At 35.4% G+C, this 144,179-nt stretch overlaps 8 protein-coding genes, 1 long non-coding RNA gene and 2 other non-coding genes across 11 annotated transcripts; 8 read left to right on the forward strand and 3 right to left on the reverse strand.

Moving 5' to 3' along the window:
• Window positions 1–12,610: 12,610 nt before the first annotated feature.
• Window positions 12,611–18,368, forward strand: LOC133816886 (protein argonaute 5-like). The gene is made up of 21 exons (XM_062249209.1): window positions 12,611–13,144; window positions 13,668–13,879; window positions 13,964–14,110; window positions 14,262–14,395; window positions 14,484–14,593; window positions 14,744–14,847; window positions 14,984–15,122; window positions 15,210–15,434; window positions 15,530–15,601; window positions 15,717–15,836; window positions 15,936–16,092; window positions 16,186–16,307; window positions 16,394–16,531; window positions 16,608–16,750; window positions 16,836–16,898; window positions 16,980–17,043; window positions 17,158–17,293; window positions 17,377–17,450; window positions 17,539–17,633; window positions 17,721–17,752; window positions 17,857–18,368. Exons 1-21 carry the CDS (start codon window positions 12,677–12,679, stop codon window positions 18,024–18,026), a joined length of 2,925 nt encoding a protein of 974 aa, XP_062105193.1. The 5' UTR covers window positions 12,611–12,676; the 3' UTR covers window positions 18,027–18,368.
• Window positions 18,369–19,663: 1,295 nt separating this feature from the next.
• On the reverse strand, window positions 19,664–23,796 carry LOC133816887 (aspartic proteinase 36-like). Its single transcript, XM_062249210.1, has 10 exons — window positions 23,261–23,796; window positions 22,687–22,816; window positions 22,325–22,575; window positions 21,992–22,219; window positions 21,404–21,566; window positions 21,041–21,114; window positions 20,835–20,931; window positions 20,601–20,667; window positions 20,249–20,320; window positions 19,664–20,165 (listed from the first exon to the last, which is right to left on the reverse strand). Exons 1-10 carry the CDS (start codon window positions 23,494–23,496, stop codon window positions 19,987–19,989), a joined length of 1,497 nt encoding a protein of 498 aa, XP_062105194.1. The 5' UTR covers window positions 23,497–23,796; the 3' UTR covers window positions 19,664–19,986.
• Window positions 23,797–54,684: 30,888 nt separating this feature from the next.
• LOC133816888 (large ribosomal subunit protein eL42) lies at window positions 54,685–56,299 on the forward strand. The gene is made up of 4 exons (XM_062249211.1): window positions 54,685–54,823; window positions 55,359–55,538; window positions 55,910–55,984; window positions 56,072–56,299. Exons 1-4 carry the CDS (start codon window positions 54,821–54,823, stop codon window positions 56,129–56,131), a joined length of 318 nt encoding a protein of 105 aa, XP_062105195.1. The 5' UTR covers window positions 54,685–54,820; the 3' UTR covers window positions 56,132–56,299.
• Window positions 56,300–66,187: 9,888 nt separating this feature from the next.
• On the forward strand, window positions 66,188–69,598 carry LOC133816889 (uncharacterized). The gene is made up of 4 exons (XM_062249212.1): window positions 66,188–66,593; window positions 67,113–68,093; window positions 68,685–68,732; window positions 68,858–69,598. Exons 1-4 carry the CDS (start codon window positions 66,405–66,407, stop codon window positions 69,260–69,262), a joined length of 1,623 nt encoding a protein of 540 aa, XP_062105196.1. The 5' UTR covers window positions 66,188–66,404; the 3' UTR covers window positions 69,263–69,598.
• Window positions 69,599–70,321: 723 nt separating this feature from the next.
• On the reverse strand, window positions 70,322–76,409 carry LOC133816891 (magnesium transporter MRS2-11, chloroplastic). The gene is made up of 14 exons (XM_062249213.1): window positions 75,998–76,409; window positions 75,830–75,902; window positions 75,656–75,726; window positions 75,297–75,382; window positions 75,102–75,192; window positions 74,461–74,529; window positions 73,423–73,503; window positions 73,157–73,322; window positions 73,018–73,063; window positions 72,396–72,476; window positions 72,125–72,207; window positions 71,390–71,433; window positions 71,150–71,273; window positions 70,322–70,624 (listed from the first exon to the last, which is right to left on the reverse strand). The coding sequence occupies exons 1-13, from the start codon at window positions 76,370–76,372 to the stop codon at window positions 71,178–71,180; spliced, it is 1,362 nt and encodes a 453-aa protein (XP_062105197.1). The 5' UTR covers window positions 76,373–76,409; the 3' UTR covers window positions 70,322–70,624; window positions 71,150–71,177.
• Window positions 76,410–85,946: 9,537 nt separating this feature from the next.
• On the forward strand, window positions 85,947–88,205 carry LOC133816892 (rRNA 2'-O-methyltransferase fibrillarin 2-like). The gene is made up of 6 exons (XM_062249214.1): window positions 85,947–86,051; window positions 86,125–86,528; window positions 86,740–86,817; window positions 86,897–87,073; window positions 87,691–87,759; window positions 87,844–88,205. Exons 1-6 carry the CDS (start codon window positions 86,036–86,038, stop codon window positions 88,018–88,020), a joined length of 921 nt encoding a protein of 306 aa, XP_062105198.1. The 5' UTR covers window positions 85,947–86,035; the 3' UTR covers window positions 88,021–88,205.
• LOC133820348 (small nucleolar RNA snoR60) lies at window positions 87,228–87,298 on the forward strand. The gene has a single exon (XR_009886763.1). It is a non-coding gene; the product is annotated as a small nucleolar RNA snoR60 (small nucleolar RNA).
• Window positions 87,423–87,493, forward strand: LOC133820349 (small nucleolar RNA snoR60). The gene has a single exon (XR_009886764.1). It is a non-coding gene; the product is annotated as a small nucleolar RNA snoR60 (small nucleolar RNA).
• A 1,972-nt stretch (window positions 88,206–90,177) lies between the features above and the next one.
• Window positions 90,178–91,443, forward strand: LOC133816893 (secoisolariciresinol dehydrogenase-like). The gene is made up of 2 exons (XM_062249215.1): window positions 90,178–90,255; window positions 90,340–91,443. The coding sequence occupies exons 1-2, from the start codon at window positions 90,218–90,220 to the stop codon at window positions 91,151–91,153; spliced, it is 852 nt and encodes a 283-aa protein (XP_062105199.1). The 5' UTR covers window positions 90,178–90,217; the 3' UTR covers window positions 91,154–91,443.
• A 48,044-nt stretch (window positions 91,444–139,487) lies between these two features.
• LOC133815772 (uncharacterized) lies at window positions 139,488–140,013 on the reverse strand. Its single transcript, XR_009884834.1, has 3 exons — window positions 139,881–140,013; window positions 139,718–139,798; window positions 139,488–139,532 (listed from the first exon to the last, which is right to left on the reverse strand). It is a non-coding gene; the product is annotated as an uncharacterized LOC133815772 (long non-coding RNA).
• A 1,244-nt stretch (window positions 140,014–141,257) lies between these two features.
• Window positions 141,258–142,218, forward strand: LOC133815773 (secoisolariciresinol dehydrogenase-like). Its single transcript, XM_062248575.1, has 2 exons — window positions 141,258–141,311; window positions 141,396–142,218. The coding sequence occupies exons 1-2, from the start codon at window positions 141,274–141,276 to the stop codon at window positions 142,207–142,209; spliced, it is 852 nt and encodes a 283-aa protein (XP_062104559.1). The 5' UTR covers window positions 141,258–141,273; the 3' UTR covers window positions 142,210–142,218.
• Window positions 142,219–144,179: the final 1,961 nt, after the last annotated feature.

Consider the following 144,179-nt stretch of genomic DNA (forward strand, 5'->3'; position numbering starts at 1 on the left):
TTTCATATAATAAGTGTGTAGATAACGGAAATTCATGTTTTTAACGGTTTTTTATTTATTTTAATGCTAACTTTAACGGAATATTCTTATAATTAACGGTATTTTGTAAACACTCAAACTTAAATAAAATAAAATAAATAATTAAAAAAATTAAAATATGATATTTTTGATATATTTTATAATGATAATTATTTAAAAATAATAAATAATTAAACAAATTAAAATAAGATATTTTTTTAGATTTTACATGATAATTATTTAAAAATAATAAATAATTAAACAAATTAAAATATGATATTTTTTAGATATTTTACAATGATAATTATTTAAAAATAATAAAATTATTTTATAACTTAAATAAAATTTAATTAAACTTAAACTCACTTATTATAATATAATATAATGTACTGTTAATTAGTAACCAATTGTTTTTAAAAAAAACTAGCAAAAACTTAAATTTAAAATCCACCTATAATATTTAATATTATATTAAACATATAATATATAATCTATTTTTGTTACTCTAAAATTAAAAAACTAGAACAAACATAAACTTAAACAAAAATAAATAAATTATTTAATTAAAATATGATATTTATTTGAAATTTATATGACATTAATAAAAATAATTAATAAATTCTATAAATAAAACTGAGCAAACGTGTATATTTCACGTTGCTTGTATCTAGTATATAAATATACATAAATTAAGAACAAGAGAAGATTTTTAGATTTTAAGTAACTCTAGTGATAATAATCTATTTATTTAAGAAAGTCATCGATCTCCACTTTTTATATTCAATACTTCAAACATATTTATTATAATTTTAAAATAAATAAATAAATAAAAATTCAAACACAAAAAATAAAAGGAAACGTCTACAATTTTCTTATTATTCCAATTTATTTGACCACCTATATTAATTCAAAATTAATATACGACTTTCTTAATTCTCTTCATTTGTGATTCATTTATGATTAGTGAGACGAGAGATTGTCGGTAACTTCATTGGGCTCACGTGCAGGAGCACAGGACGCGGGCCCGGATGGGGAGAAAGAGGGCTGGCTGGGAGGCAGTTGGGCCTGGGGAGCTGCTGGGCCGAAAAGGAAAGAAAGGGTTGGGCTTGCACGGGCCTGGGGAGCTGCTGGGCCGAAAAGGAAAGGAAGGGTTGGGCTTGCACGGGCCTGGGCTCGCGGGCTTGAGCAAATTGGAGGCAGAACAATAGGGATAACTTGAAAGGTACCCAGATTTAGAATTGGGAAAAGTTGAGAACTACCCATTTTTAGGAGTAGTTAACTAAAATTAGATTCTAAATATATTTAGTTGAACTTTACCCATTATTATCATGAAATTTCCCAAATTACCCTTATTTGAGTACATGATTCTAAGTGTTATTGTAATGTGTATTATATGTGTCATATTATAGTTAAATTAGAAATACATTCTAATAGTAGTGTGTTTAAGGAGAAAAAAAAACATGTAATTGAAGGGGTATAATGGGTACATTAATTGAAAATTTGGGTACTAAAATAAGAGTTAAAAATAGTAGGTAAAAATTAAAATTGATTATTTAAAATGGGTACAGGAACTAATTTCCACTTTAGAATTAGTTAACCAAAAATAGCTACTAATAACATTTAGTTGAATATTACCTACCTTTTTAATCGCATTCCCCATATTACCCTTAAAACACTACTAGAAGTCCAATGTAAAAATCTCAATCTTTGCCTCTGTGTGTTATTTATTTTACTCTTTAAATAATCTTCTACCAGCTCTACTAGTTCAATATGAAATGAGACGGATATAATAAGTATGTTAATGAAATATTGGGTATTAAGGTCAAAATCTGAAATAATGGGTAAAAATGAAAGAGGTTCCTTTAAATTGGGTACCACATCTAATTCCTACCAGAACAATACCAGTGATCAGAAGATTTTCTACCATTTTGGAATTAATGTTCCAAAAATATCAACTTTAACAACAATAACAATAAAACTTCATAATAACTATTACATATTTAATAGTAACTTAAGTAATTAAAATATAAAATAAATCATTGATTTTTTCATTAATGTACAAATATATATGACATAATATATATATTTATTTAATTATATATATAATTAGTATTACATAGATGTATACTTTCTTAATTCGAGACTTAAAAAACATATAACTAATTACATTTTACATGTTATTCTTATTTATAATTGACCCAAATTGAGACCAAATATTTTTATAATAAAATAAAAATTATTCTTATATAGATATTTTACTATATGGAATAATTGAGGTTCTCCTTGGGGTTATTGGTATATGTATATTAGGTGTGAAAAACTTTTTTTAAGTGTGAATGCTATATAATATTATTCCTTTTTTTTTTCCCTATATGTTTTACTTGAAATACTATAGATTCTTATTCATTTCATTTGTTTATTTTTCCTCTTTTTAGCTTTTTGAGAACCTTGCACCATACTTCCCCCATAATCTTTAATAGATTTTCCAACCTATTTTGTTTTTTTGTTTGGTTAAACCAAGAGCTTTTGGTTTTCTTGGATCACTAAAATTGCTTTATTTATGTGCTTTTTGGTAACCCTTACAAAATATAGTTTTTTTTATTTAATTAATTAAAAATTTGATAATTAAACATAAAATGTGTTTGGTAACTCTATTTTTATTTATTATTTTTTTAAATTTCAATTAAAATTTATTCAATTTTGAAAATATAGTTTTTCACTGTCAAAATTTATTTAAACCGTTTTTGACTATTTTTTTCTTCTTCAAATCAACACCTTATATTGTTAAATAAAAATATAAGTTATCAAATGCGCTTATTTTTTTTTTAAATAAATAAACAAAAATAAAATAATATTTCTATTTTTGTGTTTAAAAAATTAAAAAACAAAATTTTTACAAAAAACACTCTAATTGATTCGCAATTGGAAAACTGCATTTTTAAAAGTGTGTTTCTGAAATAAAAATCTGGATTTATAATCTTAAAACATGTTTTTAAAAATGTGATTGGTTCATAATCCATGAATTGTTTTTGAATTTTAAAAAACTGAATATGTGATTGGTTGATAATCTGAAAATATAAAAAAGTGATAGATTTGTAGGATTTTATGATATATTGATTTGATTATGAGAAAACGTGAAAATAGTGTTTTCTATTTTATAACTTAAAGTTAAAATTAGTATTTGGATTGAGAATTTGAAAACAAATAATCAATCAAATATTCATGTAGGTCCTACCAAATTTTAGTTTTAGAAATCATAAGATTTAATTTGGATTCGCTACCAATCAGGTTAGCATTTCATTTTTATTGCCATTGATCCCAAAACCCTCAATTTTCCACTTCAAAATTTGTCATTGTACAAATGTTCCACAAGTATTTTGACAAATTGTTGATCCATACAAACTATCATAACATCATTAATTGACACAAATTCAAACAAAAGTAGTCCAAACAAAGAAGTAGATTCCATTGATCATAACTATTTTCCAAACCAAAAAAAGAACTTGACAAGTTAATCCTATTGGGGGACCAGAATCTCTCACCATCTTCTTCTTCCAACACAAGAACAAACCTTTTATAATAAACAACTCATACTAAAAAGAAAAGGGATCCACCACCAAACCCATCATAGTCATAAAGCAAAAAATAGGACTCAAATTTTTAATTTATTTTTTAATTTTCAGATTTTGAAAAAGCTGGTCAAATTGATCTTAAACTAATCATCTCATGTGTCCGTACAATCCAACAGCTTTGGTCAAAAGGGAAAAAGAAAAAAAAAATGTAGAAAAATATAAAGTCCTTAGTCCATACTCTAGTCTTCTTGCATCATAAGTTTTTTAGGTGTACAATGGTCAACAAATTTAGTAGCTATAGTATCAATCTTATCTTCTTTATGTGAATATTTTGAGGCAATAATTTGTTTTGTTATGAATTAAATACTTCTTGATGAAGGTGACATAATAATATTAATAATAAATAGACTAATCTAATCCTTCTTCTAGTTATGGCTAGTAATAAGAATTAATTTTATATTATTTACTTAAATTGGTTAAGTAAAGAAATATATTTTTTATTTTATGTAAAACTTATCAATTTCTTTTATTTGTTATTTTAGTGATATGAATAATTCTTTTTCCAAATAAGTAAAGATATAATCTTATGGCACATTTATTAATTTATAATCGGAATTTAAATAAATATATGGAGAAAAAAATGAAAATAAAATATAAATGGTTTATGCTTTTTTAGACCCTGTATTTTGATAAAATACTTTTTAGACTTTGTATTTTCTAAAATAGTTCAAATAGACACCTAAACTCGATTTTGATCAAAGTTTTTTGAACTAAAATTATAAATAATTCATAAAACTAACAACTTAGAACAAAAACACAGTCATTCTGCCTAAAATCTGTGTTGTTATATTCAATTTTTTGTTCATCAAAATTAGATTTAGGGGTCTATTTTAACTATTTTATAAAACACAATATCTAAAAAATAATTTATCAAAATACAAGTATAAAAATGTATAAACTCAAATATAAAAGAATGAAAAATATTATTTGTATTATATTATTTACTAAATCCGACTGAAAATAAAACATATTTAAAATATTATCTTCTCTTATTTCTAACTTTAGTAAATATAAGAGTGATTCATTAGTATCTATCTAAATTTTTTAAAGCTATTTTTAAGTTTTGGAATTTCTAGAAACACTTTCACAAGCTTTTAGCTTTAAATTTATTTTTTACAAAAAAAAAAAACTAGCTTTAGTAGCTTTTTTTTTAAAAGAAACTTCAATCAAACAAGCCCATAGTGTCAATCTCATCCTTAGATATTATATTCTTTTTAAGTTGTAACAATGTGATTATAATACTCTAAATAAATAAATAATAATTAAATTTGAGTAACCCAGTCAAATACTCAATACCTCCAAAGGTGTTATTATTTTATTATTTAAAAAAACAAAAAAAAAAAATTTTTATGGGGCTAGTATTGTATAGTAGACTAAATTCATGTAAAAATACAATTAAGTCAATTTGATAGCATTGAAAAAAATATATAATATAAAGTTTCAGCTCATAATTTTTATTTTGTTTTATTTTTTGGAATATGGCCTTAATAAAAAAATAAAAATAAAAATAGAGAGATGAGAATGATGAAGTTATAGACAACACGGTTTCTGGCATCATTCAATACACGTCAGCATCATTTGATACACGTCAGCATTCTTATTTGGGTGATCTAGCTTATGGTCAATGGTCAACTCTCTTTGTTATCCATCACAATCAATAATTTAAACCTCTTCCCTAATTTGTATTATAAGGAAAAACCAAATAAAATGTTCTAATAACACCACCAACTACATTTATCCCATTTATTTATTTATTTTGATGGAAATTTATCCCATTTGTTTACATTCTCATTTATTGAATATATTATTATTATTACGAGGAAATAGTATTTGGGTCCTCAAATTTTACTAGTTGTATTTGATAATTCTGAAATGAAATAAAAATTGGAATGAATTACCGATCGATTTTCTGGCTGAGTCGCAGATTATGTCGCTCTCTTCAAAATGTTTCGCGGCTCTGCCCAAGTGTGCACAAGTTTATATTAACCACGACGTCCCCATAATAAAACAGTTACTGCGATACCTCTCTGCACCAAAAGACTTCACTTTTGTATACCCTCAAAAGCTCAGAGAAATTCGATTTTTCAGAAGATAATATTATTTCTTAGAAAAAGATGTGTTTTATCATTTTTTCTGATCTGACTTATGTAAATGATAACCATACTTAGTTACTAAGAAAAATAAGTCAATTTGTATAAACATTAAGAAAAAGTGGGAGAAAATATCGTGGTCATAACAGTTAAAACGGATCACGTTTACTGCTGCCAACTTAGCTCAGGTCAGTCGGGCAGTAGTGCGTGCGTGTGGTGGTCTAGTGTGTGAGTCCTCAACCATTCGCACAAAACTCGGTACCCTTTGGGGCACACTCCAATGAATGACACTTGCATCTTATATACACTCTCAAAAAAGTGTTTTCAAATCTGTAACGCCCTACTTCCTTAGAGCCGTTACTAAGTGAGTTTTAAGACAAACCAGTGTGCAATTAACTCGCTAACCGAGGTTTTGAAATGAAAGTGTGACTAATTAAAAGTTAAGGCTGTAATCTTAGAAAAACGCGTTATTTCAATAAAACTTCGAGTATTAAACATTTGGGATCCCAAAATAAGGTTTGAAAACTATTTACATCTAAAAATAAGTTTACAATTGATCAGTTATAAAAATCATAGATTATTACAGCCATTTTCGAATAAACCCTCAACCAAAGCAGTCGGGCAGGCCAAACATGTACGCGTCGCTTCACGCTCTCCGTACTCATGGTTGGTTGACGCAATCTTTGCCCTCACCTGCAACACGGAGCACCCGTGAGCCGAAGCCCAGCAAGAAAACTCATGCATTTCATAACATATGCAAAATATACAATTAATCATATCAGATAATCCACAGATAAACAAGTCAACCATTAGACTAAGCAAACACGGCCCTGCCGCCCCAGAACCCTTACCGCAACCTGGGGTCTCGGTCCTCACCGCAAGGATCTCACACATATCCTCTGGGTCCCGGGCCCTGCCCTGACCATAAGCATCCCATGTGCTAAGTGTTACTTCCGGCCCCGCTGCTGTTCTCGGCCTTGCCGCCCTCGGCCATAGCCGTTCATTTCACCATAATCATATATAGCATAAATCAAACAACATTCAAATAAATAACAATTCATTTAAATCTGCACCCTAACATGTAATGCAATATAGGGCCGCGCCCGGCAATCATCTCAACATGCAACATGAAATATAGGGCCGTGCCCCGCAATCACACTATGGGCCCATGCCCTATCCTACGGGTGTTATAGTTTTCTTACCTTTCCATTCAATAGCTTAGATCACCTGACTCCTTGAGCACGATCCCACTCGAGCCTTAGCGCACACCTAAGCACAAACATAGGTCAAAGTCAACACCGAACCCCAAGTCCGAATACCTAGCCTCGGGACCAATCCCGAGCCCCCGGGAAGTCCTAAATCCCCAAAACAAAGTGGCGGAATCGAGCCCCGAACCCTAGGTCAAAATCCCTCATAAAAAACCCAAAAATCCACCTCTGTGAACAGTGCAGCGCTACAACGCCCACTGACTAGCGCTGTAGCGCTAGTTGCAGCCCAGAAAACCCAAAATCGCATTTCTGCCATTTCTTTCAACCAATCACAAACCAAACTCCCCCAAATCTTTACCAAACTCAAAATCAAGCTTATGAACACTCTCCATTCATCCCAAGCATCCCAAATCCTCAAATCTCAAGAACATTTATCCCAAATCTCAAAATCTACCATGAACAACCCTAAACTCAGAAATTCAGTCAACAACAAAGTTAAAGGCTTAGAATTCTTACCATTGATGCAAATTTCGACCTTGATTCAACCCTAGACCTCCTTAGCTTGCTCATCATCAAAGCTTGCCTAGAAATTCCCTAAAATTCCCACCATCTCAGCTCAAAACACAACTCAAACCAGCCAAACCCTTCAAGCTGAAAACTCTAAAAACTTACCTCAAAAGTTGATGTGTTCTTGCCAAATCTTCAAGTCTAACCCAAGATCCTTGATGCTCAGCCTACCATTGCTCTCCACTAAGCTTTGCCCCAAGAAATTTGAAGAGAAGAGGTGCTAGAACCCCAAACCGATCCTTTGGAAAACCCACCTGTTTTTCTCTCTTTTCTTTCTTTCCTTTTCCTTTCTTTTTCAGCCTTCCCTCTTTTCTACAAAATGCACTAAGTGTATAAAGCCTCCAAATAATTCTCTAAAAAGCCAAATGACCAAAATGCACTCCCTATTCATTCTAAATCCTTTTGTCCAAGTAGGGCCATTTTAGTCATTTTACCCAATTCCCGCTAATCCTCAAGTGTCTCTAACATTTTCCCGTTGCTTCCCAACACCTGATAAATCACCAAAACAATATTCCTCGATATCAAAATAAACGCCAATAAACTCAACAGATCCTATTTATACCCCAAGGCTCGCCCTGAGTCGGGTACAAATTCCCCCCATGACTTTCCGCTAGCCGGCTCACTGGGATCGCCTCGAGTCACAAATCACAGATACGCCCACATACCACTGTGGTCTCAACAATCATCACATATCAATACAGTTATGCCCAACATGGCCAAATTACAATTATGCCCTTCTAACACGATCCGGGCCTACATACATACTAATATACATAGTCATGCATCTCAGATAAACAACTAGTCATATAACATGCTTTAAATCATACTCATGCATTTAACTCATCAAAGTCACACATAAATTCCATCATGCCCTCCTGGCACGCTAATCAAGGCCCTTAAGCCTTATTAGCAAAATTAGGTCGTTACAAAATCTATGTGAGACTTTTCTTATATCACACACAATTATACTTTTTCAATTTTTTTAACCATTCATTTTAACTTTTAACAAAAAATTCGAACAGTATCACTAATAATTAGATTTCAATATTTACTTTTTGACTCACTTAGCATCTTAATGTTAAATTTTGTTAAATAAACCATAATTTAAAAGTGTATAAATATTTCAACAAAAAAAATGGTATACCTATTTTCTATTTTAAGCTTCTTTTAATTAATTAATTATTATTAAATATATATTTTGGCTAACTGACTTAAATATTTTTTCCAAATATTAAGAAATAATAAAAAAAATTATTATATTTCTAAAATATTTAATACATGATATATATATTGCTATGATCTAATTTAATATTAAGTTTTACTTATTAATTTATATAATTAATATATACAAAAATTACACGTAAAGAATGGAATCAAAATATTCTAAAGGTTTGAAAATGGTTAATAAGCAATGAATTGGAATATTGTCAAATTAAAGAAAAAAATTGAAAAATGATAAAATATTTGAAGAAATCAATTCGATAAGATTGTCATTACTTTCTCCCCTTAATTCGTATATATAAATATATATACTAGATATAAACAATTAGTTTACTTAGTTTTATTTATAAAATTTATTAATTATTTTTATTAAATTTATATTAATGTCATTTAAATTTTAAAATAAATATTTTATTTTAATTAAATAATTTATTTATTTTTGTTTAAATTTATGTTTGTTATAGTTTTTGAATTTGGCGGTGACAACAAGAGATTATATATTATATGTTTAATGTAATATTAAATATTATACGTGGATTTTAAATTTAAGTTTATTCCTAATTTAAAAAAAAAACAATTTGTTGTTAATTCACAGTAAATTATATTATATCATTCTAATAAGTGAGTTTACATTTAATTAAAATTTTATTTAAGTTATAAAATATGTGGTTTTATTATTTTTAAATAATTATTATTAAAATATCTCAAAAATATTATATTTTAAATTGTTTAATTATTTATTATTTTAAAATAATTATCATTCTAAAATATCTAAAAAATATCATATTTTAATTTATTTAATTATTTATTATTTTTAAATAATTATTATTATAAAATATTTAAAAAAATATCTTATTAATTTTTTTTATTTTATTTAAGTTTAAAAATTTACAAACTACTATTAAATATAAAAATATTTAGTTAAATATAACGTTAAAAAATAAAAAACGGTTAAAAATAAAAAATTTCTGATAGAAGAGATATTATTCTTAGATCACTACACACTCAAACGAAGAAGTGAATACTAATTTTATTTTACTATATCACATTAATTAATTCCAAATAATTAAAAAATATATATTTTTTGTCAATCAAAATCAAAACCAATTAATACCCTGTTTTTATAGTCATTGGAAATGAAAATAGAAAGTTGCAGAGAATATGAATTGTTCTTCATGTCTTGTCATTTCATCAGATTTTTTGATCCCTTTCTCATGTATGTCTGCACAATAATAAAAATTAAAAAATTAAAAATCACTCTAATTAATTACCTCAAATAAATATTTATTTTTAAGGAATTATTTTGGGTTCACTCAAAAAATTAAATAATTAAAAACAATAATAATTTTGGGGGACATATTGGGCTCTGTGGGGCCCACTGAACGAGGATTTTATTTCATCAACGTTTTTTTTTTTTTTTTCTGCCTATTGACACCCAACCCCTTTCGGTTTCTTCCAAGCTACGCTTTGAGCTTCGCTTCTCAGTGCGCAGGCTCACTCCAATTACCATACACACTCAATAAAATTCTGCCACGTGTCTCGGAAGGGCTGTTTCAGTAGTTGTAGCCGGAAGGAGTGGTGTACGGACGGATACGCATTGCGCACAAAACGCCACCGTTTAGTAGTGGAAGCAGAAGAGAAAGGAATGTCTGTCCTCGTTTGAATGTTACTCGCAGTCAAAAATGGGCGTTTTTTTACTAGTTTTGTACTCGCTCTCGTTGCTTGACACCTGGCGAGGAAAATGCTCAAACATTCGCACGTGTAAACCACGTGGCTGGAGCGGTATCGGGGCATCAGACTTTACGTCTGCCGAATATTTGAGTACTTTTGTTTCGATCACTATTTACAGTCTGCTTTGCTGCTTCCTAAATGACGATTTTGCCCTTCTTCTTTTTTACGAAGGATTGGTATATATAAATTAAGAGTAAAGATAACTGCACTTAAAATATAAACATAAGTATTATAATAATTTAGTTTAATTAATTATATTTATTAAAATTAAAATTCATTATTTAAAAAAAAACATGATATATACTATATGTAATATTTGAAACATATTTTGGGTGTACATATTATTACTTTTATTTTATTTTTCCTTTTAAAAAAGATTTGTTATGTATATTTAATGTCTAATTCAATAAGAAAACAATATCATTTTTAAAAGAGCATTGCTTGATGTACAACACTAATTATCAATTTTTTATAATAATTATTAAATTAAAATATATCTAACTATATTAAATTGTGTAAATAAATATGACACACTAATATTGAAAACCATTGATGCCTTTTAGAATTTCTCATTTTAAAAAGAAATAACAAATAATTATCCATATATATAAAATAATAGAACTCTCCTTGGATCATCTCTAAGATACACAAATATTATTAAATTTGGTACTTTAATATACATAAATATAAATAAAAAAAAAGTACATTTAATGTCAATATAAATAAATAAAAAATAATAGCAAAAAGTAATAGTGATTTAAATTTAGATCCCACTCAACTTTTAGCATATTATTGGATAATTTTTTTTTAAGTTTGCTATATTTTAACAAAAATCATATAAACTTCATTGAAAATGCTCAAATATCACAATTCACGTATCAGTTACAGTTTCTTATTTTATTAATTAATAGATCAAAATTTTGTGACTGCTTATTCAATATAAATAAATTAAAATATTTGATGATAAAGATATATATATATATATAATTTTTTTTATAGCCAATTCACTTTAAACCTTACCGGTAGAACTTTCAGTGTTCTCGACTCGTGAACAATTTTCAGCACAATTTTTTTTATGATCATGTATATTGTAGCTGTTTAAAACATCTTGTAAATTTTCAAAAAATTATGAATAGTTTAAAGTACCGAAACTAAGTTCAAATATGTTGTTGCATGCGTAACTAATTTTTTTTACACGTTTAGAGAAAACACTGAAAGCCCGACTTAAAGTGAAACCTTATAAAAAAATTATTATATATATATGGGTAGGTAATCATTTGGTACCCTGTGTTTTTGTAAAGTATCATTTTGATATTCTGTGCTTACAATAATGTTCATTTGGTACCCAATATTTTAAAATCGTACATATTTGATACCCTGTATTTTAAAATCGTACATATTTAGTACCATAAACTCAAATTTAATTAATAAAATTTTACCAATTTAATCAAACTGCTGTCAATTATATAAGTTCTAAATTTAAATTTAATTACTTAATTACATATAACTGATAATAGTTTGATTATATTGACAAAATTTTATCAATCAAATATATATAATTTTAAAATATACAGTAACATATAAGTATTATTGAAAACAGAATATATCAAAATAATATTTTTGTAAAAATACATGATACCAAATAAGTAAATTCTTTTTTTTTATATATATATATATTAATCTACCCGAGACGAAAGACATTTTATACTTTACCAAGACAATAAGGTTAAGATTGTTTTTTTAATAAGAATATTACTGTTCTCTGCCAAACAAAAGAGAGAAAAACAAACGCTAACTAAAATATTAATGCCAAACAAAAGAAAAACATAACCTTGAGAAACTAACTGACCCACTAACACAAATGCCGAACTATATCCCTTCTTTTTCGAATTTTTTATTATTAATAATTTTAAATAGTTAGATAAGAAAAGATAACACCATAATAGTAGGGACAAATTTGTAATTACGGAAAAAACTATGGTCACATTTCTTAGCTCAGTCATGCCCACGTCTCTGGCTTTTCAAATTCTAAACTTCAAAGAAACTTCCACATTTTATTAATAATAATATTTTTTTTAATAAAAAAATGAAAATTTTAGTTTTTTTCGTATAAAAGTAGACTCTCAGTCCACTCACTCTTATTTTCCATTTTTCATTTCCCTCCAACTGCTATCTCTTTCTCCGAACTCTTCTCTCAGAGAAATCTGAAATGTCTAGTCGTGGTCGCGGTCGCGGTCGTGGCAGTGGTGGTCGGCGATCGGAGAATCGTCCCGATCAGCCTGCTCCTTCTCAACCATTTCAGCAGGGAGGAGGAAGTGGTGGTGGTGGCCGAGGACGAGGGGGAAGGACTGGCGGTTATGCTTCAACTCCTGTACCACCGCCAGTGGTTTCACATGCTCCTGCTCCGATGCCGCAACCTCCAATTCCTTCGACTCCGGCGCCGGCACCGGCGCCGTCGTCGTCGACTGCTGGCCCTTCCACGGCTGCTTCGTTGAGCCGTGAAGTTGAGAAACTCACATTGCAGGATCCGGCGGCGACTGGGAGACTTCCGCCGGAATCATCGAAATCTGTGAGGTTTCCGGTCAGGCCTGGCTACGGTAAGGTTGGGAGAAAGTGCGTAGTCAAGGCCAATCATTTTATAGTTCAAGTTGCTGACAGAGATCTGTGTCACTACGATGTGAGTAACTACGATCACTATTTTGATCCTTAAATTCGTCTTTTTATTTTGTTTTTCAGTGTTTTTGTCGTTTTCATTTCGTTATTGTGTTTTATTCAGCTGTTCATCTTTAGGTTTCTACAGTTTCTGTTTGCACGTTTCGTTGTTCTTTTTGAAATTTTGATTGTTTACTCTTTCACTGAATTGTTTTCTATTCTATTTCCAGGAAAAACTTTTACTCGTCACTTGTATTTTTTATTATTACTCCTTTTAAGCTATGCATTTTTTTATGAGGTTTTCTTCCTTTTTTCCGATAGCAAATCATATTTTCAGGTATCCGAACATATATTATATTCAGTTATCGAAACAAAAACACTGATAGCAAACTATATGTTATGTTATCCGAATGTACATTTTGCTATCAGAACATATGAATGATTTTTTTTTTAATAAATACAAATCCTAGTATAAAGCTGGTCAATCTATATGATTTATCAATCACTTTATCATTTTCATAATCCTTGAGAGCTAATTATTTTTACAGGTATCTATAAGTCCTGAGGTAACATCCAAGAAAGTAAACCGTGACATTATTAACCAACTGGGTACTCTCTACCGTGCTTCTCATTTGGGTAATCTGAGAGTTGCCTATGATGGCCGGAAGTCTATCTACACTGCTGGGGAGTTGCCATTTTCCTCCAAAGAGTTTATCATTAAGTTGGTTGACAATGATAGACCAGCTGGAACCTCCAGGAGGTATTTCGTTAAGTTTGATTAATTCTATTTTCCTTTTCATGTACTCTTTTCTGATTCGATATTTTTGGCCTTAATTTGTCGTAGGGAACGTGAGTTTAAGGTCACTGTCAAGTTTGCATCTAAGCCCGACCTACATCACCTGCGACAGTTTTTGCAGAGCAGGCAACTTGATGCTCCTCAAGAAACAATTCAAGCACTGGATGTTGCTCTCAGAGGAGCTCCGTCGGAACTGTAATTTGATACTGCCTTTAGACTTTAGTTTCTTACTGTTTCATTGTTTTGGTTTGTGTATGTTCTGTAACCTTATAATAATGTACTCTGTTTGTTGTTAAAGTGCTGTGCTTAGTATTAAGGCTTAAGTGTATATGTATCTTAACTGTAGGTATACTGTCGTTGGGAGGTCCTTTTTTCACCCCACACTGGGTCGTCCTGGTGAGCTTGCCGATGGCATAATGTATTGGAAAGGGTACTATCAAAGTTTGAGGCCAACTCAGTTGGGGCTTTCTCTCAACATTGGTATTGTCTTTAGCTAGTTTACGTTTTTATGCTGTTGTCTAGATGGTTTTTGACCCAGTGGACTGACGATTTATTTTTTGAATTGTAGATGTTTCAGCAAGGGCTTTCTATGAACCCTTAAGGGTAACTGACTTTGTTATCAAAAACTTTAATGTGAGAGACGATCTAAGGCCATTGCATGATCAAGTCCGGCTCCAGGTGCTTGTTTTGCCTATATTGTCAAATGAGTTGATTTCAAGATGATGGTTTTATGAGTTAATTGTAGTTAGCTCGGTTAATTTAGAGTGTGGTGGTTTTCTTATATGTTAACATTATTAAAAATATTAATATCTATTTTTACTGCTGCAGCTAAAGAAAAATTTGAGAGGGATTAAAGTGGCATGCAGTCATCTGCAGAATACGAGGACGTATAAGATTACTGGGGTGTCAACAGAACCATTGAACAGATTAATGTGAGTATTCTAATGTTGGTATGTGCCTATGTGTTATTATTTGATTTTAATATTTTGTGAAGATCTTTCTTGGTGGTATTTTAAAACTTCTTTACTTGTACTTTCAAATTGTTTTACTAACTTGTTTATATTTTAGGTTTACTCTTGATGATCAGGCGACACAGACTTCAGTTGCTGCTTATTTTCAAGACAAGTACAGAATCAAACTGAAATATGTGACATGGCCTGCTCTGCAAGCAGGAAATCCAGCAAAGCCTATTTACTTGCCCATGGAGGTTCCCATTTTTTTGTGTGCTAAGTTAAGTTGTATTGGACAGCAACTATTTTCATTATTATATTTCTAAATGTTGTGTCTGTTATAGGTTTGTACAATTGTTGAGGGGCAAAGATACACTAAGAAACTCAATGAAAGGCAAGTAACAAATCTACTGAGGGCTACCTGTCAACGGCCACATGAAAGGGAAGGAAGCATTCGGCAAATTGTTCGGCAGAACAATTACAGTGGTGACAAGCTTGTTGAGGATTTTGGAATTAGTGTTGCAAGTGATATGACAATGGTCGATGCTCGGGTTTTGCCCCCACCATTGGTATTTTCAATTACAAGCTTGTTCTTACTTTTGATGAATGAGTTCTACACTTTCAATGGGAACTAATTCTTTTTTTTTTTCTTTTTTAAATGAAGCTTTTATACCATGGTACTGGGAGGGAGGCTACTGAGCAACCTCGATTCGGGCAATGGAATATGATCAATAAAGTAAACGATCTGCCTTTTGGATTTGTATTTATGATCTTCATAACTCCATTTTGATATGATGTATGTTAAGAGGTATAATTCATTGACTCTTATTTTACATTTTGGGTGATGATAGAAAATGATCAATGGTGGCCGCATAGATACTTGGACATGTGTGAACTTCTCACGGTACAGTTCCGATATACACGATCGCTTTTGTGGGGCATTAGTCGATATGTGCCTCAGTCGAGGAATTGTATGGTTGCTGCATCTTTCTGTCTCATTTCTTTTTCTGTAAATTTCTGTTATTGATTGTTTATAATTGAAATTTTTATCATTTTTGGATACTTGGAAGGCCTTCAATACTAGACCAGTTATTCCCTGCCGCCCTTGGCAAGCTAATCAAATTGAGAGGGCCTTGAGATCTGTTCATGAGGAATGCACGAAGATACTTGGCAACAAACCACTGCAGTTGTTAATAATTATCTTGCCTGATTTTACTGGTTCATATGGTGAGCGACATGACCAAGACCTGTAACTATAAAGTTTGAATTGCCATTATAACATTTTGTTTTAGCTAAAATGACGTTACTTGCCTGTTCCAGGGATGATCAAACGAATTTGTGAAACTGAACTTGGAATTGTTTCACAATGCTGCCAGCCTAAACAGGCAGTAAAGCTCAATAAGCAGTATTTGGAGAATCTTTCTCTTAAGATTAATAACAAGGTTCATTTATCTGAATTCTTCTTTTAGTTATTCTTTGTTGCAAGTGTTGGTGGTGTTGTGTTTATGTTTTGTTCCTCTTTATATAGGTTGGCGGCCGGAACAGCGTGTTAAGTGATGCTCTTAATAGGAAAATTCCTTTTGTGTCTGATGTCCCTACGATAATCTTTGGCGCTGATGTAACGCATCCACAGCCTGGAGAGGATTCAAGCCCTTCAATAGCAGCCGTAAGTAAAATTAATCATCTCCTGCTTTATTGTTTTAGTTCATTGGATAACACCTTAATTGTTTTACTTGAATCAGGTGGTTGCTTCGATGGATTGGCCTGAGATAACCAAATATAGAGCGCTGGTCTCCGCACAGCAGCACCGTGAGGAGATTATCCAAGATCTTTATAAACTAACTATGGATGATAAAAAGGGCAAAGTACATGGTGGAATGATAAGGTGAGTAACCGTGTGTCTTATATTGAACTTTTCAGAATATTCTCTATTATGTTATACTAAATCATTTCTATTTTCCTCCAAATAGGGAACATTTAATTTCTTTCAGAAGAGCAACTGGAGCCAAACCTCACCGGATTATATTCTACAGGTTAAATTGCACTCTTGATAAATATTTGATGTTTTTCATTACTGCCTTAACTGACTCTGTTATGTGCTCTCTGTGTGGCAGAGATGGTGTTAGTGAGGGACAATTCAGTCAAGTGTTGCTTTACGAGATGGATGCTATAAGAAAGGTATTTACTATTATTGCGAAATGATCGAGGCCTAGCCATTAGAGCTGGTTTCATTCATGTCACAAAAACCATGGCTGCGACTCTTACGGTGTTCACTTATCTGTTTTTATGTAGGCTTGTTCTTCGCTAGAGGAAGGATATCTTCCTCGAGTTACGTTTGTTGTTGTTCAGAAAAGGCATCATACCCGCCTTTTCCCGGCTGATTACAACAACCGTGATTCGATGGACAGGAGTGGCAACATTCAACCAGGTTTAGTTTGTGATTCCATTGTGCCAATTTATTTGTATAGCTAAATTTCTAAGGAAATCTAATTGATTTAGTATTGCATATAGGCACTGTTGTCGATACCCAAATCTGCCACCCAACTGAATTCGACTTCTACCTCAACAGTCACGCTGGAATTCAGGTCCTAATTTTATGATTCGGCAATGTTGTATGTCTTTGTTAATTAACATGAAATATTAACGAAAGTTCTTTCTTATATATTTCTACAGGGAACCAGCCGTCCTACACATTACCATGTCTTGTTCGACGAGAACAAATTCAATGCCGATGCCTTGCAAGTTCTCACAAACAATCTCTGCTACACGTAAATACTCCTATTTCCCCTTTCATTTTTCGTTCTTCTATTTCATCTTTTCTTTTTCTTGTTCTTGACCTGAATTCGGTTTTTCAGGTATGCGCGGTGCACCAAATCAGTGTCCATTGGTACGAGCTGTATCTTCGATTTATTTTCATCTACTCTTTTTTTTAGTTTTCATCACTGTCGTGCCATTGTTGCTATCGAGTATGACAATGTATTTCATGTGCAGTTCCTCCGGCCTATTATGCTCATTTGGCTGCATTTCGTGCTCGATACTACATCGAAGGAGATGTTTCTGAAGACGCCTCTTCAGCAAGTGGTGGTAGAGCTGGTCCAAGAACGTACCGTCCCCTCCCGGTGATCAAAGATAACGTTAAAGATGTGATGTTCTATGTCTAAGATTCAAATCTGTTTATGGGAAAGAATACTTAGTTCTTGGTAACTGTTCCAACTCTTTTGGTTTGGTTTGGTTTGGTTTGGACTTTGGAGGAGAATGGGGATTTACTTTTTGATGGACTTTACTTGAAATAGGTCATTTGGTTTTTTTGAGAAATTTCAAGTATATGGGTTTATACACAACACAAGTGTGTTGACTGAAAAGTGTAGAGCCATGAAAGTTTGTTTTTGCATAGTCGATAGTAGTGGTACATATATGCTCTGCAAATGTAAAGAGACCACAGGAACAATAGTTTCTAACTCGAATCTATTTTGGCACTAATGGTTTACAAGTTTGTTTATATATATATGTCTATACATTTTGAAGTTTTTAGCACACATTCTTTTGCATATATGGGGATTTTAAATCTGACGATGGTCATGATAATCTTTATTGCTTAGCTTCTATCCATGTTAAAAATTGAAATTTGAAATTGATTTATTGCTATACGATATAGTCAAAGTTCTGTTACAATAGACGGATCGAATTATATTTTACAAGTATACTTAAAAGCTAAAACCATTCCATAACTCATTTATTCTGGTAACTGATAATGTTAGCATAGTGTATATGTTATGTATGTATACTATTATGTGAGAAGGTGCTCGGCTCATCATATAAATTAATCATATTACCTTCGAATTCAATTCAAACTAATCTCGATACTAATCTAATTACAAAGTTTGAAATTGAATTATAATTGGATTTGAAATGTTGGATGATGATTGGATTTGATCGATTGGTGAATGAGATTGAAAATTCAATTGAGAATTGATCGAATCCAATTACAATTGAAATATATATTTTTATATTATATATAAATATATTTGATTAGATTGTTGTTGTTTTTGGATGTTATCATATTTTGTTATTATCTAAGTACTTGTTAGTTTTGACACATTAGTTTTAAATTTTTTGAATAGTTGTGTTGTATATTTAATATTTTGACGACTTAATATGGTAATTGAAACGACTTAATCTAGTATTATTGCAAAATAGTGCTTAATTCCTTGAATGTTTTTTTAATTTGTTAAGTTCTTTAATAATAAAATTTAGATTCAAAGATAAAATAACCGATCCAATACAATTACAAATCATTAGATTTTGAGGGCAAATTGGATTAGATTTGATGGTAATTTCCAACCTCCAACCTAAATTGGTTAGGGGTAAACATGTTGAATCAGATCAGATGAGCACCTCATTGGTTATAGCTAAATATATTAGATCGGATCAGTTGAGCACTCCTAGTTCTAGTGATCTACATAACTTTTCAACTATTTTTTAAAATCCAGGACATTTTAGCTTATTAATAGTCAACAACTCTTAAAAAAACCGTTATTATTTTACTCTTAGTTGAAAATAACAAATAAAAAAAAATATAAAATAAAATAACTGTACATTGTTAATTAATGGTATTTTCTCTCTACTTCTCATTAATTCAAGGAAGCTCGTGTATTAATTATAACAAATTACATTTAGCAAATGCTACCTACTAATAGTGGTGTGCGTTTTTAGAACTGTGTTTGACCTAAATTGATAGTGGAATTGGATACACAATGAAATAGTCTAAAACACACAAAATATGAGTGAATTTGTATACTAATCAAACAAATAACACTTTTTAATCAACAATTGTTGCATAAATTGTGATATACAAGCTCACCATAACAAATATCTAACTCTACATATATATTTTTCTCTCTTTTCTATCAGCTTCAAGCCAATAAAAGTCAGATTGAGTTAAAAAAAGAAGAAGCAAATAATGGCTAAACCTATAGCACACTGAACAGACATTGACTGTGATCAAAACAGTAACTTGCTTACTCGCCGGCCGCCATTAATAATAACCGGCGAGGCTGTAATATACAGTGGCGAAAAAAGAATCGGTAGGCTTTGCTGTTATTTCTTGTGTGTTTTTTTTCACTATAAGAACTGGAATGTCCTCTGAATTGCTATGTGAACAAGGAAGGCTAGTAATGTGCAAATAAGTACAGAGTTGTAAGCTTCATTTTGATGCGAACTGCTATCGCTCAGTTGTCCTGCGTTGACAAATTCGGTTTTCCCAATACTTGAAGTTGTCGAGACATTAACCGACATGGAACCTAGTTAAACATGACAGGGATCATCAGTTCACAGGAATCTATTACTTTTGTGTAAAGAGGCAACAATTGGTTAGGAAACTTACAATCATAATTAGCCCATCCAATCCTATGAGCAGCCAAATCATAAACAACAATTTTGTCTTTAAGGACAAGATCTGCAGCAAAAAGAGGATGATTTTAGATTATATTCAAGAAAAAGAACATTTGTGTGTCCATGTGAAATTCCTTTTAGTACAAAGTTTAGCTGACTGGCTAGACAGAAACTAATGAAAGGGAAAGTAAGTAGAAGATTCGACATGAAAAATATAAGTTTCGATAAACAATCATCAACACTTTTTTCGAACGTGGGGAAAACTAAGCTATTGAAAAGTGGTTTGGCAATTCATGAGCTACAAATCTTCACAAAGTTACAATCCAATCAAGTGTGTGTATTACCTCCTAGAATTGTTATCCCTTGACCTGGAATTTTCTGAAACCCAATGCACCAAACTGCAGCACCACCCTGTGACATGTAGATAATATCAATTTCTGCTTGAGATTCAAGAATAGAAAACAGCTTTGAAGCTATTTTGAAATATATGTAAGAGAATATGAATTCCAGACATATTATATCAATGGATAAGAATTTTATGTTCAAAAATCTTGTAAGAGCATATGACTGTTACTCACAATAGAATTCTGTTGTATAAGGTAGTCCTGAGGTCTCAAAAACATGGAGGCACCACCAGCAAAGTTCAAACTAACTTGAGGAAATATATCAGTGACACTGCACCCACATCAATGAACATTTAAGAGTTCAGAATAGAATTGGATAATCTCAAAATACAACATAACAGGAAAAACTAAATAAATAAAACAATGAATAGGGAAAGAACCTGGAGGTGATTAAATAACACTGACTTCCCTTGGCAAGAACAGGTCTTGCAGATTGTGACACTGTGTTGGTAATCTGCACACGGAGATAAGTTCATGTGATAATCACGAGTAATTGGCGAAAATAGACATTCTTTTGATAATTCTTTGCTAAGTAACCGTGTGTCTGTCGAGTGTGTTGAGAAGGCTACTTTGTAAAAAAAAAATTATAATAAGAGGAACATTTTAGAAAGTGACATCTATAATATAAAAAACTTGTCCATACGTATGGTTACATTGCAAGAAGTAGAGGGTAAGTCGATTTTGAAATGAAAAAATAAAGATAAAATTAAAAGAGGTATAAATTGCACTCTCCGTGGACTTACAGCGTTGATAAAGGGCCCATAAGCTTCTTCTGCAAGGTATGCCAAAGTTGTACCAGAATCAATAATGGTTCCTCTGTTGCTTGATGTTGCAAACACTGATGGGTCAATGGATATTGGTTGACCATTTACAGAAATGCTTTGCAGATTCAGATTATAGTGAGGCCTGAAATAGTGGATGCACTAGCAGTAGTCAACATCAGCAAGTCAAAGATTATACTTTCAGTCTCATACATTCTCGTATAACCACATTAGATCAGCAAAGAAAGTTGGATTAAGATGATTATGCCAATGGACCAAGTCTGACAGGCCATAACATGAAAGTTTCTCATAAATGATTACTCCAGTGCATGACAAACTCAAACTAAAAACTTGAGGATACAAATTAGAATAGAAGTGTATCACTATTATCCATTCACATTCAAATGTGTAAAGAAATCAATATCCTAAAAGATCTTTTGAAGACATACAGAGAGATGGATGATGATTATGTTCAGACATGAAATGCTTAAAACAATGGAAAGTCTAACCTCTAAAATTATTGAAGACTGGACATGTAGCAATAAGAAAAGGGGCAAACAAGAAACTTACTGAGAGGGGACAAGTGGACTATAAACTATGTTTGGTTCGATGATTTCGCCAAGAACCAATATACCACCACCACTATCGTCTCCCTTCAAGCAGTGGGAGAACACTTTTGGTGCTATTCCTTGTGAAGCCAATTGAGAGATAACAGACATCCCTTGCTGCCCAAACCCGAAAATCCCATCAACTGCTCTATCTGACTTTGTCAAGTCTCCAGTTTGCAAGGTGCTACACCTGTTTGTTTCACAGTTCACCACATCAAGATTGGCCAATGACTTCCGAGGTCCAAGCAACAACAAGCAAAAAAGTGATACGACGAAGCCAACTTTGCTAGCTTACCCGAAAAGAATAGGAGCTGAAGCATTTTGAATCATGGAAGCTCCAACAACCATGTCAAAGTGCAACAAATCCGAAACATAGTAGCCTGAGGTTCCACTTCCATCTCCATACTGGAAAGTGTATGAACACTGGTTGGTCTGAGAAGAACAAGCAGAGTCTGATGATTGAATCCCAAGACTACATCTCTTATCTGAACAAGAGACTAAGGATGATGTTGATGAGCTCCCAGGATCAAAGAAGTTGAGTGGAATCTGTAAAGAGAAAAATGAAAACTCAAATAATGCTTCACAATTGTTTCTCAGATTCAGTGATATGGAAAACATAAGACAGTGGATAATACATATAAGAGTGATGAGAAGTACTTGGAGTCCACTAGTCTGAGGGCAACCATTGCAGGAACCACAACTGACCCACAAAACATCACTCCCAGTATCAATCTGGACATAGAAATCTTTTGGTGGAGAACCCAATTGCAGTTTTGTAAAATATAGCCTGAAAAAGAGTAATAAAGCCTGAATGAGAATCATAGCCAAAAAGCAAATAAAGAACAAACCCCACAATTTCCAAAAGCCAAATCAAGACAGAGAAAGGACATAAAAACATTTATTAGTAGCTAATAACTATTATTTTGTTGCCAAATTGTGGAAACTAATCATAAATGAAGCAGCTTGAACATGTCTATTAAGACAACTAGCACTAAAAACCAAAGAAAAAACTTCCAATGAGTAACCAAATCTATTAAACGATATACATATAGTATATAAACACAGAAAGGGAAAGAAAATGCAATCCAAAGGTGAAAACCCATCATCGAAAACTCCAAGCTAAATACATACAAAGTACAGATACTGAAATAAAAAAAATAAAAAAACATGAACAGAAGAAAACCCATTATGAAAAATTGCATGAAAGGGCAGATACGATATAATAAAGTACCCAACAACAAAGGGATCGAAGGTCCCTTCTACTCGAAAATCAACAACACCATCCAAAGACTGCAACACCCTTCCATGTCTGAGTCTGTCTCGGGCGACGAGCTGGCTCAGTTGGATTCCATGGTTAGAAGGGAAAGCTCTCTCCAGCATCAAAGTCGCCGGAAAGTCACAGAGAACCACTGCCGCCGGGAGTAAAACTGCAGCGACGGCGATCAAAATTGCGGCGGCCAAAGCCATTGCTTTTGGCTATCTCTGACAGCCACAAACCCAATAAATAATAAATAAAAACAAAAACCCAACTGAGAATTAAGGCTGACCCAAGTGAATAGTTAGTATTAAATATTAGAAAACAAGAACAAATATGAAAAGAGGACAAAGATGGATGAAGAAGACGAAGATGGTGTTTTTGATATCCTGCATCTCATGGAGATGTACAGAGAGAGAATGAATGAAGAGGAGAGAGAGAGAGAGAGAGAAGGGCCCTTCAAGCAAGACAACCACCTTATGGCAGAAGTTTCCAAAATATGGATTACGCTTTAACGTACCTCCTGTTCTAAGTTATAAATATATAATAATAATAAATTTTTTTTTGCATTTCCATGAAAGCCAGATAAGTGAAGTTTTGATTTTGATTTTTTTTTTTCTGGGTTATTAGTCAAAATTTTCAACTCTTTCACCCTTAAATTTAGAGAAAAGTGTATCGATTACGATTTTTTTTCTATATTTTCTTTACTAATTTATTTTTCATTTTATGATATGCACAAGTATTTATTCCATATATATTTTTAATATGTATTCCATATAAAAATTGTTTCTTTGAAATAAAGAATCTTAAAGATTGTATTTTTAATATCATAAAAATGAAAAGGTTTATTTTTTTTAATCTCCATTCATAAGTTTGGTAAGTGTTAAATTTGAAAACAAAATATTATGATGATATAAAAATACAAAATAAAATTATTATGAATGAGACACAATATATGTTTTTTTTTCCATCTTCCAATTTCGTAACAAAACAACAAAATCTTTTATTTTTATTTTTATTTTTAATTTTTATTTTTAACTTATCTTCCATAGTTGACAAATTACAATTATTACTATCATTATTTATTACAAAATCATGTGCGTTGTTCGTACGCTCTTGCCATTCACCTTCTATTCCCCTCTTATCCAATTAATATCCTTTATTTATTTATATATATAAATAAAAACAGAAATTGTTCGAAAGAAAATCAATAGGCTACTTAAAAATATACAATATATATTATAAATTAGTCAAAAACATGTTAGTATACGTAATCTTATTAGTCAAAATATTTGTCAACTATTTATTAGATTAGAGTCATAAATATTATTTGAAGAATCAAATGTAATTATCATAAGTAGGTGGTACTATAGTTTTCAATTCATTTACTTCTAAAAAGTCATAAAATTCAATATTTTTGTCAATGTTTTAATGCTAAAATGCATATAAAGTATAAATCAAGATTTTTTTTTCTAGAAGAAGAAAAAAATAACTCTAAGCAAAATGGTAATGACTAAATTATACATTAATCTTACACTAAATACCCATCATCATGTTCTAAGCAAAACCTAGTGATTAATTATCAAGCAATAATAATAATGAAATTTTGAACTTTTTAGTATATGACTTTATTGATTCATGTACTAGAACATGTTAGGATGTAATATATATAAATATTTATATACATATAATATGGATTGGATTATGTGTTGAAAAGAAGTTGGTTGGAAGGCATTCCTAAATAGATGAATGGTTAGCTTTATAATCAAAAAAAGCAATTATAAGAGTACATTTAGGTACATACAATAAAGATATAAATTCCATTACTAATTATTCAAATTACTTACACAATCAATTTAGAGTTTTTTTTAATTTAAATTATATATAAAAAATAATAATTAATGTTCATTTGAGCTTTAGTTTGACCTAACCCACTCCCCACTTTCTCTAAACTAAACCCCTTTTGTGGGCCATATTTTGTCCTAACATTAGGGGGACCCACCTAAAAATTTACAACCATGCTCAAAGTTATATAATTAAAAAGGAAAAAAAATAAAAATATCTCAAAAATTTGCAAATTCCATCAAAACCCTATCTTTCTTTGACAACTTTAGCAAAACCCAATGCACAATTATTTTACATTATCACTTTTATAATGGTTTTCTTATTTGTTCTATTGATAAAAGCTTTTACAAATTGATCCCACGTTTGCTTTTGGGTTATAAAAAGCAAAAGCTTGGTTGGCCTTTTTCTTAATTACCAATTTACCCCTAATGCTTTCTGGATTTTGTGTGGATTCTTCTTTTGGAGATCAGAGGGTAATTATGTCATTACACATAGAAAACAAAAAAGAACTTAGAAGAAAAGAAGAGGTTCTTACTCTCTTTTTTCTTTTTTTTGGAGGCAGAGAAGCTTTGACCACTGGCCACTTAAGAAGAACATTACAGAAGAGAAGTGGCCTATGTTTGTATGGATCTGATTTTCTTTTCTTAGTACATAAGATTCAATCCTATGAAAATCTAGAAATAGGGTTAAAAAAGAAAAATTCAATTTGTAAGGGTGTAAGTAAAAAATGAAACTTTAATCTATAAAAAAAGTAAAAGTAGATAATAGAAGTTTGCATTATGAGAAGGACTAATGCTTTTATTTGGTGGATGAGAAAAAAGGAAGGAATCAATAACTATTAATGACAATTATATTTAATAGTACAATTTATAATAAAGAAAATCTTTTTAATCTTTATAAAATTATCAATAATATAAAATTATATGAAAAAACAAATCTTTAAGTTTTTTTTAATGTATATATTCATTTTATATCAATCTTAAAATCCAAGTTGACCAAAGAGTTTGACACAATAATACTTGACTTGGTTTGGAGTGAGTTGTAGTACTCTCTTCAATTATTCTTCCATATGATTCTTTTAAATCTTTATCATAACTTCATCAAAGATTGATTATGATGTTCATAACTCACATTGATTTATTTTCTTCTCAAATTAGATTGTAAATTGAGCTTGAGCATAGTATGTATGATTGTTAAACAACTAAATCAATTATTAGCTTTAAATATATATATATTATCATACATAAAACATGGTTGAAAAATGATATTATCAACAGCTAAAATTCAAAAGAAAATGGATGGACTCTTCATAAAAAGGTGCAGCTTTTTATTTATTTTTTAAATCTTTTATTTGCCTTGAATTGTGTATCATAATATAATATGATATGATATTATACATAAATATATATATATATATATTAACTTTATAGTTTTTGGACATATCTTCTAGCCTTGTTTCGGATCTGTTTCCTTTCATTTTTGGGACATGGCACCATGTTGTCCCCAAGCAAGGAATTTAGTGGGAAGGTTCCTTTCAATATTTGTTTCTAGAAATAATATTATAAAGAGAAATTAATTGTCAAAATGAGCAACTATACAATTACAAACCTTTATATATTAAATTCATATATAGCAAGTGAATTATTGTTTATGATGCAATCATATATAACTTGGGGAGTTATTATCACATTATTTGTTTTTCTTTTTTCCTTTTCTAGCTCTCCTTTGTTGAAAAAATGATTGCAAAAGGAACATGTCAAAACCATGCCATGCATTTGCTTATATATATATCTAAAAAATTAAACATTTTTGTGTATCCTCATATTAATTAATTCAAAAATTATGAGAGATGTGACTTCTCTTTACATATAAAAAGGAAAATACATCATTTTCCATCCAAACAAATATTATACATAAATACATGCACACATTATATAGTAATACCAATGAGTCATAACTAAGAAAGGTTAGGGTCCTATATATGTACTTTAACATATTTTGATTGCTTCGGTTGATATAGTAATATGTTGAATGTTTAAGCATTTATATATATATATGAAGGTTTTTGTGTAAAAATGACAGGTGAACAACCTTTGAAAATGAAGCTTATTTTTGCACAACCACCTCAGTCTATAGAATAATAAAGGAAGAAGTCAGCTCCATTTTAATTAATCTTTGGATATTAGTTTCTCATTACTATGTAAATTATGTTCATATATGACTTTATCATATATATGTGCTAAGTAAATTATGTTCATATATGACTTTATCATATATATGTGCTAGCTCATGAGTTGGTTTTGCTTTCTTTTTCTTATGGATTATAATCATTTTGTTCATAACAAGACATTCAAAAACAAACAAACAAAATTGAATGATTATACATACATTGTTTTTTTTTCTTTGTCAATATCCTTTTCCTTGGTGGGATTGATTTGAGTAAAGGGTATATGACTTGTAAACAAGACATGCCCTTAAAAATTATTTGCCCTTATAACTCTTGATACTCACCTAGAATAATTATATGCCCTTCTATTAATACTCAAAATTATATGCTTATTAGCTTTTGTTTCAAGAGATCGATCTATGCGATATGACCTCTTGTTTTTTCAGCCTTATTAACAACCCTAAAAATATTGATAATAAATTAACTACAACTAAATGGCAAAAAAAGTAATCATTATTATTTCCCCTTATTCATGAATATTACATCATGATACATTAATTATTGAGGATTGAAAATATCCAAAAACAATTGCATAATGAACATGGAATGGGGTTTTAAAAAAAAAAATAGACAACAGATAAAAAAGAAGATATGCATGTTGTGTGACAGAAAATAGATGCTTAAAATAATTGGAAAAGTTGGCACATGTTACATGTAAATATAAATAATACTAATAAAGAATATATTGAGTGAAGCTAGAGTATCTAGATCAGGTCTTTTCCCCATGGTTAGTTCTATTTTTCTTTTCTTCCCTAAAGTAAGCATGCAGATGGTTTTTGGCAGCTATAAATCAATAATATTATGTGCGGGTATTTGAAAGAGCCTCCCTACAATAAATATATATGAACAATTCTTTAGAGGCTTCACTTTAAGCCCTACCGGTGGGGCTTTCAGTATTTTTCGACCCATGAACAGTTTTCGGCGCGTTTTTTTATGACCGTGTATATTGTAGCTATTTAGAGCATCCTGCAAATTTTCAGAAAATTCCAAATAGTTTATAGTACCGAAAACTAGGTTCAAACATGTTGCTTTCCACGCGCATAAAAAAACTAGTCACGCGTGCAACAACATGTTTGAACTTAGTTTTCGGTACTATAAACTATTTGGAATTTTCTGAAAAATTTGCAAGATGCTCTAAATAGCTACAATATACATGGTCATAAAAAAAATCGTGCCGAAAACTGTTCACGGATCAAGAACACTGAGAGCCCCACCGGTAGAGCTTAAAGTGAAGCCCCTATAGTAAAATTGTCATATATTTATATACACATATTATAGAAGAAACTTGATCCAATGGTCAACATTAAAATATATTAATAATAATTAGAATAAATAAATTTTTAATAACTTCAAAAAAAGCTAAAAATAGTACACAGGTAGTAAACAAGACATATATACATATGGCAAAACTAATATCTTCGAAACGTATTAAAGGAAAGAAGAAAAACTCAATAAAGAATAGAGATGAATTTTAAAAAAAAATTATTGAACTTTAAATTCTAGAGTGTTGTTTAGTCGACAGGGGCAAGATTGGTTAGTCGTTCGCACCAACCCACGTAGGGCAGACGACGAGGCAGACAGTGCCAATATAGGCAACGTCTTTGACCGCCTCGGAGAGAGAGAGGACAACCTAGGAATGACCCCAGCTCGCGAGATCAACTAAATAATTAGCGAGGGGACCTGCATAATCAAATCAACGCTGGCATTGTGACCAACTAAACGTTGGGCGAGGTAACCCACGTGATTTACCAAATGTCCAATGGGAAGAATGAGGCATCGCCCAGGACCAAAAAAATGAACAAATTATTGCTGACCATGTCCTCGCCCAACTTAATGAGTTAAGGTGTGTGATCCGGGAGATAAGTGAAAACAAAAAACAACGATTCTAGTCTGAATCCTAGAAAGGTGAGTCCATTCTCCCTTGAAATCTCCAATGCTCAGCTACACAGTCAGAATGCCACTTATAGCGACGTATGACGATAGAGAAGGCCCATTAAAGCACACCAAAAACTTCAAGATCCATATGGAAATCATAAAATCTTTGAGGATGCTGGGTGCAAAGTTTTTCCTGTGACCTTCGTTGGGGCCGCCAAACAATGGTTCTGAAAGTATCGTTCGAGGTCGATTACCTCCTAGGAATAGTTCACCAAAGACTCTTACCAACAATTCCACGCGCCCTATGTGCACCCACACGAGCCTAACCACATTGTTAACATAAAGCAAAGCAAAAACAAGCCCCTTAAAGATTACATAATGAGGTTCCAATAGGAGGTCGTGCGAGCTAAAAAGGTGGGTGACGAGGGGCAGATGATGGCTCTTATGGTGAGGATCAAGGTGAAGGGCCCACTTTGGATATCGTTCACAAAAAGTGCAAACTCAATGTGAGAATTTTTAGATTGCACTGACTAGTTTATTAAACTTGACGAGGCCACGATAAAGGAGACCCTCATCGATACGAACGATCACAACGAATTTGATAACTCAGACTACAAAAAATCAACAACGAGAACATGAAAAGGGCAAGAATTGATCAAGCCTTGAACCATTCAAACCAAGACTACAAAAAAAAGTCCAAGCAAAGAGCAAAACAATTGAAGTACGAGCCACACTTCGCCAAGTACTCTGCATTCGTTCAGACGCGTGAAGAAGTCTTCACGACGAATGAATCCCAAGTGCCATAGAGGAGGTTGCCTCCCATGAAAAGATATATGAGCAAGCGACGCTAGAACACGTACTGATGTTACCACAAGGATCACGACCATGATACCAACAAATGCCGACAACTAAAAGACGAGATGGAGTTCCTTATTCAACATGGGCACTTGGGTTGCTATGTTGATCGTCGCCAAGATTAGAATCAAACTCGTGGCCAAAACAATTGAATCCAAAGGCAACGATCACTGCCTAATCGATCCATGTCGCCAAATTTTTTCAACGAGGTACTCAAGGCATGCATATCGCGGGAGAAAGCAACAAATGCCAAGAGAAATATGCATGTGAACTATGTCACGAACCTAGCGAGGTGATGACTAGTGAGGAGAGGCTAAATAAGACCCCATGTATGGAATATTTGAACATAATGTTCACCAACGAGGACGCAAAGCATGTCCATGACCTATACAATGACCCTATAGTGGTGGCAGCCCAAATCGCTAATCTAAAGGTGTTGCATGTGCTAGTTGACAACAGTAGCTCTGTTAATATCCTTTACAAGTTGTGCTTGGAAAAAATGAGCATGTCGGTTCGAAATCTTTCATTGTGTATGTAACGTCCCAAATTACCTAATAAGGCTTAGCGTTTTGATTAGGGGGTCAGGATGGAAAATTATGGAAATTATGTGATTATGTGATATATATGTGTATCATTATATGATTATGTGAGTTATATCATAATATGACTTGATATGCATGTTTAAGTGTATTGAATATGCATGTTGACCAATTTCTGATTAAAAGTGTAATTTTACGTAATTTGGTCCTTTATGGGTATATTTGGCATATATGTGATATATGTGTGGGACCACATTATTATGTGGATATATTTGGATTACTCGGCACAAGACGATCCTAGGGAGCAAGATAGTGAGAAAGTCACAACGGGACCAATACATGACTCGGGGTGAGTCAATGGGTATTTTGTGTATTTAGTACGTTACTGGGATATTGGGTAATGAGATTGAATATTTGAGGATGTATTTGGAGTTAGTGAGATTAGGAGGGAATTCTGAGAATTTTGACTATTTTGCCCCCGTGAACGATTTTGGGTACCCTAAGCCTTGGGATATGCTTTAAGTTACTTAAGCTCGAAGTACCCTGTCAGAAACATAAAATATGTTCAATACACTTTTTTCTCTCTCCCGTTCTCTTTTTGATGTCGTTAGCATTTTCGAAAGAAACTCGAGTTTTAGGACTCGGATTCAAGCAAGGTTAGAGTCATAACGATTCCAGGGAAGATTAGAAGCTTGATAGCCGAATGATTTAGCGGAAAAATGACATAATCAGAGGTGTTATCCCCAAAAATTGGAGATCGATGATGTGGCAATAAAAATGACAAGTGGCAAGGAATGATGGGGTGATCTGGCTTAGCAGTAGCCCAATATATCAGTGAAGAGTTTGGACTACTTGAGAGATGTCATGACCAAGCCAAGTGCACCCGAGGAGAGTACTTGGGCTAGGGTGTGCCTAGTCGGACTTTGGTCCGAGGAGCACTCCAAGGAGGTGTGGTCGGACCTTGGTCCGAGGAGTAGCCCCAAGAGGTCCGGTCGGACCTTGATCCGAGGAGAGCCCAAGGTGGAGTGGTCGGATCTTGGTCCGAGGAGAGCCCAAGGGTGGTGGTCGGATCTTGGTCCGAGGAGAGCCCAATGGTGTGGTGGTCGGATCTTGGTCCGAGGAGAGGAGAATGCCATGTTAGAGGAGAAATATGGCATGCTAGAGTAGAGTGTCATGTTAGAGGAGAGTGCCATGTTAGAGGAGAGGAGTGCATGTCCTACCACCATGCACTTGTCCGACCAACAAAAGCATGTCCTACCAACAAGTGTATGTCCTACCAGCACTTGCATATGTCCAGCATGCATGTGTCTGACCAGCACTTGCATGAGTGGTCAGTATGAGATATGGGTCGACCAGATAGAGGAGGACTAAGTCAAGATTCCCAGAAACGGCTTCAACAAGAACCGGTCTTGGCACGCGCGGGAATCTCTCATTCTTCCCACAAATTGGGGGTTTTGTTACCTTTTGAATGTTTTTTGTAATTTAAATGTAATAAATATAATAAAATATCCCGATCCTAGGGGATATCAGATGTATGATCCTAAGCCTATAAATATATGGCTTATGGGATCAGAAAGGGGCTGCTCCTTCTTTTGGGACTTTTGGGAAATTTTGGGTCTGAGTTTTCTAGAGAGAAAAAGTGCTTGTATCTAGAAAAATTCTTGTATTCTTGTAATCTGTACTGAAGAAACTCAGTTGGCTCAGTTCATCTGATCTTGAGTACAGATCTATAAATCACAACTCTAAGTGGATTAGGCTATTACCAACATATTGTGGGTGAACCACTATAAAAATTGCTGTGTTATTTACTTTTTGTTCAAAAATTGTCTGTGTCATTTTATTTCTCTTGAAGGTTTGTCGTTTTTGACGTTCTCACGTCGTTGGCCAAAAACGCGGTCAACAAGAGGTAATTTAAGCTTTGAAATTTCGAGTTTCTGTTTCCTTAAATTTCTTAAGTTTTGAATTGGATTTTACGTTTTGATGAATTTTTGAATTGTTTGAAACTTGGGTTTTGGTGGTTTTGGGCTGTTGAGTTGATTGAGAACTTTGTTTTTGGGATTTAGATATGTTTGGATAGGTTTATGGAGGGTTTTTATGTGGCAAAACGGAGGAAAAAGTCTGAGTTCCAGGTCGAGTCGCGACCCTGTTCTTGGGCGCTGCGACTCAAGCTTGACGAAGGAGAAGAAGCTGGCTGGTGGGCTATTTGGGCCGCGGCGCCTATTAGGCGCGGCGCGCCATGGGGTGCATTCAAAGAGGGCTTTTGGCCCTGACTTGAGCGGGCTGCAGCTCAAGTACTTGGGGCTGGGACTCAAAATAGAAAAAGTGGCAAAAGTGGGTTTTTAATGATGGGAACTTAAACTTAGGGCTTTGGATCGATCCTACTACCCGGTTTAGTAAAGTTCGACGTCCCGGAGGCTAGGACTTGGTCCGGAAGCCTGTGTTTACTCGTTATTGATAGGATTCTATACTTGGTTGTGACTAGGTTATCGCTAGGGGCTTGGAACCGGGATCATGCTCGAGGGTCGTTCATTTGTAACCTGTGCTTGGACTAAGATAAGAAAATTGCACCCGGTATGTGATACATGTGATTATGGCTTGGTCCGAATTTTTGAATAGGAACATGAATGGGGCATGGACGCCTGGGTATGTGCATGATTACGATTATGATTGTGATTGTTGATTAAACATGTTGAATGCTTTGTATATGGATATTTGATATACGATGAATGTCTGTTAGCATTATATAATTGAGAAAAGCATTGAATTATTTGTCAAGGTTGACAATAGGGTCGAGTGTTGGTCGAAAAGCATTGACTTATTAGTCAAGGTCGACAATATCGCCGAGTGCTGTTCGAAAATCATTAACTTATTAGTCAATGGTGGCAATAGCGCGTTGAGCGCTGGTCATTTTGGTTAGGCTGACCAAGAGCGCATCATACGCTTGTCTGACCTATTGGTCGTGGAAAACTCAGTGCCAGGTACGCTGGGCCAGCTTTAAGGCTGGTTATACAGAGGATAGGGCAATGGGCCCCGGGGTGACTTATTAGTCCCATATCCTAACATTGACTTATGAGTCAATGACGACCTGAGCACTTTGAGTACTGGTCATAAATCATTAACTTATTAGTCAATGACGGCTTTAGCACGCTGAATGCTGGTCGTAAAGCATTAACTTATTAGTCAATGACAACCTTAGCATGCTGAGTGCTGGTCGTAAAGCATTGACTTATTAGTCAATGATGGCAATAGCGCGCTGAGCGCTGATCCATATGGTTATGCCTAATCAGAAGCATGATATACGCTTGACTGACCTATTGGTCGTGGAAAATTCAGCGCCAGGTACGCTAGGCCAGCTCCAAGGCTGGTTATATAGAAGATAGGGCAAAGGGCCCCGGGGTGACTTATCAGTCCCATATCCTAGGGCGTGGTACCTCAGTATGATTTATTAATCATGTGTTTTGGGCATTGGGCCCTAATATGATTCATTGATCATTTATCTTGGGCTATTGGCCCATATGACGTTATTGTCGTTTATATGAATGGTATGCATGCATGAGTAGGGTTATTACTGCTAGACATGCTTATTAGGTTTTGGTAACATGTTATTAACTGCTTATGAGCATGTTTAAGTTTTCTTGTTGAGCATTGGCTCATGGGTTCTTTGTGGTGCAAGTAAAGGGAAAAGAAAGTTGGATCATCCTTGAGTTGGAGAGCTTAGGTGACGATGTGTACATATGCGGCTGCTCGACCACCACGGTCGAGGGTTTAAAGAGGAACTAGGGTCAAACCCTATTTTACCGCTTAGGTCGGCAGGTTGTAACTTTTTCATTATAGTTAACCTTTTAAATGTATTTTGGGATCCCATGTATGAAGTAAACGTTTTAGTGAAACGATGGTACCTTTGACCAAATTTTTTAACCCTAAATCATTAATCATGTTTAGTTACATGGTTATAGCTGTAACGACCCGAATTTGCTAATCAGGCTTAGGGCCTTGATTAGTGTGCCTGGAGGGCAATAAGTGGGATAATGTGCTTATATGTGAATTTATGTGTATATATGATTATGATGCATGTTTAATTGAGTTAAATGTGCATGTGGGCCCCGTCTGGATATTAGGGGCATAAATGTGATAAATGAGATATATGTTGTATATGTGTGATATGTCTGTGCAGCGCGATCTGAGACAGTCCTGGGGAGCGGTTAGCCAGAGAGTCACAACGGGGTTGAGATTCGGACTCGGGGTGAGTCGAGGGGTAATCTGGGTAGTAGATAAGTTATGGGGTTATTGGGACGTGAAAATATATATTTGAGGATAGAATGTCCAGGTGGGAATATTTGGGAAATTTACCATTCTGCCCTCGGGGACGTTTTGGTACCCCGAGCCTTGAGGTAACCATATAGATTTAAGTTGAATAAAACAAAATAGAGGAATTGTTTCGAAACTTAGGGAACCGACTCATATTCTCCTTGAACTGAAGAATAGCTCTTGTCTCTCTCCCTTTCACTCTCTAAGGCTAAACTTGAAGGGAACTCAAAGGAAATTGGCTAGGAAGTTAGGAGGATTTCAGCTGGGATACTCTAGGGACTTGAAGCTTGAGGATTAAGGTTCAACATCAGGGGTTTAGATTCAGCAAGAGGTAAGCTTTTTCATGGAAGTTATGTTCAAGTTTCAGCTGTGTTTTCAAGCTTTGCATGTGGGTAGAATCTAGGCTGTTCTAGTTGTGTTTTTGGAGTAGATTTCTGTTGGGTTTTGGTGTTGAAATTGAGTTGGAATGATGGTGTTATTAACTAGAATTGTTAGCTTGGTTTTGGTGGGAATTGTCTTGAAGGAAGGATGGAAAACTGGTGTAGAAATCTGGGTTCGCTGTGGAGCGCCGCTGTAACTAGGGGTGAGCACGGTGTGGTTTGGGCGGTTTGAACACTTTTTAATACACCACGCCACAAGTGCGGTTTAGTAACTAGAACACACCATGCGGTGTGATTTGGTTGCACCAAACCGACCAAACCAAACCATTTTTTGCGGTGTGGTTTGGGCGGTTTTCCACGGTTTGTGTTAAAAAATATGCCATAACAAAATTTAAATTTTAAAAAAATTACCAAATCCTTAGTTCATAACAAATCCTTAATAAGTTCTAAACAACATCACAAGTTATCAATTAAGTTAAGTGAAACACAAAAAAAATATACAAGTCTCCCATATTGGGTAACTATAAAAAATGGTATATATGTAAAGTTTATTTTTTTTAATATATTTGTAAGTATGCGGTGTGGTGCGGTGCAAACCAAAATTTCACACCGCCAAACTGCGCACCGCACCGCACCGCGCGGTTTAGCTAAAATACAAACCATACCGAACCATTACACTTTTGACACCGCGGTTTGTGGTGTAGTATGGTGCGGTGCGGTCGGTCACCGTGGTTTGTCGGTTTAGATGCTCACCCCTAGCTGTAACGACCCAAATTCATTATTAAGGCTTAAGGGCCTTGATTAGTATGCCTGGAGGGCATAACGGAGATCATGTGTGGTTTTAATAATTTAGATGCATGATTATGATTTAAAGCATGTTATATGATTACTTGAGTATTTGAGATGCATGACTATGTGTGTTAGTATGCATATAGGCCCAGATTAGGTTAGAAGGGCATAATCGTAATTTTGGCCATTATGGGCATAACTGCTTTGATATATGTGATAATTGTTGAGACCACACTATTATGTGGATATATCCGCGATCAGTGACTCGAGACGATCCTAGTGAGCAAAGTAGCGGAAAAGTCATAGTGGGGATTTATACCCGGCTCGGGGTGAGCTCAGGGGTATAAATGGGAATTTAGTGGATAAGCTGGAGATTATTATGACATTGAGGAATTCTATTGGTGATTAATTGGGTATCGGGAATTAAGCGGGAAATAATAGAGACACTCGAGGAAGTAGCGGTAATTGGGTAAAATGACTAAAATGCCCTTAAGTGGACTAAAGGATTAGAGTTAATAGGGAGGGCATAAAGGTCATTTGACTCTTAAGGATGGGTATTACTGAGGTTTTAAGTTAGTGGAATTTGTAGAATATCAAAGAAGTTTGAAAAAGAAGGGAAAAGAAGGAGAGAAAGCAGAGAGAGTTTCTCTAAGTCGGTTTACACTTTCCTTCACCTATTTCTTGAGAATTTCTGGAGTAAAGCTTAGAGGAGAGCTGGGATAACTAAACATCAAGGATCTTGACCTAAGACTAAGGAATTGGCAGAGGTTTAGCAGGGTTTCACTAACACTTGAGGTAAGATTTTAGAGTTCATCCATTTCTGTTTCTGGTTTTTAAGTTGTGGTACTTGAGTTGAATTGAATGGAACTTTGGGGAATTCAGGCTTAAGGCTGAAGAGTAGCAAGCCAAGGGAGCCTAGGGATAGCTTGTGGGCGAAATTCTATCAAAGGTATGAATTCTAAGCTCTAATTCTGATGTTCAGCTGGTTTATGTTGGGTTTTAGAGTTTGGAGGTGGCTATGGTGAATTTTGAGTTTGTGATTGCATGTGCTTGGGTTTTAGATGTTTAGGGTGCTTAGGATGAGTGGAGTGTGGTCATGAGGTTGTTTTTAAGTTTGGGTAATAGTTGGAAGAGGTTTGGTTGAGGTTGGCTCGAGAAAATCGCACAAGGGAAATTTTGGTGCTGGGCTGTCTGTGACTAGCGCTACAGCGCTAGCCTTTGGGCGCTGTAGCGCTAGGCCATTTTGCTGGAAGGGTTTTGGCTTCTGTCTGTAGCGCTATAGCGCCCTCCCAAGAGTGCTGTAGCGCTACCTTGCCTTCTGAAGGGGGTTTTAGGGTAATTTGCAAGGGTTTTTGACCTAAGGTTTGGGGTTTGGTTCCACCACCTTGTTTGGTGGAACTAGGACATCCCGGGGGGCTCGGGATTGGCCCCGGGGCTAGGTTTTGAACTTGAGGGTTGATGATGACTTTGGCCATGATTGTGTTTAGGTGAGCGCTAGGGCTCGAGTGGGATCGTGCTCAAGGTGTCGAGGGATCAAAGCTATTGAATTAAAAGGTAAGAAAACTGCACCTGGTTATATGATTGTGATGGGACTAAGTGCTCCCAAGAATTGTATCATGTCAATGTTGGTATCACGCCATGGGACATGTAAAAGCGGCCTAAGAGTGCCGTACATACTAATAGCGCACAGAGCGCGACTCGGCTACTGGGAGCCATGAACACTGGGATAACAGAGGGAGCAGCCTGTGAGCGCTAGCCCTGGTTATCGTTTATAAACTGTGCATGTTATGTGTTGATATACCTAGTATGTGGAATACTTGACTAAATTGAATGGTTATTTGACTGAGGCTATGTGATGCAACGTGAGATATTGACTTGTCTGATAATTGCTTATGTTTTGTTGATATTGTGTTTTCTGGCTGGGCCTTGGCTCACGGGTGCTACGTGGTGCAGGTAAAAGCAAGGGCAAGTTGGACTAAGCCTGAGGTGGAGAGCTCCGAGGTGAAATGTACATAGCCAGTTGTTCGATCACCACGATCGAGGAATGGACCAGGACAGAGATTACCTAACCGCTTGTTTTGCCTTAGTATGGCTGGATATCGTACCTGAGTCTTGTAACTTTTGTAAATGATCTTTAAACTTGTATTTTTGGGATCCCGTGTAAACAAATAGTGTTTCTTAATGAAAAATGTGACTTTTGAGACCAAAACGCTTTTAACCCTAGTTCCTTTGAAACTTCTGCAACACAATTTTAACTAAATGAATTGATTAGCAAGTCTAGCACTTTATAAACACACAGTGTAACGGTCTTGGCTATCCAGGGTGTTACAGCCGCGGCTCTAGGAGGGGTGCGCCGCGGCCCGTGTGGGGGTCAGTGAAGAGCTAGCCTCTGTTTCGAGGCTAGCCGCGGCTCTAGTGGGTGGGGTCACGGCCCTTAGTGCTAGTTTGGGGTTTTTAGGGTATTTTAGGCTTGGGATCCTAAGGGGTAAGGCTCGGGATGGATTTTATCACCTAGATTGATAGAATTCAAGGTCCCGTAGGTTAGGGTTATGGCTCGAGGGTGTTTATTGGGTTATAATTTGATGGACAGATATTGTTAATGTGTTGTGACTAGGCTTTCGGCGAGGCTCACGTTAGCGGACTGTGCTCGGGGCATCGGTGCTCAAGAAGCTTGGAACTCAGGTAAGAAAACCCCTGTTTCCATAGAGCTTGTGTGCAGGGCTGAGCCCAGTGTGTTGAATGGAAATGATATGCAGGGCCGAGTGATGGACCCAAAATGGGTATGTTTTAAATATTTATAAATCGCAAGTGCACGAATCGTTCATATAGAATAGTGATCGTGTAAGCAAGGATGTCGAACCCAAATGAGTTGTCTAAAATCGAAAAGAGAAAACTATTTTAAATCAAAAGTAATAAATTCTAACCTAGCTTCAAAGATTGATGAGATTTTTGTATAATAAAAATAAAATAAAAGATAATAATAAAGAAATTAGAGACAATATATATCATAAATTAAAAGTAAAAATCAAGATAGTAAAATAAGATTATTAATGATTAGAATTCACAAAATATAAGTTTAATAATATTTATAAGTATATTGATTCCCAAGTTTTAGTGATAGTTAAAATAAATCAAACTATCATTTTCTAAATAGATTTGTAATTTTAAGCACAAATTATTTCTAAAAAGATAAGATTTTTCTTCACTTTTCAAAATTATAATTTCAAAGCATTTAGTGTAAATCAATCTAATGAAATAACAAATAAATCAATGAACATTATCTATAAGGCAAAACATAATATTTTTGTTCTAAGCATGGATGTGTACAATTTAATGACACATCTTACACAAAGAATATTATGTTTTAGCACTAATGAAGAACAAAGTGTAAATATGTGCTAACAATCCAAAATACATGATATTTAAGATGAAAGAATATATTTGAAGAAGAAAATCCATAAACTTTGTTGCACAAAATGGGAAATCAACATACAAAACAAACACTATCTAGTTACATATTGTTTCATCATCACCTTAATAATCTTAAAAAGATTAGAAACACATAACTAGAATAACAAATACAAACTAAAAATTACAAACATAAATAGGAAAATTTGGAGGAGAAACCCCCAAATTTTTCCTCTAAAAATACATAGAAAAATAACAAAAAAAAAAAAAAGAAGATGAAGAGAATGGAGAGGTTTTGAATTGTGTAGAAATTATGGTATAGTAACCTCTTCCCTCAAAATGGACACCCCAAACCCCTTATTTATAGCCAAAAATGATGATTAAAATAATCAATTGAAATTAATTAAATTGATTAAATTAATTTAATTAATTAAAATATGGCAAATAGGGGTAAATTATAGGGTATAATAATTATGTTTTGGGGTAAAATGTGTAGAAAGTGGGGTAAAAAGTGGTATTTTTGAACAAAATGGACAATAGGACATTGTTGGGCTCAAGACACAAAATGCTTTGTGGCTTTTGGTGGCTGGCAGATGGGCTTTTGGCTGCCAGGCGAGAGGCTCTTGGCGCATTGAAGCAGGCGGCTGGGTGGCACTGGGCAGGGGGCATTGGCTTTTGGTGCTTCGGCTGGGCATGTGATAGCCGAATGATGGTGCTGAAGGAATGCTACGTTTGCTGAAGGTGATGTGCTGAAGAGGGTGTTGGAGAGTTGGAGGGAGTGTGCTTGGGTTGGTGGGCCTTGCTGGAGCGGGCCCAAGGTTGGGCTTGGGCTGGTTCTTCAAAAATGCAAGCTTTTCAATTCTTTTTTCTAAAAAATGCCACTTTTCTTCATTCTTTTGCTTGCTTTTCAAAGCCCAAAATTAAAATAACTTCCCTACAAAATAAACATAAACTAAATCATAATAAAATATTTTCAACTATAAAATAAATCAACTAATTCTTTTGAAAATATTAATTATAACTTAATTTATATTTAACATTTAAGCTCAATAATACAACATTTTTTTACCACTAACTTAACAATAATAATTCAAATAATTAACTACAACATTTTACAACAAAATAACTATAAAATTAAAATAAGCCTAATAAATTGAAAATTACTTAAAAACTTAATAAATTACTTAAAAACTCAAGAATTAAGCAACAATTAGCACATAAAAAGTGGTAAAATAACTCTATTTTGTAGAGTTATCACCGAGCCCTATATGTTAGAATTGCAGAGCATAGCTCTTTATCTGTTTATGCTTGAATTCTGTACTTGTTGATATATCATGTTTGATATTATATGTGTGATCAGCGAGAGCTGGGAACGGTGTAGACCGATAATGGCGTGGGCCCGGGAACGGCGTCAGGCACGTTGAGTGCAAGGCCGAGAACGGCAAAGGGCCGAGAGCAGCGTTGAGCACGTGGGGTGCAAGTTGCCAGGGCGAGTCCCCAAAAGGATACCTGGGATATCCTCACGGCATGGTCCGCGAACCCAGGGCTTGGTAAACGCCTGGGACGGCTAGGCCGTATGTGTTTTGCCATTGGTGGCCTGTTTATATATTTGACTTGTGTATTGCATATGCTATCTGTTAAGGGTTTTCTTGCTGGGCTTCGGCTCACAGATGCTCTGTGGTGCAGGTAAGGGTAAAGAGAAGATCAACCAACCATGAGTACAGCAGGCGTGAGGCGGCGTATACATGTTCGACCAGCCTGGCTACCACGGCTAGGGGATTTTGGGAGATGCTTGTAAATGAACTTAGATTTTGTCGTTTAGTCGACTCAGATCAGTTTTGTGTTGTAAATATTTTCTAAACTATGTTTTGGGATCCCAGGTGTAAACTTTTATGATTTGCTATGAAAAACTACTTTCTCTAATGTTTTCCTTTTAATTATGGCTTAGTTACACGATTTGAATTAAAACCTCGATTAGCGAGTTGAAAGCACGATTTTAAACACACTTGGTAACGGCTCTAAGGAAGTAGGGTGTTACAATAGCCAAATAACTCGTTTAGCGAGTTTAGCACTGTTATCCCAAAATTTTAAAATGATGATGTGGCAATAGGAATGACAAGTGGCATGGAATAGTTGGGTGATCTGGCTTAGTAGTAGCCCAATACATCAGTGAAGAGTTTGGACTGCTTGAGAGATGTCATAACCAAGCCAAGTGCACCCGAGGAGAGTACTTGGGCTAGGGTGTGCCCGGTCGGACCTTAGTCCGAGGAGTCCAAGTGATGTGCGAGGAGTCCAAGTGATGTGCCTGGACCTTAGTCCGAGGAGAGCCGTAAGAGATGGGGTCGGACCTTGGTCCGAGGAAGGCACTCCAAGAGGTCCGGTCGGACCATGATCCGAGGAGAAGCCCCATGAAGTGTGGCCTGGACCTTAGTCCGAGGAGAGCCAAGGAAGGTGGGGCTCATACCTTGGTCCGAGGAGAGCCAAGGAAGGTGGCTCGGACCATGATCCGAGGAGAAGCCCCATGAAGTGTGGCTCGGACCTTAGTCCGAGGAGAGCCAAGGAAGGTGGCTCGGACCTTGGTCCGAGGAGAGCCAAGGAAGAGTGTGGCTCGGACCTTGATCCGAGGAGAGCCAAGGAAAGTGTGGCTCGGACCTTGGTCCGAGGAGCACCCATGAGGGTGTGGTCGGACCTTGGTCTGAGGAGACCCCAAGAATGTGGTCCAAAGGTGAGCCCAAAAGTGTTGGGGTTTTATGCCCTAATTAAAATCCAAATTCTTTGTAATCTCATTTTATTATCAATAAAAGAATAGAAATCATTTTTTGACTTGGTCAATCACTTTGCTCATATGTTTTATTTTGATGATTATTTGTTTAATATAAACTTCTATTAAATCCCGAGCATATAGCTAATCTTATTTATAGTGACGTAATCACAGTGGAATATAAATATGATTATATGTTCAAAATAAGTTAGTCCTAAGATTAGTCAGTGCACCGGATTTACACTGACTTGCCAATCTACGATATGATCTACTTACACATTACAATGTTATGTTCTTTCCAGAACATTAGCAAAGTAGATAAGATCGGATGTATTTGTTACATCGGACAGGACCGATATTGACAGTTGATAAGATAAGTAAACATACCGTTATTATCTATTCTAGTCATATCATATAGCTGACCATAGGTCAATTCAATCTCAATTCTGACTGGTTAGTATTCTAACTGATTGTATTATTTGAGTTCTTTGACTTGTTCGTTACCAGCTTACCCTACGGACTAGCCCATACTTACATCTTGGGAACTCAGTAGTATAATTGAGTGGGAGTGTTAATCATAGATATAAACATCTATAGCTTTTGATGAAGAAGTGAAACGATGGTTTCCTTTTAGTTTGGTTCAAGGTGATAAATGATAGAGATCTCATTTCAGTAATTAAATTAGTTTACTGAAATATCATTTACAAGGAACTAAGTGTTTTAAGGATAAAATACAATGAGGGGCAAAACGGTATTTTAGTCCTATCTCATTGTAGACCGTCTATAGAGGATTGAGTGAAAATTATGGTTGTAACAATGGATAATTAATAGCGTATCTATATTTGTTATAGAGCGTTCTATGAATTCAAGAGTGCAATTCCAAGTCTATAGTGGAGTCACGAGGAATTAATAAGTTAGTAAATTTATTTGTTAGATTTATGATAACTTATTGGAGCTTGATTTCATAGGCCCATGGTCCCCATTGTACCTTGGATAAAATCATCTAGATAGTCTCAATTAATTGATTTAATTATCAATTAGAATTATCAAAGTTGACCAGGTCAATTTTGGATAGTTTCATAGAGTTAAGATTTCTGAGAAGTTTGATAAGTCACAAGTCAGATTTTCTGATAGTTTTAGATTCTCTCTAAACACAAGTCCTTTTCTAAGCCACTTTGTTATTTTCTCTTCTTCTCTCTATATCTATCTCATGTGTTGAGAATTGCCCACACTAGTCTAGGTGGTTCTAAGGATACATTGGAAGATCGTGAAGAAAATAGAAGCATCGGTTCAGTTTCTTGATAATACTCTGCGACAGAAAGGATACAATAGTTAGAGAAACTCAAGGAAGGACTCTTAATTCCGCTGCGTATACTGTAAGTATTATATTATTTGTTTCTCTTTGAATTCAATTTTAGAAACATGTTTTAGGATATCTTGTATTAATTTGTTTAATATTAGATATACATGAAATAAATATAGATCCTGTATAAGCTTTATCCAACAACTGGCCTCAGAGCCTTTGGTAATATTTATTTTCATGCATGAACATGTTTAAAATTGGATAATATGATATGTTTGAATAATTTGATGGTTTTTCATGTTTTTATGAACATATTGATTTTATGTGAATTTTAGAAATTTTTAGGTTATTTTGTTGTATTTTCTATGCTATTAATTTTTATATATGCTTTATTTTGTGTAAAACATGGTAAAAATTAATTAGAAAATGGTTTTGGTTTGAAAAATTGCTCAAAAAAAAAATTTGAAATTTTTTTGGCCTGGCTGCCCATGCTCGCGCGCCACCCGCGCGCGCCCCACACGCGCCCACGCACATCAGCCACCAGCGATGAACAGTACCCCGTGAACAGTACCACGCGTACTATTCATCCAATTTTTTTTTTTTTTTCAAAAATATTTTTTTAAATTAAAATTTGTAGAAATAAATTATTTGTAATCAAAACCAAAAATATCTTTTTTGTTTCATCATTTAATTTTTTTTTAAATAAATATATTTTTGTTAGTTGGGATTTAAATAATTAGATATTTTCTACAAATATTCAAATTTAAAAATAGACTAACAACTTAATTTTAAATCTTTTAATATATTAAAATATTAGAATTATGATATCAGATATTTAAGATATTTTCATTTAAATTCTTGATTTTGTTTTATTAAATATTTATTTGAAAATATAAATATTTTTTATTCTATAGTTTTTAATATTTAAATTATTTGAAATTTGAACATTGTTAGTTAGATATTTTTATGGATATTTGAATTTGTTTAACTATTTGAGATATTTTAGGGTTGTTATAACTATTTGTATTTTATTATTTTTAAATGGTTAAAATATTAGATAATAGTTGTAACAACACAAGATATTTTTGGAAAATAATTTAGATATTGATTTTAAAATTTAAAATTGGTTAAATTTTGAAAAATATCATGTTTTTCAGCCAATTAATAAAATATTTTTTTAATAAATGGGATTTAAATTAACTTTGGTTAATTGTTGATAAATCCTATTTAAATTAAATTAATATATTTTTTTTTCAAATTAACCTAAAACCATGTTAATTGTTGATAAATGAAATTTAAATTAACTATTGTTAATTTTTGATAAATTTCATTTAAATTGACTTATTTTTTGTAAAAATTTAATGAATTTGAATTTTTGTTGATAAATTCTAGATAATTAATTGTGGTATTTTTGCAAATGAAATAAATTGTGGTATTTTTGCATAAATTCATAGAATTGCTCATATAGTAACATGATTAGGCCCATCCAATTATAACATGTCTGTTTGCACTATATGTGGTATTTTTGCAATTGGGCTTAGATGCATATAGTGGCCCATATGTTTGTTAGATATATGGTATTTTGCCAAATAAAATATTCATAAAATGATAGGTTTTATTTGGGCCCATTAGAAAATGTAAAGTTTAAATTCCTCTCTTGTGGGTGATTCCACTTGTGAAGGCCCATTTGCTTTGCATGACTATAGTGGACCTAATCAGTTAATAACAATTAATAAAACAAATGTTTAAATTTCTGTCTTTTGGACCTTGTATGGAAGATAAGGGGCCTTTGTAGTGGGAACGACATACTGGACCCAGCCCTCCTCCATACAAGCCCAATTGTTAAGGCCCATTTACCTGAGTTGGACTTAATTGTATAGGTTCGTTATATTAGTTAAATCTAAATATTGATTAGCAACAAATTAATTCTAAATTAATTGAATTTGTTTCAATGTGACACTTTAGAATTAATAAGAAATTATAGGACTTTGGTTTTAAAAAAAAAATTAATCTGTTTAATTTTTTTTGGGAAAACCATAGTCATTAATTTTCTAAAAATAAATAATAAAAATACTAATTTTAATTTTATAATGAGCTTATTTTAAGAATTTTATTCGATCTCCACCGTTGGTTTAACATAGTCAATAGCTTAATGGGGCCTCGAGGCGCTTTGATTCATCCCCCTACGGAAGGTGTTCATTAGTTATTTTGACAATGTTAGATTTCGAAAGATAGATAATTATAGGTCAAATTCTACTAGACTCACCCCTACGGTGACTACTAGGACTAAATCTATGATTATTGAAACCGTGGGTCTAGCTCATAAAATAAGAGATTTTGTTTTCTTATTTTGATCGAATAGTAGGTTGTTAATAATGTTGTCCATTATTAAATGAGTTTACAACTCTATTTAACTAGTGGTATTTTTGACTCTCGCCAACCGGGACAAGGATATCATAGATTAGTTAAAAACCTAAAGAAATAGAGATATGATTGTTTTTGGTATTTTTTCTCATATCTTACATATTTTTTGTATATGTTGTGCTATTTCTTGAAATTTGTGTGAATAGAAGTTTTATTTAGCAAATGTGATTGATTTCTATTTTATTGGTACTTTGTAATTTTGAGTTATGGCTGTGTCTACTCCCATCCTTTTTCAACTTTCGATGGAGAAACTCACTGGAGAAAACTTCCTTAAATGGAAGCAAAACATCAACATTTAGTTGATAGGTGACAACTCCAAGTTCGTCATGACTGAGGAATCCCCGGAAGTTCCAGCTGAAGGAGCTACCAAGTAGTCTGTGAGGGACAAGTATGAGCGTTGGCAGGCGGCTAACAACAAGGCGCGGTACTACACGTTGACTAGTATGGTCGACACTCTCAAGACAAAGATGGAGAATGTCGAGACAGCCTACGAAATCATGGATCAACTCCAAGACATGTTTGGTGCCAAGTCAGCACAGACTCGTTTTGAGGCCACCAAGAAATATGCCAATGCTCGAATGGCACCTTCTCAACATGTTCGTGATCGCCTGATCAAGATGACAAACTACTTTCAGGAAGCTAAACTGCACGGAGCCATAATAGATGAGGAAACTCAAGTTGGCTTAATCCTCAACAGTCTTTCTCCAGCTTTCCTTCCATTAACCACCAACTATGTGTTGAATAAACTCAACTATGGTCTGACGCAGCTCATGAATGAGCTTCAGACTTTTGAGTCTATTATGGGTGGACCTAGTAAGGGAGGAGAAAAGAAGACAACTACTACTACTGCTGCTGATCCAGCTAAGGCTGAAGCTAACCAAGCTTCATCTTCAAAAGCTGGAAACAAGAGGAAAGGTGGGCAAAACAACAACCCGAAGCCTGCAAAGGCTGCAAAGACGAGTGTACAACCACGTGCACAGACGCCTAAGGGGAAGAACATGAAAAACAAGAAAAGTAAAGATAAATGTTTTCACTGCAAAGAGAAAGGGCATTGGAAACGAGATTGCCCCAAGTTTCTAGTAGCGAAAAACAAAGGTAATGATTATAGTTCATTTATCTTAGAAACATGTGTTTTAGAGAATGATAAATCCGTTTGGATTATTGATTCTGGATCTACCAACCATGTTTGTAACTCTTTACAGCTTCTTGAATCGTGGGAGGAAGTGAACGAAGGCGGCTTAAAGCTTAGAGTTGGGAACGGAGCGTTCGTTGCGGTCCAAGCTAGAGGAAGAGCTCGTCTGAAGTTCGGAAATAAATTTTTAATTTTAAAAGATGTATTTTTTATTCCGGATTTTAGTAGAAATTTAATTTCAGTTTCCATGTTGCAATTAGAACGATTTGTTATGACTTTCACAAGTTTTAATATATCTATTTCTTTCAATGGATCACCATTGTGTATTGCATGTTTGGAAAACAGGCTTTATATTCTGCGACCTAACGAACCCCTCGCTCTTAATAATGATTTATTCAAAGTAGCTAAACATATGACCAATAAACGTCAAAAGACCGATAACAATAATATGGCGTATTTATGGCACTTGAGACTAGGTCACATTGGCTTGATAGGATTCAAAGACTTACAAAGGACGGACCTTTGAGGGAACTCACCTTAGGTGAATTACCTGTCTGTGAATCTTGTCTAGAAGGCAAACTGACCAAGCGTCCATTCTCTGCAAAGGGTGATAGGGCCAAAGAACCACTTGGTCTTGTGCATTCAGATGTTTGTGGACTTTTGAATGTACAAGCCAGGGGTGGTTTTGAGTATTTCGTCACTTTCATTGACGATTACTCTAGATACTCATGTCTTTACCTAATGCATAGGAAATCAGAAACATCTTCAAAGTTTCAGGAATTCCTAGCAATGGCTCAGAACCAATTAGGTAAAAGGTTAAAGATCTTGTGATCTGATAGGGGTGGAGAATATTTGGATATGCAGTTCCAAGATCATTTAACTGAACTTGGGATTTTATCACAACTTACTTCCCTAGGTACTCCGCAACAAAATGGTGTAGCGGAACGCCAAAACAGAACTTTATTGGAAATGGTTAGATGCATGCTTAGTTCCTCAACTCTACCAACTTCGTTCTGGGGACATGCAATTGAAACCGTGAATGACATTCTCAATGTCGTGCCGTCAAAAACCAATCCCCAAAACACCTTTAGAACGCTGGAATGGTCGTGAACCTAGTTTACGCCATTATAGAATCTGGGGGTGTCTTGCTCACGTCCTGAGGAAAAAGGAGGGAAAGCTAGAACTGCGAACTGAAGTTTGCATGTTTGTTGGCTATCCTAAAGGTACTCGGGGTGGACTTTTCTATAGTCATTCAGAAAAGAAAGTGTTTACTTCTACAAATGCTACTTTTCTGGAAAATGACTATGTCCAGAACTTTAAACCTTGCATCAAAGTAGTTTTAGAGGAGATGGTTAAAGAATTGACTCCAACCAATGTTCCATCGTCATCAACGCGTGTTGATGATGAAATTCCCACTTTTCATGTACAACCGACGCAAGTCGATTTAAATGAAGAAAGTACCACTGTTCCTGAGCAAACAATCACGGAGCCTCGTCGTAGTGGGAGGATTTCTAGAAACCCAGTTCGCTATGGTTTGGATGGTGAAACCAATATGGTTGTTGGTGACACTAGTGATGATGATCCATTGTCTTTCAAACAGGCAATGGCTAGCCCTGAAAAAGAACTATGGCTCGAAGCCATGAAATAGGAAATGGAGTCCATGTTCTCAAATTCCTTCTGGGATCTTGTGGAAGAACCTAGTGACTTTAGGGCCATTGGGTGCAAGTGGATCTACAAGAAGAAACGAGGTGTTGATGGAAATATCGAGACTTATAAAGCTCGATTAGTGGCAAAGGGTTATACCCAAAGAGAAGGCGTGGACTATGAGGAAACTTTTAGTCCGGTAGCCATGCTCAAATCCATTCGCATCCTCCTATCCATAGCAGCCGCTCTCGACTATGAGATTTGGAAAATGGACGTCAAGATAACTTTTCTTAATGGAAAGCTTGACGAAGTCATTTATATGGATCAGCCAGAAGGATTTAAAGTATTTGGACAAGAAGGACAAGTTTGCAAGTTAAATAGGTCCATCTATGGACTTAAGCAAGCTTCTCGTTCCTGAAATCTTAGGTTTGATGAAATAATTAAAACCTATGGCTTTGAACAAAATATTGATGAGCCCTGTGTTTACCAACTGAAGGCAAATCAAATAGTGGTATTCCTGGTTCTTTATGTAGATGATATCTTACTCATTGGAAACAATGTTAAGAAATTATCAGATGTGAAGAATTGGCTGAGCACTCAATTCTAGATGAAGGATTTGGGTGAAGCAAGTTATGTTCTAGGTATCCAGATCATCAGGGATAGAAAGAACAAACTTTTAGCTCTATCTCAAGCAGCTTACATTGATAAAGTGCTTGAACGTTTCTCAATGACAAATTCCAAGAAAGGGCGTCTACCGTCCCGCCATGGAATTCATCTTTCAAAGAAGCAGTCTCCCCAGACTCCTGAAGAGGAAGATGCAATGAGAAAAGTTCCTTACGCATATGCAGTTGGAAGTCTGATGTATGCCATGTTGTGTACTAGACCAGATATCTGCTATGCAGTGGGAGTAGTGAGCAGGTATCAGTCAAACCCAGGACCGGAACATTGGATAACAGTTAAGCATATCCTGAAGTATTTGAGACGGACTAGGGATTATATGTTAGTCTACAAGGGTGGTGTTCTGAACCCTGTAGGCTACACCGATTCAGATTTTCAGACTGATGTCGATGACAGAAAGTCTACTTCTAGAATGGTTTTTACTCTTGGGGGTGGAGCTGTGATTTGGAGAAGCGTAAAGCAGTCTGCAATCTCATATTCCACCATGGAGGCTGAGTACATAGCTGCATCAGAAGCAGCTAAGGAAATAGTCTGGCTAAAGAAGTTCTATTCGGATCTTGGAGTTATTCCAGAAATGGATAAACCGCTTATGTTGTTTTGTAACAATACAGGAGCGATAGCCAACTCAAAAGAACATCGAAGTCACAAGAGGAGTAAGCATATAGAAAGGAAGTATCACATTATTCGAGAATATGTGGCCAGGGGAGATGTGAAGGTTATGAAGATTGCAACTGAAGACAATCTTGCAGATCCGTTTACAAAGACACTGCCAGAAGCTACATTTGATAAGCATATCAAGGAGATGGGATTAGTAGAATTAAGGCATTAGTTTCAATTAGTGCAAGTGGGAGTTTGTTGAGGTTTTATGCCCTAATTAATACCCAAATTCTTTGTAATCTCATTTTATTATCAATAAAAGAATAGAAATCATTTTTTGACTTGGTCAATCACTTTGCTCACATGTTTTATTTTGATGATTATTTGTTTAATATAAACTTCTATTAAATCCCGAGCATATAGCTAATCTTATTTATAGTGACGTAATCACAGTGGAATATAAATATGATTATATGTTCAAAATAAGTTAGTCCTAAGATTAGTCAGTGCACCGGATTTACACTGACTTGCCAATCTACGATATGATCTACTTACACATTACAATGTTATGTTCTTTCCAGAACATTAGCAAAGTAGATAAGATCGGATGTATTTGTTACATCGGACATGACCGATATTGACAGTTGATAAGATAAGTAAACATACCGTTATTATCTATTCTAGTCATATCATATAGTTGACCATAAGTCAATTCAATCTCAATTCTGACTGGTTAGTATTCTAACTGATTGTATTATTTGAGTTCTTTGACTTGTTCGTTACCAGCTTACCCTACGGACTAGCCCATACTTACATCTTGGGAACTCAGTAGTATAGTTGAGTGGGAGTGTTAATCATATATATGAACATCTATAGCTTTTGATGAAGAAGTGAAACGATGGTTTCCTTTTAGTTTGGTTCAAGGTGATAAATGATAGAGATCTCATTTCAGTAATTAAATTAGTTTACTGAAATATCATTTACAAGGAACTAAGTGTTTTAAGGATAAAATACAATGAGGGGCAAAACGGTATTTTAGTCCTATCTCATTGTAGACCGTCTATAGAGGATTGAGTGAAAATTATGGTTGTAACAATGGATAATTAATAGCGTATCTATATTTGTTATAGAGCGTTCTATGAATTCAAGAGTGCAATTCCAAGTCTATAGTGGAGTCACGATGAATTAATAAGTTAGTAAATTTATTTGTTAGATTTATGATAACTTATTGGAGCTTGATTTCATAGGCCCATGGTCCCCATTGTACCTTGGATAAAATCATCTAGATAGTCTCAATTAATTGATTTAATTATCAATTAGAATTATCAAAGTTGACCAGGTCAATTTTGGATAGTTTCATAGAGTTAAGATTTCTGAGAAGTTTGATAAGTCACAAGTCAGATTTTCTGATAGTTTTAGATTCTCTCTAAACACAAGTCTTTTTCTAAGCCACTTTGTTATTTTCTCTTCTTCTCTCTATATCTATCTCATGTGTTGAGAATTGCCCACACTAGTCTAGGTGGTTCTAAGGATACATTGGAAGATCGTGAAGAAAATAGAAGATCGGTTCAGTTTCTTGATAATACTCTGCGACAGAAATGATACAATAGTTAGAGAAACTCAAGGAAGGACTCTTAATTCTGCTGCGTATACTGTAAGTATTATATTATTTGTTTCTCTTTGAATTCAATTTTAGAAACATGTTTTAGGCTATCTTGTATTAATTTGTTTAATATTAGATATACATGAAATAAATAAAGATCCTGTATAAGCTTTATCCAACAAAAAGGTGACTGGTCGGACTTTGGTCCGAAGAGAGTCTAAGGGGTATGGTCCGTATGTAGGTGTCCAGCATGCATATGTCCGACCAGAAGGAATTCATCAAACAAATGGACTAGACTACATCAAATTCCCAGAAACGGCTTCAGCAAGAATTGGTCTGGGCACCGCGGGAATCTCTCATTCATCACTCAAATTGAGGAATCTGTTGTATTTTGAATATTTTGTGTAATTTAAATATAATATGAGTAATAAAATATCCCGATCCTAAGGGGATATCAGTTTAGGATCCCAAGCCTATAAATAGAGGGTTGATGGGATCAGAAAAGGACTTTTGGGCAATTTGAAATTTGGTCTGAGTTTCTAGAGAGAGAAAGTGCGTTTTCCTTGAGAGAAACCCTTTTTGTATTCCTGAAAATTTACACTGAAGAAACTCAATTGACACTGGTTCATCTGATCTTGAGTGTAGATAAAGTAATAAAATCTCTAAGTGGATTAGGCTATTACCGACTAATCGGGGCTGAACCACTATAAAATCTCCTGTGTTATTTACTTTTCTTGATTAAACTGTCTGTGTCGTTTAAATTCTCTTGAAGGTTTATCGTTTTTTACGTTCTCACGTCATTGGCTAAAAACACAGTCAACAAGCACTATTTAAAATACACAGTGTAATGGTCCCTGAGTAGCAGGGCGTTAAGGTGTACCACAACAATCAATGGATTCAATGGCAAGGGCCTAGCCCCCATAAGATCGATTAAGTTGTTGGTCATCTTCGAGGTGACTTGCATGGCTACCTTCGTGGTCATTGTTTACCCAATATTCATATATGTGCGAGCCATATCCTCCATTTGGCACCTCACCATCAAATCCCCCACCAACCAAGGGATTGAATGTGTGAATTGGAATCAATGGGAAGCAAGGGAGTGTTACAACGCTTCCATTAACAAAGCGAGGAAATACGCCAATGACAACATCTTCCAGTGCACCTATGTTCAATAAAATATAAGATAACAGTAACACAATGTTCAAGCGAAAGTTACCATCATCTTCCAAAACTTGTACTGAATTAATAACTGAATGAGAATTCTAGTCCAAAATTAACAAAGTTTTTTTTTTAGTTTCATCTAGATCCCTATATTATACACAATATATATCATATATTATATAATATACCTTATTAATGTATTAATGTATTAATGTTAATTTTTTTACAAAAATATTAGATTACTTTAATAAAAAAAATTAGATTTATTAAATTTAATTTAATTAAAATCTGATTTATTGTTTTAATTTTTATATTTTTGTTAATCTAATTTTTTTACTCATAGGCGACCACGGGACTCCCATGGATTGTCGACCATTCATGGAGTCAAGCGACCACTCATGGGGACGGTCAACCATTCTTCGAGCTTGTCTTATTTATGGACATCATTATTTTTGTAATCATGGCGACTTTGGCCTCAGGGTATCATATTAAATCTTTTTTTTAACAATGATAACTTCATTGAAAATAATCATAATGTAATACAATCTAAAAATCTATACATTCCCTAAGAAAATGATGGATAACTTCTAAGTATACAAGTTCTCGATTCACCCTAAGAGTATGCACAACTAATCCATAAACAACCACAATGGTCGAACGACGAACATAGAATTGGGACACTCTTAGAAAACTTGACAACAAACTTGCAATATTCTCTAACAATGACCATAGGTCATCGAAAAAGACAACTCTCATGGAAAATACAATTACAGCTGCCAAACAATCTAATTCCACAAACTGCAAGGAAAGTCTTAGAGTTAGAGCCCAATCAAATGTCACCATCAACACTACACATTCTCTTTGTATAACTGAGAAATTAAAACAACATTAGATAGGAAAATGATTAATATAAAAATGTAATCAAAATTTATATAACAACATATCAAGATATTATTAGTCATAGAGATATATATAGTTATATATTTTTGTCACCTAGGCAATAACATGATAAAGTAACCGAAGGGACTACAATAGGTCCTTTCAACTTACTAATAACCAATAACAAATAACAAGTTCCAATAACCAGTAAAGAACACTGATAACCAATAACCAAGAACGAAACAAGAAATATTGATAGAAAGGACTATAATAATACGAGCATATACCATTCTAAAAAATATTTTTTATACTAATTTTTGGTAATAAAACAACATTTTTAAATATAGTATTTTGAAATATATGAAAATATAAAGAATAATATAAACAAAGAAATAAGCTAAGATATAAGAGATACCGTACTGGAGAGTACACTCCATTATAAATCTCAAATGAATTAATAATATAAACAAATGAATTACACTATTAAACTGATTCCTACAAAATCTTCAAATATAGTCGTGGCCATAAAAATTAAAATTTACAAAACAGAACAAAACATTTAGATTAGTGTGGTTCACTATGTTTAAAGATAATCAAGAAAAAGAAAAATTAAAAATTAAAAAAAAAAGAATGTATATGTTTACAATTGGAGCAATCACAATAAAAATTCCCCCATTACAATTTTTTTATCATATACTAATATAAATTCGTTAATTGCCATCTTAACAATTTGGTCTATAGAGAACAACACAACAAAACATAACAAATATCTCTCTATATTGCTCTACACTTATATAACTTATCTTTCGTGAATAAATTGATTTTACTACTACAAATTAATTAGATGAATTTTTTTGGGCCAAAGTAAATTTTGGTATTTTTATAATTCTTATATATAAAGTGGTATTTTTGTAGTAATTCTGGGCTGTGGCCCATAATCCTTCCCACGAAGCCCAATAGTGGCCCGTATCACTATATCTTAAGCCCTAAAATGCATACACTATAAAATTGAAGACGAAACCCTAGCTACCTGCATTTTCATTCGGTCCCTCTGCTCCCGTTCCCCTCAGGCTCGCACATCTCAACTCGGCTCCGGCGGCGGCGGCGGCTCCGGCTCTGTTAGCAGACATGGTATTGCTCGTTCTTTTCTATCACTTGATCTGTATTTTGCACCCGAATATTTCTGTGTAAATTTCTGTTTTCTGTTCTTAAGGTGCTCATATCTAATGGTATATTATGGAAACATAGTCTAGTAAATGTTCATATTTTTGTGTTTTCTGGATACCCTTTTGGTTTACCTTTCGAGTGTAGTCGCAAGTATTCTTTTTTAATCTTAAGCTGATTACGAATTTTAGATATTAATAGTGAACAATAGGAGTGGTATTAAGTAGTTATATTTTAAATTATTATATTTAATTAGATTTTATTAATTTTATTTGAACTTCATTTGGTGATTTTAGTGTTTTTAAGCTCGAATCTGGATAAGTTTCGTGTGATTCAATTGTGTCAATAATCCATGGATATTAGAAACATACCTTCAATTTGGGGTTGTGCTGTACTTCGAGATTATCTTCATTAATATGCTAAGTATACTATTTTACATATACCTTGATTATATCATCATTTGTTATGGTTTCATTCCAATTTTAATCATTTCATTTTTCAGGTGAATGTTCCCAAGACCAAGAAGACTTACTGCAAGAATAAGGAGTGCAAGAAGCACACCCTTCACAAGGTGACTCAATACAAGAAGGGCAAGGATAGTCTTGCTGCTCAGGGTAAGCGTCGTTATGACCGGAAACAGTCCGGTTATGGAGGTCAGACCAAGCCAGTCTTTCACAAGAAGGTAAAATCTGGCAATGCCATATTATGTGTTTTTCTTGTTAATACTCATGTTGCAAATTTGAAATTACTTAATGGCTTTCAATGTAAAAGGGAGAAGATAATCTGTTGTGTTAACTTAATTGACTGTTTATTATGACAATGCCATACTGTGTATTTTTCTTGTTAATAGTCATTAATTGTTGCTATTGACATTAATATAGAATGTAGAATTTGGATGATATGTAAAAGAAATGTGCTTGTATTAATGATTTACACATTAATTGACCGCTGATTCTGCTTACACACTTAGTTACTAATGTTTACACATTTCCATTACTGTGTGGTTTGGGCAGATTCATTTTCATTATTAACAAACTCGATCTCTCTAAACAGGCCAAAACCACCAAGAAGATTGTTCTTAGGCTGCAGTGCCAGGGTTGCAAGCATGTCTCTCAGCACGCAATCAAGGTCAGTTCCTTTATGGTAGCAATGTGTTGTTCTTCTTTTTTTTCTTCCGTCCATTTTCGCTGATTGCTGTTACCCTTTATTTCGCAGCGTTGCAAGCATTTTGAGATAGGAGGAGACAAGAAGGGAAAGGGAACTTCTCTTTTCTAAATTTGTGTTACTATGTCATTTTTGTTTTTATGGATCTTGAAATAGAGTTATGGGATATTTGTTAACCTAGACATGTTGTCATGTTAAAGATCGATTTTGTTTGTTGAACTTTGTCAATGTTATTCTTCTTAAGGTTCCGATAAGATTTTAAATGCTGTGCTTTTGAAACTTTGTCTTCATTTAGAAGCTTTTTCTCTATTGCTTTCAAATTACAATTATTGAACTTATAAAATCAATGAAATTAAACATGTTCTTTAACCAAGTTATTGAATTGGATTATTATATTCTTTTGTTAAGAGGATTGTTGTTATGAAAGTTACCCTTTCTGGAAAGGTTCGTAGAATTTGTCAAAATGGGCAACCATACAATTACAAACACATTATGTGTTTTTCTTTCTTTTCTTTCTAGCTCTCCTTCAATAAAAAATGATTGCAAAAGAATTAGATTCACTCTGCAACAATTCACAACCGTTCATTTCACACCAAAATTTTTATATATCATCACAGAAATCAAATGAAACAATTATAAATTCCAGATTGCCTTTTCTTCCAACTTTTCTTTGTATTTTTAAAGGAACAATGTGGGTACCTTCCAAATTTTCCCACTTATGCTTTTAATACTTGGTTTGTTTTTCTTAGTTATAGGTTTCTAATCCTCTTAAAAATGAACGATGTATGTTGAACTCCCAAAACGAGCAATAAAGTTTAGAATTTGTCTTCTATAAATAACTCTTTCATCTCCAATATCATATATTTTGGATTGTTACTGGTTCTTAATTTTGTTAAAATATAACTCTTTGATTAAATGTGATTCATTCAATTTTTATATTTATCTTACTTTATTTTAATTGATCTTTGGATTGTAATTTTTTATTACAACAACTAAGTAAATTATATTCATATCTATATGACATTATCATATATAATATATGTAGAGGTGATTTCCTACAACTGATTAGATGGGCACCAGCAACCTGTCAATAACAAAAAGAAGAGAGACGAGAGTTCAATTGGGAGCACCGGTGGGGTGTCAGCCAAAGGGACTCCGACGCTCAAGTCAGTCGGGTTGTAACGAGAGCTAATAGAAAGTAATAAAATTAAGATATAGATAGTCGAAATGATGATGGATGAAGGAGTCGTAAAATGGTCAGAGTGACAGTGGCGATGACGGAGGAGTCAAGCGACTAGGTCAGGTCCAATCAGACTGACTAATTAGTCTTGCTTGACTGGATTGCTCAGAAATAGAGTAGCCTTCGTTTCAATTAGAGAGTAAAGAAAGTTCAGTGATTATTTGATGCCTTTTCTCAACCTCTGATGGTCTTATTTATTGTCCTCCTTCTCGTTCCGTCCTCCTCCGTCTTTCTCCTTCGCTTGACTCGCTCCAAGTGGTTTTATTCCGAGATTCTTGGCGAACATGATGGGAGCCTTGACTGTTTCAAGGTCCCTGGCTGACTGAGTGTATCCGAATTCGGGTCCGGGTATGGTTTTGGGTAATTGGATGGTACTTTGTATATGCGAGCCTATTTTACATGGGCTTTGGGCCTTCTTGGCTAGTTAGATAGCTTATTGGGCTGACTGACTGCTTGTTGGACTATTATTTTTCAAGTATACGAATTTTGTCCACTACAATATATATTATACTAGATACAAACAAGTGTATTACACGTTTGCTTAATTTTATTTATAGAATTTATTAATTATTTTTTATTAAATTTGTGTCATTATCATATAATTTCAAATAAATAAATAATAATATATATAAAAAAATGACATAAACATATTAAATGAAAAAGTAAATAAAAATATTTTTTATAATTTTTTAATATATATATATATACACATATAATATGATAACCTTTTTAAACATAATTGATAAATTTTTTAATAAAAATTAGTAAAATGGTTCAAATAGAACCCTAAACTCAATTTTATTGAAAAAAAAATTGAATATAACATCATAGTTGTCTGGAAAAATGATTTTATTTTATTTTAAATTGTTAGTTTATTGACTTATTTATAATTTTAGTTCATAAAACTTTAACTAAAATCAAGTTTAGGGTTCTATTTGAACTATTTTACAAAACACGAGTCCTAAAAAATTAATTGTCAAAACACATGGTCTAAACAAGTAATTGGATAAAACTCAAGATTCAAAAAGGTATAAGCCCTTCAATTTATATTAATATAATAATTAATTATCTAGTCTTGTATTATATATTATTATAATAATTATATTTTATAAAATTTGAATTTGAATTTTTATTACAATAATTATAGTATATGAAGTCTTATATTAAATATTATTATAATAATGATATTTTATAATATTTAAATTTATATTAATATAATTAATAAGGATTTATTTTTAATTAATTTTAAATACATATTTTTCATTAAATATTTAGAATATTTCATAAAAGTTAAAAAAATAAACAGTTACGTTATCTACACAATTTTTATATAGACGAGAAATTTTGCATTCTAGTATTTAAATGAAATACTTTTTTCTAATTTATTTTAGAAAAAAATGTCTATGAATTTCAATATAATAAAATATTAAAACATTCTAAATTAAAACTATAAATTTAAAAAGTTTATTGGATCAAATTTTAATTATTTAATTTAAAAAAAAATTAAAGCTAACAAAAAGTTATATATAAATATAAATTATTTAATTAATGGCTAGAGAAACCAAAATAAGTAATTTCTCGTTAAAAAAACTAAAGAACAAAATAAGAAAATATGTTTATTTATGCCTTATTATACTATGGTATATATCTTTGGGTAAACAAAATAAGTTAAATGATAAAATAAATAATTAATAAAAGAATGAAAAATATTAAATTTAAGCACATAAATATTTTTCGATTATAGTTTTGAAAATATAATTAATAGAGTAATTTGAATATACAATGAAGAATTATTATTCTTTTTTTTTAATTTATTAACCTTGTTTAGACGATTTTTTTTTCGATTTATTTACCTCATTTAAATTAATTTATTAATTTTTATTGTTTTAAATTATTTACCTTGTTTAGATGACTTTAAAACTAACGATGTTTATAAAACAATAAAAAAAATGTTAATTCTAACAAAAACAAAAAATTGTTAAACCGAAGTATATAATATATAAAGATATATGTATATGTATATAGGGTGTGACTACAATGCATCCCATTTTTTTACAATACTGATGCATCCTTTTTATATTTTCGGTACCCGGATAGATATAATCCCAATTTTTTTTATATGACGGTGTACATTAAAGCTATCTAGAACATTCTACAAATTTTTAAGAAATTCCGAATAAATTATGGTACCGAAAATAAGGTCTAAACTGTCTGTTGCACGCGTGCCTATTTTTTGTGTACGCATGTAAAATTTGACAGTTTGAACCATTTTTTCGGTTTTGTAAACTATTCAGAATATCTTGAAAATTTGCAGGATATTCTAAATACCTACAATGTACACCGTCATATAAAAAAAATTGAAATTATATCTATCTAGGTACCAAAAATAAAAAGATAATGCAGTGGTGTTATAAAAAAAAATGCCTTGTAATTGTTCCCTATATATATATGCTTGCTCATGAGTGGTTTTTACTTTCTTTTTCTTATGCGTTTTTATTCATTTTGTTTATAACAAGACAACCAAAAACAAACAAAAAAAAATTGAATGATTACATATACATTGTTTTTTTTCTTTGTCAAATATACTTTTCCTTTGTGGGATTGATTGAGTAAAGGGTATATGATTTGTACACAAGTCATGCCCTTAAAAAAATGCCTTACAACTCTTGATACTCACCTAGAATAACTATATGCTTGTTTATTAGCTTTTGTTTCAATTCATGAATATTATATTATAATACATTAATTGTTGAGGATTGAAAATATCCAAAAACAATTGCATAATGAACATGGAATGGGCTTTTTGAGAAAAAATAGACAGCAGATTTAAAAGAAGATATACATGTTGTGACATAAAATAGATGCTTAAAATAATTGGAAAAGTTGGCACATGTTACATGTAAATGTAGTAATACTAATAAACTATATTTTGAATATAGGTAATGTAACGCCCCAACTTCAGGGACTGCTACAATGCACATTGCAAACAGTGCTAAGCTCGCTAAACGAGCCGTTTGGCCATAAACGTGTAACTAAGTGTGATTAGCGGTTTAGGGATTAAAAATTTCGGTTAAGATATAACGTTTCACTAGAACGTTTAATATATACATTGGGATCCCAAAAATATAATTTCAGAGTTTATTACAAAAGAATATTTACAACAGGTCGTTCTAAGCGGCGAAACAGGGTTTAACCGTAGTTCCACTTTCAAACCTCGCCCAAGTATTGGTCGAGCAGTTGCATATGTACACATCATCACCTAAGCTCTCAAACTCAAGGATGGTCCAGCTTTCTTTTGCCTTTACCTGCACCACAAAGCACCCGTGAGCCGAAGCCCAGCAAGAAAACTCATATGCTCATGAACAGTCATATCATGATATCAAATCATATCTGGCATGCCTAGCAAACATAGCTCTATTCAGCATGCAAATGAGTTCAAACGATACTGGGGTTTCCAGAATAAGAAATCCTGTTCTTCTGATTGGAAGACTATCAAGTCAATCCTAATTAGATGAGTGACTGCCAAATAAGTCACTAATCAAATGGAAGAGTGGCTGCTAGGTAAGCCACTAGCCTTCAAGCGCTTACTAATCAAATGAGTGTCGCAACACTTGAGGTTCTGATAAACCATGCTGAGTGACCAACAAGCAAGTCACAAATTCAAGTGGAAGAGTGACTGTTGGGTATGCCACTAGCCTTCAACATGTTTTAGTAAATCATATTGAGTGACTGACAAGCAAGTCACTAATTCAAATGGAAGAGTGACTGCTAGGTAAGCCACTAGCCTTCAACAGGTTCTAGTAAACCATACTGAGTGACTGACAAGCAAGTCACTAATTCAAATGGAAGAGTGGCTGCTAGGTAAGCCACTAGCCTTCAAGCGCTTATAATATTCATCGAACTTGGGGTCGGTCCTGCATTAATGCTCTTTGAGTCATTCAATGCAGAAGGTCGATTTGATCTAATCGACATGGCTTGCGTGGAACACGCTAAGGCCGTTCTGAATAATGAGTCAGCGCTATGTGACCATTGCCCAGTACCACTGCCGAACCTGACTAATAAGTCACAGCTTCACAGTTGATACTAACACCTTTGCCAAATCTGACTAATTAGTCAGTACCAAGCACAAGTAAGCAATGCTATCAATGTGTATTATATGCCAATTATCCAAGATCAGGGTATTCAGCACGCTTACTTAACAGTTGCTAGCATAATTATGATCATGCACAAATACAGAGACTCAAGCTCTGACCAATCTCATATTCATCATTCATGGCATGCCCTAATCACATGTTTCTTGTGCATCACATGCATCACACTTAATCATCCAGCATGCCTCAAATAATAATCATATGCAAATGAGCAAGATTGCTAAGCATTCATTATGCTATCAATGTTTACATTTAAACATCCAACATGCATCAATCATAACCATGCATGTCACACATGGGGTGCAGTTTTCTTACCTTGGGTTCGAGCAAGAAATATTAAACGAACGACATTTGAGAACAATCAACCCTTTGATCCTTTAGCGGTTACCTAGTCATAACCAAATATGGAATCCCATCAATAAAATAAATCATAAAAAGGTTTATAATCTAAAACCACACTCCCGGGATCAATCCCGCACTCTCGGGATCCACCCGCACTCTCGGGAATCTTAATATACTCAAACAGGGCAAAGGAACCAAACCCCGAACCTTAAGGATCATTCCGAGTCCTAAAATAGGTTTGCTGAAAAATGGACCAGCGCTGCAGCCCTATTAAATGGCGCTGCAGCCTTATTCAATGGCGCTGCAGCCTTATTCAATGGCGCTGCAGCCCTAATAAATGGCGCTGCAGCCTTATTTCCAAGTCAGAGATCCCAACTCTCTACCCTGCCTAGCGCTGCTGCGCCAATTACAGACCAGAAACTTTCTGGTTCTTCTTCTTTGCGATTTCTCTTAAAACCAACCCTCCAAATCAATCCCAAACATCCAATTCAACCCCAAATAATCATCTATATCACACCCTCATCAAAACCCACTCAAACTTACACAAAAACTTCCATGAATTCCCACCACTAACACCTCAAATTCTCAACTGAAAACCATAAGGAAAAACAGAGTATTACTTATATTCAAGGATGAAATCTGACCTTAAACTGGTTTTGGGTCTTCTTCAATGGACGAACTAAGTTCCTAAGCTCCCCCCTTAGATCTCCTAGCTTGATTCTTAAATTTGAGGTCAAAAATTAGAGAAGGAAAAGAAGAGAAGGAGAGGTACGGGAGAGAAAGAGATGAGGATGATGATGCTCTGTTTTTATTACACTTTCTACAGCTTTCTAAGCCTTAATGGCTGAAACAAATCCTTAAGGTCAAAATACCATAATGCCCCTAGGCCAATTAAATCCCTCTAAAGACTTCCATGGGTAAAACCGTCCCTTCCCGCCTATCTCGTTAATTATAATTAACACCCTCTAATTCCCGCTACTCTCAATATTATCAAATACCAATAATTCATATCCCGTTACCCTTTAATTCCCGGCAACGTTCTAATCACCAAATTACCCCGAGACTCACTCCGAGCCCCGAACTTAAACCCATTATGACTAGACCGAAAACTTGCATTTCCATGATCATCTCATGCCGAATGGCTTGAACCAATCCACATATAATGTGGTATTATTTATAATTCACCCCCATGCATAAAAATACACAATCACGCCCTCAACGACCAAATTACCAAAATGCCCTTTGTAATTAAAATATGAACCCATATGCATGCATACACCATCATATAATAATATAATTCACATAAACATGCATATAATCATTAAATATCATAATAAATCAATTATGTCCCTCCCGACCTCCTAATCAAGGTCCTAAACCTTATTAGGAAATTTGTGGCATTACAGGTAAAGTAAGTGCAATTAAAGTGAGCATGCAGGTGCTTTTGGCAGTTATATCAATAATATATATCAGAGCCACCATACATTATATATATGAGTAATTTTTTAAAGGTTACTACTCATGACAGTTACCTTATTATTAATCATTAGATTAAAATCAATGGTCTGTATTTATAGTTGTTAATTAATATTTTTTAAAATAAATTTTGATTTTTTCAAATGTTTGGAAGATTTACCTGATGAAAAACTTGTATTTATTATAAAAATATAATATTGTAAACTTTTCATTTTTTAAATGCATGTCAATTTCTAAATATAGCTAGTGTTTCTCGTTGGTTGTAAACACCATTAATTATGACAAAAAAATAACTAAATTCGAAATTAATGTAGAAAAAAAATATTTACTTGTTAGTGACTTGCTATACCAAGTCACTGTGTTGCCACATCATCATAATTGTTAGGACACATTTATGGTTAGTAACTATTAAAAAATCTTCTCTATATATATATATGAGTTTTTAAGGATTAGGTAACTATGGTGGTTATATTTTTAGTGACCTAGGTTAATATATTATTATTTGTAAAGTTTCAATTTTAAGAATTAAATTAATTATTATTTTTTAAAATAAAAATTTAATTAATTATTTATGGGTCCCCTTTTCCATAGACACTCTATTTTACACTTATTTTTACATCATTTTTAGATCCTTGGATCAAACTAAATCCAAATGTCAAAATTAGTGCATAATTTTTTTTTTTAAATAAAAAAACCTTTTTATGATCTTTTAAATCTGACCGACCTTCCATTGTAGGTGAAATCTCCATTCTTCTACTCATTTTTATGTTTCTTCCTTTTTTTTATTTATTTTTTATTTTGAAGTAGGATAAAAATCAATCCATTCCAATAATAAGTCATTTGCAAGCAATCCTTTTCTCCAATTGTTTATACACTTATGAGATTTTCAATAGAACTTCATTCCAAGTTGTACTGCTATAGACAAAACAAAACACTTTGTTTGTTGTTCAAAGATTTACAATTAAGCTTTCTCACCCTCCCCATGCCAAACCATTACTTGGAAGAGCATATGAAAGCTACAAGACATTGTTCTCAAGCAAGCTTATGAACCATCACAAAACAAAATTGAAATAAAACTTAAGAAAGTAAAAAATAAATTAAAATTCATAAATAGGTTCCCATAGTAAAGAATTGAAAGAAAACATAAAGTGTAAATTAACTAACTCCAAAACTTGAAGTCTTCAACCCAGCTCCAAATTAATATTGGAGACTTGAAAGGAAGTTAATATGTCTTGAATGTTTGGTATGTTATTTGGTGTACAAAATATGCAAAGTCCCAAGACACTTATTTGGCCTATTAGAGCAACTCGAACAATTAGTGGATTTGCCCTTGACTTTTGTTATTGGTATGATTTTACTCCCTGATTTTTGACGTAGTATTATTCTACCCCCTAAGTGGCAAAGTAAGTATTATTTTGGCCTCTAAGTTTAACACCGTTAAAATTAAACCCTAAAATATTAGTTGTTGATGGATATAATAAACTTTTTACCATAATTATTTTATTTACTTTCTTCTCAAGTAGATGAACAACCTATTATTATTGATATTTTTTCTTTAAAGCTCTAAATCCATAACATAATAAAAAGGAATTTAAGATTATTAGAATTAGGTGATTAGGGTCTATCAAGATTGTGTTCGTGATCAAAAGAGTGCATTATTGATTAATGTTTGGTTTACAGTTAGAGAATTTCTTGCAACTTTGATTGTGGATGCAATTGGGGAGAATACAACAACGAAAAATTCTCCAGATAAGATTGTATATTTTTTTCTCTTTTGTAGTACTTTTGTTTTTGTGTTTCTAAATGATTATGGCGGTGACTGTATACAATTATAGTATGTACGATTAAAATTATAATAATACAAATGGTGAGTAACGAATACAAATAGTAGAAATTTGTTAGTGGTCAAAAAAGTCAAAAGTTAGTTTTTATATTTTAGATTATTAGCATTCAGGTTGTATTAAATATTGCTAATACTTATGATATTTAGAATGATTTATTTTTCTAAAATTCTTATGAGCAAGTTTTGATGTATTATTTTGTTGATTGGCTAAATCATTTTTATTTACGCAGAAAAGAAGTTTATAAAAATGATACATAGTGGAGGTGAGTTGAAGAAAATTAAGTGATTGTGATCCTAAGAGTAATGATATGCGCACCTAAAATATTGATTAATGTTTGGTTTACAGTCTGGGAATTTCTTGCAACTTTGACTTTGGATGCAATTGGGGAGAATACAACAACGAAAAATTCTCAAGATAAGATTGTATATTTTTTTCTCTCTTGTAGTACTTTTGTCTTTGTGTTCCTAAATGATTATGGCGATGACTGCATACAATTATAATATGTACGATTAAAATTATAATAATACAAATAGTGAGTAATGAATACAAATAGTAGAAATTTGTTAGCGGTCAAAAAAGTCAAAAGTTAGTTTTTATATTTTAGATTATTAGCACTCACCTTGTATTAAATATTGCTAATACTTATGGTATTTAGAATGATTTATTTTTCTTGAATTCTTATGAGCAAGTTTTGATGTATTATTTTTTTGATTGGCTAAATCATTTTTATTTATGCAGAAAAGAAGTTTATAAAAATGATACATAGTGGAAGTGAGTTGAAGAAAATTAAGTGATTGTGATCCTAAGAGTAATGATATGTGCACCTAAAATATGCACCCAAACATTACAAATAGTAACGTGTCACTATATTTTAAAATAGTGAGTCACAATTTTAATAAATATAATTGACTAGGCTAAACTGCTTGATAACTTATATAATATTTGAGTGTATATTTTATCGCTCTTAACTCTAAATATATGACCGATGTTTAAAAAGAGGAAATATCTTAGCAATAATTTGAAAATACTTGAGTTGGCGCGTGTAATACACCTCCTTACTTGGACAGAAGTCCTCTCATTGACTCACTAAAGAGTACATAAAATTAATTTCTTTAATTTCCCGGCAAACCCCCAAAACCCTAATTCCCCTCCTTTCTTGTTCTTCTTATTCTTCCCCAACTACCCACCAAAGCTCCCCCACTCCACTCTACTCCCACCAAAGCTTCCAAATTTTCACTCTAATTTGTTCAGATTCAGTTTTTTTCCAATACCCATCAAATACTTTGTTCAAAGTTTCCATTTTTTTATTTATTCGAGTTTTGCTCCCATCAATGGCGGAGGATCGGAATGAGCTGAGCGACTACACGTCGGAGGACGAGGGAACTGAAGATTACAGGCAAGGAGGGTACCACTCCGTCAAAGTTGGGGATTCCTTCAAAAATGACTGCTATGTGGTGCAGAGCAAGCTCGGGTGGGGACATTTCTCGACCGTCTGGCTCGCTTGGGACACTCAGAGATCGGTATGTGTCTTTCATGAAAATGAAATCTTGAGTTTGTTTTGTCAGAAGTTGGAGGGTATCTTGAAATATTAGTAAGATTTGGGATAATGTAGAACTGGAAGAAAAAGAAATAAGATTTTGATTTTTGAGTGAGCGTAAAGCATTTTGTTTGGTTTTGAAATTAATGGTGGAATCACATTAAAGAAGAAGAAGAAGAAGAAGAAGAAAGCAATAAAATTTTGGGTCAGCAAAGTTATATGTGAAAATGAAATTTTGAGTTTTTTTTAATCCTCTTTTAATTTTTGCCGTTACTTGTTAGCTTCTCAAAACAAGGAAAGGGATTTTGAGTTGTGCTTAGCTCAGTAGGTTTTATTTTCATGTGGATTGTGAGACTATTATATGCTTATAAAACATTATGTTATGGATTATATTTTTATTGAATTATGTCTTAGTAACATACTGAAGAACATGTTAGGAGATTCTTTGAAGCTTTGTTGTTCAACTCCCTTAACAGCATTGGAAATTCATTGTTTGTTGTAGCGTTATGTAGCTTTGAAAATCCAAAAGAGTGCCCGTCATTACACTGAAGCTGCAATGGATGAGATAAAGATTCTCAAGCAGATTGCAGAGGGCGACCCGGAAGACAAAAAAGACGTTGTGAAGCTTTTGGATCACTTCAAGCATTCGGGGCCAAATGGGCAGCATGTCTGTATGGTATTTGAGTACTTGGGAGATAATCTTCTGACCCTTATTAAGTATAGTGATTACCGAGGGATTCCGCTCCATATGGTTAAAAAAATATGTTTCCACATTTTGACTGGTCTAGATTACTTGCATCAACAACTTTCAATCATACACACTGATCTAAAACCGGAAAATGTCTTGCTTTTGTCTATGATTGATCCATCAAAAGACCCTAAAAGATCTGGTGCCCCTCTTATCCTTCCAACTGCTAAGAACAAAGTTATCTCTGAATCCGGGGCCTCCAAAGATGTAAAAATTTATAATGGCGATCTTACAAAAAACCAGAAAAAGAAAATTCGGAAAAAGGCTAAGAAGGCAGCCCAGGATTGTGGGGGGAAGGAAACTTCGGAGGATGAGATAGATTCCAAGACTAATGGTGTAGAGAATTCTGTTAAGGAAGTAAAATCAAGGCGAGATTGTGTTGATGAAAAAATGAAGAGATCTGAAGCTAAAGATAAACTGACAAATGGTGAAGAGACAAAGGACAATGATCAGGAAAATAAAGTTGCTAGAAGAGGGAGCCGTACGACAAGGCAGAAGCTCCTTGCAGATGTTGATCTCAAATGCAAACTGGTGGATTTCGGAAATGCTTGTTGGACATATAAACAATTTACAAATGATATTCAGACAAGGCAGTATAGATGTCCGGAGGTCATTCTTGGATCTAAGTACTCAACGTCTGCAGATTTGTGGTCCTTTGCTTGCATTTGCTTTGAGCTGGCGACCGGTGATGTTCTATTTGATCCTCACAGTGGTGATAATTATGATAGAGATGAGGTATGTGAAGATTTCCTTTAATTGCTTCGATGATCTGTTGGTGATTCTAAGGTTTTCTTTGGTATGCTTGTTAGCATTTCTTTTTGCTGGAAAATTTAATAAATAACCTGACAATGCCTATTACTTATTTTTCTATTAGAATGGGCCACCTTCTCTTTTCTCCATAACCATCAACATGGTTCATCAGGCACCATAATGTGTGTTACATGCATTCTGACATTGAACAATGAGAAACTTAGTTTCTTCACGTGGCTTTAATTTATGTCTACTAGTTTGTGTGGTAAACTGTAAACATACTATTCAAATTACTCGGTTCCTTCCACTAAACAGGTAAAAAAAGAAAAAGGTGGCTCTTGTAGGGGCACCACTCCATGACAAGGATTAAAGAGTTATCCCCTTGCTAGGGGAAATACATCTTTGTCTGTTCTCATTTAATATTATTTCTTAAACAGACATAATATTTTAGGTGTGATTCATGATTCATAATTCAGAGTCGTTCTTGTGATGAAAACACAGTAGCGAAGCTGAACTTTTCTTCAAAATTTTGTGCTTCAAGAGGCCATGGATTTAGCAATCTAATTTATGTTGCAGGATCACTTGGCTTTAATGATGGAGCTTCTCGGGATGATGCCACGCAAGGTAGGCGATATGCTTCTATCCGGAAAAATAGTAATTGTGTTAATTGCATTGATGAAGAAACTAGAATTTGAAATCCTCCTTCAAAAACTGACTGCAATAGTTCTCTTCCTCTTAACTTCATTCAGATTGCATTAGGCGGTCGCTACTCGAGGGAATTCTTTAATAGATATGGGGATCTGAGGCACATTCGCCGGTTGCGTTTCTGGCCTATCAGTAAGGTTCTGGTAGAAAAGTATGATTTCAGTGACCAAGAAGCCAATGACATGGCTGATTTCCTTATTCCCTTACTTGATTTTGTCCCTGAAAAGAGACCAACAGCAGCAGAATGCCTCAGCCATCCATGGTTTAATGCTGGTCCACGGCTTCTTGAGCCTTCAGCTGCTGTTGCCGCTGCTGATGTCCCACCTCAGAACTCAGATAGGAGTACTTCCGAGAAGGAGTTGGATGATAGAGAGGCTATGGAGGCTGGAGTGGGCAATATTGTCATCGATGGAACTTCTAAACTCATCCAAGATTCCAACACGAACTAGATTTGCCACGCATATATAGCTTTGTGGTTTCGCTTTCCACATTTTCACTGGAGATTCACAAGTATACTATGGCGATTCGACTTGGGAAGGGCTTCATTTTTGCGGAGCAGCTTACCTTGGCCCGTTGTTCACACCATTTTTGAAAGAATGGTGCTCTCAATTGCCAAATCTTTCTTCTTTCTTCTTCTTCTTAGACCAGGCGACAATCTAATTGGATATGTAATTTGTAAAATTCTCAATTCTTTGGTTGGTTCTTGTATTTCTTGCACTCAATGTAGACCACCAGGCTTTTTATTTTTGATATGTTGAGATGTGGTAAGAAAACTGTACATTTCATTGGTTTGTTTCTTGATATGTTCTTTACTTGCTTGTCTCCTCATGCATCATGTTCTTCAAAGCAAGCAGCACAGAAAGAAAATGCAGACAAAATCCTAATTATTTATGAACAATTAGTAGTTACTTTTTATTTTTGTTTTATTCAATGCAGATATTGATGTAACATGTTTTTAACGAGTCTATGCTATATGAGAATGAATGTTATCTTTTGGTAGTGTTTATTGGCCAAATAAGAATAGAAAATCCTATTGATGAAAACAGCAATCCATGGCAGAAAAGGAATTTACAAGAACAATGGGGATAAGCAAGGTTTGTTGAAGATTGACAATGAATTGATATTATGGATTTTCTTGCAATAAACTTTAATTAACTGGGTTTGTAGACCCCACGTAACTGGGGCCAGTTTCAGCAGATAAAACACAAGCATTCATTTTCACTTTACTGACAAACACGTGGCATGATATTAATGAAGTAAGAACATTCATGATAGTGGTAGCTGAACTGAATGACAAAGCTAGCTGCTTTAATCATAATCAGTAGGCAACAAAAATGATTGGATTTTTCACCAAAATTGTCATATTCCTTATATTTACTCATTCACTCGCAACATTCTTTATCTTATCATAATTATACCACTTTCACTACAAAAACATGATTTTCGTAAAAGACAAATTAAAAGTTGATTTCGCTTGTAACTTTGTAATAATAATAATAATATTAAGGTTAAAAAAAAAGCCTAGAAGAATTATTCTACAATGCCATTCCATCAATAATTGGGGTAAAAGAAATCATTTCTTTCTTTCTTCCTTTTTAATTCATAGTAACACTAAATCTAATTTAAATAATACAATGTACCCATTTGGGACTCGGTTGTTGTCTCAAGAGCTTCCTCTTGTATTGTATGTACCACATTATGCCAAAGACCCAAAGCCCTCTCTCTCATATCATCACCATTCATGCAAGTGCTTGAAAACCACCATTATCGTATACCTGGGAGATAGAGAGGTGCATGTCTTTGAAACTGGCCTGGAAAATGAGTCTAAATTTATTAGGAGTTTAGCAAGAATTTGTATAAAACTACAAAAATAGCATATAAAAAAAGGGGAATTTACTCATTCAGTACCTTTTGTTTCTGCAAAGTATCATTCTGGTATCCTCTGTTTTCAATAATGCTCATATGGTATCCCATATTTTGAAAACATATATATTTGGTATCCTAATTGATAAATTTTATCAATCTGACTAAACTGTCAGCAGTTATATATAATTTGTAGCTCGTATGATTGAGAGTAATTTGATCAAATTAGTAAAATTTTATTAATTAAATTTGAGTTTAGGATACTAAATATGTACTATTTTAAAATGCAGAGTACTAAATATGTACGATTTCAAAATACAGGGTACCAAATGAACATTATTTGTAAACACAAAGTACCAAGATGATACTTTGCAAAAACACAGTACCAAATAGTTAACAACCTAAAAAAAAAGCTGTCCTTGAGATTAATTACTAAACTAAGATATAATATTTGAATAAGGAGTGGTCTTTACCCAAAACTGAGTCACTATGTTTGTTAGTTTAGAGAACTTTTCTCTTCCTGAGATAAGAGTACATAAGGAAAAATCCCACTACAGCGCCAACGATTATCCCAGCTGTTGTGAGCCAGAATGCAGACTGCATCATCATCATCATCAAGTAAACACAATACAGCAATTCAGATAACATGGAAAAGTGGCAAGTAGCTCAAGCTAGATTGAAAGACTCGGGTTAAAAAAACTAGACTAACATACCACATGTTCTTCAAGAAATGATCTCAAGTTCATGCCAAAAATACCTGTAAAAGGAAACAAAATTCTTGGCATGAGCTTAAATTAGTGAGGAGATTTGGTAATGTGGCTGTTCTAAGTGGTAGTGAACGTTCAACTCGTCAATTTCAGGTGCACAAGCCAGTAGCCATAATCCAATCAGTAACCATTATTAGGGTTGTTTATTGGTCAGTTTGGACGGGTTGAGTGATTTTTGACAAATCTAAACTTATAATTAGGTTTTTATTTTTCAATTCTGTAATCCACCCAATTAAAAATAATTGAAGTTCAACCCGATCATCTCTTTGGGCGGGCGAAACATTTTTTTCAAATTTTTTTCTAAAAAAAAATCATTTTTCACTAATTTATTTTATTATTTTAACTATTTTTAGTTTGTATTTGTAACTAAAATAATTGTTTATTTAATATATAATTTTTTTATAAAAAAATTTAAATTGAATTTAGTCTTATATATGCATAATTAATATTTAAATAAATATAAAATTAAAAAAGTAATCATCAATTGGAAAGTTTGCTAAAAATTCAAATCCGCCCAATATAATAATTTGGCGGTTTGAAATGAATATTGGTTTTCTCAAGTTGTATTTTTTGTTGATTTTTTCAAGTTGGTTTATGCGGATTGCAAATTTTTGAAGAGCCCTAACCATTATATCCAAAAAAGAAAGCCATTAAAGGAGACAAAGATGACAATTAATGTACCTGCAACTAGAGCACCAACCGCCACACAAAATGTCCCAACTTGAAGGAGCAACTCCACTCTGCTAACCTCAAGCCTCCGAGAGCTGATAAACAAATTAAGTTAAAATTAGTATTAGGCAAGAGGTATTGTGATACTTCTCTAACCATAGTTCTTGGACAGTTGGACTAGTAAAATGTTGAAGCTTTTGGTTTCACTATTTAGAATCTTATCAAAGAGATATGAACCAAAAACATTAAATGACATTGTTTAAACAGATCTGTCAATTCAGACCTTAAATTGACAGCTATAGAATCTTCCATTTCCTTTGCAGAATCAAGTAACCTTTCAGCCTGACCATGACAAGACTCACATCTGCAAGTGTAATAAAACAATGAGGTCAATTTCTGAAGATGGCGCAACCTCAATTATAGAAAATTTGCTTCTTTATAGCCATGTCAAGATAACAGCTAAACTAGAAAATTCAAACTAATAAGCAACTTCAAAACATTGCATTCGCTGCATAAATTCAGCATGTTGCAAGTATTAATTTGTAATAGACAAAAAATTTCATAAGTAGCACTCCTAAGAGTCAAATAGACGGTACTAAAATTAATACTTGGCTGATACTTTACTGGACACTCAAACACATTCACACACACACACACATATATATATATGCACTGGTGTACGTGTGTGTATTCTACTAAATGCGTGACATATTATAAATTTTTAATGTAATTATCTTACAGGATCAGTAACAATTAGTCATTATATATCTATGGATTTTACAGAGATGACACAAAACAGAATAAAAGGAACACATAGAGCTTTCTGACTATATATTACTGTAAAAATAAATAGCTTTTACACTTCTCTCTCTGTTATGGTAGGGAAAAGGGAGAGGCTAGCTAACCTTTGGAGGTAGTTTTCCAAAAGCATCTCAATTTCTTCTTCCTCTTCTGCATAAAACAAAACCAAACCAAAAATGAATTTGTTGCAATGATAATATAGAAGAAAACTACAATATTGCTAGATATCAGTATTAGAATTACCCTCAGCAATCTGCTGTTCTACGGCAACAGAGCATTCCAATTCTTCACTGCCCTTCTTGAATGTGCAGTTTCGGCCCATGATACATATACGACGAATTTCATGTGGATCCTCAAGAAGATCAAGCAGCATTTGTCTGAGAGCCCCTGTTCTTGAATCCAGTTCAACCTTCAAAGGGATAGAATGAGACAACATCACGATAATAGGTAAATCTCTATTGTTACTACTAAAGAGAGTTTATTGCATGAGAAATTTCCATGAGCTATACCAAAGTCTGCTTGCTTATTCGAAGTCGTTCCAGTATTTGAGCAGTTAATCGATTAGGCAGAACCTCAAGCAGACCTTGAACCTGAAGAAACGGAAAATAAGAGAATAATTCCAAAGGAAGCATAGGATTCATCAAAACTACGTAGTGAAAAGGAAAAAAAACGAGACATTTCTGAATAATATATCCTCTAATAATTCGTATTCATTATTTTTCCAAGTCTACTGTAATCAAACAATTATATGAAAGAGAACTTCTCAAACTCAAAGAACTTCCAGGCACAATGACCATGAATTCAAGCCTAACATTGTCTTTGCTAGGTTGCAGATTAGGCACTTCATGCATGACTAATTATGCTTGTGGTATTGTAATTCCCACCTACTCACATAAAAACTACTAAAACTACTTTATGTTATATTTTGGTAGTTGCATCTTGTATTTTAGTAGATTGGACTGTTACATCTGTTACAATCATAAAGGCAGTTTGGGGAACTTGACTATTGCTACTTAAAAGCCTATTTATACCAACTCTGTATTTTTTTATTCAAAAAAGGTTTTAGAGATTAGAATTAGAGAGCAAGAGAGAGTTTGGGAAACACATTGAGGGAATCTCTAAGGGTTGTGAGAGAGAGTTTTGATTCTTGGAGCCGTTTTATTCAAGAACTTACATGTAAAAGTTTTCTCTACTCTACTTAAAGTTGATTGACCATTGGTGACTTATATACCTCGAAGCTTTGCTGATTATAGGCTGTAACATAAACTTGTCACAGTGTAACCTCATTCATGGAGGAACTAGATTAGGTTAACATATTGTTAGTTGAACCAGTATAAATTCTAGTTGTCTCTTTCTTTTATTTGATTCTCTGTTTGTTGATTTTAGTATTGTTATTTGTGTATGAATATTACTTGCTTTGAGTTCTGTGTTGTGAATTTACGACAATGGTGCTAATAGAATCCCAAAGAAAGCGGGAAGAGAAACAAAGAAATATAAAGAAAAAAAAGAGCTTAAAACATATTTACTCACTATGTTTCCATACTCACACGAGGTTCTAAATCCATTAGTCTCTGTTCTAAGCGTTGTATTCTTGAAAGTAGTGCTGCTTCCACGACCTGAAATTAGCATCAAAAGGTTTCTTCAGATTTCCTATGTGTGGTTATATTATATATAAAAATATATATGTACTGTTGGAAGAACAAAACTTTAAATCTGTAGAAGATAAGTGCAATAGTGCATAGTTATACAACAATTGAATATAATTAAAATACTATTCTGCTTACTATATTATACAGCTACCGCGGATATGGAGTAATTATGGACTGCGAAACTATGCATGCTTACTAATAGAATGGTAAATTTGAAATTTTTATTCGGACAACTAAGCTGTCTCATTCCTTAAAACACCATTAACTTCGAGAAAGCACTGTTAACATTAGCTGAATCTCCGACCTTGCCACCAATACAAATCAAATTTCTGTTTTCTATATACCAATGCAAGCAAATAGTGTTTTCACTGAGTTAAGAGACTTAAAAAGTTGCCACTGATGACACATTTATGTAAGATTCAAAGAGACTAAGAAGGAATATAGCAAAAGAATTGAGATTGAACTGCTGCTCTATTCGTACTTACACTAAATGGTCAGCATGAAAAAGAAAAGGCTTATTCTTATAATACAAAACAAACCTCAAGCATAAATGGCATCGACGGTGCTCCATTCATATGTTTTGGGTTCAGTCGAGGCAATAGAGTCTCTACAAATGCTTTCCCACCTCTTCTGTAACCATTAAACATATACGGTTCATATAACTGTTAGTTTGTTTACAACTTAATTTAACAATGAAAAACTAATTAATTATATCAAGAAGATAAGGCTCTCACCTATTGTAGTCAAATATGAGGACTTGTTCTTGCATTGCTATAGCTCGTAATGAGCCTAGATTTAGAAGAATAGCATGTTCACGGACCTAAGCAGATAAATCACTTAATCAACTCTGTAAATTAAGGAATAGCTCAACTTTCAAAGTTCTCTAAGTCACAGTACTAAAAAAAGGCTTCCAAATAAAAAAGTAACGAATTGGGCCATTTTAAGATGCTCGCAAAATCTAGAACAGCTAAGAAACTAAGTACTCTCTGAAAAACATAGAATATATATATTTAATCAAGTATAGTATACACTCTATATAAGTGTACAAGCTAGTAGAAACAACAATTAGTAACATCTCATAGATGAGTAATACCAGTAAAGAAGGCGCGGAATTAGTCAAAGACAACGAAGGGTCTACACTGCGAATATCACGAGGACGAAGACCTGAGAATACATGAAAACAATATTTCGATTAGAAAAAAAGAGCACAGTGAGCACGCATCAATGGAGTATGAAGACATTCCCCCCAAAAATTTTGACTGCTCACCACTTGACTTGAGCAATTGACGCCTGTTGATTTTTCTATTAGATATGATTCCATCTGACTTCACTTCCACCACCTAATAACAAAAACCTCACAATGTATCAATCTCAGCTACATATGCAGAAATTATACATACACACACACTAATACAGTGGAGATGGAGATCGATACCTCATAGATGGGCTCACGAATCCCAAGAGACAGAGAATCGTTGGAAGACGACGTCGTATTAAGCTTTAATGGCGAACCCGTAGAACCAGTAGCAGCGGCCGACGTCCGGCTCTGCTCTTCGTCTTTTACGGCTTCGGCGGCATCGGTATGTTCCGGTATAGCATCGGAGTCGCTCCGGCGGTCCTCCTCTGTGGCCGATCGGATACAATTGGTCCTCCACGAAACCCTGAGCGCGATCGGAGTGAACAGAGCAGCGGAAATCTCAGGATCCTTTCTTGGCGCCGGCAGAGAAGAGCAGAAGAAGAGCTTCGCCGGTGCCGGTGACGGAGAATGGAGAGGGAATTGGAGGAGAAAGGGCCGTGGAGTGAGAGCCATGGCGGTTGGTTTCAGTCTTCAGCTAACCTCTTCTCTGTAGCTGGATAATATATAAATATATATAATTATTTAATTAAATTAATTTGGCCAATTAGAAAAAAGAGTTTTATTAATTTTGATTTATTTAATAATGGTGACAGTTAATCGTTAATTTTTAAAAAGAAAAAAAAAGTAGAAAATTTGTGGTTGGTTTTGGGTTTTTGTTTTGAGATTTTTTATTGGATAGGATTTTGGCGCCAGAATGTTGCCACGTGTGGCTGCTTTGATTTGACTTTTTTTTCTTCTTTTGTGTGAGGACAACTACCCCTATACAGTAACAGTTAGGGGTATAATTGTAAGTGTAAGTGTAGTCAATGAGAAATTTCTTTTTAGAGCATTAATTAAGAATTTGAGGGTGTAATTTGATCATAATAAATAGCCTAATCATTTGACTAATTATATTCAATTTCCAATTAATGTTGACCTATTATGTTTATTTAATAGAATTTTAACCCCTCATTCCCCAACATTGCAATGTTTTAGCAAATTATGGTGCCCATAATATATGAAGTTGATATATTATCGGTACTCACACAATTTAGTTTAATAATATATAATTATTAATTTTTATTACTACATTCAGTCAATTTTTTATATGTGTCACCTAATATTAATTTATACTAATCATTATATGCCGCATCAAAAATAATATTCATACAAATTTAGCATATTAAATTAGTCTCCATAGCAATATTCCTAAATAATGGGAATGCAAAATGAAGTAATATTTAGTCTCATTGTTGAATGAAAAGACTTTTATAATTGGAATATATATATATATATATATAGAGAGAGAGAGAGGAAGACTATGGTATGCTAATGTGTGGTAATTTTTTTTTTTTTATGACAGTGTATATTATAGTTATTTAGAATATTTTACAAATTTTTAAAAATTTTTGAATAACGTACGGTGTTAAATAAGCACTCTATATTTACTATAAAAGTTAGGGAATATACTTTGAGCACTCTATATTTACTGTATAGTTAAATTATAACGAATAATTACTAAAATAATCATACAATAAATGTTTTATCCTTCGTTATGTAAACATATTATATTATTATCTCTCTTTCCTTTTTATATAAAGTTAATAATGAATAAAAAATTTAATATTGGGTATAATAAAACTTGAATGAATAATAAATAATACCTTATAAAAGTTGATTTTGAGTGGTTGCCCATTTTATTTGCTTGATAATCAATCATTTTTAGTCCCTATTAATAGAGTACTTCTCCTTATGGTTTCACATTAAAATACAAAATTCTCTCAATTCCAAATTTCAAATTTTGAAGTTGCTGGTTGATCATCAATTTTTCAAGGTTTGTTTATATAAATATATTTATATTTATTTTATATGAGTTGTTGATTTCACTTTTTGAATGTAGTTGTTATCATGTTATAATATACTTGCAGAGTTTAACTCTTTGTTGGTTTCAATTTCTTTCGTAACAACTTTGATTTACTTTATTTTGTAGTGAGTTTCTTAGAGCACTCACATCCGGTAAGTTATATCACTAAAAACTGTAAAAGATAGCTTAAACTAAGAAAAATGGGTGTCCATCGGATGTAAAGTATACATCCTTCAACCCAATATATTATTAATTTTTCTCCCAAAATATATTCGCAATATTATATTATATTTAAATATTTCCAATGAAAACTCCCAAAATATATTATGAGAATAATAAAATTTCTTATTTGTAATTTTTTTTAGAATAATTGATATTTTAGTTTTTCTTATAAATTTGGATAAATTTAAATTATAATATAATTATGTGAAATTACATATGGGTAGATATTGTAAACATTAAAATATATAAAAATATTATTGATAGTTATAGAAAATATTTTGAATGAATAAAAAGTGTTTGAAAATATAATATTTAAATGATATAGAGAATCTAATATATGGTAAAATATAAAACTTAAAAGTAAAATAGAAAAATATGTGTTTTGGAGAGGTATTTTAAAAGATGAAGTAGAGTACCAAATGAGAGTGCTCTTAGTCACTATAACTATAATTTTAACTATGCATATGATAATATGATGGTATTCAATTTTATGTAAATTTGTTTTGTAGCCACTTAATTCAATAACAAGTCTTATTGAGCTTTCTGTGGCATTTGGTCTAGGCTCAAGAAATTCTTGAGGTGCTTTTCTTAGCAGCACATTTAATAATTAGTTACATTAATCATATTAAAATCCACTAATTAACTTGATCCCCAAATCATTCTGAACTAAAAATAATTCAATTAATATGACTTCTGTTTGTTTATATTAAATTAATTGACAAACTTGCATTGCACACGTTATTTCTTATATTGATACAAATAGTTAAGTTATTGATATTTGTGCATGTAATAATAATATATATTTTCTGAAATAAATAATGTATAAATATGAAGGATGAGAAATATTATTATGACTCGTCAGACGATGAAGAAATGGACGCTAATTATGACAAGTACGTTGACAAGGTTGTGGCCTCCGAGGTAATTAATGACATTTATTTATTTATTTATTTTTTATGTTTTATGTTTTAGTGGTAAAACATTAAAAAAAATTATATATATTCCAACCAATTAGACTACAAACAAAGGAAAAACAGAATTTACTTGTACAATAACTTCTTCTAAAATAGTTAGATGGCTGCAAAATAAGAAAACTACAACTCAAAGTTATTTCCACAAAGTTTTTATTCCTAATATATATATATATATGAGTGCACTTTTAATAGTTATTACTCATAGATGATTATTTTAATATTAACCATTGGATTAAGATCAATAGTTCATATTTATAGTTGTTAATATTTTCAAATTTTTGGAAGGGTTACCTGATGAAAAATGTGTATTTATTATGAAAATAGAATATTGTAAAATTTTTTATTTTTCAAATGTATGTCAATTTCTAAATATAACTAGTATTTCTTATTGGTTGAAAATACTATTAATTATGGCAAAAAAAAAAAAACTAAATTCGAAATTAATATAGAAAAAAAATATATTTAGCTATTGGTGACTTACTATGTTGCCACATCATCATAATTGTTAGTACCCATCTATGGGTAGTAACCATTGAGAAGTCTTCTATATATATATATAAAAACCACAAAATCTAAAATGAGACTTAAACACTTCTAGTTAGAAAGCTCTTCAACAATATTGGAAAAGAAATACTCTATATATATTTAACAAAACTAAAAATAAATGAAAACATTTAGAGGTTAAGATAATAAATTTATTAGCTTTTTCAACCACATCTTAAGTTACAAATTTCCAAAGTGGAGTGGTGAGCACTTTTAAGTTTTATACAACCAGTTTGTGATTTATACATTTCACATATATATTTTGACATTATTTTCTATAAAATAAACTTTTTATCAATTATCTATTTATGTTTCTTAGTTATTCCATTTTTGTTTCAGGGTTTTGATCTTGATGGATTAGATTTTAAACTAGAGTTTTGTGGTGGGATAAGACCATGTCCTCTAACTGATAGAAACATGCAGAGAGCTGCAAATTTTGCTGTAGAACAACATAATAAAAAAATTGAGGTATTATTATTTGTATTTTTCTTTATAACATAATAATAATAATAATAATTGATGCCCTAATTAATGATGATATGTCATGTAGGATGATAAACTACAATTAAAACGTGTTGTTAAAGCAAATTTGCAGTGTGGAAATTGTTGTTTTTTATACTACATAACTTTAGAAGACACGAATGGTCGATTTTATGAGTCAAATGTTAACAATTATGGTGATATGAGTCAAGAATTTTTAATGTTAAGGCCTCCCAAGTAAGTTTTTAAGTTTTATTTTCTTTAATGCTCGAGATAGATAGTATAATTATTCGTTACTAATAATAATGGCATTAACAGTAAATATAAAAGTTGATATTATTAGATCTTCCATTGAAGATGCTGTTAGGTTGTAAATATGTTATTTGGAGTAATGAAAACCTTGCTGATTCATCAAAAACAATAATAATAATAATAATAATGGTATTTTTTTGTTTTTTGTTTTTCATATGTAGATCACCAACTTCATCAACCTAATCCAGTACTAATTTCAAAGATATATTTGAAGCCTTTGTTTTGTTTTATTAGTTTGGTTCATTTTATTTTGATACATTTCAGACACACCTTTGTTTTGTTTTAGTTATTTCAGTGTTTATTTAGTCACCTTTATTTCATTTTATTTGATACATCCTGGCTTATGATATCAGACTTATTATCATAAAGTTAGGGGTATAATTGTAATTTCAAGTGTAGTCAGATAGGAATTTCTTTTTAGAGCATTAATTAATAAGAATTTGAGGGTGTAATTGATGATAATAAATAGCCTAATCATTTGACTAATCATATTCAGTTTTCCATTAATGTATGATCTATTATATATGTTTAGATTATAGTTAATGAAACTCTCTATTGTTGTCTCTTTTATACTCTTATTCATTCATGCATGATAAGTGGATATTATTCGATATTTTATATTTTAATATTTTTTTTCAAATTATTAGTGAAATCTACGTGTCATTTATTGATTTAAGAAAGTACAAACTAATGTTTATTCAATAGAGTTTTAACCCCTCATTCCCCAACATTGCTATATTTTAGAATATTATATATAAAAAAAATGTTAAGAGACACTAATGGTGCCCAACTCCATATGAAGTTGACATATTGCTAGTACCTATACAATTTGATTTAATAATAAATATGGAGGATCCTTAACCAATCGTAAGAGTCATCTCACGAGCATTAATGATGTTTTCTTTTGGTCGTAGTTTAGTGCTATAATTATTAATTTTTATCACTATATTCAGTCATTTTTTATATGTCACTCAATATTAAATTATACTAATTATTATATGTCACATTAAGAATAATATTCATACATATTTAACATATTAAATTAGTGTAATATTCCTAAATAATGGGATTGCAAAATGAAGTAATATTTACTCTGATTGTTTAATGAAAAGACTTTTAGAATATATATATATATTTATACAGAGAGAGAGAGGAAGATTACGATGTTGACAAAATTTGATTTTGGTATGCCAATGTATTGTAATCTTATTTTTTTTATGACATTGTACATTGTAGTTATTTAGAATATTCTACAAATTTTCAAAATTTTTTGAATAATTTAAGTGTTGAAAACAAAGTTTAAAAAGTCGAATTTCACATGCTTCCTGTTTTTTTATGCACGCGTGCAACTATTTGAACATTATTTTCGATATCGTAAATTATTATAATTTTTTTGAAAATTTGTATGATAATCTAAATGACTATAATGTATGCTTTCATAAAAAAAAATTGAGATTATAACTATCCACATGCCGAAACCAAATTTTGTCAACACCTATTGATAAAAACTGTCAAAACTATAGTCGGTTTCATATATATATATATATATATAAAGTTTTCTAATTATTGGCTCCAAAATTCTAAAGAATATAACACATCAACCTATGCATGCATGCAAAAGTATTTTTATATTCAGTAACACATCAATCTAATATGGGTGAAATCCATCGAAATTGTGATATTAAATATCATGGAATTTTTCACTAAGTATCACTGGCCGCATATTGAATTAAACACCATAAGGTGGGGTTATAGAACTGCAAAATCTTCAAGCACAAGATAATAAATTTACTCTAATAATAATATTGAGTCTCAATCCAAATCCAGTTGTAGAGAAAGCAAAAAAAAAAAAAAAAAAGTTCAACCAAACAAAGTATATAATAATCCAAAGACATAAATAGTTTATCTAAAATGAAACTAGCACTACACCAAAAATTGCAATTAGTAACATTTTAATTAGTGACATTTGTCAAAAAATGTCACAATAATAGTATTTTAGTGACATTTGGCAAAAATGTTACTTTATTAAGAATATATGACATTTTAATTAGTGGCACTATTTATATGATTTAGTGACATTTGATCAAAAATGTTACTAATTTGTGAATATATAGTTTTAGTAGCATTCAAAAAATGTCACTAGAATATATGAATAGACATTGCAAAAATATTTAATAATTAGAAATATTTAATTTTTTTAATATTAAAATATAAATTTTTGTTATTTTTTCACTTTTTTTCATTACTTTTAAAAGTGTAAGCTTTTTGAAAGAATGGTTTTTCGCTTTACTTTACTTTTGATTGAGATTGATTATATATTATTGTATATGAACTTTGGAAATCAAATAAGTGAGGCACCTAAATCTGTATCAAATTTAAGAATATCAAAAGTATGTGATTTTAAATTACAAGTAAATGATTAGTTTGCAATATATATGATGCAAAAGTATATTTTATTTAATAAAACAACAATCTAATATAGGTGAAATTAATTCATCGATTCTACTCAATTGTGGTCAAATATCATAGAAGTTTCAAAAAGTTATCAAATAGGGCCCTATTATATAGAAGTGCAAAACCTTGAATTACAAAATAATAAATTTATTCTATTAAGATGAGTTTTAAAAAAGAGTTCAACTAAACAGATTATATAATAGGAGGATTCTAGGGCAGAAGCTTCAAAAAGAACCTCACCAGTGAGATTTTTTTGTATTTCCGACTCCTGAATAATTTTCAGTGATTTGTTTTTATCGTATATATTATAGTTATTTAGAGTATCCTGCAAATTTTCAGAAAATTTCGAATAATTTACAGTGCAAAAAACTAGGTTCAAACATGCTATTTTTCACCAGTATAAAAAAATTAATCACGCGTGCAACTACCTGTTTTTAAACTAGTTTTCGACACTGTAAATTATTCAGAATTTTCTGAAAATTTGCAGGATGCTCTAAATAACTATAATATACATGGTCATAAAAAAAAATCGCGCCGAAAACTGTTTACAGGTTGAGAACACAAAAAAGCCTCACCAATAGGGCTCTTTTTGAAGCCCCTACCATAGAAATTTCCTATATAATAATCCAAAACATAAATAATTTAGCTAAATATTTTTGAATCAAACTAGACTTTTTGAATACAAACTCAAATAATAGATGTGATTAGGAATATTCATATTCCTCAACTTCTTAGTTGAAATTTTTGAATAATACCTCTTCATGGCTCCAAAAGATCAAAGGATGTAACAAGTTAGCTCCATCTTCCATTGGACCAATTGATCTAAGATGCTTCTTTCTCCAAGTGGTAGTGTTATCATTTTCAACAATCACCCTCATTTCATAGAAACATGTTAAGGCATTGGATTCCATTTTCCTCCCACATTGTAAGTACTCTCACATTATACCATTTTTCTTGGATCTCAAATGGCAGCGATATTATACCAAATTTCTCATCGAACATATCAAATGAAACAACACTTGTAAATTCTACCATAGTAGCCACCAGTTATACCAATTAGTTATTTTTATGTTATATTACGGTGTCTTAATAAGACACGTTATGGTAATCTTCAAGCTTACTTAAAAAATTAATGAGTTGCCATATAGTGTAATAAGTTACTATGTAGTTTATTAAAAAAAATTAATTTAGTATACTACACAGTATCTTTTAAATGAAAACTTTTAATATATTTTTTTAGTTACTTATGTAATTTATATGTCTTATTATTAATATATTTTTACGTTACCTTCAAATCTATCTTAAAAATTAATTAGTTATTATATAGTATAAAAAATTACTTATATAATTCTAAGTTATCACGAATAACTTATTAGAAAATGATATTATCTAGTATACTGCATAATTACTTTTAAAAGCTATATTTTCGTTGCTTTTATACATCATTTAAGATATCAATTAGTTACCTTTTAATATATGACTAAATTTTTTAGAATGCCACAAATTTAAAGTAACTAATAAACTTAGTGAGTTACGAAAAATAGTCTTCTTATGTTCTTTCTAAAAGTTAACCAACAATATCCTAAATGATCTATTTAAAAAAAAAAATACTTGAAATGTTTTTAAATAATATTTAGAAGACCTTATGATATCTTTTAAATGTAAAATAAGAATACAAATTTAGTATATTAAATTTTGTTTAAGTTTACAATTTAGTTACTTTTTAGTCAATTGAATATAAAAAGAAACTAAAAGATTGATTTTTGTTTTGGTCATTTTTTTTGGCAACAGCGAAAAAATATATGCTTCTCACATATTAAAATGATCACCTTGAGGAGTAGTTCATGATGATACTACTCTTGAGCCCAACTGACTAGTGGTATGACTGAAAAAGATTTTTGAAATTAAGAGGGAGAGAGATAATGTAAGAAACTTAAAAAGAAAAAGAAAAAATTAGGTAGGGAGAGACAGGTGTATCGTGAAAAAAAGCTGACAATAATATTGCATTAACAATATTTATGTAAATTAAATTATGTACGATATTTTTGTAATTAAATTGTAATAAACGGTGTGAAGTGTAAATTCCTATAAACTAAATATTTTAAAATTAGAAAAATCTCACCTGGCTTAGGATAAAAGTCTGATCAAGTGTATTTACACAAATTTTTTGAAAGTGTTTTAAATTAGTCAGATAGAGATGATAACATTTATTTGGCCAACCATTGTGGGCTTCAAACTTAAAAAAAAAAAAAGAAAAAAGAAATTAACTCTTTAGAGTAAGATCAAAATACATATTTCTTCAAAATCATTCTTAATCCATGTAATATATAGTAGCAAAAATAAAATAAAATTAAGAAGAAAAAAAAGTTTACTAAACTTGACTCATAAAAGTGCATATTTTTTTTTCTTAGTCAATTTTCTTCATTTCTCCTAGTGATTTGACCTTTTGCGCTCTGGTGCCATTTTCGTTGCTTTAAGCTCGATTATTTGGATTTCAAGCTTTTTTTTTCTTTATTTTCGTTTTGTTTTGTTTGCTTTTTTTTTTTTCTTTATGTAAGAGGAAAGTTAGTTCAGATGCTAAACCTTAAGTATTTGTTTATTTATTTACTCTAAAATTTTTATTTTTATTTTTTATGAAGTTATTTGGTTGATGTTTATTATAATGATCGATTAAGTGTAGTATGATTCTACTTTTCTTAGACAGGAGATGAATTTATTTTGGTTCTGTAAATCAATGACAAGTTTGGTAATGTGTTTCTTTTTAGTGCTGGTTTAGGTATCTGAGGTTTAATTTGAAGAAATTATATGTAGCACCCAAATTAAGTTAGTCCCTTCTATTTTTATCCAAAATTTTAAAATTATTGATTAATACCCATTTTTTTATTCACAATACCTATTTGACCATTTTTAGGCTTTGAAATGTAAACTATTATTATCCTTTGAAATGTAAATCACTAAGCTTTGAAACGTAAACTACAAGCCGAAAATGTAAACCACATTCCTAAAAATCTAAACTAGGGTATTATTCATAAAAATAAATTATGTAGCTATTTATAGTTAATAAATGATAAAAGTTGGTAGTATTAAAAAAATTCCGTTTGTTTACGGTAACCCAGCCCATTTCTAAAGCACTTTGAGAAAGCCCAGCCCATTAACATATCTAAACCCTAGAACTCCTTTATATAATCACTACGCTTGCATTTCTCTCAAACGATAAACCCTAGCAACCTCTCTACCATTCTGTAAAACCCTAATTCCCCTCGGTCTCTCTCAGTCTCTTTGGCGAAAATGAGACCTCCAAGAGGTAGGTCTCTATTCTATTTTGATTATCTATTATTGTATTAGCCCTTCTGTACTAAGGGTTTGATTATTTTCAGGACGTGGTGGCGGTGGATTCGGTGGTGGCGGTGGATTCAGGGGAGGCCGTGGCGATGGAGGAGGTAGAGGAAGAGGAAGAGGATTCGGCGCCCCGAGAGGGGGCCGGAGCGATTTTGGTCGTGGAAGAGGACGTGGTGGTAGCCGTGGACGAGGAGGGCCTGGAGGAATGAAGGGTGGTAGTAAAGTCGTCGTTGAGCCTCATAGACACGAGGGAGTCTTCATTGCTAAGGGTAAGGAAGATGCTCTTGTCACTAGGAACATGGTTCCCGGTGAGGCTGTGTACAATGAGAAGAGGATCTCTGTTCAGAAGGAGGATGGTACCAAAGTTGAATACAGGGTCTGGAACCCCTTCCGTTCTAAGTTGGCTGCTGCCATTCTTGGTGGTGTTGATGAGATTTGGATTGTAAGTAGATATACTTCATTATTGTATTTATGAATTGGGTTTTGTTTATTCTTCAATTACTTAACTTTTATAGGTGTTGTATGATTTGAGTTTTGCTTATTCATCAAGTACTTGTCTTTATTTGGGTTCTGTTTATTGTCCATTTATTTGGGTTGTTGTGCTTATTCTGAAAGTACTTATCTTTTTTGGTTTTGTTTGTGTTATAATGAAGAAACCTGGAGCTCGTGTTCTATATCTTGGAGCTGCTTCTGGGACCACAGTCTCTCATGTGTCTGATGTTGTTGGGCCTGTAAGTACTTTTAAAGTAATTAGATTATTTTTATACTTGGAGGAATAACTTCTAATGAGTTGCGGTCTCTGATTTTCAGGAAGGATTGGTTTATGCAGTTGAATTTTCTCACAGAAGTGGTAGAGATTTGGTCAACATGGCCAAAAAGAGGACTAATGTCATTCCCATTATTGAAGATGCCAGACACCCTGCCAAGTACAGGATGTTAGTTGGGATGGTAGATGTCGTCTTTTCTGATGTTGCTCAACCTGATCAGGTTTGCTACTTGTTCAGTGGAGAACACCCATTCCCTATCCTTTTTCATGAAAAGAAAAACTTTCTAACTTTACTTTTATTATATAACGATTCAAAATTCATTAAAACAGTTCTTATTGCTTATACTAAATATTATTAGCTATTATGGTATGTTTGTGCATATGATGAGATACTCGGATTCCCCTACACGACGTCATGAATGATGATATTCGAGTTTTCTGATGCGAATTTTCTTGTCATTGATTTACAATGAATTATATATATCTTTGATAGTTTGTTATCTTATCTTGTATCATCTTTTCTTTACTTCCTTCTATGTATTTTGCTTGTATTTTGTGTTATGGACGATTGAGCTTGTGATGAGTTTCTCGGATTCCCCATCAAGACATTGCGAGTGATGTTAACCCGAGACTCTGATGCTCAAACTAAACTTGCATCATATTATGGTTTGGTGGAAATGTTGAAAACGAGAAGTATAGTTTGGTGAAACAAAATGCGAACCACAATTAATCTCGACCAAAATCTAGTCCCAACCATTGCTATTGAACTATTAGAGGAAAGCTTGTTGGAACTTCCTCTGTTGTGCTTTTGAATCTCAAGTTTATATAACCTTTGCAGGCAAGGATTTTAGCATTGAATGCTAGTTACTTCTTAAAATCCGGAGGTCACTTTGTAATCTCCATCAAGGTTTGTTTTCTCTCAACTTTCATTGTTGGCAATATTGTGAGACATGTGACTGGTCTTGTTGATAATCTTTTCTTGATTTTCCAGGCAAACTGCATAGACTCGACAGTTCCCGCAGAGGCCGTATTCCAACAAGAAGTGAAGAAGCTTCAGGCTGAGCAATTCAAGCCTTTCGAACAAGTTACTCTTGAGCCCTTTGAACGTGACCATGCTTGTGTTGTTGGTGGCTACCGCATGCCAAAGAAACAAAAGCCTGTCGCTTAAATATATAGCTCTAGCTAGACACTTCGAATCTATTATAATATTTGTCAGCAGCAGCAAAGTTAGCAGAACTTTTTGATTTGTTTTTATGTAGTTTTTTTTTGATTTGTTGGATTGTAATTGCTGAACATGGCGTTTTGACTTTATGAGATTATTATATAATGCAGTTTTGCTCAGTTTTTTTATTATTCATGTACCATGTGTAGAATATCTGTCCCATCAAATTTGGCTGTTTGTGTAGTAGTAGTAGTAGTGTTTATATATAAATATTTTGGTAACTTACAAAGAAAATAGTTTAACCTTATTTGCTATCATCTAAAGCTTTAAAAAATGAACTCAGTTCTTATATAGAATGACTGATTGTGTTAAAACATAATATCCAGAGCAAATGAGACAAAGGTGAAAAGGTATAAACCCTTATTATAATACCTATAAACAATTTCTCGGCCAACAATGGCTCAATAACATCTACATAAAATAAAATATAAGGGCCTTGGTGCAAAATAATAGTTTGTGAAAGTAATTAAATGTCGTTTTTAATTTTATAGTAAATAACCTAACTAACTTTTTAATATTACAAATTATCAAATATGTTATTTAGCAAATTACTATTTTATTATAAATATTTTAATGTTATGATATATGTATATTAGTTTTTATTTTAAATATATTTTGATTTATTTTGGGTTGTTGAATGATATGTCATACCATAAAATATATATACTTAGTTGAAAAATAATATAGCAACAAAACTTAAAAAATTATTTTTAAAAAAATATATATACTATGCTAACGAAATTATATAATACCATTAAAATGTATAAACCATGATACAAAATTATATACTATCATTATGTATAATAAGATAGAAATTAAATATCATAAACAAAAATTGATATACCATATCATAAAATATATACACTAGTAGGAAAATAATATACCAATAACCCATAAAAAACTTAAAAAATCAATATAACATCAAAATAAAACTAATTAAACAAAACTAATATACATATAATACTATATTAAAGTCATATGCTCCTAAATAAATAAAAAAATTATAGAAAATGATAATTTAAATAATCAACAATTTAAAATAGTCATTTATCTGTAATTTTTAAAAATAAAATATATCTTAAGGCTCAGGTGGCCTTGGAGGAACAAACTGCCATTTTGGATTTTCGTCTTGTCAGTGGTCATTATACTATTGATGGTCACGGGTTTGGTAGTACCGACTATCCCCTTCATCATCATCATCTATCATCATCATCATCATCATCATCATCATCATTGTTGACGGTGAAATCTCGTCAACGAAATTAGATCGGAAAACTCAAAGGTAAGTCAGGCGAAGTTTATGTAAGAACTGAGAATAAACTTTAAGGAAAAAGTAAACATAGATAAACAATGGAGCAAGTTATTTTCATAAAAAAATGTCGTTTTTAATTACCATTGTCGTTTTCAATATTTTTTTTTGTTTTTATGAGATTTGTCGTTTTTAAATAATACTGTCGTTTTTATCGAATGATGTCGTTTTTCTATAATTTTGTCGTTTTTATAGAAACTTGTAGTTTTTGTGAATTGTTGTCGTTTTTAAGAAAAAATGTCGTTCTTTAGAAAGCTGTCCCATAAAAATTATTACATAATTTAATAGGAAAGAAAAGGTTTTAAAATAACTACGATAAAAAAAAACCTCGCTCGAAGTATCAAACTCAATTAAGATATGTATATATATATATTTATATATTTTAGTTATTAATAGGTAAAAATATCACCGAAAATTTGTGCTAGTTTGTTTTAGTATTTTTATTAATGTGAGCACAAATTTTGAAAAAACTAAGCAATACTAGGTAGCTAGTTGATAAATAAACGAAAGATATATTTCATCATTTATAGGGTTAAAACAGTAATATTTGAAGAAATGATATATAAATATTTTGATAACATGCAAAGAAAAGAGTTGGGAAATTAAAAAGAAAAGATATATAATTTGATGCAATAATTTGGTTTAATTAGGATAATTATTGGATATAAGAAAATTAATTTATTTTGTGGGTATTATTATCAACTTTATTTTTTTTTGGAAAATAATTATTATCAACTTATTTATTTCTTTATATATATATATATATATATATAGATAGATAATGTATACACACATCCCCGCATATCCACACATATCCACACATATCTCCAAGAAATGGCAACCACTTCATTGCTCTCAGCAGTTTCAAGAAGGTATGTTACACAAAGCAAATTAATTAAACTTCATATATAGTTGTTACTGTTTATATACCCCAAATGACTCGTATATATATATAGGTTGGAAGGTAAGGCAGCTTTGATCACCGGAGGAGCCAGTGGGATAGGCCGAAGAACTGCCGAAATCTTCGCCCAACATGGAGCCAAATTAGTCATAGCCGATGTCCAAGACGAGCTTGGCCACTCCGTATCCCAATCTATATCATCATCAGGCGCCAAAAACGACGTCACTTATGTCCACTGCGACGTAACAGACGAAAACCAAGTCAAAGCTGCGGTGGAAAAAGCAGTAAACTCGTTCGGAAAGTTAGACATAATGTTCAACAACGCCGGCATAATTGGCGACAGCAAATTCCGACTCGTGGAGAGCGACAAGGACGATTTCGAACACGTGTTGCGAGTGAACGTCACAGGCGTCTTTCTCGGCATCAAACACGCTGCCCAAGCCATGATTTCCGCCAACAATGACAGCATTGTTGGCGGCAGCATCATATCGACAGCTAGTGTTAGCGCGAGCCTGGGCGGCACGGCCTCGTACGCCTACACTTGCTCGAAGAGTGCAGTGTTGGGGCTGACGAGGAACGCTGCTGTGGAGTTGGGACAGTTTGGAATAAGAGTCAATTGTGTGTCGCCGTTCACGGTTGCGACGCCGATGTCTAAGGAGTTTACTGGGTTTAGCGAGGAGGAGGTTGAGAATATGTCAGGTGAGATTGCTAACTTAAAGCATGTGAGGCTTAAGGCAGATGATATTGCTAATGCAGCTCTGTTTTTGGGTAATGATGAGGGTCGGTATGTGAGTGGACATAACCTTGTTGTTGATGGAGGTATGGTTATTGTTAATCCTTCTTTTACTACTCTTCAACAAAAAAATTAATCGGACTTGATTGTACTATTATCTATCTATATAGGCGAATTCTTTAGTCCATCAGAGGACTGAGTCCTTCAGTTTGGGGCCCATTTTTTTGTCGAGTGTGAAAATTTTATAGGAGTTTGTCTCTTTTTCATATTTTCTTTTGACTTGCAATCACCGCTTGTGTGAACTGGTTGGTATTGTGAGTATGAAAAGTATGGGCAAAAAAATAATTCCCTGTCCAAAAATATGTACAGTTGAGGGCTTGATCGTAAACTTAATATAAACTTAAGAGATATTTACGATTTTGGTAACGTATACATTGTGCTTCTGCTAAGTGATTTATATGTTATGTTGAGTAAGACGCAACAATAACCATGTAAGTAAAACTTATATATATTTTGTAGTTGTTTTATAAGATTTTTTAAAGTTTTTTCTCGGAAAATGTTTCATTTATTCCCTAACAATCCTAACTCTCCCCCTATCAAGCATAAATATACACACATATATATATATATCATTTTCAACAACATATACCAAAAATTTAAACATCATTCATAGAAAAAAATTATAAAAATGCACACAAAACCTTATTTTGAACTGACCCAAGGCCACCATCACATGCGAAGAGCTCTGTTAGCCACCGTTAGCGAAGAACTCGACCCACCGTAATGGAGAAGTTGAGCCTCCGTTCTAGTCCCGAGCCTGTGCTCTACACCTTGTCGCCGCTAACCCAGGAGAATGAAAGAGATAGATATATTTTACAACAAATTACTGATTCATGGAGTATATCCAAAAGAAAAATCCACATATATCTAATTCCCTATCCAAAAATATGTACAATTGAGGCCTCGATCGTAAACTTAATATAAACTTGAGAGATATTTATGATTTTGGTAATGTAAACATTGTGCTTTCGCTAAGTAATTTATATGTTATGTTGAGTAAGACGCAACAATAACCACGTAAGTAAAACTTATATATATTTTGTAGTTGTTTTATAAGATTTTTTGAAGTTTTTTCCCTAGAGATGTTTCATTTATTCCCCAACAATCCTAACTCTCCCCCATCAATCATAAATATATATATGTATATTTATATATATATATATATATCATTTTCAACAATATATACGAAAAATTTAAACATCATTCATAGAAACAAATTATAAAAATGCACACAAAACTTTATTTTGAACTGACCCAAGGCCACCATCACGTGCGAAGAGCTCCATTAGCCACTGTTAGTGAAGAACTCGACCCACCGTAATGGAGAAGTTGAGCCACTGTTTCTAGCCCTGTGTCTGTGCTCTACGCCTTGTCGCCGCCAACCCAAGAGAATGAAAGAGATGGATATATTTTACAACCAGTAGAAATTACTGATTCATGGAGTCCAAAAGAAGAATTAACATATATCTAATGCCCAACCAAAAATACACAAACAAATAATAGATATTATAGGAAAGGGAGATTCAGAGTTAGAGTCAACTTGGCAGTTGGGTGGAGTAGAGAATCGACTGGGTCCACTGAGTCAGAGTTGCATTCTTGAGGTTACAGCAGCCATGCCGACAAGGATTGAGATGGGAAGACAAAGATGGTCTTTTGAAGTGAGAAGGAAAGGCATGCACAGATGATGGAGGGGAGGGAATAAGAGAGAAGAAAGATTGGTTTTTTTTAAGCAATTGATTGATAAAGAGTAATAGACCCCACCAAAAAAAAAATTCTAACCAGTTACAGGTTTTTAAGGGTAGTGTGGTATTTTAACAAAATTTTACAAAATAAAATGATCTGATGGCTGACAATCTCTATAGCTTAATCTAATAGTTAAAAGTCTATGATAGATTTAGACCCTCAAAAGCAAGTGAGGGACTAAAGAATTGCCCATATTGTTGACGCCGCTTTTCGTCATCAGTGAAATAAGAGCACGAAAACAATAAATAGTTATGGCCAGAAAAATTCAATAAAACGAATGAGATTTTTTACGTGGTTCAGCAGTTAACTCTGCCTAGTTGTAACGACCCACTACTCTAGACTTTTGGACCATTAATGAAACTATACGTACAAATTCTTACTAAAACTTACATTTGCGAAAATACCATAATTTTATTAGAAAACTTATAAAACAAAAGTTACTTTCATAAGTAGGATATGGGTACCCATTGTCTTTAAAACAAAACATAATTTAAAATAAAAAGACATTACATAAATAGTGCGGAAAATACATGTAAAAAGACATAAAACAAAACTACATCCTCGAATCGAATAACGCTCGGCCCCTTGACTCCATTCACCATCGATACACATCCTCTAAGCGTCACGAATCTTTCCGCCTCTAAAGCTTATTTCCTGCACATAAACAGAAAGGAATGAGCCTAATGCCCAGCAAGGAAAATCTAACACATAGTCATAAACATAAACATAATGTCATAATAACGTAAAGACATATCATAACACATAATTCACTTATTATAATGGCCATTATTACTTGGGGTCCCATAGACTAAACAAGCTTATGCCCATGAGATTAGTGGGGTCCTACCAGCTAAACAGGCTTATGCCCACAATCTTTTTGGGGTCTTGTTAGTCAAATAGGGCATATGCCCAAGCCTACAACATACACATGCACAACATATTCATAACATACCCATATCATATCATAACACAAAAGATAACATAAACATAAACATATATATTCTAGCCTATTTTCCTTACCAAAGTTACCGGGATTATGGACTGAGTTGGGACTTTTGGAACACTCCTAAAACCATAAGAAAGAGTGAGTCTAAAGAAAGGAGATGAAATGAAAGAGATGGAAAGACTAAACCATAAAAACATACTTACCAACTTATATGCTTAAGAGCTTGGATTCCCTAACCAAAATAAGAATAAGGTTAGGGGACTGAGTAGAAGGTTTTGAGAAAAGAAATAACATAAAATACAGAAAGGAACTAGAGTTTTGGGTTTACCTCAAAGATTGCAAGATCACTCTAACCTTCACCGAAATACTATAGAACTCACTTCCCAAAGTGTTTGATAAGCTTATGATGTTTAAGCTTATAGTTTTTCCCCAACCAAGTGTTTACACTCTCACACTCACTTAACACTAGCAGCTTCTGAACTTAGAGCAAATGGTGAATAATGGCTGGGTACTAGGTCCTATTTATAGAGTTTGGGAATGAAAATATCTTGATTTTACTTGAATAAAAATAATGGCTTTTTAGGTGAAAATCATTTGAATAATCGTTCAGCAGAGGCTGAAGACTCGTTCACAAGATGCTGGACTGTTGAAGGAGTTTGAATGGCTGAAAGGAAATGAATTCAAAAGAGTTTGAATCCATGCTGAAGGAGGCGATATATCGCCCCCTGTAGGCGATATATCGCCTGGGCCAGTATGCCCGAGGCGACCGTGCATCGTTTCGTGTTTTCCGTATCTACGTGCTGCGACATATCGCCCCCTATAGCTGCGATATATCGGCACACGCTGAATATTTAAACACGAAATTACACATTTTTAGCTAAGTTTGAATGGAGTAAACAGCCTTGACTAAGCCATCAACGTACTCAAAGCTGCTGACTGACCCTATAACATTCAAACTTTACTCATTATTATATTTAATCCTCAAAAATCTTAATCCTTAATTACCATTCAAAACATGTTCTTAAAATCCTATTGGTTGATGTCTAAACCTTATAATATAATAATATAATCCTTAATATCAGTCACATTAATCAAACCTTAGGTTAACTTAATATTCTTAAACTATAGATTAAACTTAGAAAATCTATAAGTACTACTATGAGTGTCCAAATAATTCCCGGTCTGAACCAAAAATCCACAGTAACAAAGATAATGCTATAAATACTATCATACTATTATCTATCTTAGCTGAGTAAAGTTCTTGGACTCTACACTAGTCCACGAGTCTTTGTTATTAGAACTTTAAGATGATCTCTGGAAATTCCTCAAGAATGAATTCTCTAGAGTTTTCTCTCAAGATCACAAAAATTCGGTCCTTTACAATGGTGCATGACTTCTCTATTTATAGAAAAGATTTCTGAATACTATCCCACACATTTCGGGAAGTTATTCTGTATATGTAAATAAATATAATGGCATTAAAAGCCTGTAATCCTATATACAAGGAAACGTCTCCTGAAGATCAGGGAGCGTATAACTGAATAACAAATATCCCTTGATTATTGGGGATTTACAGCAATGAATGCAGAATGCGTCTCTCCTAAATGATTCACTAAGATATTCAAAGTTATCAACCTATATTGTCAATGCCGTGTTCACCCAGGTCTCTTAATGACTTTCGAGCTATAGCATTTTCCCGAGATCACGTGGCTTCGAGATACTTATGTCAGGCTCGGAACCCCTGATCCGAGGTCATCCGAGAATAAACGTACTTCGATGTCTGTCTTTCGAGCTTGTGAGGGTTTTGAGGCTACCATCTTCGAAGCTTCCCCTGCTTTGTAGGCTCGGTGCCTAGGTTGCGGACACGTTTTCCAGACATTACGAGTCCATTCCTGACGAATCCAGCTTTCGATATCACAATTCTTAAAGCTCGAAATCTTGGTGTAACATTTTGCCCCCTCAAAAGTATTTGTTTGAATCCTATGAGAAGGAAACTTTTGAACTACTTTCTTCGGGAACCGCATCGTCACACATACTTGAGGGTGGACACGCGTCAGTCGGGTATTGCTCATCCAAGGTACTCGAGTACCTTGGAAATCCGCCCACGATCGTTCACCTGCCACCTTTTCGGTGCCATCATGTCATCAATCCCTGACCGTCGAATTTTATAAGGATTCTGGCCAATGGCTCAGATTAATTCTTTTTACCACCTTTTTCCATCTATATATACAAGGTCTTCTTCTTCCTCTTATTTTACACGCATCAGAAACAAAAGAAAAGGGACGAAACCAAAAGCCATCTTAGAGAGCTTTTAGCTTTTGCATGTTCTCCCAGCCGAAGAAACAAAGGACCGCCAGTTTGTTCGAGACCGTAAGGTCATATCTGCAGCCTCTCCTTCAATCAACGATTTCTCTGCAATCGCCATCATTGTGTAAGTATCTGATGATCTTTTCGTTTTCTTTTATGCCGGTTTCTGTCTGTGTTGTTCTTTTATTTTTGGGAATGTGCTGGTTTATTTTCTTAGTTTGACACGCTAGGAAGCTCTGACCGATAGGCTTTCACGTTTACGTCTCCATGCTAGGTTTAAGTCACTGGTTCCAAATCCAGTTTTGATGTAGAACAAGTTCTCTTTTTTCTGGGCTTTTCAAAATTTAAAAGACATATCTTGTACACCAAGATATCTGGTACAAAATCTTGGTTTTAAAGAACGCACGATACCCAAGATTACCATTTCTGAATAACCGTCACCCTTTTTCCCTGATATTTCAGGATTTTAAAAAATTTTATCCACTCCCCTCATTTTTCTCGTAGAATACACGTTCTGACTCTTAATCGGGTTTTTAGTATCGAGCTCGTTCCGTATGCAAGCACTCTCCGAGTTTGTCTTGTCAAGCTCGTAATTCTTGAGTCCTTGCATGCATGGCCCTCACCATTTTTTCTTTCTCGCTAGATGTCACAGAATCTGGAAAGACGGTGGGGGTTGTTGCTGGCAATTCCGTATTCGAAAAAAACCCCGAGCCCAGAATCGCTGTTTGCTCGGAACCAATGTCTGATTCGCGAATACGATCTCGCGCGCGAACAGGAAGAAACCCGAGCTCACTATCGCCGCCAAATCGTCGAGGTCATAGAAAAGAAGAGGAGAACCCTTCGAGAGGCTCTTTATCCGGAATCTGATGCAGGGCCCAGGCCGATCCCCCTCGACCCTAGGTTAAAAGTGACCGTTGCGTACAGTCCGGGAGAGCTCCAATTCTCACTGATGGGGGAGCCTTCTACCTCGCAACCGAGGAGGGAGTTCTTCGAGGCCGAGCACTACTGGAGCTCGGTTGCCTCGCTTGGCCAGATAACTGATATCCTGGCCTTCCACGGTCTCAGGTTGTCAAGCTCCTTAAGGTGTCGAGTTCCAACCTCCAGCGAACGAAGCTGCAATGATCCAGGGGATGGAAACCCTGACAACAGGCTGAGGTATGTGGCTTGGAGTCAGGAGCATATGAAGGCATGAGCGCTACTGCCTTTGAAGTCTTTCTTCAAGGACTTCACGGACTTTGTTGGGTTGGCTCCATTCCAGCTCAACACTAATTCTTACAGGGTTCTGTCTGCCCTAAGGTCGTTATACCACGAGTTGAAGTGGGAAGGACCTTCACCAAAGGAGATCCTGTATCTCTTTTGTCTGAAAAGCAACCCCTCCCGAGCTCGGGGAGGAGACTGCTGGCTTTTACTATCTTTCGAGCTACCCCAAGGAGAAAAAGGTGTTCGAGGACCATCCCAACCATCCTCCCGACTTTAAGAAGGCATTCTTCTGGACAGAAGGCTTGTCCCCGTCTTGATACTACTCATTCAGACGGATTCGTAAGTACCTTAACCTTCTTTATCTCTATGCTCGGACTTTTGTCTGTAGGCTCGTACTTAGTTGAAATGTGTTTCACTTTCCAGCCAACTATCACCGTCCCACTCCCACCGACGAGATGAAGGAGCATAGAGAGGCTCTGCTCCAACTCCCTTATGGCAGGAGGTCTCTCTCATATCTTTTGCATGAGAGTAAGCTCCGAGCCTGCGGGCTCTTGGGAAATGGCCAGTCCACCTCGGACTGGTCCAACAAAAAATACGACTGCTGGGAGCTCGTGCCCCTGCCAACAAGCATCCTTCCCCCGAGGAGAGAGGTGAGGCCCCCGCCTCCAGCTCGCCGAACTGGGCCGCAATCAGGGAACAAGGCCAACGATGAAGCCTCGAGCTCGGATGATCAAGGTACAATCATCCTAAGCTCGAAAATGTGGTCCCCCACCCTATTAAAGTACAAACCCGATAGGCTAGTTCTGTGCGGAGACGATATGAACCATTTCTATATATGGACTTGGGTAGATGACCGGGTTCATAGGTTTGATAGTTGGCTCGGGAAGTATGACACTATGTACAGTTTGAACGAGGTGTGGGACAGAATAGCCGTCCAATATGGGACCAATGATTATAGGGAACTTTCGAGGTTGACATCCACATATAGGGAAGGTACTCCCCTCGCCTCCTCTGAAGATGGGGGAATTTCATGGTCTCCAAGCTCAAGCTCGGGGGAGAGTTCCAGTTAGGTCTTTCTCTACTTGGTTTTTTGTTTTTTCTTATCTTCCAAGTTTGTTAGCACTATGTTTAACTTCGATTGGAACTGTGCAGGTGCTATGGATCCCGACCTTGATTCCGTGCTCTTTAGCGATGACGGAGCTCAGAAGAGTAAGCGCCCGAGAGGCGCGCGGAAATCCGATCGGCCATCCAAAGTCCCCAGGCGCACTGAGAAGACCCCAACGGCTCAAACTGCTGCGAGCACAGCTGAGGAGCCGAATGCCCAGGTCGATGCATCTGTTTCAGCCATGCCTGTCACGCTTCCTCCAGCTGCAACTCAACTAACAATCGGTCGACCTTCGAAGAAACCCTCCATTTCCAAGGTACTCCTGTCGTCGGCCCGACCTCATGTTGAAGAGTTCGTGCTTGATGGTGCTGCTGGGACCCAAGGAGCTGTACTTGGCTCGGACGTCCTTTCTTGAGTGGGTCAGAGTCTTTCAGGATTCGGCGCTGATCACTGGGATCTTGTGCATAAGGCCCCAGACTGTAATACTCTTTATGATAAGAGTATTGAACTTACTGCCGCGTTAATTTTCGTAACTCTTCTTTAATTGTTTATGTCTTGGCTTGTGCTCTAATTCATCCTTTGTGTTTCAGGCCCTCGTCGTTTCGGCACACCTTAATTATAAGCTGACCAACGAGGTGCATACGAGCATATCTCTGGCCCAAGAGTCGAGGGATCTTCAGCTTAAAACGGCTGATGAACTCAAAGACTCGAAGGCCGAGCTTGAAAAGGTGAAGGCCGAGCTTGAAACGGTGAAGACTCATCTTGCGGAGCTGGAGAAGGCTAATACCAAACTCGAGGAGGAGAAAGCTGCCACTTTCGAGATAATGGAAGGTGAGAAGGCCCGCCTCCTTGACGAGTTCAAAGAGCAGAAGGAAAAAGCGGTCGACCAGGCCATGTACAAAATCTGGGTTGACAATGTCGACCTCGACACCAGCTTCCTGGGTCCTCTTGAGGCGAAGTATGTAGAGCGGTGGAATGCCCGACTCGAGGCGAATGAGGCTGCTCGGGAGGCCGCTCAGAAGGATAGTCATGCTATTCGTCCTGAGGGATCTAGTGCCGCTGATGCTGAGAAGGCCAAGGGAACTGCTCCTTCCTGAACCTCACTTCGGGGCTGCGTCCCCTTATTTTTGTAATTGCTTTAATTTTATGCCCGTAGGGCCGATACAATTTCTTTTTATTTTACTACATATGCTTTACATTTCTTGGTTTGAAATATTTTGCACATTTTATGTTAAAGAACCGCGTATGTTTATTTATTCGTATAAACATAATTTGGATTTTAGGCTTGAGGCCCAATGCATTCATGCACTGTTTGCTCGAATTATCCGCTTCTGATCTCATTATTCATCAAGGTCGGATATTACTTTAACCATGAACCCGAAAGTATTTGTATGGTGTGTAATGCAAACAGTTTAGTTATATCTTATTGCTTAGTTACTTTTTCTCGTCCTCGGTTATTTCTCCGAGGTTATGAGTTCGAAACTATTTTTCTATAAGATATTCCAGCCTCGATCTCGACTTATCTCGAAGTAGGTTTAGGTTCCAACTTATCGTCGATTAGTTCTAGCTGGTTTGTTCCAAACCTTTTAAGGTTGTGATTGGTTTGTAATCCATACACTTATATGTTTTTAATAATTTGGTTATATCCAAATTATCCTAGCTTGCGCATTTGGTTACATCCAAACACTTGTACGTTTTTTTAATAATTTGGTTATATCCAAATTATCTTAGCTCGCGCATTTGGTTACATCCAAACACTTGTACGTTTTTAACAACTTGGTTATATCTAAACCATCCTTTTTAATAATTTGGTTATATCCAAATTATCCTAGCTCACGTATTTGGTTACATCCAAACACTTGTACGTTTTTAACAGCTTGGTTATATCCAAACCATCCTTTTTAATAATTTGGTTATATCCAAATTATCATAGCTCGCGCATTTGGTTACATCCAAACACTTGTACGTTTTTAACAGCTTGGTTATATCCAAACCATCCTTTTTAATAATTTGGTTATATCCAAATTATCCTAGCTCGCGCATTTGGTTACATCCAAACACTTGTACGTTTTTTGTGTATGTTATTTTATTTTTCAAGCTGATGGTATATATACCAATGATGCCCCCTTAATATCCTATGAGTGTGACCATAAGTTATTAAATTAAGAGAGGTTGCAAAAATAAGGAAAAACATTACATATTGAACGAAATAGATCTTTATTTGATGAAATCCAAAAGTAGACAAATCAGTACAGATAAACAAACATGGTTACAGGCAACATCCTTCCTATACTATTGGTAGTAAGGTCTTAGGTGTTCGCCATTCCATTCTCGCGGTACCAGGCTCCCATCCAATCTCGCTAGCTTATAAACACTAGGCCGGATGACTGATTCTATCTGGTATGGTCCTTCCCAATTTGGCCCGAGCACGCCAGCTGTTGGATCTCGTGTTGCCAAAAATACATGCCATAGCACCAGATCTCCCACACCGAACTTTCGATCTCGAACCTTCTTGTTGAAGTACCTGGTAGCTCGTTGCTGGTAGGCAGCGTTCCTCAACTGAGCTTCATTTTTTTTTTTCTTCGATCAAGTCTAAGGTTTCTTCGAGCTGAGTGTGGTTCGAGCTTTGGTCATAAATGTGAGCTCGAATTGTAGGGATTTCGACCTCGATAGGCAACATAGCCTCACAACCGTATGCTAGAGAGAATGGGGTATGTCCCGTTGATGTTCGGGCTGTAGTCCTATATCCCCATAGGACTTGGGGCAACTCTTCGGGCCATCGTCCCTTCGCTTCCTCCAACTTTTTCTTTAGCGAACTCTTGAGAGTTTTGTTTACAGCTTCGACCTGGCCATTCGCCTGAGGATGAGCTACTGATGAAAAACTCTTTATTATTCCATTCTTTTTGCAAAAGTTGGTGAACAAGTCGCTATCGAACTGGGTTCCGTTGTCAGATACAATTTTCCTCGGCACCCCATATCGGCACACGATGTTTTTTACCACGAAGTCAAGGACTTTTTTGGAAGTTATTGTTGCCAATGGTTCAGCCTCCGTCCACTTTGTGAAGTAATCCACGGCGACTACATCATACTTCACACCGCCCTTGCCAGTTGGGAGAGAGCCTATGAGTTCGATTCCCCATACCGCAAATGGCCATGGGGAAGTCATCATGGTCAGCTCGGATGGTGGAGCTCGAGGAATCGTGGCGAATCTCTGGCATTTATCGCATTTCTTTACGTACTCGAAAGAATCCGATTTAACGGTAGGCCAGAAATAACCTTGGCGTATGATTTTCTTGGACAGGCTATGCCCCCCAGTATGGTCTCTGCAGAACCCTTCATGAATTTCTTCAATGATCTTCTTGGCTTCTGGTGGAGTCACACACCGAAGTAATGGCATGGAATATCCCCTTCTATACAACTTTCCATCCAAAATGGTGTAGCGGGGAATTTGATACATTAACTTTCGAGCCTGGTTCCGATCTTTTGGAAGGACTCCGGTCTCGAGATATTCGACTATCAGGGTCATCCAGGTAGGCTCGGACTTAATCATACACACATCTTCCTCCTCCGGCTCGTTAATGCTAGGTGTCGAGAGGTGTTCTATGGGCACCACGTTTAGCTCATCATTCTCGACGGAAGTAGCGAGCCGAGCTAAGGCATCTGCATTTGAGTTTTTCTCTTGGGGAACCTGTTCGATCGCATAAAACTCGAAATGTTCCAATGCGGATTTCGCCTTCTCTAAGTACGCTGCCATTTTCGTGCCACGAGCCTGGTATTCTCCCAAGATTTGATTAACCACAAGCTGGGAGTCGCTGTAGCAATGTATTGCTTTAGCTTTGAGCTCTTTGGCTATACGAAGGCCTGCCAGTAAAGCCTCGTATTCGGCCTCGTTATTCGATGCCTTGAAGCCGAATCTCAAGGCAGAATGAAATCTGCTCCCTACGGGGGTAATCAAAATGACCCCTGCCCCCGATCCATTTTCATTAGATGAACCATCGACGTAAAGTTTCCACAGCTCGTGGGCCGGGGTTATAACTTCGTCGTTGGTCATGCCAGTACATTCCACTATAAAGTCTGCCAATGCCTGTGCCCTAATAGTAGTCCTCGGGTGGTAGGTGATCTCGAATTGTCCGAGTTCAACCGCCCATTTAAGAAGTCGACCTGAAGCCTCTAGTTTAGACAAGACTTGCCTAAGTGGTTAATCATTGAACACATAGATAGGGTGCGCTTGAAAGTAGGGTCGAAGTTTACGAGATGAATGAATTAAGCTGAGAGCCAGCTTTTCCATCAGGGGGTATCTCGACTCTGCCCCCAGTAACCTTTTGCTAATGTAATAGACGGGTCTTTGTACCTTTTCTTCTTCTCGCACGAGCACTGTACTTATTGCGTGTTCGGTGGTGGAAAGATACAAGTACAATACTTCTCCCATAATAGGTTTTGACAAGATGGGGGGTTCTGCGAGGTGCTTTTTAAGCTCCTGGAAGGCCAGCTCGCACTCCTCCGTCCATTCAAATTTCTTGCTTCCCCTCAAAAGGTTGAAAAACGGAAGACAACGGTCTATAGATTTCGATATAAACCTACTCAGTGCCGCCATCCTGCCGGTCAAACTTTGGACATCCTTGTGTCTTCGAGGCGAGGGCATATCGATCAGGGCCCGGATCTTGTCGGGGTTGGCCTCTATTCCATGAGCGTTTACAATAAAGCCCAGGAATTTTCCTGATGATACCCCAAAGGTGCACTTCTGAGGATTTAGTTTCATGTTATACTTCCGGAGCACGCCAAAGCATTCTTCGAGGTCGTTAACATGGTTATCATTAAGTTGATACTTGACTAGCATGTCATCAACATAAACTTCCATGTTGTTCCCTATTTGTTCCAAAAACATCATATTCACAAGCCGCTGGTATGTGGCCCCAACATTTTTGAGCCCGAATGGCATGACATTATAACAGTATAACCCCTTATCGGTTATGAAGCTTGTATGTTCCTGGTCGGGGGCATGCATGGGAATCTGGTTATATCCAGAATAAGCATCCATGAACGACATCAGTCCATGCCCTGCCGTGGCATCCACGAGCTGGTCAATCCTCGGTAAGGGAAAACAGTCCTTCGGGCATGCTTTGTTGAGGTCCGAATAGTCAATATAGGTTCGCCACGTCCCATTAGGTTTTGGGACTAACACCGGATTGGCTACCCAGTCAGGGTAAAAAGCATCCCTAATGAATCAGTTTGCTTTTAACCTGTCGACCTTCTCCTTCAGTGCCTTCTTTCTGTCGTCATCCAGCTGTCTTCGCTTTTGTTGCTTCGGAGGGAAGCTTTTATCAATATTTAGCGCATGGCTTACTATGTTCGGACTTATTCCTACCATGTCCGAATGTGACCATGCGAAGACGTCCTGGTTTCTCTTCAAAAAGCAAATTAGTTGCTATTTGGTTTATTCCTGGAGGTGTTTTCCAACCTTTACCTTTTTCGAGGGATCAGACTCTTCGAGCTGAATCTCTTCGAGCTCTTCTAAAGGTTCAAGGTCAACCTTCTCCTCAACCCTTGGATCGATTTCTTCATCAATCTTCTAGACTGTCCCGTCTTTACTTTGAATAATGACGAGTGCTTGTGCGCTCGTCTGTTTCTTTCCTCTTAAGGAAATGCTGTAGCATTCCCTTCCAGCTAACTGATCTCCCTTCAATGTCCCGACGCCACTAGGGGTCGGGAACTTAATGGCCAGATGCCTTATTGATGAGACTGCCCCCAGCCCAACTAGGGCGGGTCTCCCGAGTAGCACATTGTAGGCTGAAGGTAGATCCACTACCACGAACTCCATTATCTTGGTTGTTGAGACCGGGTAGTCTCCCAAGGTCACGGGGAGTTCGATGGATCCCATGCAGGCGGTTCCTTCTCCTGAAAAGCTGTATAGCGTAGTTGCACATGCTTTCAGGTCGCGAAGGGAAAGTCCCATCTTTTCAAGGGTTTCTTTATAGAGAATGTTAACTGAGCTCCCATTGTCTATGAGAAATCGGTGGACCCTTTTATTTGCCAGTTGGAGGGTGATGACCAGTGGATCATGGTGATGAAATTGAACATGGGACGCGTCTTCCTCAGTGAAGGTTATTGGTTGGGATTCAATCTTTTGACTCTTTGGAGCTCTAGGTTCGGGTTCATAAGGAGACCCGTCCCAAGTCTTTAGCTCGTTAATGTATCTCTTTTGGGCATTTCTGCCCACTCTCGTGAGATGAGGCCCTCATGAGATGGTTATTACCTCTTCTCCATCAATTGGAGGGGGCCTATCTTCTTCCCTAGCTCGGGAATTGTTGTTTTGTGTGAGCTGTGGCGCAGCTACTCTCTGGCTCGTGGACGCCTGATTAGTACTCTGGTTCTTGACATATTGTCTGGAATAACCTCTCGAGATCAATCCTTCGATCTCGTCTTTCACCTGTCGACATTCATCAGTAGTATGCCCGGTGTCTCTGTGAAATCAACAATATTTGCTAGAGTCCCTCTTGGACTTCTGATTTCTCATTGGGTCTGGACGCCTGAAGGGGACCTGGTTTTCATTAGCCAGGTATATGTTCTCTCGAGACTCGTTGAGCTCGGTGTACACTCTGTACACGGAGAAATATCTCTCCCCATTCTTTTTCTTTCCTCCCTCGGCCTCGGGGTTACTCCCTTCGTTCTTTTTTCTCTTGGAAGGGTTTTCCGCAGCAGGCTTTGAAGCTGGTGGGTCCGCCGAGGTCGAAGCAGAGTTTACGTTTATCGTTGTAGTTACGGACTGGGAAGTCACATTAAGTGTCGACCTCGCTTCCTCTACATTGACAAACCTCTGTGCCCGTTTGTTAAACTCAGTTAGGGACCTCACCGATTTTCTCTGCATGTCATCCCAGAGAGCACTTCCTGGCATTACTCCGGCTTGGACTGCCATTAGGTGACCGCTGTCATCCATATTCCGAGCTCGGGCAACTTCCAAGTTAAACCTTGTAAGGTAACTTTTCAATGTCTCACCTGGCTGTTGCCGAACGTTGGTCAGGGTTGATGCCTCGGGTCTAACTCCCATCATGGCTTTGAACTGCTTCTTGAAGTCTTTAGACAGCTAATCCCAAGAAGTTATTGAGTGTCTTCTATATTTTTCGAACCAGCTTTTGGCTGGTCCTGTCAGTGATGCTGGAAATAACATGCATCTGAGCTCGTAACCCACGTTACTTGCTCTCATTATGGTATTGAATGTACTCAAATGGTTGTACGGGTCGGACTTTCCCTCAAATATTGGGACGTGAGGGATCCGAAATCCTTGGGGAAATGGAGTGTTGGAAATATGGGGAGCAAACGGTTCAAGCTCCTCATCAGAATCTTCATATCGATCCTGACCTTGCTCATTTTTCAAAAGCCTGAAGGCCCTTTCTAACTGATCAATTCTTTCCTGGACTGGGTCCGCGAGGGGTCTTGTCTGGAATTGGTTGTCATCGATCACGATTTCAGGTTCGCGCCTCCGCAGGGGGTCTTTACGCCTATTTAAGCGATCCCTCAGGTCCGGGTTCATCGGGTTAACATTACCCTGACTCTGATTCAAGTGTTCCCGTAGGTCGGAGAGATTCTTGCGGCTCCCAGTATTCTTTCGACCTCGATCATGCATGCTGACCGAGTTGGTATCTCCAGAGTCATCACTAGTAAAACTCATTGCATGATTATTTCGAGATGGGTCTTTTTCATGCCGCCTCGTTTCCCGTAAACTCCGCCCCTACTTTCAGGCGCGTCCCATCCATGTGTTGACTGATCAACCACTTAGGCAAGTCTTGTCTAAACCAGAGGCTTCAGGTCGACTTCTTAAATGGGAGGTTGAGCTCAGGCAATTCGAGATCACCTACCACCCGAGGACGACCATTAAGGCACAGACATTGGCGGACTTTATAGTAGACTGTACTGGCATGACCAACGATGAAGTTATAACCCCGGTCCACGAGCTGTGGAAACTTTACGTCGATGGTTCATCCAACGAAAATGGATCGGGGGCAAGAGTCATTTTGATTACCCCTACAGGGAGCAGATTTCATTCTGCCTTAAGATTTAACTTCAAAGCGTCGAATAATGGGGCCGAGTATGAGGCTTTACTGGCAGGGCTTCGTATGTCCAAGGAGCTCAAAGTTAAAGCAATACATTGCTACAGCGACTCCCAGCTCATGGTTAATCAAATCCTGGGAGAATACCAGGCTCGTGGCATGAAAATGGCAGCTTATTTGGAGAAGGCAAGATCCGCATTGGAGCGTTTCGAATTTTATGCGATCGAACAGGTTCCCTGAGAACGGAACTCAAATGCTGATGCCTTGGCTCGACTCGCCACCTCCGCCGAAAATGAAGAACTGAACGTTGTGCCCATATAACACCTCTCGGCACCCAGCATCAACGAGCCAGAGGAGGAAGACGTGTGTATGATTGAATCCGAGCCTACTTGGATGACCCCGATAGTCGAATACCTCGAGACCGGAGTCCTTCCAAAAGATCAGAACCAGGCTTGAAAGTTAATGTATCAACTTCCCCGTTACACCATTTTGGACGGAAAACTATACAGAAGAGGGTATTCCATGCCATTACTTCGATGCGTAACTCCACCCAAAGCTAAGAAGATCATTGAAGAAATTCATGAAGGGTTCTACGGAGATCACACTGGGGGGCATAACTTATCCAAGAAGATCATACGCCAAGGATACTTCTGGCCTGCCATTAAAACGGATTCTTTCGAGTATGTGAAGAAATGCGACAAGTGTCAGAGATTCGCCACGATTCCCCGAGCTCCACCATCCGAGCTGACCATGTTGACTTCCCCATGGCCATTCGCGGTATGGGGAATCGACCTCATCGACTCTCTCCCAACTGGCAAAGGCGGAGTAAAATATGCCGTAGTCGCGGTGGATTACTTCACGAAGTGGATGGAGGCTGAACCATTGGCAACAATAACTTCCAAAAAGATCCTTGACTTCGTGGTAAAAAACATTGTATGCCGATATGGGATGCCGAGGAAGATTGTATCCGACAACGGAACCCAGTTCGATTGCGACTTGTTTACCAACTTTTGTGAAAAGAACGAAATAATAAAGAGTTTTTCATCAGTAGCTCATCCACAGGCGAATGGCCAGGTCGAGGCTGTAAACAAAACTCTCAAGAGTTCACTAAAGAAAAAGTTGGAAGAAGCAAAGGGACGATGGCCCGAAGAGTTTCCCTAAGTCCTATGGGGATATAGGACCACAACTCGAACATCGACGGGGCATACCCCATTCTCTTTAGCGTACGGTTGCGAGGCAATGTTGCCTATCGAGGTCGACATTCCAACAATCCGGACTCACATTTACGACCAAAACTCAAACCACTCTCAGCTCGAAGAAACCTTAGACTTGATTGAAGAAAAGAGAAATGAAGCTCAGCTGAGGAACGCTGCTTACCAGCACGAGCTACCAGGTATTTCAACAAGCGGGTTCGAGATCAAAAGTTCGGTGTGGGAGATCTGGTGTTGAGACGGGTATTTTTGGCAACAAGAGATCCAGCAGCTGGTGTGCTCGGGCCGAATTGGGAAGGACCATACCAGATAGAGTCAATCATCCAGCCCGATGTTTACAAGCTAGCGAGATTGGACGGGAGCCTAGTACCGCGAGCATGGAATGGCGAACACCTAAGACCTTACTACCAATAGTATAGGAAAAGTGTTGCCTGTAACCATGATTTTCTATCTGTATTAATTTGTCTGCTTTTAAGTTCCATCAAATAAAGATCTATTTCGTTCAATATGTTATGTCTTTTTTTTATTTTTTGCAATCTCTCTTAATTTAATAACCTATGGTCAAACTCATAGGATATTAAGGGGGCATCATTGGTATATATACCATCAGCTTAAAAAATAAAATAACATACACGAAATACATACAAGTGTTTGGATACAACCAAATGCGCGAGCTTAGATAGTTTGGACGTAACTGAATCATAAAAAACATACAAGTGTCTGGATATAACCAGATGCGCGAGCTTAGATAGTTTGGACATAACCAAATTATCAAAAGATCAAAATGTTTGGATATAACCAAATGTGCGAACTAGGTTAAAAATGTAAGTGAATTACATACCAAACTCGAACTTAATAGGTTTGGAGCAAACCAGCTAAAACTAATCGACGAGAAGTGGGAACTTAAACCTACTTCGAGATAAGTCGAGATCGAGGCTGGAATATCTTAAAGAAAAATAGTTTCGAACTCATAACCTCGGAGAAATAACCGAGGACAGGAAAAAGTAACTAAGCAATAAGATATAACTAAACCATTCACATTACGTACCATACAAATACTTTCGGGTTCATGGTTAAAATAATATCCGACCTTGATAAATAACGAGATCGGAAGCGGATAATTCGAGTAAACGACGCACAAATGCGTTGAGTTTCGAGCCTAAATCCAAACTATGTTTGTATGAATAAATAAACATAAACGATTCATTAATATAAAATATGCAAAATATTTTGAACCAAGAAATGTAAAGCATATGTATTAATATAAAAAATTGTATCAACCCTACAGGCATAAATTAAAACAATTACAAAAATAAGGGGATGCAGCCCTGAGATAAGATTTCCCCGAGATTAGATTCAAGAAGGAGGAGTCTCCTTGGCCTTCTCAGCATCGGCAACACTGGACCCCTCAGACGAATAGCATGACTATCCTCCTGAGCACCTTCGGAGGCGGCCTCCCGAGCAGCCTCTTCCACCTCGAGCTGAGCATTCCACTTATCCAGAAGCTTCGCCTCATGAGGACCTAAGAAGCTGGTATCCAAGTCTTCGTTGTTGGCCCACATTCTGTACATGGCCGAATCAACCGCCTGGTCCTTCTTCTCCTTATACTCAGCAAGGAGACGAGCCTTCTCGCACTCAATTATGTCAAATGTAGCGGCCTGATCTTCTTCGAGCTTTTTGTTAGCCTCTTGGAGCCGAGCATTCTCCTTCTCAAGCTTCGCGAGCCTGTCATTTTATTTCTCGAGCTCCGCAAGCCTAGTATTTAGCTTCTCAAGCTCGAACGCTTTGGCCTTAAGCTCCTCGGCTCATGCCTCGAGCTTTTCATTTGCTGCCTTCAGGTCATCACTCGCCTTGAGTTGAAGATCCTTTTCCTCCTGAGCATAAGACTTGCTCGAGTGGATCTCGTTATTCAACCTATAGTTGAGCTGGGCAGTAAAGGCAAGAGACTGAAAAGAAAAAATCGCCATTAACGCCAGGACTGTGTAAATATAACTGAGAAGTAGAAGAAAACCTACTGCGGCAGCGAGCTCGATACCCTTCTCATAGAGGGCAATGCAATCTCGAGCATTGTTCAAGTATTGCCATTGAGGAGCTTCGAGACTGCTGAAGTTCTGGCCGACTCGGGACATGACATCTGAACACAGCATAGACCCACGGGATCCAGCCGCGTTGTCAATTACATACTCCTCGACGTGAGTAGAAACTGACAGCTTCTGAGCTCGAGAAGTAGAAGGCTTTCTGGGAGGTGGACCAAGTGATGGCTGAACCACTACAGGAAGTTGGGGCTCGGCCAAAGTGGAGACACCGACCTGTGAAGTCGGCGCCACGGTGGAGGCATCGACCTTCGAAGTCAGCGCCACGGTGGAAGCACCAAGCCGCGAAGTCGTCACCGCGACGGAGCTTGTAACAGGCGGAGCCAGGGGAGGAGTTTTCTCGGACCTCCTGGGGACCTTAGTGGGCTGGTCAGCCTTTCGCGACCCCGCCCTGGGACGCTTGCTCCTTTTGGCGCCGCCACTCTCGATGATGTTGTCGAGGTCGGAGTCCATCTTGCCTGCACAGTCACGCCACAATGTGAATCATAACAAAAAGAGGGAATAGTATATAAGGTGATTCAGTATCGCATAGATATACAAAGTAGTGATAGAAGAAACCTAACTGGAACTCTCCCCCGAGCTCGAGCTCGGGGACCATGAAATTCCCCCATCTTCAGAAGAGGCGGGGGGAGTACCTTCCCTATAGGTGGACGTCAACCTCGAAAGGTCCCTATAATCATTGGTCCCATATTGGATGGCTATCTCGTCCCACACCTCGTTTAGACTGTACATGGTGTCATACTTCCCGAGCCAACTATCAAACCTATGAACTCGGTCGTCTACCCAAGTCCATATCTAGAAGTGGTCTCTATCATCCGGGCATAAAACTAACCTATCGGGTTTATGTTTTAATAAGGTGGGGGACCACATTCTCGAGCTAAGGATGACTTTACCTTCTTCATCCGAGTCTGAGCTCGAGGCTTCATCATTAGCCTCATTCCCCGATGGCGGACTCCTTTAGTGAGCTAGAGGTGGAGGCCTCACCTCTTTCCTCGTAGGGAGGATGCCTGTGGGCAAAGGCACCTGCTCCCAATGATCATACTTGTTATTGGACCAGTCTGAGGTGGACTGGCCATCTCCCAAAAGCCCGCAAGCTCGGAGCTTACTCTCATGTAAGAGGTACGAGAGAGACCTCTGGCCGTAAGGGAGTTGGAGCAGAGTCTCTCTATGCTCCTTCATGGCGTCGTCGCGTGTAGGGTGGTGAAAATTAGCTGGAAAATAAGACACATTGCATCTAAGTACGAACCTACAAATAAAAGCCCGAGCACAGAGGTAAAGAAGGTTGGAGTACTTACGAATCTGTCTGAATGAGTAGCATCGAGACGGGGACAAGCCATCTGTCCAGAAGAAGGCTTTTTTGAAGTCAGGCGGATGATTAGAAGGTCCTCAAACACCTTTTTCTCTTTGGGGTAGCTCAGAAGATAGTAAAAGCCGTCTCCTCCCCGAGCTCGGGAAGGGTTGCTTTTCAGACAGAAGAGGTATAAAATCTCTTTTGGAGAAGGTCCTTCCCACTTCAGCTCGTGGTATAGTGACCTCAGGGCAGACAGAACCCTGTAAGAATTGGTGTTGAGCTGGAATGGAGCCAGCCCAACAAAGTCTGTGAAGTCCTTGAAAAATGACTTCAAAGGCAGTAACGCTCCTGCCTTCATATGCTCTTGGCTCCAGGCCGCATATCTCAGCTTGGGATTTCCATCTCCCGGGGCGCGGCAGCTTCGCTCACTGGGAGTAGGAGCTCGACACCTTAGGGTGCTTGACAGCCTAAGACCATGAAAAGCCAGGATATCAGTTATCTGGCCTAGTGATGTAATCGAGCTCCAGTAGTGCTCAGCTTCGAAGAACTCCCTCCTTGGTTGTGAGGTAGAAGGCTCCCCCATGAGCGAGAATTGGAGCTCTCCCGGGCTATAAGCAACGATCACTTTTAATTTAGGGTCGAGGGGAATCGGCCTGGGTCCAGGATCAGGTTCTGGATAAAGAGCCTCCCGAAGGGTCCTCCTCTTCCTCTCTATAACCCCGTCAATTTGGCGGGGATAATGAGCTCGAATCTCCTCCTGTTCGCGCGCGAGATCGTACTCACGAATCAGATGTTGATTCCGAGCAAACAGCGACTCCGGGCTCGGGGTTTTTGGCGAGTAAGGGATTGCCAGCAACGACCCCCACCGTCTTTCTAGATTCTGTGACATCTAGCAAGAAAGAAAAAATGGTGAGGGCCATGCATGCAAGAGTTTAGGAATTGCGAGCTTGAACAAGACAAGTTCGAAACTTAAGAACGAAATGAGCTCGAAACTAAGACTCCGATTGGGAGTCAGAACGGGTATTCCACGAGAAAAAGGAGGAGAGTGGACAAATTTTTTTGAAAACCCCGAAATTCAGGGGAAAAAGAGTGGCGGTTATTCAGAAAAGGTAATCTTGGGTATCGTGCGTTCTTTAAAACCAAGGTTTTATACCCGATATCTTGGTGTGCAAGATATGTCATTTAAATTTTGAAACCCAGAAAAAAAGAGACCTTATTCTACACAAAAGCTGGATTTAGAACTAGTAAATTGAGCCTAGCGTGGAGACTTAAACGTGAAAGCCCATTGGTAAAAAATCTCCTAGCGTGACAAACTAAGAAAATAAACTAGTACATTCACAGAAATAACAAGAACAATATGGACAGAGACTGGCATAAAGGAAAATAAAAAGACAATCAGACACTTACACAATGATGGCAGTTGCAGAGAAATCGTCGATTGAAGGAGAGGCTGCAGATAAGAGCTCACGGTCTCGAACAAACTGGCGGTCCTCTGTTTCTTCGGCTGAGAAAAAATGCACAAGCAAGAAGTTCTCAAGAAAAGTTCCTGGTTTTGCTTCTTTTCTTTCTTCTGATGAGTGAAAAATAAAAGGAAGATGATGAGTGGGGTCTCATATATATATGGAAAAAGGGGGTTAATCTGAGCCATTGAATAAAACCCTTGCAAAATCCAACGGATATGGATTAATGATATGATGGTACCAGAAAGGTGGCAGACGAACGATCGTGGGCATATTTCCAAGGTACTCGAGTACCCTGAATGGGCAATACCCAACTAACACGTGCCCATTCTCAAATATGTGACGGTGCGGTTCCCGAAGAAAGTAGTTCAAAAGTTTCCTTCTCATAGGATTCGAACAAATACTTTTGAGGGGGCAAGATGTTACACCCAGATTTCGAGCCATGAGAATTGTGACCTCGAAAGCTGGATTCATAATGAATGAACTCGTAAAGTCTGGAATATGTCCGAAATCTAAGCATCGAGCCTGCGGAGCAGAGACGACTTCGAAGATGATAGCCTCGAAATCCTCACAAGCTCGAAAGATAGACCTCGAAGCACATCTGTTCTCGGGATGGCCTAGCATCAGGGCTCCGAGCCTAACGCGCGAATGAGCTCGAAGTCATATACCCTCGGGAAGATGTTCTAGCTAGAAAGTCAATAAGAAACCTGGGTGAATGGGGGCTTGGTGATATAGGATAATAACTTTGAATATCCTAGTGAATCATCAATAAGAGACGCGGTCTACATTTATTACTATAAAACCCCTATAATAAAGGGATATTATTTGTTGAGTTATACGCCCCCTGATCTTCAGGGGACGTTTCCTTGTATATCGGATTGCAGGCCTTTAGTGCCATTTAATTTATTTGCATATACATAATAACTTCCCGAATTATGTGGGATAGTATTCTGAAATCTTCTCTATAAATAGAGAGGTCATGCACCATTGTAGGGGACCGATTTTTTGTGATCTTGGGGGAAAACTCTGGAGAATTTATCCTTGGAGAATTTTCAGAGACCATCTCGAGTTTAATAACAAAGACTCGTGGACTAGGCAGATTTAACTGCTGAACCACGTAAAAATCTCGTTTGTATTGTCATATTTTTATTGGCCATTACTGATTATTGTTTTCGTGCTCTTCTTTCACTGTTGACGAAAAACGGCGTCAACAGAACGCCTCTCCGCTCCCGGAAAGCCTCCCTGTTCCCTTGCCTCCTCCCCGTACGTCTTTCGTCTTCACCTCGAACTGATTGAGCATTCCTGCGAGGAGGTGAAGGATATCTTATAGGCGATGGAGGGAACCGTATGGGTGACGGTGGCTGCCACCCATTTCGCGGCCTAGATGGGCCGGAGTTTGCCCGAGATGGGTTGGTTGCATTCTGTGTGTTCCCAGGGACTTGAGTCCGAGCCTCTGCAGGGGCTCGGTTATTCTCAGTTCCCGCAGGTACTTCTGCAGGTGGATTAACCGGGGCCCTAGCTCGGGTACTTCTCTGGGGCCTCGAGGGGGCTGATTGATCTGCTGGTGCATGAGGTTGTTCAGGCCTTCTTGTGGCAGTATTCTTTCGTGGATGCCCACGAGGTCTGCTGGGAGGGACATGCACGTCCCTCAGAGGAGGGGCTTGGTTTTTGCGCGGAGGTGGGGGCTGAGCCGCTTGCGCCTCTGTGGCTATCCTTGCCAACTCCTCATTCCGCTTGTTGGCTTCTGCCAACTGTTGTTTCAGCTGCCGGTTTTCAAGTTCCACAATGGGAACGTACCGCTCAGGATTGTAATACATATCCTCATCCCTTGGTGGTGCGGGTGGTCCCCGAGAATCAGAGGACTCGCTTCTCTCTTCAGCATTCGGGTTTACCATTGGTTGTTTCCCAGGGCGTCTCGGATAATTTTCTTCAGGAACATTTTGATCGTTAGCGGCCATAACTTGTTCAGGGGCTGAATGCTTAAGGCTTTCAATGAAAGCACCAAACTGTTGATGCCGCTTTTCGTCAACAGTGAAATAAGAGCACGAAAACAATAAATAGTTATGGCCAGAAAAATACAATAAAACAAATGAGATTTTTTACGTGGTTCAGCAGTTAACTCTGCCTAGTCCACAAGTCTTTGTTATTAGAACTTTAAGATGATCTCTGGAAATTCCTCAAGAATGAATTCTCCAGAGTTTTCTCTCAAGATCACAAAAATTCGGTCCTTTACAATGGTGCACGACTTCTCTATTTATAGAGAAGATTTTTGAATACTATCCCACACATTTCGGGAAGTTATTCTGTATATGTAAATAAATATAATGGCATTAAAAGCCTGTAATCCTATATACAAGGAAACGTCTCCTGAAGATCAGGGAGCGAATAACTGAATAACAAATATCCCTTGATTATTGGGGATTTACAGCAATGAATGCAGACTGCGTCTCTCCTAAATGATTCACTAAGATATTCAAAGTTATCAACCTATATTGTCAGTGCCTTGTTCACCCAGGTCTCTTAATGACTTTCGAGCTATAGCATTTTCACGAGATCACGTGGCTTCGAGCTAATACTTATGTCAGGCTCGGAACCCCTGATCCGAGGTCATCCGAAAATAAACGTACTTCGATGTCTGTCTTTCAAGCTTGTGAGGGTTTCGAGGCTACCATCTTCGAAGCTGCCCCTGCTTTGTAGGCTCAGTGCCTAGGTTGCGGACACGTGTTCCAGACATTACGAGTCCATTCCTGATGAATCCAGCTTTCGAGATCACAATTCTTAAAGCTCAAAATCTTGGTATAACACACACACACACACACACACACACACACACATATATATAAAAGGTATTTCTATGTGCAACTCATGAATAATTGCACCCGTGTTCCTATTTTTATTTGCACCAACAATTTTCAACATCAAATTATTTAGAATATCGTGTAAATTTTCATAAAATTCTAAATAATTTATGGTACCGAAAATAACATGTGACTATTTTTTTGTTATACGTGTGAAAAATAATATATTTGAACATTGTTTTTGGAACAGTAGATTATTCGAAATTTTCTAAAAGTTTGTAAAGTGTTATAATTAGTATAATATATACAGTCATAAAAAAATCGCACCGAAAACAATTCACGAGTATAAACAAAATGAGGTTCACTGGTATATTTTTTTTGTGAGTTACTCATCTTGTGTTTGTAACTTAGATGGTTCAATAAAACAAAAACTATAGATATGGATACATTAGTAATTATTAAAATATTTTTCAATGTTTGTTTGAAATATATTTTTCATTTGATGATATATTTTTGTTGATATGCATAACTTTTCATAATGGAATAATTATTTTATAAAATTACATATATTATTTTATAAAATTATATATAATTTACATTTAAAATATTCATATTATAATTTTTTCCAAAATCATTTGTGTCATAAAAGATCTATGTATACATATAAAACTTACTTTAGATAATTACAAATAATTTATTCTGACTTCAAATTATTAAAGTCATACAGTATTCTTTCCTTTCTCTCTGGTAACAACTCTCTGCAACGAAACATGAGATCATATTTGAAGATTCTACTTTCTATTTTCATTTTGAAATTAAAATATATCTCTTGTATATAATAAGTGTGTATATTAGAGAAATTTTTAGTTTTAACAGTTTTTATTTTTTTTGTTAGTTTTAATGTAATATTTTTATATCTAACAGAATATTTTTATATTTAACGGTATATTGTAAATATGACTTAAACTTAAATAAAATAAAATAAATTAAAATATAATATTTTTGAAATATTTTACAATATTAATTATTGAAAAATAATAAAATCATATATTTTATCTTAAATAAAATTTAATTAAAATTATTAAACTTAATATTATATGAAACATATAATATATAATCTTTTGTTATTTGTGCCAAATTCAATTTTAAAACTAAACAAACGTGTATTGCACGTTGTTTTTATCTAGTATATTATATATCTCTTATATATAATAAGTGTGTAGATAACGAAAATTCTTGGTTTTAACGGTTTTTATTTTTTTAATGTTGACTTTAACGGAATATTCTTATATTTAACAGAATATTCTTATATTTAATGGTAGTTTGTAAACACTTAAACTTAAATAAAATAAAATAAATAATTAAAAAAAATTAAAATAGGATATTTTGGAGACATTTTACAATGATAATTATTTAAAAATAATAGATAATTAAACAAATTAAAATATGATATTTTTAAGACATTTTACAATGATAATTATTTTAAAGAAATAAATAATTAAACAAATTAAAATATGATATTTTTGAGATATTTTACAATGATAATTATTTAAAAAATAATAAAATCATACGTTTTATAACTTAAAATAAAATTTAATTAAACATAAACTTAAACTCACTTATTAGAATAATATCATATTAAACATATAATATAATTTACTGTGAATTAGCAACAAATTATTTTTTTTAAAAAAAACTAGCAAAAAACTTAAATTTAAAATCCACGTATAATATTTAATATTACATTAAATATATAATATATAATCTCTTGTTGTCACTCCCAAATTCAAAAATTAGAACAAACATAAAATTTAAAAAATAAATAAATTATTTAATTAAAATATGATATTTATTTTAAAATTTATATGACATTAATATAAATTTAATAAAAATAATTAATAAATTCTATAAATAAAACTAAACAAACATGCATATTAGACGTTGCTGTATCTAGTTTATATATGTATATATATATCTATAAAGAGGCAATGAGTCGACAGCTTTTGGTTTAACACTTTTTATCAACTAGTAAATTTTCTTTTCTTTATTTTAGTTTCCATTTTAAAAAAAAAAAAATGAAATTTTACTAAAAATAATAAAAATACCATACAGTTTGTAACAACTACAATTTTTTATTTAATATGTAAATGTTGTTTACAAAATTAAAACATATGGTTAGAAATTCGTAAACTTCTATTACAAAAAAATATGAGATGTTCTTCCCCCGACCAGCTGTTGCACCGCTTGGTTCAGGGCATCTATTTGGGCCTGGAAGGCCTCTGCGATTACCGGTGCAGCTGGCGTCGGGGGGGGGGGGGGGGCGTACTCATCATGCTTTTCACGATGATCATTGAGTACATCCCTCAAATCATCATCGGGAGACCGCTGCTCGCTGACTCCCAGTCGGCTGAACACATTATTCTGCCTGGGTTGCCCCCCAGCGTTATAACTAACTGGCCTGTTTTCTCTGGGAGGTGGGGTCTTGCCTCCACCTTTCTCCTCTTGCCTTCGACCAGCATTCCTCCTGCCTGAATCAACTTCATTGTAATCATGGCCATCTCTTAACTGTGGCTAACTTCGGTGCGAGCGACTGTTCGCACTATTCCCGTGGGCTGTTCTTGCACGAGCGTCGGGGGGTGGCCTGCGTTGGTCGTGGTGTCCCCGTGTACTGTTGTGTCGTGGGGGGCCCCTGACTGCAGAGCCTGACTCTGTATTCCTTCTATTAGCAGGCCCCCTGCTCGGTAGGTTTGGCTCCTCCTCCAGTGGGCGTCTAGGGCTATGGGGCTGGTGCTCTGCCCTATTCTGCCTTGAGCGCGGAGGATTGCCTCGAACAGCTGGGGATGGAGGTTGTGGTCCAAGATCTCTTGGTGGGGCCTCATTTTGAGGCACGAGTGGTTGCTCTACCCTTTGAGGTGGCAAATCCGGCTGTGAAGCTGGTGCAGCCATTCCTTGCCAGTTGGACAGCTGCTTCAAGGGCGGCCATCGCGTCCCTCTGCCGACGGTCCATCTCGGCTTGCCGCTCACTCAACTCCTGATGCTGACACTCTATTTCTTGCTACTGTCGTGCCATGGTCTCCGCAGCACTCTCTTGACTGGCCCTCAGATTGGCCAATTCCTCTTGCAATATTCCCAAGAGTAGTTCTCAGCGTTTCAAAGTCCAGTTCCTCCTCATCAAACTCCAAGTGTGGCTCATTCTCAGCCATGTTTGGGGGAGGAGGTTGAGATGGTGCAGCGTCAGCAGCATGCCCAGTCTTCCTTGATGTCTTTGCCATTAGTATTTCAACAACTTCGTCTCAAGCTCTCAATGAAAGCACCAATATGTTGACCCTTGTTTTGGCCAACTGACACGGAGTCAAATGCTTGATGTGATATAAGGTATTGAATAAGATCTAATGGAAAGAAAATAAAACAACACAACGATTTATAGTGGTTCGGCCCCAAGAATTGGTAATGACCTACGCCCACTTAGGCTATTATTGATCTTGATTCTCAAAGGTGTGATCAAAGAATTAGGGTTCTTGAATTTCACAAGCCTTAGAGGGATGAGCAATACAACTGAAAGATAGCTAAAGTTCTCTTGTTCTCTGTTCAAAAGCGTAAACAAAGATTGGCCAAAAAAGAACCCCCTTGAGCTATTTCTTGTATATTTATAAGCTCAGAGTGGGTTACATGAATCAATTAAAGATATTTTTACCTAATTAATCAGATAATCAGGTATCATGGGAAATAATCTCGGATATGATTACAACTATACAAGATTATTAAAAAATATACGGAGTATACGACCAGGCTGGTCGCATATAAAACCCAAATGATGTGTCAGGGGAATCTCCCTGGTCGATGGTCGAACAGGTTCTCTGCCTGGTGTCAGCCATGTGTTGAAAATGTTTGCCACGTCATCCACACCTGTTTTTTGGATAACAATAAATATAAATATTTATATTATTATTAATTAGTCATAATATCAATTCAAGTGATATAATAAATATACTTTCTCCAAAATTCACTGGTCTTACAAATATCAATAACTGTAAGAAACTAATATTTAATATTATTTTAATATTCAAATATTAACAAAAATATTAATATATAATAATAATTGTTAAATAATAGGTTTACTATAAATCACACTTTTCATATATATATATATATATATATGAAACTATATTCTTGATTTACTTAGCAAAATAATAACAATAATAATTAAAATTAATTAATCATAATAATTTCCATATTAATAGAAAATCAATTAAATATGTATTTGTATAATTTATTTAATATATAATCTTTTCTAGAAAATTGGACAGCACAATGACTATAAAATAGACAATCCCAAAATCAAAACCTGTATCAGAAATACATAAAATCCCAAACAGCTAGTATAATTACAGAAAAATATTCAATATATCAAGAATATATAATTACTCTACTATAAATACCCATAATAACAATTACTCTAATCAATAAAAATATAGGTTAAAGAATTTATACCACAATGATCGGGTTCCACAACGAGTCAAACGATGATTTTCTGAAACTCAAAACGTACTTCGGAACTTTGAACACTAAGTTTTGACCGTCGGTCTACGGTGGATCGCGGTGGCTCGTGGTGGGCCCACCACCCAACTATGGTAGATGTAGGAACAATTTATTGGGTTTTGAAGCCCATGACACGAGGAACACGATGGTGGTGACGGATCGACAAACGGATGCCCGAGGTGGCTGAATTGCAACTTTGAAGTCGCAGGGTGGCCGAACTTAAATCGACCGGTTGAAGGGTTTAATCGGCGAGTGAGCTCTAGATTCCCGCGCGGTCGATAGTTCGGAGGCCTCTGAATCCAACGGTCCGGCGCGTGGCTATATGTGGTGGCCGGAAAGTAGTCCTGCGTCGTCGGCAACAGTAGCACGCAAAGAGGAGAAAGAGAGAGGAAGAGAAGGAGAGAGAAAGATAAGAAAATTTTTTCTGAGGAGAGAGAGAGAGGCTCGGTTAAAAAAGGATGAAACCACTTTTTATTTTTTTGAAATTACACTTGGACCCAAAATATTAAAATTCTTTTTAAATAAGCACTTTAGCAAAACTTTCTTAATTTTATAAAAATCCCTAATTAAAATTATATGACATTTGGGTCCAATACTTGACTACTCAAGTTTCTCTCTCTTTAATCTCATTAATAAAATAAAATCATATTTTAAATACTATTTTTCCATTACTATTTCTTAAATTTGTAAACTTGTACATTTTATGTATTGAAACTCTGATTTATAATAAAAAAATGTATTATAAAAATGTTGGATATTACATGGACAGAGTCTATTAAATTTAAAATAATCAAAGTGCAATTTCAACCAACAAAAGCATACCAAACTATCTACAGACACTACAAGAAAAAATGCTTTTAATAACACCAAAAATGTGTTATCAAAACATACCATAATACTTTTTGATGTGTTAAGACCGACTATGTTATCGTAGGTCAGGGTACTTTACATAACACTTTATCATTGTTATACAGATGTGTTATTATACTGTCAACGATAACACACTTTCTGTGTTATTTTAATAAATAGATAAGTGTTTAATTATATTATTTATAGTCGATTATATAACACATTTCAATACTTATAAATTTGTGTTATACTACACTTTAGGATAACACATTTTTTGTGTTATACTACACATTAGTATAACACATTTTTTGTGTTATACTACACTTTAGTATAACACATTTTTTGTGTTATATAATGAAATTTGCATAACAAAATTCTTTACTTATAAAAAGTGTTATTGTAATAGATATTATAACACATTTTTCGTATTATTTTAATATTTAGATAAGTTTAAATTCTCATTATATATTCATTTATATAACACTAATTTATTCTATTATATTTTTATTTTTTTATTTATATAATTAAAATTAACTTTCTAATATATACTAGCATCATCAAATGAACTTGATTTTCAAATAACAAAAAGTAAAAACATTCAACATTGTATTAACAATCCACAAATTAGTTTAAAACATTCAACACTGTCATCAACAACAAAATGTTCTTTAAGTATTCAAGTAGTCTTAAATATTCAACATATTGAAAAGTTACTACTTTCAGCACAAAATATTCTACAGCTGCCAACACAAAGCCTTCAAAATTAAGTATCATTTTCTATTTCACTTGTCACATCTGCAAAGTAAACAAAGAAATATTTTATTATTATTATCTAGCATCACAAATTATTTCAAGAAAAATGCTATGGAAATTATTTCCAAGAGAGGACACCACATACAAAATAATGAATTCACAACTACACCAAAGAAAACAAAGAAACCAAACACTATACTTTTTTTTTTGACAAAGGTCACATGGCCTTTTATTATACTGTAAGTATGACAAAAATATGAATTGTCACTACCCCAGACCTAATTTTTTTTGTCAACAATAAAATAAGGGGCCAAAACATGATTAGAATGGTAAAATGAGACTTGAAAGTTAAAAGGGCCAAAGTTAGAATGGTAGTGCATAAAAAAACAGGGGCAATGGAGACCCCGAGTATATCCACAACAGCAAAAAAGCCACAACCAACAACAGATCATAAAAAGTTATGTAATGCTCTTTTTTAATGCAAAACGAATGTCTATAGTATACACTTTTAAAGTCTAGGTATGCAGTATGCACCTTACAAATGAATTATTTGCTAATCCATGAACAATTTTAAAAATCTTAATGGAAGTTTGCATGAGAACTAATGAGACAAGATAAGGGGAAAAAAACTAACACTACAAGAAAAAGCGTTTTTAGAGGCGGAAATATTATCGGTAATGTACAGTATATTAGCGGCAGAGTACTGGGTCCGCCGTTAATAATGGGGAAATCAAAATAAAAAATTAATTTTTTTTATTAGCGGCGGACTTTCCCCATTATTGGCGGCGGATTGTCCGCCGTTAATACAATGCCCGGGAACGGTTTCAAATTTATTAGCAGCGGGTCTTAGTCTGCCATTAATGACATTAGCGGCGGGGATATTACCGGCGGGTTAGGGTGATACCGACGGGACCCGCCGGTAATAGTGTATTACCGGCGGGTTAATAGCGGCGGACCCACCGGTAATAGTGTATTACCGGCGGACCTGCCAGTAATAGTTTATTACCGGCGGGTTAGTAGCGGCGGGTCTTCGCCGGCAATAGTGTATTGTCGGCGGAGACCCGCCGGTAATAATGTTATATAATGCTCTTTTTTGAGAGCCTTCGACCTTCCTTCGCAGATCACCTCAACCTTCTTTTTCTTACCTCTTTTGATCTTCCGAGATCACCTCAAGCTCAACGCTCCTCCGTCGTTGTTCATCAACGCGCCGCCCCCAACCAGCGGCTACGCTACACCCACGGTCATCGTCGACCTCCTTACACCTCACGCACCAACTCTCCGCTCCTCAACTCAACTCAGGTACCACACTGTAAAAATCTCTCCTTTTCATTTCTCTCTCGGAGCAAGCTCAACTTGTCTCCATTTTATAGCTTTGTGTATTCAATATTGTGGTAGTTGTTATATGTATATGTATCTATATAGATAGATAGATAGATAGTATTCGATAAAATGTATGTGTAGTGTTTGATAAAATGTCTGTGTGAAGAATTGGTTACAGTGATGACAAACTGCTTCATGTTTCGTTGTTCAATGTTATTAGAAACTAATGATTGAGTTAAGAGATCATGTATTATTAGTAGTATGCGCAAGTGGTCTTAAAGTGCATATTATATTTCCTTCCTCTGCAACTCTTTAAGATCAGTGAAGAAGTAGTAGTCGATGCTACAGATAAAGTGAACATAGCACGATTAATAAACCATTCAGTAAGTTTTCATTATATGCACGACCACTTGATCAGATTAATAAACTTATCATTTCTTTAACCCATTAATATTTGAATGGCACCTAATATTGCTGCAGTGCATGCCCAACTGCTATGCGAGGATCATGAGTGTAGGTAATGGGGAGAGCAGGATTGTGCTCATTGCCTAAGACCACTTCATCAGATTCAGTGGAATTTCAGCTTATCATATCTTACAAATTTGGGAGGTAATATATAGTAATAAAGTCATTTACGAGTCTTCTTTGTTATATTGCAGTAAGTTTGGGACAAAACCTGTTTCTCTTTTCAACCATTGTGTTTAAAATGACCTTTCTATAGGAAAAAACTGAATATTTTTAGTCCATAATATTATTGGGTTATGATTTTTTTTTCTCTGAAAGTGAATGGTATATAATTGTGAAAAGTAATTTTTTTAGTGCCCTATAATTGAATTAATATTTTTGTTGGATTTAGATGAAGAGCATTGTGTTAATTGATATATCTTTGTTTGTATTTTTGCTTAAAAGTGCAATTGATTGATGTTTAGCTTATGTCAATGTGTACAATTTTCACACAATGATTAATTAAATAAATAATAAATTATTTAAAGAAATTATTTTAATTTGTTTAGTAAATATTATTATCTAATATTAACTAATATTAAATTATTTGAATATAGAAATTGAAAATTTTATTTAATAAATTTTTTTACAATTAATAATGATTAATTATAAATTACTACATATCTTATAATAATTTATTTTTTAATTTTTTAATTAATTAAATAATAAAAGTTTGATTCAACTTTATTTAATTAAATAATTTAATTTAATTTTTTTATTAAATAACATTATCTAATTGAATAATTTAATTTAATTTAATACAAATCTTAAAAATTAATAATGATTAATTAAATAGTTAATATTATTAATTATATAATTTAATAGTTAATGTTATCTAATTAATAATATTAATTATTATTAAATTATTTTAATATAGAAATTAAAAAATTTATTTAATAAAAGTTTTTACAATTAATAATGATTAATTAAAATTACTACATATCTTATAATAATTTATTTTTTCTGTCCCGGTATGCTTGTGATTGATGGTTGTTGACTACAACCATCAATTATAGGGATATCGGCACAGAAATGATAAGTTTAAAGTATTAACAATAAAATAATGAATGAATTTTTTTTAATTTGAATAACATTATCTGAAAAAACATCATAAAATAACATAAGATATTATAATATTAACTATTATTAAATTATTTTAATATAGAAATTAAAAAATTTAATTAATAAAAGTTTTTACAATTAATAAAGATTAATTAAAATGACTACATATCTTATAATAATTTATTTTTTCTGTCCCGGTATGCTTGTGATTGATGGTTGTTGACTACAACCATCAACTACAGGAATATCGGCACAGAAATGATAAGTTTAAAATATTAATAATAAAATAATGAATGTATTTTTTTTAATTTGAATAAAATTATCTAATAAAACATCATAAAATAACATAAGATATTATAATATTGCATAAGATTTAAAAAATGATAACAAATTTTTTTGTTATCCATTCCTATTCACATTACTAAAACTCACAGACTCTTGTAACACTTTAGATGGCGATTGACAAGACTTGGACAACATTGAGAAATCGTGCTTGTCAAGAATATTGGAATGGTCTACAATCTTTTTTGAGGATGGCCTCGGAATATAAGGATTCTGATGGAAGAATTAGGTGTCAGTGTGTCAAATGCATAAATAATAGGCTTGAAATTTTACCTGTTGTCGAAGCACATGTATTCGATAGGGGTTTTTATCAAGGTTATGAGAGGTGGATTTATCATGGGGAAGCGGAACTAGATGTTGTTGATGATGATGAAATTGACGAGATGATTCCCATAGCGGAGGACTTCCTCTTACCGACAACTGAGCAAGTAGACAATAGTGGCGCAAGTCAATATTACGACGAGTTATTTGAGAAGATTGAAGCTGAGTTGTATCCTGGATGTGATTGGATTTCTTCCCTTAACTTCTTAGCTAAGCTATTACATTTGAAAGTTAGAGGGAAGATTCCTATTAACATATTCGATGAATTATTGAAGTTGTTAAAGCTTTCCTTTCCGAAGACTATACAACTCAAAGGTACAAAGATGAGCCTTATATACTTGCTAGCCTAGCTAAGCAAGTATTCTATCTCAATGATCTACTTAGAGGCCGACACTAGAAAATTGTTGAGGATGTCAATCATCGTCAAATTTGGGACATCAAGGACGATGAAGCTGATGCAGATGTTGATGTTGTACATGACAGAAGCTCATCAAATTTTGTGTTGACCGTGGATCTCGGTCAGTTGGTTATGGAATCTCATGAGCCTGCAACATATATTGGCACTATACAAAATTCACCTGCTGATAAATTGGATGATAATTTCATAAATGACGACTTAGGTGAAGAAGAAGTCGATGAAGAAGATGAATTGCTAGTTGATATTTGTGAAGGTGATGTTAATCATTTGTCTCCGATTGATTTTAATTTAATTAATGATGAAAGTGATAGTGATTATTCTACACAGTTTTTATATCTTTGTAATAAAGACAATTGTTTAAAATATAATATATGAGACTTGTAATCATTTTGTTCATTTCCATTGGTGATATTTGATACTAACTAATAATTTAATACTAACTAATAATTTTTGTTCCTAAGTACAATGTCAGCGGATATAGCTACCTCTCATGGCGGAGATGGTGGAGGTCTAGACCCGCCAGATCCTAGTAGAGTACCCTCTTCCTGCGAGTCAGGTTAATAATAATTTTCAAATTTTGCTCATAGCTTAAAAGTCAAGCTCAACGGATGTTTAATATATATTAATATTTCAAATTTTGGTTATTGTTGAAAATGTGGATAGCTGAAGTGCCGAGAAGAAAAGGTCGTGGCCTGGCTAATAACATACCACTTGCAATTTGAAGGAAAAATGCCGGGAAACCACTAGATCTTCAGCTTGATCCTAGGACGGACAAAGTGGTTGGCTTGGAGGACCAATGTAACACCCCAATCTGCTAATAAGGTTTAGGACCGTGATTAGCGTGCCTAGAGGGCAATAAATGAGTTAACATGTTTATATATGTGAATTTGAATGAATATGTGATTAGAATGCATGTTTAAGTGATATAAATATGCATGTGGACCCCGTTTGTATGTTAGGGGTAAATTGGTAACCTTAGCCCGCTGGGGGCGTAAATGTGTTAATGGTATTACGTGATTTGTACCACGTGAGTGTGGTGTTATTAATGTGATGCACGTGCCGAGACGGTCCTAGAGAGCTAGATAACTCAAAAGTCACAACGGGATTTGATACCCAGCTCGGGAGGAGCCTAGGGGTACTTTGGGGAATTTCATGAGTTGAGTTGTGAATTTTCGGTTAACGATTATTGGTGATTGGGTAACCTGCGTAACCATTAGTAACCGCTGAGAGTAACAAGTTTAGATGGAAAAATGGTAGAATTGTAATATAAGTGAAAGGACAAGAGTGCCCTTGAGGTTTAGTTAGGAGAGGATAACTATGGGAGGATAGGATAGTAATTTGGCTGGGAATTAGATTACTTTAGCTGAAGGAGAAAGGGAATACGTATTATACCTAGTAATATGCTTTGTTTATGCTGGAATTATGAGAAACCTAGAGGAAAAGAGAAGAAAAGGAAGAAAGGAAGGGAGTTGGGAATTCTGAGATTTAGGAGAGGAATTAAGGTGGTTTGAAGTAATTGAAGCCAAACAAGAATCAAGATTTGTTCTGAGGTAAGAATTGCTTATGTTTTACTGAGTTTTAAGCTTGATTTTAGAGAGTAAGAATGGAAATTTAAGGATAGCTAAGGCTGGTTTTTATGAGAATTCAGCTTAATAATCAAGAGGAGTTGGTCTAAAGCTGGGATTGGGGGAAACTCAAGCTGAGTTATTGATCGAGGTAAGAGTTTTTGCCACCTTTGAATTTTTGTTTCTGGTGTGGTTTGAGTATATTGAAGCATGGGTAAAGTATTTCAAGTCTTGGTTTTAGTTTCTGAAATTTGAAACCAAAGGGTGGATTTTGGGTGTGATTTCTCATGATTGAGCTGGTTTATGATGTTTATAGGTTGTCAAATGGTTTATTTGGGGTTTTAAACTGATTTTGGGGTTTAGGTACGTGTTTGGGTTGAATTGGGAGTGTTTTGGCTTGGGGAAAATGCAGAGGAAAACCCAGATTTATGCTTGTTTGAGCTTTTGCTTCGGGGGTTCAGGGGATGTTTCCGATGAATTGTTCTAGGAATTTGGGTATTCCGAGTGTGTGGGATTGGTCCCGGGAAGTGGTTTTGGATTGGTTAGTATTAAAGGATGTTTTATATGTGTTGTGACTAGGTCTCCGGTGAGGCTCGGGTTAGAGGACCGTGCTCGCGGCCTTGGTGCATTGGAAAGCTCGGGATACAGGTAAGAAAACCACTGTTCCCATAGAGCTTGTATGCAGGGCTGAGCCCAATATGTCTGAATTGCAGGGCGTAGCCCTTTGATTGATTTTGTTAGTATTCAGTATATGTTTGTTATGCTATGAATGCGATTAGATGAATGTTTGGCGAGAGCCGGGAACGGCGCAGGCCGAGGTCGGCAGGGGCCCGGAACGGCAAAGGGCCGGGAACGGCGTTGGGCACGTTGAGTGCTAGGCCGAGTACGGCAAGGGGCCGGGAGCAGCGTTGAGCACGTGGAGTGCGAGTTGCCAGGGTGAGACCCTATAGGATACCTGGGATATCCTCATGGTGTGGACCACGAACCCAGGGCCTGGTAAAGTGCCTGGGACGGCATGGCCGTATGTGTGTATCCTATTGGTGGCCTGATTATATGCTAAGTGTTTGTTATGCATATGTTAATTGCTTGTGAGGGTTTTCTTGCTGGGCTTCGGCTCACGGGTGCTCTGTGGTGCAGGTAAGGGCAATGGGAAAGTCAACCAACCATGAGTACGGAGAGCGTGAAGCGGCGTGTACATGTTTGGCCTGCCTGGCTGCCACGACCAGTGGTTTTGGGAAATGGTTGTACTAAAACTTAGATTTTGTCGTCTAGTCGACTTAAATTTGTAAATTATATGTTGTAAATATTTCTAAATAGTTTCTTGGGATCCCAAGTGTCAACTACTCAATGATTTATAGTAAGTGGAATTATTTTCAAAGTTTGTTTCGCTGTTTATGATTTAATTACACTTTTGACCTAAAAACCTCGATTAACGAGTTGAATGCACGTTTAAAACTCACTTAGTAACGGCTCTAAGGAAGTAGGGCGTTACAACTTGGTATCAAAGCGAGCCAATGTTTATTGGTTCTGGAAATTGACCGAACATGTACGCTCGCTGTCAGTGACAAGCTCGACTCAGGGTTGGCTGGTATGAATGATTGATATGCTTGAATATGTGTTTAATGCCCTGTTTGCCTGCTTGTTGATATGGAGCATGATGAATGAGTTGATATATGCATGAGATACTGATAGGGCCTGGTCCTTGACTATTGCATGATGAGATTAAAGCGTGCTGAATAGCATTATTATTGCATGTGGATGAATATTGGGATAATGGTTTGTATGTTGAGTGTATGTGGTTAACTGCCTAAATTGAATTCATATGTTATATCTGTTTATTGGCTTGTAAGAAGCATGATGAATGTGGATATATTTAGTTGTGACAAAATTCGGTAGCTAAATGTATGGCATTATGGATTTGGTCTAATATGTTTTGTGTGTGCATGATGACTATGATTATTTGGATCTAGTTGTGGATTGGTTCAGAGTGTGAACCTCGGGGTTGAGGAGTTTGGTTAGTAGTGGCAGATGAACTCAAGTTGTTTGTGCCTAGGATGGTTAAGTGGACTTGGTGTTGTTTTGTAGGGGGATTCTAGATAATAGTCGGAGTTAGAGACCTCCATCTACCCCTGAAAGCCGCAGCAGATGATCGCTAGTGTGTGACCAAGCTGTGGAATTTAATAGTTGAGACGGGACAGAGGAACAGCGGACTTCTCTGGGAAAAGAGCTGCTTTGTATGCTTTAGTAGTAAGGTTACCAGTGTTGGTTTATTGGGAGGATATGGACATGCAAGGGTGTTATGTGAAAGGCCTAAAGGGGCGTTATCCTTTGATTTTGAGGGAAGTTTGAGTTGACAAAGAATCGGTCAGTGGATGGGCAGAGTTAATTCCACCTTTGGTTAAGAGGATGAGAGATCATGATTAAAGGGTTGTGATAAATGTTATGGCAGAGGGATGCCTGGGATGGTACTCGGGCCGAGATATTAGCATGATGGGTTGGAAAGAACTCAGATGGTGAATTGATAGAAGAGGTTATAAAGACATGGATTAAACTGTGGAGACTGGTGGGCTTATAAGCTTGGTTTGGAATGATAGGGTAACAACAGTGCAAATCAATGGGTTTTGTGAATTGGGTAATTCATTTTGGGAAACTGATACTGACGGATGTAGCTGGAAATGATGACGACCCATTTAAGGATTGAACTCTGGAATAGTCCAAAGCATTTGGGCCGCTCCGATGTAAGAACTTATCGTCTGTATGTGGGTAGCGGAGAGGGCCATGTTGTTCGAAGAACTGAGGAATGATGTATAGAGCATGAGTGCCAGAGCTGCAAATGGCAATGCTCCCTTGATGAAGTTTAGTAAGGATAGATTCTCGGTAATCAAAGCAGAAGAACCCCGGATAGCTTTATGGCTTCTAGTTTTGTCAGAAAGGGGGAAAATCCGATTGACAAGGTAGTTGTCAGGATAGTGATGGAAACCAGTGAAGTTGTTTACTATGCACCAGAGGCAGGAGATGCCACCTGGGAGGATGTTGGGTGAGAGCATGGCTCCTACATAGAATGATTTGGTATGTTAAGATGGATGTTCCATGGCTAGGGGATGGAAGACTGGAATGCCTTGTTATATTTGAGGCTGATGCTAGTTTTTCAGAATTGACTGGTTAACTGGAAGTTCACATTTTTGGATATATAACAGGCTGGAAGAGTTCGGTACTGAGAGTGTGTCAAGACAGAGTTGGACATAGAGAATATGTTTCAAGATACTTTGCGAGGGGTTGAGGAATATTAAGAAGAATTAGGAATTTCTGGAAGAGGAATTGGGGCACAGGTAATAGAGGAGCTCGTGGGGAGAGCGATAGAGCTCGTCATACGAAAGTCTTGGCATAAGTCAGAATGGGAATAAATTTGTAAGAAACAACTATGGATAGTGGAGAAAATCGATTGGAATACTTTAGTTGGACGGAATAGAAACTAAACTGACTAGTAGTGATTCAGATAGGTGTACAAGGGAGGACTGGGCACGCTCCATAACTCGGCTATTGATAGGTTCGGTATCAGGGACATTATGAAAGATGATAATGGTTTGACAAGGAAAAAAAAAACTACTGAAGCAGTTGAAGAAGTTTGACCTTGGGGTGAATCAGTTAGAGCATCGCATTGTGGAAATTGTTAGCAGCATTTGATATGGATAAAGAGATTAGATGCCCGGATACTAGACAAGACAATGTCTCCGGGAGTTGATCTACGGTCTGGTTATCACCAGCTGGGGGTCAAGGAGAGAGACATTGCAAGAATCACAACTTATACCGGGTAGGGTGTGATGGATTGGTAACAAAGGTTTTTGATTGATTTAAGCGTTAGCAACTCAGGTGAGCTCTACAGATAGAAGGTATAGGAACTGTACGGACAAATCTCCTTCAAGGCTTATGGACGGTATGAGGGACTGCTCCAAGTCAGAAGTAGAAAGTGAACGACTGCGCTGAAGATGTTAGCACTAAAGAAGCAGGGTCACAGGTAAAGCTCCATGAAGTGTAGGTTTGGTCTTGTCAGGGGTATTCAGAGTAATGCTACAAGAAGAAGAGAGGATAGGTATGTAGAGGTTTGGTCTGAAGCCACAGAGAAACTACTAAAGAACGTCTGAGGGATAGAGAGCATAACAAGAATGGAAAATGCGTCATCCACTACACAAGTGTCTTCGCAGAAGCCTACTCCGAAGATTGGGGGGAAACAACAGAACTTGAAGATAGACTGAATGGATAGTGTTAGATCAGGAGTTCAAAGAACAGAGTAAGAATTGATTAGCATTTGGTAATGCAGGAATAAGCGTGTTATGATTGGGTAAATGGTTGCAGCGTAAAGAATCTAACTTTTGATGAGGATAGGAAACTGTGAGGGGTGCATCACAGGTTGGGGCACGCCCAGGCTTAGACTGATGAGAGGATGGATTAAGCCTCGTGGAAGGTGAAGTGAGAATATGGTAAATTTACTTGATTTAATGGGTAGGCAGAGTACGCATAGTAAAAGGTAACGAATATTTGGTCATTCGTAAGAAAGATAACGCTGAGACCCAGGTTTAGTGAAAAGCAACAGATGGGTGATTGGTTGGAATCCTTGACTGAAGGGAAATTTAATTGGAGGCGGAACTCCTAACTGGGAGACGTGTGTCAGTCAAAGAACAACACCACAGATTGTAATGGAGTGGACAAGGCAGCGACTGAGATTGGTGTTGCATTAGTATGTAATGATAAGCAGGTGAGTATCACTGGACTATGGAGTCCAAAGTGTTGGCTTTGGTTGAAACAAAGAAGAACCCTGTCAAGGTAGTACAAGTTGGGATACCAGGATCGGATGAAAGATTCAATGAGAACTTGGCATAGAAATGAGAATTCTGAATGGATATCGTTCCACCTCCTAGGGTATGTTGTACCGGGAGGGCTGAGCGGGTGACATAATTTAGTGTCTTCCTTTGGACACAGGAGGGTAAAGTGATGTGGTGGTGTATCACAGGAGTAGACCACATTAGACTATAAGCAAGATGTGTGGACATGAAAAGTTTTAACTCAGCTGAATGAGTTAAGGTAGTTGGTTCAAGTGAACTGGTAACATGGTAGAACGTCGATGGTATTGAACTGAGACCCTATGATATTCTAAGTTTTGGAAAGGAACTAAAGAACAAAGAGAATAGAGTGGGAACCTAGAATTATTGGTTGAATGCAAATGGAATAACAGTCTGAAAGCTTAACAGATATCTTAAGGAATTTAGCGCTGGGTATGCGAATACTTGAGATATCAAGGAGAGTGTAATCCTTGATAAGTTAGTCATGGTAACAAAAACTGGCATCTAGCTAAGGTAGTATGACATAAGACATGGTAAGAGGTGAAAGATAGAGAATACTACGGTTTAGTATTGGTTCAGAGAGAAAGCCGAAGAGGTTGTTGGAATTCTTAAGGCAAGAGTGTTTGCCTATCTAGAGGAATAAAAGAGCTTGTAAATTGCTAAATTTTGGAAAATAAAGTTCCGAGAAAAGAGATTGGTGTCTCTCTAAGTAAGCGCAGACAAAGAGAAGAATGGTGTTTAGAGAAAGAAAGGGGAGTTCTGACCCCTGAAGCAACATAAATTCTGAAATTGTACCAAGGGTTAGGCCAGGGGCCTATAAATTGATCTCACCCTAGTAGGGGTGATGACTTATGGGTATTTATGGAATCAGGAATAAGACAATGAGGAGATCATTGTGAGCTAAGCGGACCTTGAAGTTTCAGCAGGGTTGTGGTGTAAGCAGGGGGCTTACGAAAATATGGCTATTAGACAAGATCTTGTGGAACAAGATTGTTACTCTTGTAAGAGTGTGGTCGAGGAGTAGAGTAAAAGCAGTGGACTTTGAAAATTATAGTCAGAGGTACGGGGTATACTGTCTTGCAGAGCAAGACCATCGCCTTGGTTAAAGTGCTGTGGAGAAACAACAAGGTTGAAGAGGCGACGCGGGAGCTTGAGTCTGATATGCGGGAGTGGCATCCCGAGTTGTTTAGGTAATTTCGAGGACGAAATTCTTGTAAGGAGGGGATAATTGTAACACCCCAATCTGCTAATAAGGTTTAGGACCATGATTAGCGTGCCTGGAGGGCAATAAATGAGTTAACATGTTTATATATGTGAATTTGAATGAATATGTGATTAGAATGCATGTTTAGGTGGTATAAATATGCATGTGGACCCCGTTTGTATGTTAGGGGTGTGGTGGCCGCCACCACCTCTTGCCCACCACCAGCCCAGTCGGCCCCGACCCCACGGCCACCACACCCAGCCACGAACCCATCGACCCCACCCCCCCGATCCCAACACCCCGTCGGCCCCGACCCCACCTCACGGATCCAAAGGACCCCCGACCCCATTTCCATGACCCCACCCATAACCCCGTCGGCCCCGACCCCACCCACGCACCCGAAACCCACCACCAGCCTACGAACCTCCCAGCCCACCACCTCACGGACCCAAACGACCCCACCCGAAACCCCACAGCCACCCACAACCCAGCAAACGATCCCCACCCCCATCGACCCCAACCCAACAACCCACGATCCCCACCCCCATCGACCCCACCTCACGGACCCAACCCAAATGACCCAGTCGGCCACGACCCCACGACCCCACCTCACGGACCCACGCCCCGACCCCACCATTTTCACGAACCCACCCCGATCCACCAACGGCGCCAAAAGCTTGTTGCGGATTTTCCTAAGTGTGTGCAAGTGTACACAATCGTTGAACAAGTAATATAATGAAAGTAATTTTTATCGTCTCCTCAAGGATTGCCAAACAAGTATTGTAAAAATCATCATCAAACAATTTGGGGTGCAATTAATTATCCCTTTTTTTTATGATTAATCAAATTAACTAAAGGACAAAAAAAAGAACTAAACAAGATAATTAATTTCGGCGTTTAACAATAAAGCTGGAAAATAACAAATTGCGATTACTATGATGATAAAAGTTAGGCATATCAAATCCCCCTAATTTGTAGTTTTGCCCCTGATGTTGCAACAAAGTTCATAGCAAAGTTCTCTTGTAACTAGGATTTCCAATTTAATGCACATGCCATTTTTCCAAATGCTCATGTTAAAATTCCATCAATTAGATTCACATATTCCTATGCTAAATTTAATTTCAAGAACATAATTCCTAGCATCAATCCGTCAAGTTTGCAAGCTGAATAAAATATTCCTAAGTTATCCACTAATCAATACAAACGTATCAACATGCATCAATCAAGCATTTCCACTAATTTTTACCCTTCCGGAATTAAAACTAGCTTGTCTCTCACATAAGTTGATCATTCTCAAGCAAGAGATTTGCACAATAAAATAGCTCAATTGAACAAGAGAAAAATTTCATAAAATAGTCAACAATTTGGGGGCAATTGCAAATTAGGGTTCATCAATATCCCTAACACAAATAACTTAAGTCATAGTAAAAATACCCAAATCACCACAATAAATATTCAGCATTATCTCAAGAGTTCAAGAAAGGAAGAAAAAGAAAATAAAATTATATGAAAGTTGAGTTTAGAAAAACAAGCCAAGTTGATAGAGATATTCTCTTCTTGTCTTCTAACTCTTAATCCTCTTCTTCTTCTAGCTTCCTTCTCTTTCCTCTTCTCTTCTTGATGATTCAGCTCCAAGAAATTCAGAAATAAACCCCTTTAATGGAGCTTTGGGCGGCTGGTTCTCTTCCTCTTTTTTCTATTTTCTTGGGTGAAGAAGATAACCCCTTTTTTGGGCTCACAAAGGGTATAAACCCTCTCCTTCTCTCTCTACACGTGGGGGACAATATTCTGTTCCTTTTCAGAAGTTGCAGCTCCTTTCCACCTCATCTAAGTACATGCCAAGTGTGCAGACTTTATGTTGCTGACTGTCCATACTTTGCTGCAGCAAAGTTGACTGATGTTGCAACAACAGCCAGAATTTCAGCTCTAATATGATTTCCTTCCACATGCTTCACTAAGCTTTCCAAGCACCCTCTTGCTATGCCTTCAAAATAAATACCACATTTTTAGAACATAATTCCATTATTTTCCACAAGAGTTATCATTAATTAAAACAAATTACACAAACAAAGTTAAGAGACAAAGTGACTAAAACCACACAATAACAGCACAAACACTCTATTTCACCTAACTTTTTAAGTCCAAAAGCTCAATTAATAACTCTAAAATATAGAGTTATCAGTAACCTTAGCCCGCTGGGGGTGTAAATGTGTTAATGGTATTACGTGATTTGTACCACGTGAGTGTGGTGTTATTAATGTGATGCACGTGCCGAGATGGTCCTAGAGTGCTAGATAACTCAAAAGTCACAACGAGATTTGATACCCGGCTCGGGAGGAGCCTAGGGGTACTTTGGGGAATTTCATGAGTTGAGTTGTGAATTTTCGGTTAACGATTATTGGTGATTGGGTAACCTGCGTAACCATTAGTAACCACTGAGAGTAACAAGTTTAGATGGAAAAATGGTAGAATTGTAATATAAGTGAAAGGACAAGAGTGCCCTTGAGGTTTAGTTAGGATAGGATAACTATGGGAGGATAGGATAGTAATTTGGCTGGGAATTAGATTACTTAAGCTGAAGGAAAAAGGGAATACGTATTATACCTAGTCATATGCTTTGTTTATGCTGGAATTGGGAGAAACCTAGAGGAAAAGAGAAGAAAAGGAAGAAAGGAAGGGAGTTGGGAAGTCTGAGATTTAGGAGAGGAATTAAGGTGGTTTGAAGTAATTGAAGCTAAACAAGAATCAAGATTTGTTCTGAGGTAAGAATTGCTTATGTTTTACTGAGTTTTAAGCTTGATTTTAGAGAGTAAGAATGGAAATTTAAGGATAGCTAAGGCTGGTTTTTATGAGAATTCAGCTTAATAATCAAGAGGAGTTGGTCTAAAGCTGGGATTGGGGGAAACTCAAGCTGAGTTATTGATCGAGGTAAGAGTTTTTGTCACCTTTGAATTTTTGTTTCTGGTGTGGTTTGAGTATATTGAAGCATGGGTAAAGTATTTCAAGTCTTGGTTTGAGTTTCTGAAATTTGAAACCAAAGGGTGGATTTTGGGTGTGATTTCTCATGATTGAGCTGGTTTATGATGTTTATAGGTTGTCAAATGGTTTATTTGGGGTTTTAAACTGATTTTGGGGTTTAGGTACGTGTTTGGGTTGAATTGGGAGTGTTTTGGCTTGGGGAAAATGCAGAGGAAAACCCAGATTTCTGGGTTCGCGAAGGAGCGCCGCGGCCCTGTTCTTGGGCGCCGCGGCGTGAGGCTGCTTCAGGATAGGGGAAGGCTTTTTGACTTGCTGGGCGCCGCGGCCCTCTAGGGCAGCGCCGCGGCGCTAGGCTATTTTCAGAACATGAGATTTTGTAATTTTGAGCTTTTGCTCCGGGGGTTCGGGGGATGTTTCCGATGAATTGTTCTAGGAATTTGGGGATTCCGAGTGTGTGGGATTGGTCCTGGGAAGTGGTTTTGGATTGGTTAGTATTAAAGGATGTTTTATATGTGTTGTGACTAGGTCTCCAGTGAGGCTTGGGTTAGAGGACCGTGCTCGCGGCCTTGGTGCATTGGAAAGCTCGGGATACAGGTAAGAAAACCATTGTTCCCATAGAGCTTGTATGCAGGGCTGAGCCCAATATGTCTGAATTGCAGGGCGTAGCCCTTTGACTGAATTTGTTAGTATTCAGTATATGTTTGTTATGCTATGAATGCGATTAGATGAATGTTCGGCGAGAGCCGGGAACGGCGCAGGCCGAGGTCAGCAGGGGCTGGGAACGGCAAAGGGCCGGGAACGACGTTGGGCATATTGAGTGCTAGGCCGAGTACGGCAAGGGGCCGGGAGCAGCGTTGAGCACGTGGAGTGCGAGTTGCCAGGGTGAGACCCTATAGGATACCTGGGATATCCTCACGGTGTGGACCGCGAACCCAGGGCCTGGTAAAGTGCCTGGGACGGCATGGACGTATGTGTGTAGCCTATTAATGGCCTGATTATATGCTAAGTGTTTGTTATGCATATGTTAATTGCTTGTGAGGGTTTTCTTGCTGGGCTTCGGCTCACGGGTGCTCTGTGGTGCAGGTAAGGGCAAGGGGAAAGTCAACCAACCATGAGTATGGAGAGCGTGAAGCGGCGTGTACATGTTTGGCCTGCCTGGCTGCCACGACCAGTGGTTTTGGGAGATGGTTGTATTAAAACTTAGATTTTGTCGTCTAGTCGACTTAAATTTGTAAATTATATGTTGTAAATATTTCTAAATAGTTTCTTGGGATCCCAAGTGTCAACTACTCAATGATTTATAGTAAATGGAATTATTTTCAAAGTTTGTTTCGCTGTTTATGATTTAATTACACTTTTGACCTAAAAACCTCGATTAGCAAGTTGAATGCATGTTTAAAACTCACTTAGTAACGACTCTAAAGAAGTAGGGCGTTACAACCAAGCTTTTTTCCGCGAGATAGGCCTCCAAGTCACCTTGTTGTTGCCAGGACATTACTTGGATTTTGTTGATGTACCTCAACAATTTAAGGAACAAGTCGTACAAAAGATGAAGGTAAAAATTTAGAACAAGTCTTGTGGTATAGATTTTTTTATTAAAATCATCTACAAACTAAACTAACGTGTTATTTTTTAATGTAGCATTTTTATAATGTTGATGGTCATCCAGAACCCGAGAGAGTTATGAAAACTATCTACACAGAGATGCGCAAAAGATATTCTGAGAGAAAGAACATCAGACATACTCACTTCAAAAAATATTACTCTAATCCGGAAGATTTGCAGAGTGTTTTAGTTGCCCCACATGACCATTGCTCCAAGGAGAGTTGGAAAGATATTGTTTAGTTGTTTTTGAGCCCAAAATTTATTGCGCGATCCAACCAAAACAAGAAAAAAAGAAAAGAAATGAAGTATACATCGACGCAAGGCACAAAATCGATGCCAGCTAAGCGTCACCAATTTGTAAGTAAAAATATTAATTTAATTTAACAAAATTTTACATTCTAACTTCCTATCTCTACATTTGTATATGCGAACCCTGATGAACATGTTATTGATACTTGGAAAGATAGCCATTTGAGAAAATCGATAAAAGTTTTTGTCAACGACACAGCTCGAGAAACTTTTGTAAGTTTAAACTTTTGTGTTATTATTTTCATTAAACAATGTTACTGATGTGTTTCTAACAATTTTTATGAACAGGAAAAAATGACGGAAGAGCTTGAGAGGGCACGACTTCAAAGCCAGTCTCAAGGACTGACGGAGGGATCTGAAACTGGATCTGCTGCTGATTCCTCGTCGATCGATCAGTACGGGATTATGAGTAAAGTACTTGGGGAGAGGTCTGACTTTCAAAGAGGAGTAGGTTACAGCAAAGCCAAAGGGAAAAAATCAGCTTCCAGCTCCACAAGTCAAAGTCAGTCACAGGCCCAACCTGCTCATCAACCTCAGGAAGACATGGCTACTATGGTGGAAATGATGAAGTCAATGCGTGAAGAGATCCGGATGTTGAAATCTCAACAAGGTCCATCTGGTAATCCTCAGCATACCAGTACAGAAACTGAGTCGCGGTTTGAAAGCCTTCTGCAACGATATTTACCATCACAACCTGAAGGTGGTATATCTTCTCAAAGTCCACCTCCTTGGTCGATGCCACAACAACAACAACATTTTTATCCACCTCAACAGAATTATCCAAACATGTATGGACGCTCCTCCCAGTCCCCTCCTTTTTATTACCACGACGTCCCTGTAGGATCTCAGACGTCACATCCTAGGCGTTGTGACTTCGGGGATTCATCGCAGCAGCAACATCCACAGCAGATGTATGGTCAATTTGTGAGTTCGTCGCAGCAGCAGAGGTATGGTCAGTTTGAGAGTTTATTGCATCAGTCTCCCTCGGTGCGACCACATACTCGACAATTTAGATCATCTTCGCAGCAGCACTCTCCACAAGCACCACAGTTTGGTTCACCACCATTGCCGCGCCCTAATACTAGTGATCAAGATATTGACCTTAATGAATATTTTACACCTAGTTGGCCCGATCAAAACAATAATAATTAGATTACGTTTTTTTAATTATATTAAGACAATTTAAATTTTATTATGTTTATTTTATAATTAGTTCATATGTAATTAAAATGAGACAATTGATATTTTTATTATGTTAATTTTATGATTAATTATAATGCTATTTTTTTTTTGATGAATATTAATTGTGTTATTAATTATAATTTATGTTAAATATTATTATTTTTAAATAAGTATTATATGTATATTTATTAAGAAATAACCCGCTGGTATTAAACGAGTCAAATGACGTTGACAGTGTTACACATTACCGGCGGAGTCCCGCCTCCATTAATCCGCCGGTATTAATACAATACCGGAGGGTGTGTCAGTTGATCGGTAATTGTGTTAATACCGACTGATTAGTACCGGCGGGTCTTTACCGGCGGACACACCATTTATTACCGGCGGAATCCTCCGCCGGTAATACTAACTTTTGTTAGCGTAAATAAATAAATTCAATACCTTCCAAAAGCCTCCCCACCAAAACCTATATAAAAAGTTACAAGAGACAAAAAAAAAGTAAAAGGGAATTAGACGCATGTACAAAAAGTATCATAAGAAACTCAAGTTAACATAGCAACTGATGCAATTCCATTCCAGCCATGTACTTAATAATATTGTCTGTTCCTTATAAAGTCTATAATACAAATACATATTTATATGTGTGCTTACCTTCCTCCAAGGCTACTGTTTAATGCTTTTAACAGCCATGGCTTTGGCTTATGAGATTCTTTAACCCAACATTCTTGGAACCTGCAAAAGGTACAAAAATAATGATGTAACCTTTATCAGTTAAATTCTATTGACAAGAAACTATAAGGTACGGACTGCATACTTAGCATTCAGTGTTTCTGTTCTATCCCAAGTATCTAACTTCCACACTTCCTTCTCTGTTATTGGTCTTTGATATGCACGCTGCATAAGGGGATTCATCCAACCAAAGAATGTTCCTGGTAAAAGAAAACACAGCCGAGCAATTGAGATTCCATATTTGTATAAAGTAAATCAACTAAGTTTACTTTCTGAATGGAAAAATGACAATCTATTCCCAATAATAATTAAAAAACCAATGATCTTTCAAAAGATTAAATGAAATAACAATTCCATTTTTAAAACTAAAAATACGAATACTAAAACAACGATCCACATTCCATGAGTACTAGCACTATAAATCGATATATTACGAACCAATGAATAGAGATCGAGGCAAGCCCCAAATCTAGAATCAACATAATTCTTATGTCAAAGTTCACATATGTTGCTATAAGCAAAATATAGAATGCACAACAACGCAAAATATATAATTTGGTTACACCTTATGATGACTCTCCGGGGGAGGCGTTCAATGTCTACAAAGTCTCTCCATGAGAGTCATCGTAGTGCCACTTATGATGACTCTTCCAACAACGTCTTCTCAGAAGGAGACATTAAATGTCTACAATGTCTCCCCCATATAACCATTAAATGCCTATTTTGTTGTGATGAAGAGATTTTTCTAACGGAGAATAAGTGGAGATGAGAGCAGAGATGAAGATTAAAATTGTAAATGAGGATGAGAGAGCATTCCTTAATTGCCAATTTCCCAACCCGTGTGCATCACTACTACTAAGGAGTGAAGGGGTCTAGGAACAACTATTTTTATATGATATTTTTATTTTATTTTAATCCTTGATTTTTCATCACTTCCCTAAAATAAAAAAATAAATTATTTATATCTCTTATTAACATGAGCTATAGAAAAATACATTAATTATTGGTCATTGGGAGAATCTTACTGATCGAGGTTGTCTTGTATAGCGTGGAACATATGCTCACTCAAGCACTAAAATAAATTAGGTATCTAATTTTTCATTTTAATATTTATTTAGAATTATAAATAAATATTTCTAAATAATTATTAGACTAATAGTAAATAGTCGGTTGCTATGTACGTAAGTATATATCATTAAATTAACGACAAGATCCAATGACTACATCAAATCCAACTTTTTCATAAAAGTGAGATACAATAATTTGGCACCTTATGCCAACTTGCCAAATAAAAACTATTATTATCAACTTTTTTTTAAGCTTTTTACGAGTAATTAATAATAAAAGTAGGCAATTATTATCAACTTTATTTTTTTTTTTGGAAAAGAATTATTATCAACTTAATCATGTCTTTATATACATATTTATATATAGATAGATATGGTAAGTGTACACATATCCAAACATATCTCCGAGAAATGGCAACCACTTCATTGCTCTCTGCAGTTTCAAGAAGGTATGTTCCGAAGCATATTAATTAAACTTCATATATAGTTGTTATTGCTTATATATCCCAAATGACTCATACATATATATATAGGTTGGAAGGTAAGGTAGCTTTGATCACCGGAGGAGCCAGTGGGATAGGCCGAAGAACTGCCGAAATCTTCGCCCAACATGGAGCCAAATTAGTCATAGCCGATGTCCAAGACGAGCTTGGCCACTCCGTATCCCAATCTATATCATCGTCGGGTGCCGAAAACGACGTCACTTATGTCCACTGCGACGTAACAGACGAAAACCAAGTCAAAGCTGCGGTGGAAAAAGCCGTAAAATCGTTCGGAAAGTTAGACATAATGTTCAACAACGCCGGCATAATTGGCGACAGCAAATTCCGACTCGTGGAGAGCGACAAGGACGATTTCGAGCGCGTGTTGCGAGTGAACGTCACAGGCGTCTTTCTCGGCATCAAACACGCTGCCCAAGCCATGATCTCTGCCAACAATGACAGTATTGTTGGCGGCAGCATCATATCGACAGCTAGTGTTAGTGCGAGCTTGGGCGGCACAGGCTCGTACGCCTACACTTGCTCGAAGAGTGCAGTGTTGGGGCTGACTATGAATGCTGCTGTGGAGTTGGGACAGTTTGGAATAAGAGTCAACTGTGTGTCGCCGTTCGTGGTTGCGACGCCGATGGCTAAGGAGTTTACTGGGTTTAGCGAGGAGGAGATTGAGAGTATGTCCGGTGAGATTGCTAACTTGAAGCATGTGAGGCTTAAGGCAGATGATATTGCTAATGCAGCTCTGTTTTTGGGTAGTGATGAGGGTCGGTATGTGAGTGGACATAACCTTGTTGTTGATGGAGGTATGGTTATTGTTAATCCTTCCTTTACTACTCTTCAACAAAAAAATTAATCGGACTTGATTGTAAATTTTTGCTTAAACCGTGTGTAGTGTAGTTATTTAAAATATCGTGTAAATTTTCATAAAATTTTAAATAATTTATGGTACCGAAAACAACACGTGACTATTTTTTTTTTGTTACACGTGTAAAAAATAATATATTTAAACATTGTTTTTGTAACAGTAGATTATTCAAAATTTTCTAAAAATTTATAAAGTCTTCTAATTAGTTATAATATACACATTCATAAAAAAAATCGCACCGAAAATAATTCACAGTTACAAACAAAATGAGATTCACTGGGATACTTTTTTTTTGTGAGTTACTCATCTTGTGTTTGTAACTTAGATGGTTTAATAAAAATAACTATAAATATGGATACATTAGTAATTATTAAAATATTTTTCAAAATATATTTTTTATTTGATGATATATTTTTGTTGATATGCATAACTTTTCATAATAGAATGATTATTTTATAAAATTATATATATTATTTTATAAAATTATATATAATTTACATTTAAAATATTCATATTATATTTTTTTCCAAAATCATTTGTGTCATAAAGATCTATGTATACATATAAAACTTACTTTAGATAATTACAAATAATTTATTCTGACTTCAAATTATTAAAGTCATACAGTATTCTTTCCTTTCTCTCTCGTAACAACTCTCTTTAACGAAACATGAGATCATATTTGAAGATACTACTCGGTTTTTTATTTTTTCTTTAGTTTTATCACAATATTTTTATATTTAACAGAATATTTTTATATTTAATAATATATTGTAAATATGACTAAAATTTAAATAAAATTAAATAAATTTAAATATAATATTTTTGAGATATTTTACAATATTAATTATTTAAAAATAATAAAATCATATATTTTATCTTAAATAAAATTTAATTAAAATTATTAAACTTAATATTATATGAAACATATAATATATAATATTTTGTTATTTATGTCGAATTCAACTTTAAAATTAAGCAAACGTGCATTGAATATTGTTTTTATCTAGTATATTATGTATATATATATGTACGCCCTGATTTTCCCATGGGCTGATTAGTGAGCTGAGATACGGCCTAATCATGACTACCACGTGGACATCCCCAAGACCGGAGCTGCCGTCATAAGATCCTACCTCCTTAGCTCGAGGTAACCTAAGGGTTCGCCAAGATTGCTTAAGGACTGAGCCTGGGCTCTGAGGACCACAGGTCGAGGGAAGCATTCAGCTCATTGTACGAGCTGGAGTTGGAGGCTATGACCTTTTATAAAGTCAATCACGCAAGGTAAACGTGCATATATCAGACATCACGTGTCTGATATACCCCTGACTTCTCAGACACGCAACAGGAACGTGCGTATTCAGACACCCACGACTGGTTTGGGCCGTGCGGCCCATTATCCCCTTACCTATTGATTTGACCACACTTATGTGTCAGATTTAGGAATTAATCATGAATGTCACAGAGTTGACATGATAGGTAAGAAGGTCACGGGATGACCTTCTTACCAACTCTCAGGTGCCTTCTCCTATAAATATGGGGACCCTGGGAGTTATAAGAGGTTGGATTCTATATTGTAAGAAATACCCTGTAATTAAATACCCAGTATATAGCAATAATACTGACTGGTGGAGTAGAATGATTTTAACATTTGAACCACTTAAAAAACGTATTTTGAGTCACCATTTCATTTCTAAGATCATCCATCTATTTCGGTTCAGCCTAAGCACTAATTCCTTTATCTTCTTTTCTTAATTACCTGTTGGCGAAGAACCGCGTCAACAGTTTGGTACTTTCGTTGAGAGCAAGTTCGATTAGTGCTGTCGCAAACATCCAACTATGGCGACTACTCGATCCAGGCACGGTAACGAGATGGGCAGGAGGCTCATCTTATTGCCATCCCTGGTGAACAAATTCCTGAAGTCCAACAGCGGCCAGGCAAACAGCCGGCGGGCCAA

Source organism: Humulus lupulus, chromosome 2 (assembly GCF_963169125.1).
Source record: "Humulus lupulus chromosome 2, drHumLupu1.1, whole genome shotgun sequence".
In the NCBI taxonomy this organism is placed as follows: Eukaryota; Viridiplantae; Streptophyta; class Magnoliopsida; order Rosales; family Cannabaceae; genus Humulus; species Humulus lupulus.

Coding starts and splice junctions, on each gene's coding strand:
- LOC133816886 (XM_062249209.1), top strand. CDS start 12,677: ATGTCTAGTCGTGGTCGCGGTCGCGGTCGTGGCAGTGGTGGTCGGCGA. Junction 13,880..13,963: donor CCAGCTGGAACCTCCAGGAG/GTATTTCGTTAA, acceptor AATTTGTCGTAG/GGAACGTGAGTTTAAGGTCA. Junction 16,751..16,835: donor GTACATGGTGGAATGATAAG/GTGAGTAACCGT, acceptor TCCTCCAAATAG/GGAACATTTAATTTCTTTCA.
- LOC133816887 (XM_062249210.1), bottom strand. CDS start 23,496: ATGGCTTTGGCCGCCGCAATTTTGATCGCCGTCGCTGCAGTTTTACTC. Junction 20,932..21,040: donor TGTTATTTAATCACCTCCAG/GTTCTTTCCCTA, acceptor ATGTGGGTGCAG/TGTCACTGATATATTTCCTC. Junction 20,668..20,834: donor TTATACAACAGAATTCTATT/GTGAGTAACAGT, acceptor TACATGTCACAG/GGTGGTGCTGCAGTTTGGTG.
- LOC133816888 (XM_062249211.1), top strand. Junction 55,539..55,909: donor AGCCAGTCTTTCACAAGAAG/GTAAAATCTGGC, acceptor CTCTCTAAACAG/GCCAAAACCACCAAGAAGAT. Junction 55,985..56,071: donor TCTCTCAGCACGCAATCAAG/GTCAGTTCCTTT, acceptor TTTATTTCGCAG/CGTTGCAAGCATTTTGAGAT.
- LOC133816889 (XM_062249212.1), top strand. CDS start 66,405: ATGGCGGAGGATCGGAATGAGCTGAGCGACTACACGTCGGAGGACGAG. Junction 68,094..68,684: donor ATAATTATGATAGAGATGAG/GTATGTGAAGAT, acceptor TTTATGTTGCAG/GATCACTTGGCTTTAATGAT. Junction 68,733..68,857: donor TCGGGATGATGCCACGCAAG/GTAGGCGATATG, acceptor AACTTCATTCAG/ATTGCATTAGGCGGTCGCTA.
- LOC133816891 (XM_062249213.1), bottom strand. CDS start 76,372: ATGGCTCTCACTCCACGGCCCTTTCTCCTCCAATTCCCTCTCCATTCT. Junction 75,903..75,997: donor TTCGTGAGCCCATCTATGAG/GTATCGATCTCC, acceptor TTTTGTTATTAG/GTGGTGGAAGTGAAGTCAGA. Junction 72,477..73,017: donor TTGGAAAACTACCTCCAAAG/GTTAGCTAGCCT, acceptor TTACACTTGCAG/ATGTGAGTCTTGTCATGGTC.
- LOC133816892 (XM_062249214.1), top strand. Junction 86,529..86,739: donor GTGTTGATGAGATTTGGATT/GTAAGTAGATAT, acceptor GTTATAATGAAG/AAACCTGGAGCTCGTGTTCT. Junction 87,074..87,690: donor ATGTTGCTCAACCTGATCAG/GTTTGCTACTTG, acceptor TAACCTTTGCAG/GCAAGGATTTTAGCATTGAA.
- LOC133816893 (XM_062249215.1), top strand. CDS start 90,218: ATGGCAACCACTTCATTGCTCTCAGCAGTTTCAAGAAG. Junction 90,256..90,339: donor CTCTCAGCAGTTTCAAGAAG/GTATGTTACACA, acceptor ATATATATATAG/GTTGGAAGGTAAGGCAGCTT.
- LOC133815773 (XM_062248575.1), top strand. CDS start 141,274: ATGGCAACCACTTCATTGCTCTCTGCAGTTTCAAGAAG. Junction 141,312..141,395: donor CTCTCTGCAGTTTCAAGAAG/GTATGTTCCGAA, acceptor ATATATATATAG/GTTGGAAGGTAAGGTAGCTT.